Source organism: Sabethes cyaneus, chromosome 3 (genome assembly GCF_943734655.1).
Source record: "Sabethes cyaneus chromosome 3, idSabCyanKW18_F2, whole genome shotgun sequence".
Lineage (NCBI taxonomy): Eukaryota > Metazoa > Arthropoda > Insecta > Diptera > Culicidae > Sabethes > Sabethes cyaneus.
The window spans coordinates 217,223,425-217,330,066 of NC_071355.1; the positions used below are offsets into that span (position 1 = coordinate 217,223,425).

Genomic DNA, 106,642 nt, shown 5'->3' on the forward strand with positions numbered 1-106,642 from the left:
GAATGCCTATGCTGTTCAAAAATGAATTTGTATGTATAGGTGTATAGCTCCGGGTAGCAGTTGAAGCAAAGCAGAATATGATCAAGCGGGAAGAAATATGTGTGAGTTTTGTGCTTCTTGCTATGAAAACAGAAAAACTCACGCGTATAGGATCAAGTTGACATGATTCACAGTTGATTTTGATTCTTGATGAGTTTTGAGATTTCGAGTTTTTAACATCACTGATTCTCGGTACAGCTTCCTAACGCCAGTTTAGGCCACCGCGTATTGCTTGTCATTCCGGTTATTCGGTTTTCTTCCGTTGCCTGGCCGTCTCTTGGATCTCCTTGAATAACTTCATCACCCGAGACACCGTCTCGGACCCGGATTCCCGGGTGTTTCCTGATTCATCTGTGGGACGTAGCCAAATTTTTCACAACAACCACGCACACTTTTTGGCGAATCCGCTCTTGCTTTATCGTCATCTCAATAAACACTTAATAGATTGCAATGAAAATTTGCCAAAGTGAACATTACACTTTTAGCTAAACAAGGCAAAGCCTTGGGTATTAAAGTCTTTCGCAGCCGCAGCAATCAGTTTTTTCTACTTGTACTTCAACTTGTGCCGAAGCATCGATCTAATCTCTGAATGTACTGCAGGTACTTCAGAATCTCCGTGACACAAATTCTGAAAATCCAACCAGACAAACTGCTTGTTTTCGTCTCGAGCCTCAAGCAGTGCAAACGACGTTGCTTCTAGATTGCTGTCTGCGTAGTGACGAATGGAATGGTACACTCAGTAATCATAGTTTTGTCGTCAAGGACCTTCTGGAATTTGAAATATGCCGATTTAAGAGTAACAATCTTCAGCTGGTAAAGATAATGGACTTTAAGCACTCGAATAAAATATCGCTAGATAAAAAATGGTTTTAAAAGTGGTATACACTATAGATTTGTTTGGCGTGACTTTTCGCTTTTTTATCTCTATGCCTTTTTGTGACGCAGGTTTTGAATAATCTTAATTGTAAGCAGTACTATTATACACTGGTGTAACAAGGTATGGCGCAGTAAGTGCAAATAACGCGTTGATAAGCAAAGCCGTAGTGTGGCATTGTGGTGCCTGGGCGAAGACCCGACATTGCCCTTCTTCGTTTCCTAAATCAGTATACATTCCAAATTTATCGTTTTTTAGAGTTTTATATAATCGTGCATCATTCGTATAGTGCCTCTTATCCAGTACTTCGCTATTGCCGGTGCCTTACTGTAGTTTAGGTCCTTTTTGACATCCCCAAGACATACCGTCCTTGACAGGGGCCAGTCTGGCCAACGACATGCTACGGTGCTGCACAATAGGATCAAACCTCGAACACTCAATCGTTTACTATTACGTACAAAATACAAATAAGCGGATCTTTGGAGAAGTGAATTAATAAAATAAACCTTTTTTCTATTTTGCTGATACAAAATTTTTGATTTTTAAAGTTGGTTTTTTGGTTGCGGGAGCGCAACTTGCAGACTCACCATTTATTGGTGAACTTTAAGGCGGCGTACGATTCAGTCAAACGAAACAAGCTGCTGCAGATAATACCAGCACATGAATTTTAGATAAAACTAGTTGAGCTAATTCGTGCGACGCTGGATACGCCAAAATCATGCGTCAGAAAAGCGGGTGGGACATGAAGCAAGGGAATGCACTCTCTAACCTGCTATTCAACATTGCATTGAAAAGTGAGATTTACTATTAACACCACCAAAATGAAGTACACAGTTGCTGGTAGGAAACATGGTGCCGTTGGTGTTGGTGTGTTGGTGCCGAGGTGGACCTAGATGGGAACGATATGAAGTAGTGGAGGATTTCATGTACCTTGGTACGCTCGGGACATGCGACAACAGTGTAGGCTGGAAGTAAAACGATGAATTGCAACCACGAAAGTCCCATAATTACGAAATTCGCACAAAACTTATGTTCAACAGTACACTAATTCTTCTAATGGGTTTTCACGGATATCAGTTTCGGACGCTAAATGAAGCTGATCAACGAGTCCTTGCAGTTTCTGAGCATAAAATACTGCGACCAATACTTGGTGGCCATCCACCAAACCATCAATAGTAAAATTTTTGTATCGCTTAAAAAGCACCCGTTAACTAGTTAACCAAAAGAAAAAAAAAGAGTATTCGATCCTACTTAGTTGTCATGAAAGATTTGCTTTAGTGACCGCAAGTTGGTAGTAAAAATGAAATCCTGCGTTGGAAATTGACTAAGCGCTATACTATGACAATAGCTATCAGTAGAGCATAAAAGATACCAAGAATTTTGACCTGAGTACAAAGAAAAAATCCATTTTTGAGTGAGCAAAATAGACTGAACCGCTTAGCATTCGCAAAGAAGAATATAACCCTGCTGTGCCATTATAGAAAGCAGATCTATTGAAAGATGAAAGCAAGTTTAACGTCAGAGTGTCTATCCGATGGTGAGCGCAAACAAAAAATATGCGTAGAACTGTGTTCATACGCAAATCGGTGCTTGTGAAGTTTTTTTGTCGAAAAAGTTATAAATGTGCAATGCATAATTTCGCTATTTATTATAGAACAATATCAAGGTTCTTGTTTCCTAGTACTGATAGAGTGCTTTGTTCTCATATTTTTTCGTAGGTATGACTAAGATCTTCTTACCCGTTTCTTCTAATGCAGCCAAGTATCCTTCAAACCATAAAACCACTATAAATCATACTCATTGAGTAAATACGTTTATACCGAATCGGGTAACGAAAATTTGGAAACTAAAAAGCCGCGGATGGAGAAAATGATTTACATGTTTTTATGCTGCTCTATCGATCTATGTGAAACGAGTTAGGTATATAAAAAAGTTTGAGCTAACTTTTGATTTAGCTTTCGCCGTCCCAGCTTTTCTTTGCTTGCCTAAACTCCACCAGCTATAAATTTATCAATATCGGAGAACCATTAACAACGGCGTCGTCCGACCGGGATAACATGCAAGCAAAGAATCCAAGAAAAAAAAATGCAAAAGTTCAATCAGGCGATGATGTTTTTTACTGCCGTAGCATCCGCGCCTCTCCCTTCGACTTGTATTCGCTGTTGTGATACTGTAACCGGGCTACGTGTTGAAGGTGCGAAGACAAACTTGATGATTGGTTCCTATCACGCATTCTCGCTCTCCTCTCAGTGGGAGAAAATTTGGCCGGGAAAAGGTCGCAAAAACTCTCGGTTCCTTCTCTGGGAGGATTATTATTATTGAAAAACTTGTTGGTTTATGCGAGTAACAGTTTATCCACAGCATGCGTCCCGTTGTCCCAACATAGTTTACGATTGGAGCATGAAAGACAAGCTCGTTGCACTAACTACCATCCGCTTCCATCAAAAAGAGGAAATGGAAGCGCATGATCATTTGGCAGTTGATGCATAAAAGCAACAATTAATTTTTGTGTAAAATATAGCGACAACTATGTACTTAGTCCGTGGCTTGAAAATTGTAACTATAAATCAAACTGATGTTGCTAATTACGTCAATAACGTTGTTTGTGGAAAACCGCACTACATTACTACGGAACTATCATGAAAGTAGTATCGGTAGCAAAATCGAGCGGCGAACAAGAATGGTGCTTTATAGGCGATTGCTTTGGCAGATTCACAACAACAAGTTGTAAACTTTGAAGGACGTGATGGAAAGAATTTTTATTGCGATAGTGACTGCAATAAACTAAAATGTTTAATGAGGAAATGTTTCGGAGAAAACTGCTCAACGTAATGACCAAAAAACCAATATTGTCGGCAGCTAGTTTTTATTGCCATTGCCCTCAATTAAGCAGTTGTCCTCCCGCCAGCCAGTATGTCGCGAAAGATGCTATAGTCATTTTTATTTGTATTTTACAATGTGATTCAGCAGTAGTATAACATTTATGTGTTAAACTACAGTCCGGGAACAATTTTCATGCTCAGTAGGATTATGGTAATTGCGAAAACAAAATTTAGCTCACCTGTATATTCTCTTTAAAGCTCTAGATTTTACCAAGCAGACTATTATACCGACATGTTTGTATGTACAGCAGCCTTGGTGTTGATATTAGCTGCTATAATTTACCTACAAATATATTTTGTGAACCAGTAGAATTATAGACCTTTGTTGCAGTATGGCGAATATTTATGACATGATATTAATTCATATATTTCAAAGAGAAAGTAGTAAAAGTGGAATGAGATGAAATCCGCTGTAAGGATTACAGCAAACGTCTTGATTGACCCGGGATTGCCTTAAAGATTATTGTGTTCGATAAAACGGTAATTACGAGAAGCAATCAGGAGATGAGTTGAGTCAACACTTTCTGTGCGGACTTTAGTGTAAAAGTTAGTTCAACATCATTCACTTTGTAGCCTGTTCGGTACCATCTTTATCGCCGTGGCGATCGCCCGTACGAACGTAATCACTTTCGTGCATCTAGACTCGCCACGCTCAGAGCCAAAGAGAATGAGAGCCGAAAGGGAGAACAACAGCAGCAGCTAGCTGCGTGAAAAGCGTCAACAGGAAAATTGTTGGATTTTCCATCGCCTTCGCCGCCATGCGGTCGTACAGCGGAAAGATTCATCCATCAGAGGAACTGGTATGGCCTCCCCTGGGTTAGTTTAGCTTAGAACGTCGCCGAGTGCGGACCGCGCTCGTCGGGAGTCCTAGAGCTACAAAACCTCTGTTCCGGTGGTCACTTTGGGAAGCTAGCTAGCTTCCTTCCGGTTTGACCTCCGTAGTTGGCTACTCGGTCGCGTTTTTCGGTTGCCCTCCCGTTATAATTGTATTTTTTATATAATCGTTCGAGATTCTGAGGGTGGCGCAGTATAGTGCAATCCAGAGTGTAGAAGAACGTGATAGGAAAAAGCCGAAGGGAAAGGACGCTTACTGGTGAAGTGAAAGACGCCAGGCGCCTCCGAAAAGGTGCTCTAAATCAAAACCAATTCCTTAGTAGCTCCGGTATTTGCACGGAGCCACAAGGGTGCAGACTAGTTGAAGGAGCGCGTGGGTGCTGATGCAACTTTTATCCGGTTGTCCTTCCAGCTCCCCGTCAATAAGGCTGGTGCCTATGAACTTTTCAAACTATTTCCTTCAAAATATGGACTTGCAGTGCAGTACAGCCGGCACAAATTTAGCTCGTTTCCATTGTTCGTTTTCTTACCTCTTTCCTTACAGTTGCTGTTAATGGATTTTCAGTGGTAAACCAGTAACGGAAAATCGGATAAAATGCATAAATTTTATGCGATTTTTATGCTAATCATTGTGATCGCAGTCACAGTCGAGCCAGGTTTGTGAACTTTTAACTCTTATGCATGTGCAAAAAAGTTTCGATATTTATTATCCGCAGTGCACAATTTTATGGGGCTGCATTCGAATAACCTATTGTGACCGTTGATTGATATTATTCGATTGCGGAAAGTAGGAGAATATTATTGTTAATAACTGATGAATGCATTCTGGTTTCGTAATTACTGTTTGTTATTACACGGGATTTCAGATCAATTATATACTCCGTCATTATAAAAATTGTGCACTGGGATGTAATACTGCGTAGAATTAGTGCTGTGATTGATGGCAATAGAAAAAAATCTATAGTTTCAAGACAGGGATTGGATACTGGATTAGATTGGATTGGCAAGACAAATTATAATAGAATATTACTTTTGTCAGTGTCGAAATAAAGGCGAAATCTAAAGCCTTTGGAAACTAGTGCTGAGCAAAAAAATATTGGAAACCAAACTCAAACGTTCCAAGAATCTATTATAAGGGAAGATTTTAGATAAATTTATGCAAAATAACTAAATTTTGGAATTCATTCAATAAAAAATTTTTTAGGCCCGCGACATTGAAGCGTCCTTGATCGTATATATGAAATAACGTCGCAACCAATTTTGTCTTGATACTACGGCCTTTTAGGTTATCTGAACAGCTAAATGCGTCTGGCAGTTGTTTTTTGGATGAAACCTCCTGATAAAAACCTGGCAGTCTTTTTCCCTTAAATGCCTTTCTTCGATTAACTTAAGATTATTACGCTTGCCAAAACTGTAAAATTTATCTTTACAAAATTTTGACCTAATGAAATATTTAAATTTACGTTAGTCACACCAAAGAAATTGGAAAATACGCTGTTCTGTGCATTTGTCGCGAAATAGAAACTGCATAAATGGTAACACACACGATTTTATGAGATATTCCGGAGAAGTGAATATTTTGTGGTCTAAGAAAAAATCTAGTAGATTTTAGGATGTAAAAAAATCAATCTATTGAAATTATGAACGAGAACTCATTTGAAGTTGATTAGAAAGTTTTAAGTCTTCTCACTAGTTTAAAGAAGGTAGATCTGAACACAGGTTGGAATTGATGTCGGATTCATTTGGTTAATTTGTAATGATTCGCATAAATTGTTAAGAGTTAAAAACTAGAGAATATTCTATACTGTTTTCTCTTAGTTTGATCAGAAATAATTTGTTAAAGTTCACATAACAAACCGGTTGTTGTATATGGCATGACTCATAGGAGTTCAACTCAGTGCTGCAGTTCTTATGTGCCAGTCCATTCAAGGGCTTCATCTACGGTGATTTAAATACTGGTTTTGGTCCAATTTTTTTTAAATACATTAGTATTTTTTACATTTTACATTTTTCTTAACTTTTGGTCTGTTTCTGCTATTTAGAACAGCGTAATAGTTGGTTTAAATCTGGCAGGTACGCTAGAGTGATGTTTAACAGATAAAAACGACAAAACACGACTGAAATTAATAAAGTTATCACCATTTCTTTTTTTTTCTTTGGTCAATCAATGTCAAAAACAAAAAGTCAAAATTAGCTACAAGACAAAAGTAAAAAGTCATACATAAATAGTGAAGTGTCAAGTAGTGCATAGCATAGTTTGAGCGCTCATGATTGAAATATCAAAAGTGCAAAGCGAAAAGACAAACATCAAAGGCAGGAAGTTAAAAGCTTAATCCAAAAATTCAATTTAAAAGTCAAACGTCCGAAGCTAAAAGTTAAAATTCAAAAGTCAAGAAAACGAACGTCAACACCCAAAAGCCAAAATTAAAAGTCGAAAACTAAACGGCAAAATTCAAAAACACAAATCGACAGTCATAATAACAAACATCAAACAATTAACAGCAATAGTTAAAAAGCAAACATTAAAAGTCAAGTCAAACTTTAAAAGTAAAAACTAGAAAACCACAGTTTCAAAAATCAAAGGCCAAAAGTCTAAAGTCAAAGTTCAAAGTATACCTCGATAGTACGCACCCGCCTTAGTACGAACCCTCGATAGTACATATCCTCGATAATACGTACATTTTGGCTCGATAGTACGTATCCTCGATAATACGTACATTTTGCCTCGATAGTACGTTCCAAGATTCACGAAGGGCAAAATCATTGATTTAAAAAAAACCTTAAAATTAACTGCTATACTAAATCAGTACCATTAAAATATATAGGGGAGTGTCGTCGTGGTTGGGCCACGTTTTGGAATTCGCCCATAATTTTCCTTTCAAAAGGAATTTTGGAAATCTAAATACATAGTTGCGAAGGTCTAAGAATAAGGTATATTTCCGGAAAGTTTTGAACTGATTGCTTGAAAAATAAAAAAGTTATAGGCATTTACGCGAAGACAAAAATTGTTGTCATAGTCGGGCCATGTTGTACAGGTTAGGCCATCGCAGAAAATCTAAGACATACGTATTGAAATTCTATATAGAGACATGAAAAGAATGAATTCCGTGAACCACGGCTCATATAGGTACAAATACCCTATTTTTAATTGCATTTTTGCGAAATTTTGGCGATCTTGTAAAATCAATATTGCTACAATGGCCTTTTCCGAAGTGTACAACTACAATGAAAAAAAACAACAAAGATCTAGGTTTTTATCGTATTAATTTTGCTTTATTTCATCACATTTCACGTGACTGACATTCTCTAGCGATTATTGCGCTTCTGCGCTTAAAATTATGGTGGCCCAACCATGACTAATCAAGTGGCCCGACCTTTACAAATAGCACTTTTCTAGTATTTCACCTTGGCCTTCCCAAACACCTTACTGGAGGAATTTTTTCTATAGTCTTCGTGTGCAGCACAACACGCTTCATACATTTTCAAAATTTATCTCGATAATTGCATTTCATGAATCATTTCTTGAAGAAAAGTTCATTGCGCCTGGAAAACTTTTTTTGTAAGATTTAGTAACTGAATTCAGTACGGGTGTTTTGAATACACGATTGAAACTCACAATATTGTGAAAAGTTAGCTATCACAGTAAGAAGTTTTACAATGGTAGTATCATAGATATCAAGAGTTACTAAAACTGTAAAATTGTGATGGCCCGACCATAACAGTGGCCCGACGATAACGACAATACCTTATTTATTAAATAGTGTATGCAAATTTTCAAATTTCATGCAATATTAATCATAATACAACAATGCTTCAAAACCAAAAATTGTGATTCGTATTTAGACGTACGCTAAACGAAGCAAAGGTGTACGTACTATCGAGGTATAACTATATGGTGATTTTTCAATATCAATTTGAATGTTAATAAAAAATAAATGTTAAATTTAACTCGGTGGCATTTGAAATATATCGTAAAAACTACCATAAATTTTGACAGGTCATTGTATTTTCTACTGTAATGTTTACATACCAGTGTATTATCAAAGTAGAACTAAACGAAATTATTTTTTGCATAAAAACCGTAGGTGTGTCTAAAATTAAAAAAGAAGAAAACTTCTCCAATTTAATTCTACTTCGAACTGTTCGAAAACAGACACTGAGGAAGCCTGTAAGTCGTAGGCGAAATACGTATCTGTCGTGAATAAAATATACATAGTAGAATTAAATTGGATAAATCTTCTTCTTTTTTAATTTTAGGTTTCGTATTCTACTAAAACGCTCCAAAAACTTCAGACGTAGGTGTGTGTTTTAAATTCAACCCTCGGATCGGTAGTTTCTACCATGGTTTTTCTTTCTGTGTAGAAACATTTCATAGAAAAAAAATGTGTTTTAAGTATCTTCAAACTACGCCGCATCCTGTCAGTTTGAATGTAATTTTCTCTTACATAACCTTAGATTAACTTCTTGTACATAATATAGCACTGAGAGTAGTTAAAGCAACCCCCTGTCTTCACTAAGGAGCGGTTCAAACTTCTATCAGAGCCTGCTTCTTACACGCAAAATACACATTTTGTGTTTTAGTTGCCTGGTTAATTCTCATGTTTGATTGAAATTTGTATTTCCCCCTTTCAGAGGGGGTGGTCTCGATTCTCGAACCACAATAGAAACATTTTTTTCTTTCAAAATTTGCCATGCCAAATTTTTTTCTTTCAAAAACATGCCAAATTTGGTTCCATTTGCTTGATTGGTTTTCAAGTTATGCAGAAATTTGTGTTCCATTTGTTCCGAACTATCATAAGAACCTTTACCGTCCTTAAAAACCCCTGCATACAAAATTTCACGACGATCGGATCAGTAGTTTTCGAGTCTATAAGAGTCTTAAAGACGGACAGAAAGTCACTTTTAGTGGTATAGATTAAATTGAACTTGAAAGTGGACTTGACATTGGACTTGAAATCTGACATAAAATTAAACTGAAGCTGAGGCTTACTCATATTTAAACAAAAATTTAACTTTTACTTGAGACTACACACAGACCTGAATGATCAAAAATAGTAAAAAGGTCTCAAATATAAACAAGCAAACAAGCTTGAAACAAGACTTTAAAAAATTAGACTTGAAATTCGGATACGTGAAAGCGGATTTTAAATTGAACTTACAATTGGAGTTTAAAATGAGTTTAAAATTGATCTTGAATTTTTCTCTGAAATCGGACTTGAAATTGGGTGTGAAACCGGATTTGGAATTAGATTTGAATTTATTTTTACACAATTAATTTAGACCAAAGTTTTTTCGTCTTGACCTTGAAATGCGGTCAAACATATTTTATTAATATTTTTTGAAACGGTGGTTCTACAATTGATGAAAGGACGGTAGGGGAAAGTAATGACAAGTTGTTTTTTGAAATGGCAACACCCGCCAGGGTATGTGGCTCGCTAGTACTTGTACCTTTGAACCATTGAGGCGCTGGACAAAAGGAGACTGCACAACCCCCCTTATTAAGGTAGCGACATGGGTTGGGTTATTTTTTAGACACAGATCGTGCCTGTTCCTTCATCTACTGTAGAACCACCGACCGAGAAGTTTAATCTAACTATGTGTTTACTGGTGGTGGGGCGACGACACTTTTATGAATACTGGAGGAATTCCGTCAGTTCTAGGACTTTCAAGGGGCAAACCTGCAAAATATCGTGAACATGAAGATGGTTGATGTTAATTTTTAATCTGTGTGTTATACAGATGTTAAGCAACCGACTGACCTTTTACCAAGTGATCGAAAAAAAAAATGTTCCATCTGTTACCCGTCGCGTGAAAAAAATTCCACTGGGAACCGAAATATATCCTGGAAAATGAAACCAAATTTTAACAAGCGAAAAAAGAATTTTATTATGCACCACTTTGCTGAAAAATATTGACCAACATAATACTGTTAGAGCGCAAAACAATTGCAAGCCTTGTGATACGATCTAATGGACTCTAACAGTTACTTTCAGTCAAAATTCGAACATGCGACGACTGTTTTATTAGCGCAGTGTCGTTTCTCGATGCCAACTGAAACGTTTTTAATAAACATAAGAGAATGAAATTCTCCACTTTACTAACAAAAATTTTGCGAGCCTCCTGGTGGTTTCTGTGAACTTCTATTTGAGAACCGATGATGTAGTTAAATAGGTATCTAAAATATATAATAAATTTTGACATAAAAGCTCATTTTTTATTTATTTCGAAACCGTGACTTTTGACTACAACAAAAATTCGATAGAAGAGAAATACCTGATTTTATTTTTCTTAAAATTGCTAAAAGAATATAGCTAATAAAGAAGAAATTCTGCAAAAATCCAATGGTTGCATAAACCGTTCCCTTCGACATTATGTCCTCGCGGTTGATGTCACCTAAAAATACCGACAGAAAATAAAATGTAGAAACGATGTAGCAGCTAGCGAAATTCGATTGATGTCGTGTTACGTAAATCCCTTATTGCGGACGTAAACTTTACAACAGTAAGAGTATGGAGATGGATTGGTTCCGACCTGGGGCTGGATTGAATTGGGTTGCCATATCCCACCCACCCTCAGTTTAGTTTCATGGCAGTGCCATTCAGTGCCTTCCTGTTCCTATATAGCGAGTGCTTTTTCGAGCCCACGGTTCTCTTATCTTGGCCACCACCAGTGCCGTTCACGAAGAGATAGATTGCGCTGGCTTTGGTTCGCCCTCCCCGGTTTCTTTTGGCTGGCGGTTCAATAGTTCCTCGGAGGGATTTAGGTGAAAGCGTGCTTTCCGGAAGCGAGTAATTTCAGTCGGGCTCAAATAAAACCTTACCTATACCTACATATAACGATCAAAAATTCTGTGTGCGGATGAAGTAGGACAACTGGACGTTCGCAAATAGGTTTGTTTAATGTGTGACTAATTCTTTTGCGATAAGTTTGGTAAGTTTATAGACAACAGAAAATAGATAAATGTTATACTATGCCTATTTATAATAGCTTAAGTACACAAATCCTGAATGTCGAATTTTAGTGATGTACAAATTTAATTTAGTCAAATGGTAATAGATTCGCAACACGACGCAAAACTAGGGTTGTATTTCGTTAAAAGAAATTAAATTAGGCATGGAACATAAACATGTCCTTTCTCACTTGAGTTGAAATACCGAAACCAATCGTTAAATTTGTGCATAAATATAGTTGAGCCAAGCTACAGTATCTATTACTTGAAACTACTCAAGTTCGGCTTGTGACAAAGGGCGCACATTTTATGTCATCGACATTTTTTTTCATGACGTCGATAGAGATATTTTAGGGTTAATGAATATTTGTGACATGTTTATCGGCAGTATCCGACGATTGAGAAGTATTTCACCGGAAACAACAAAGATTTTTTTTTGAATTGGTTAACGGCGGATTGTTTGCCGTTTCGAAAAATAAACAATATCAGGCGCATGTGACTTCACCGTTCCGGCTGTCGTTTGTTTTGGAAAGCACGAAAGCAAACAGGCGAAAAGTGTTTGCATCAGTGTTGAATTTGTTTAACCATGAATGTGACAGATGCGCATCTATTTTGAGCTATTTTAATGATCAGATTTATTTTTACTTGGTGGAGTACCAATCTGGCTATTTTTACATTCCACACACTGCAGCTGCTACTCGAATGAGCGACCACTGACCGTCCGCCCCCATATGTGAAAAATTAAATTGATTTTTTCGCAAGTGGCGGAGTTTGTGTCAATGCGCGATATGCGTGTCAATTAAACCAAATGCCGTGTATAAACATTGTTGTGTATACCTTTAATTTTCCAATTAATGTTGCCTCAGTTGCTAACGAAATCGATAGTAATAGACGTAATAATATTGTATTTCTGCTTCGGACACATGTGCTTATTGGCACACTTCCTTTGCCTAGCAGCAAAGAGACACATGCTGGCGCATAAATCTTTACTTCCCTTGGTGGGATGCATCAGCGTCTCGTGCATGCATCACTGCGAAAGTGTACTTTACATCGTAGAACGATTGCAATGTTCTATGTTTTGTTAATATAAACTAAAAATAACTCGCCTATTGCGGAGAGATTGTTTTATATTTTGTTTTAAATCGTTGTCGATAATTTACAATTTGGTATACGTTAATATTACCAACATTTATTGCACTCTTATATGTATGTATATATGTACACACACGCTCTAATAAAGCTTCATGAAAGTTCATTATTAATAAGATCACGTTCCACTATAATCATAGCCAACTGGTTTGAAATAACCCATTTTAGTTGGCCATCAGAATAAGTACGTACCTACAGAAAAATCCAAGACGGCTAAAAGTTATTGCTGGAAATAGAAGAAAGTTCTGAATTGCACGTGCTTTGTTCGACAGTGAGAAGACTCAAGTGCAGGCGAGAGAAAAAAATACACTGCTTTAGCAGACGTGCTATTAGGTACTGTAAAGGTGGTTCAAGTATCGTTACTTCGCTTTCGACCAACTCGTTTGATGGTTGTTGGCATTTAATAGATTTAGTTTTTCGTGATTTTTTTACGAAAAACTTTACAGGCGGGTGGAATAATTCAAACTCCTAGTCGCCTATATCGGAAAATATCTCCGCATTTGCATCAATTTTGAGGTTGTAAAAGAAAATGTTACTTCGGATGAAGGTGTTCCATTACCCAACTAGATTACAGGTCGGACTCGATTATCCGGAGGTTCAATTATCCGGGGGTTCGATTATCCGAGGGTTCGATTATCCGGAAAAAATGGTGCTTTTCGATTATCCGGAAGTCATAGTTTTGGCTTTTTTTATTCTAAAAAAGTTTGGGAAAACAAGCAGGTGTAGTGGTTAGCATTCACGCCGAGGACCCGGGTTCAAATCCCAACCCCACAGAAGTCACGAATGACCCAAGCTGGTTAAAGTAACTATAATCTAACAAAAAAACGAGCATGTCTGACTTGTTTTGCCAACTTGATACTTTTTAGGCCTGCAACAATAATAGATATAGTGATATATGAGAACTACACCAATTTAATGGACAGGAAATATGCACACTTTAAGCAAACAATTCTTATGTTTGACAAATGCCAACTACGATCTACAACATATGACGATGAATTTGAATTCAATCCCATTATGTGGTCCATTTAATTCAGTCCACTTAAGTTTAATTAATTTTATTTGGTCTTATAAATGTACTGCATACAATAAGCAATGATAATCATGTTGATTTTGGTTCAATAATCGATTAGAAATTTGAAAAAAATATGGCTCGATTATCCGTAGTGAATTTTTTTTTCATTCCGGATAATCGGGTCCGATACGTACTAAAATGTTTAGATCCTTCTGTAAAGTCATGCAATCTGGCGACTGTAGGGGGATTAGGGGCACAGTGAGCACACGTAAGTGAGCCTCTTTTCTACGAAAGTATGCATTTTGTAATATCATATGGCATGCGAAACACTGATGTAGGTATCTATTTATCAAAAATGAGTGATCTCTCCTTTTAAAACACGGAGATATATTAAAAAAAAACTCAACTTGGTTCTCAGATGCTGAAAAAAATCTAATTTTGGAGCACCAAATAAGCTTTTACGATCATTTAAATATCTTAAACTATCAAGTGCACACTTCAACATGATGTATACATTGTATCTACAATGTCACCTCCTTTGAAGTTTTGATTTTATACTATATTTAGTGTAAAACCCCATTTTTACTTTAACTACTTGACTGGGGGCGAAATGGGCACCTTTAGATGGGGAGAAACGAGCACTAAATCGCATTAACTAACCGGTCAGTTTCTTTGTTCATCGCGTCAATTCTTGTTTACAGTGATGGTATGAATAGGCCAAGGGAACCCGGAAGATATAATTGGTCAAAAAAGGCCTTGCAACTGGCCTTGACCACTATAAGGCTAGACGGAATATCCACAAAACAAGCCGCCAAGTACCACGGAATTCTGCGGCAGACGTTAGCTCGGTATGTGAGGCGATACGAAACGGTAATCTCGGGGCAGGATGTTGGTCCTTCAAAACTGTTTTTGCTCCCGCTGCAGAACAAGAGCTGGCAGACCATATTTTAGATATTGAGGCTCGATGCTACGGTATTACTACCTGTGGTATCAGAAGCCTCGTATACCAGCTTGCAGATAAAAACGGAAAAGGTTGTACACAAGTAACTTAAGCTTCATCCGAAACTTTCTTCGTGTGCTCCAGAGACAACCTCCGCGGCTCAATTGGCTTTAAGCGGCTAGCGGCCAATAGTTTTTTCGACGTTTTGACACGTTTTATGTATGTGTATGTATGGGTGTGTATGTGTATGTTTATATGTGTATGTATGTGTGTATGAATGTGTGTGTGAGTGTGGATGTTGTACTTGTATAAACCCTTCAAGCATGTGTTTATATGGGTGCTCATTATGCTCCGGGGGGTGCCAATTGTGCCCCACACACTGACCGATTTTTAGTTTTTGAAGCATGAATGAAAACTGCAATTTTCGTTATCATATTCATTATTTTTCAATTTGTTAACAGTATGCCTTTAATTGTCGATAGTGAAAGAATGTTTTGCAATGACGACACTTAAAAAAAAAAATAAATAAATAAATCAGCAGCAAATGATAGTTTAAAAATAAAGACGTGGATTTATAGCTAAGTCGATTACGAAGATGTTGAGGAGCAATGGACCGAGTAAGCTGTCTTGGGGGACGCCTGACAAAATAAGAAAAGCTTGAGAGCAAGTGAAGTTGTCTATAACGTACGCAATGCGATCCGTCAAATTTCAAGCACACTAATCTGTGATCCAATCCAGAAAGTTCCTGTGCTTCAACATGACGATAACTATTTAGTAAAGTACAGTATGGAGAGCTGTTGCAGATCGATGTCAACCGAGTCCATTTGCTACGCCTTCTCTGGGCAAAGTAGAGACGAAACATATCAGATGGTTAACCGGAAACCGAAACCGTTCTGGATTTCCTAAGGCACCGTGCTGGAAGATAAATGATGCAAATTACTAATGTAAGGCGCTATTACTTAATTTTTCTAATATCTTACTAAGGAAGCAAAGAGATGCGACTCCTTGGCTGTTGAACACGCTGTTGTGATTACCAGACTTGTGAATTGGAATAAAAGAGTTTAGTGGAATCGGCGCTGTGAGACTGTCAGTACAGTTTTTCAAAAGCACGAGGGAAATGTCGATTGTATTCGATTCTTTATTTGTGTCTAAGCCTAAGCGACCGCCAATTAGACCACCATGGCGTAGGGATTTTCCGACGTCCACCAAAATTTGACAAAAACAGAGTTGGAGGTTCGTTTTCTGTGCGGTACGAGGTTCCCAATGATTCCATGGAGTGTGTTATAGAATGAAGATTACGCTACGTTCAGTGATCTGTTGCTTAGTAAGGTACGCAAATTATAGTTTCCAACTTGCTGTCATTCTAATCATTCGCACGCCTTGTTCAGTAGTAAATGAAACGGTGCGTGATGAACATTAGTTGATAACAACGAGATGAGGGGCGTAACGAGATCTATGTATTTGGATTGATTGAGAAAAGCAGTCTACAATCTGTTATTCGAGTTGACAAAGCCTTATTGCCAGTCCGCAATAAAAACGATATTTCGATTATAACTCGTTCGTGCTCAGTTAACGCATTACTTGGAATGAGATCGCTAATTTCATCGTCAAGCTGCGTAATTTAGGCAAGATTCAGTCTCCTATTGGTAGGACAATTTCTACATCCGAAGAATTATCTTTGTTACTGTATAGTCTTTGCATGCGCGAACAAAGCCGCTTTGTACAGTAATAGGCCTTGCAATTTTTTTCAAACTGACATTTGCTCGAAGTTTCCAGAGTTAGCAAAAAAAGAAACACAGTAGCCTTTTTGGTGATTTTGTACGCCAACTAGCAAGCCGTCTAAGCGCGTTTTCCTGAGAATGAAATCTAGTCAACAGGCAGGGAAATTGACAAAAAAATGTTTAATTAGAGAAGATATCGCAAATATTCACTCGCTAATATGTATTCGTCGAGTCATGTTCACGTTAGGACAACAGTCGTTACTGTCTAATAACTACAGCAGTTAAGTGATTTTAGTGTGCCGACCTCTCACGTTCTGATAATAAAAAGCGATTGATGTTGTTCAGAATACGTTTACGAGAATTAAAATTGGTCAGTGGGTTGCGATTGTAGCGCAAGAGAGTATAATTAGAAAAAATTTTGCTGATATTGATGTGTTCGTGGCACCATATTTACGTCAGGATGAGAATATCGTAGCCGCAATACTAATCGCAGACGAGTGATTTTAGTGGGCAAACCGTTCATTTTCTGGTTATATCGAGAATAAGTGGTCGCAAGCTACCCCTACCTTCAGTATTAAGCGACAGGAAAAATGTTCTAATTGTTAATTTTTTTCAAATTTAACTTCAGGTTCGTCTTTAAGTAAACTTTAGTGTCTAATTTTAAGATCGATTTAAAGCTAAACTTCAAGTCTAAATTACTGCAAATGCAAATTCAATTTCACGTCCAATATCTTGTCCAGTTTCAAGCCCAGTTTTCTATTTAATTTGAAAAATTGAAATATAGCGTAAATTCAAGTCTAATTCTCCAATTCAATTCCGAAGTCCATTTTCAGGTCCGCTAGTACCACCTAATTAGCTTTGAGGTACAATGCTGGTCTAACAAGCCAGTCGTCGTATGTTCGAATCTCGGCTAGGCGATGCTGCTAGATAGAGTCAGTAGGATTTTTGCACTAGCTCCGTAACTGTCCTGTACTCTAACAACCGGCCGTGAAGTCTGTCGATAAAGAAGGGTCAAGTCTTAGAAAGACGTTTAAGCCCAAGGCTTGCTTTTTTCTGTTCAGGTTCGCTATCATGCCCTATTTTAAGACCAATTTCAATTCTAATTTAATTAAATTTTAGGTTCGCCTTCATAGCTAATTACAAATAAAATTTCGAATCCAATTTCGTGACCAATTTCAAGTACGGTTTGAAGTAAACGTGCAAATTAATTCAAATTCAAGTCTGTCCCTGTCCATGTCCATATAACGTTCGGAAGTCTGGAGTTTTCAAGTTTCTACAGTCTCCAGTTTCTGGAGTACATGCTTCTGTAAGGTCGGGTGTCCCCCTTCTTCTTAAGTTTGGACACGGTATAATGTGTATCGAAGATTGATTTCAATAAACCCAAGGTTGCGTCAAACTTTCTTAAAAAAAAACAAATCAATACCTAAGTAAGGTCAAACCACCCTGCCCGAAGTGTAATGGAACTAATTTTTCCACCCGCCGCCATCATCAGTATTCTATGTTTCGTGCAAGAAAGTTAAAATTATGATTAACATAAAGAATAAAGAACCACCAGCTATTTTTATTACCATGGCGGTCAAGGTGAATGTACATGTGGTGTTTTTATATTTTATTACAGGTGTGCGTGCCACCATTAAGTGTGCGTTGCGTGTACTTGCGCCGATCTTAAATTGTTTCTTTTTCGCGTGTACAAAATGTATGCATACATATTAATTCGCTGTGCCAGAAGCAATTTAATGAATTGAATGAATGCCTTCCAGGAGAGGCCAGCCGGGATATTCGTAATGAATGGAAGGCAAGTGTGTCTAGATATAGGTACAATATCGTAAACCAATACCTACCCGGCACTGCGAAGCGAGTCTTGTTAGTAAACTGTGCAGATAGATATAACTTCCGCTCCCTTTTTTGCAATTTCCTTGCTTTATCCTGCTGGGAATAGGTTGCAAATAGCATTCGTGATCGGAACGTAATGAGCGTAATCAACGAGATTAAGTGTTCAGCTTTGCATGTGCATCGTTATTCAAACTACAATTGGTGCCAGTGAAGTACGAAAGAGAGTGCAAGTTTTAAGGAAACGTTAAGCCAAAACGAAGCTACCTATTTCCTAGTACAGCGGCACTTCCAGTATTGTGTGATCCTGTTGTGCTGTAGTGCTGGTATATAGGCTATCTCAGAAGGGGAAATCTCTGCAATAAAATGATGTTCAGCACCGTAAGGTTAACAATAATGGATTAGTTCCTATAAGCATTATCCCATGACCGGAGCACTCGCAAGGAGCGAAGCATTCATAACACCTCCGTACATCAGATTCAACATGTGGTCATTAGAACAATTTGCTCGGTTTATTTTCTACTACCATCTATCAAATTCTCGTACGTTATTCAGTAGCACAATTATATAACGTACGTAGGTGACAAATTAAAGAAAAATTCACAGCTGACGCCAAAAATTAATTCTTTTCGTGCTTCTATGCTTCATACAATTTCCAAATAGCTTTTCACTGTACATGGAGAATTGGTTTTTTTTTCTTTCTTTCAGGTCATTGTATCAAGTGCTACAACTGTGATTCGACCAGCAATGAGGACTGCACAGAGATTAATAAAAATTCCGGAATCATAGCGGAGGTATGTGTGACTCTCCGGTTCATTTGTAAGCTAGCACCATGTTTTCATATGGTTTTGTAAGAGACCGTTTTAAGCGGATAATTTTTCAAGTGAAAGGTATAGGCTATGTAAATGATTGTGATTACTCAGAATGAGAAAAGCAAATTAGTCACTACTTTATCAGTTGGCTTGCTTGTACATAGAACTATGCGCGGAAGTGCTGTGGCATTAATGAGCTGATATGGCTCGTCGATCTGATGAGCAGATAGTAGCAAAAACAATCGAAACTTTCTTTAAAAGCAACAACAACAAACAGTTTTGTAGTTTTATTAATGTTCACTTGGGATTCAACCAAAAAACATACAACACTCCAGTCTACAAGATTTTGTTGATTATACATTTACTTACTTGTTCAATTGAGTTTAGTCCTGTCAGTGTGCTATTACAAACAGAAGGTTCTTTCACTCTGAACTTCCTTCTATTTTTGTTCCAACGAACATTAGGTGGCAATCCCATCATGCTGCAATCAGTACCACCTTTTTTGAAAAGGTGTGTCAACCGGCGTTGGTTACCCGTCTCCTTTCATGCGTTCATTCAATCTTTCCAGACATTTATTCAGTTGTCGCGTGTCATATGGTGCTCTCTGGTGGCGTGCTGCACAGTAAGGTAGAAGTCTTGATATTTGGCCTTTGATTAAACCAATTATATAATACTAGAAAGATGGCAATCAGTTTTCATAACCAATTTTTAACACACAAGTTTGTAACTGTGGAGCTAACAAATAGTATCAGTTTATAATGGATGTGCTGCCTGTATTTGGCTCTACCGCATGGTTCTTGAACAGCGACAGGTGTAATACGATTATGTGCTATGGTACACATAAACTTGTCACTGGCAGAATATTTTCGTCCGGGGTTGTGCTGCTGTGGTTCACGTAACGATTTTTAGTTTACGACTCTGCAATTAGTTGAAGTTGAAATAGGAAGATTTATTTTGCCATTGTAAATAGTGCAGTAGGTACATAAAATAATTCAGGTAATTTAAGTTTATTAAGACGCCATCGAAGTAACTTTTCGCACACCATGGATCAGTTTTGCAATTTATTTGTGAATTAAGTAATGGCTTGATTGCGGTTATCGAGCACAAAGGGGAGTGTCCTAGCTTAGGTAACATCACCAGATAGTATGTACCAGAAACTACTAATAAGCTGTTGAGTTGAACTAAATAATGTCAATGTGAATGTAAGAGTCAAAAATATATCTTATTTCATCTTTGAATAATTCAACTCAATAATATGACTTACTTGGTGACATTCACAAACATGATCGAAAGTAGCTATTATTAGCAAATTTCAAGTCGATGACATTGAACCCTAATAAATTCACAAGGGATTGTCTGTGTATACGTTCAGATTATCTTTAAATCTGCTCAAAATGCCAACTCACTTTCTAGTGAATTATGTTAACCTTCTTGAGCTACGAAGAGGTTTTTACTAATTCCTGTATGGCGTTAGAGTCAAAGCAGCCCCATCACGTGCAACGATACCGAAGGAAACATTTTAATTGTACAGCAAGAATTACTCAATCATGTGTGAGTGATGTATTGTATATTTCCAACGACCTTGGTTGGAATGAAATTAATTTGATAGTGAGACGATACAGTTCACTGTTGGCATTTAGAACATACTCGTTTGGTACGCTCATGCTGTCTTTAAACATGACATACCAATTAAACGCCAAAAAATTGTTAAGATTACCGAGTGAATCTATCAACATTTAATTTAAAGTTTCTCATCCGATACCTTGTACCAAGGGCTTTGTAACGCATATCAGACCGCCATTCGGTCTGCGGTTGTGAGTTGTAAGGCTTATCGCAACAAGCGGTGGTAACTTTTGTTTCCCTATATTGCCCAACCCGTATACCTACACCCCGATCAGGAGCTGTCAAGTTCGCCCCATCAGCTGAATAATTGACAGTCGATGAAATCACTTTTCGTGCAGCGTGTCAGAACCGGTGATTGAACACCTGTTTCCATCGAATTAGCACTGAACGGTACCGGTTAAACATCAGTCAGGGAATACAAAGACACAGTCATTGCGAAGCATGATATGATACAACATGCCGTTAACCTATTCTCTTGTACGTATACTTGCAGCAATGCACTCCCAGCAAAATGGCAGCGACTACTGGTAATTGGCTTGCTGACTTGACCCGAATCGACTACCGTGGAGGTGCCGAGATAACCGTACCGATGGTATGCCAGAAGATTGTGGCCACTAACGGTAGGTATAGTGGACATTAGCAGACAACCGATTATTTTTTCCAGCTGGCTCCGATATTAATTGTCTTATGTTTGATACTTTTTACGAACTTTAAGTTTACGGGAGGGAAGTTTTCAAAATTATCCTACAAAATGGGCCAGAATTCAATGAAATTATGTGCGCGAGCGCAGTTAATTGATCAATAAACGAAAATAATATTTAAAAAAGTAAAAGGATTATGTTATAAATGTGACCGCTAGCTTGATGTTAGCCTATGTTAGGCGACTTTTGCTATAAAGCTTCGAATAAGAAAACTTAGTAGTATAGTAATCGGCTTCAATCTGATCGAGCCATCTAGCACGTTGGACTTCTCTATCCCTGTTTCTAGTTGTTCTTGAAGAGAACAAATTGCCTCCGCCGCCTCGAGGTTTCTAGTATTGAAATGAGGGTCATCTGCAAACGTTAGAAGTTGGTTACTTCTGCCGAAGATCACACCTTCAACAGCATAAGGGAGACAGGACAGTTCATACCCCTTGCCGTAACCCTTTGCGTGATTGGAAAGGACTCGAGGGCGCCTCCGAAACATGCACGTAGCACGTCACTCGCACCAGGGCTCGACTGCATCATACGCTGCCTTAAAATCCACGAAAATATGATGCGTAGGCATGATGAACTTCCGACCTTTCTAGAGTATTTGTCGTAAAGGGAAAATTTGATCCGTAGTAGCACGGACCCCCATAAAGCTCGCCTAAATCTGACCTGCGAAATCTTTTGCTATTGAGGTTAGGCATATTAACAAAATTTGGGAGAGCATCTTGTGGACGTCGTTGATCAACGTAATGCTGCGGTAACTACAGTAATCGAGCCGGTCGCCCTTTTTGAAGATGAGATAAACTACACTTTCCAACCACCCTGGAGGTTTCTCCTCCTCGCATATCGTTGAAATTACGCAGTGAAGTGGCGATGCTACTGGGTCTTTGCCATTTTTGTAGGTTTCTGTAGGATATCAACGAAATCAATCTTTCAAGAGCAATGTTGAATAGTAGGCAGGAAAGACCATCTCCTTGTCGAAGTCTTCTGCGAGATTCGAATGGGTCCGACAATCCACCCGAGATTCTCACACAGCATTGGATCCCATCCATCGTAGCCATGATAAGTCTAGTAAGCTTACCCGGAAAGCCGTTTTCGTCCAAAATTTTCTATAGCTCTTGTCGGTTTACGCTATCATATGCGGCTTTGAAATCGATGAACAGGTGGTGCGTGGGGACTCGGAATTCGCGGCACTTCTGGAGGATCTACCGCAGGATGAAGATTTGGTCCGTGTAGACCGACCCTCCATGAAGCCGGATTGGTAACTTCCCACAAATCTATTGGCTATTGGCGATAGTCGACGGAAGATGACTTAGGACAGCACTTTGTAGGCGGCATTCAGGATAGTGATCGCTCGGTAGTGCTCACAATCCATCTTATCACCTTTCTTGTAGATAGGGTAGATAACCCCGTCTTTCCACTCCTCCGGTAGTTGTTTCGTATCCCAAATCTTGACAATCAGTTGATGCAGACAGCCGACCAACTTGTCCGGGCCCATTTTAATAAGCTCCGCTCCAATGTCATCCTTTCCCGCTGCTTTGTTGTTCTTCAGCCGCTGGATAGCTTCTTCAACTTCCCTTATCGATGGGGGTTGCACATCTTCATTGCTTGCTACACTAATGTGGTCACTTCCTCCACTATCATGGTCTTCCGCCTGCACGCTATTCAGGTGTTCATCGTAGTGCTGCTTCCACCTTTCGATCACCGCACGGTCGTCAGTCAAGATACCGCCATCTTTATCTCTGCATATTTCGGCCCGTGGCACGAAGCCTTTGCGAGATCCGTTGAGTCTCTGATAGAACTTTCGTGCAGTACAGCTGTTCGAGTTCTTCACACTCCTTCTCCTCTTGGTGGCGTTTCTTTTTCTTGAAGAGTCGGTTTTGCTGCCTCCGCTTCTGTTTGTATCGCTCCACCTTCTGACGGGTGGCTCTACGCAGCATTTGTACCCGCGCTGCGTTCTTCTCAGCCAACATCTGCTGGCATTCCTCGTCAAACCATTCGTTACGTCGATTCGGTGGTACACGGCCTAGGATGTTCTCCGCTACGCTGTTAATGGCTGTTTTCACGGCATCCCAACAGTCCTCAAGAGGGGCTTCATCCAGGTCACTCTCTTCCGGCAGCGCGGTTTCGAGAGATAACGCGTAGTTTTCGGCGACCTCCGGTTGCTTCAGTCGCGCTAGATTATACCGTGGTGGGCGCCGGTATCGTATGTTGTTCACAACAGATAGTTTTTGACGTATTCTTACCATCACTAGGTAGTGATCCGAATCAATGTTAGCGCCCGGATAGGTTCTGACGTCGATAATGTCTGAAAAGTGCCGACCATCTATCAGAATGTGGTCGATTTGTGATTCTGTCTGGTTGGGTGATCTCCAGGTATACCGGTAGAGGTAATGCTGGAAGAAGGTGCATCGCGATGGTACGCATTACCCAACCGTTTAACAGCCATCTGCAAAGATATAAATCATGATTTGAGAAACATAGAGACCTCTATCTTTTATATTTTTTCTGGAAAGTTTTTTTTTATAACATAGCCAAAATTAAAAAATATACAATTTTTAGCTTGACATTTTTTAAAAGTATGGTTGGAATGATGCAATGGAGACGCATGGTGCTTTGATTTTAACGGCAAGTAAAAAGATATCACCCTTATTCTGACAAACCCTTAAGTGACAAACCGTGTCACCTAGGTGACAAAGCGAATCACCTAGATGACAATTGTCATCTCATTCGCGGTGACTGCAAATTAGTCACGTCATTCGCCTCACAGAATAAGGGTGATTTTCTGCAAAAGCAGTTTGCAAATATCGGGTAAGTTAACCTATAGTGGACCCTTTACCTAAAATGGTCCTCGGGTACAAGTTCGGCGTTTATTAGCTTGTACTTCTTATACCTGAGAATATACGACATAAAAAAGAAAGCAGTAAATATAACACACATTTTAGTTGGTAAAACTTAAGCTGCTTTTTATTGCTAGTTCCTGAAAATCGACACTTTTAACAAGTGAGTGTCCATTATACGATTAACAATGTAGAAAATGTCGCTATTAATGAACACCCTCCATGTAAAATACACTAGAATTCTTGTAACAGACCAAGTTGTAGGTTCATAATTGGAAAATTTGTAAAATATAGAGATTTGCAAAATGAATTGATATGTTTTAAGGGTTAATCTAAAGTTACTAATATTGAAAGTGCCATCCGGGGGCTTTGGGTGTTTTTGAATTATCAGTTCAAAATAATTCGCAGAAGAAGATAATTCAAGCACTAAAGGGTCCACTAATGGTTAATTTACCCTCCATTACCTGACCGGAAACATTCGTTTTCACCCAGGTAAAACTAAAACGCCATGCGTCTCCACTGCATATTCGTAACATTATTTCCATTAAATAAATTGTATCTAACAAACAAAAAATTGTGTTAGCGATATCTGATATGTTACGTAAAAAAAAATTCTCGACTTTGTGTAGAAAAACTAATGAAAATTGGAATTTCTTTGGTTCTCAAATGATGTAAAAACGAAAAGCTAACATTTTTGATATTCGTGAAATTTCAAAGAGAATGATTTATGGGACCACTAACTCAGAAGGACCAAATGAAGACGCCCGCGGGTCTAATGTTTCCGAGAGTGCATAAGTTATGAACAAAATCGAAGGAACTTTATATTTCGATAATATTTATATCTTGGAATTGCTGCTAAAAAAGAAGTGCTACGTATTTATATATTTGCTTTTCCTCGACGAATTTCGTTGAGAAATAAGTCTTAAAAATCAAAATTAGTAGAACAAACTTATTAAAACTAATAACAGTATAAATGCAGTGGTTCAACCAATTTCATGCTCTCATTTGTTTTCGATCGTAATTCAATTTAATCATCGTTAATTGCATTTGATACAAAGGTTTTTAAGAAGATTCTTAATTTTTTGGAATAAAACTAGATTTATGGCTAGCTTACTCTATTTGACTTTCTGACCAAGTTCCGATCGTAAGCATACTAAATCCGTACTAAACCTTTAACCTTTACACCAAATCTGATAGTCTAAGCTCGCCTCAGCCTGTATCAAATACCCTTTCCACTACTAAATATGCACATAAATTTTCCAGAAAATGGCGACACAATGACCTATCGTGGCTGCCAGCTGGACGGAGGCAAAACGGACCCGTGCCAGATCGCATTCGGCAAGGCGAAACTGCAAACCAATGTCGACATCCAGCACTGTTCGATCTGCAAGAATGACGAATGCAACGGCGCTGATGTCCCATTCGGAGGTCGCACGTCATTTACACTGACCGCAGGCATCACGCTGCTGACAATGGCTCTCACCAATAATCTATTACTTTAAGGTTGCGTTCGCTTATGGTAGAATTTCTTAGATCGAAGCGTAGCGGAATAGATCGGTTTTTATATGACATACAATGATATTCAATCTTTGCGAACTAGAATGAACTACAAAACATGCATTAACGTATCTAAACCAGTGTAAATAACCATGAAATGTTTACGCAAGCTTGCTGAATTTTATAATCTAATCGAAGAAGTGTTTATGGCACTGTTCTTAGACGTCTTCAATGTTTCAATATTAACACTAAAATAATAGTAATAAAACATTAACAAGCCATGCTTAATGATAGAACTAACAAGTAAACAACTTAAACTGTAAAAAGTAAATGTAACGTAACGTACGTCGAAAGTAAATATAAAAATTGCGCATATTCAAGGATATTTAATACTTATTCACGCATAGGCCTTTATTGTATACCCTTAAGGGAATGTACATTTTGTTTTAGGTTAATAAGATACTCGTTTGGTACATGATGTCTACTGTCAGCAAAGACACAATTTCATGATTTAAAAACAAAATATACATTAAAATACAATACCTAACGTTAGGATAAGGCTAACTGTAAAATAAACTATTCAAACAATATAATCAGACGCTAAGCATAAGATAACTTTAACTATAAACTAATCATTGTTAAGATTCGGTGGACGATCGTCAACACTAACGTTGATGCATACCGTCGATCTGAATCAATAAATGAATATAATAATTAAATAATTTGATTTTCTTCTTCGCAACTACAGCAAATATGTTATGCTATTGAATTATAATACAAACCGCTAACTTTAATCAAACTACAACTTAATCAATTTTTGAAACATACTCAAACTAGAGCGCAAATCAAGCAATAGGTAATAAGCATTTGTTTGCAAGTCAGTGATTTTTCTTAGCCTTTCTATCATGATTAACATTATCACTAACAATATGCAACACACTTAGCAACAACTGACAAATAATGCAATTATGGTTAGTGAATCTCGAACGGAGAAGTAGCAGTTTATGTATAAGCAAACTTTATATTATGATTATTCTTGAAAGGTACGTTACAACTAATCTACACACTTACATTTCACTGACAGTTATTTCAAGTAAAAGAACACAAAATTTTTCCTGTAACAAAAATAACAACAATAATCTCAAATACAGCAAATTTCACACATATACGACCCACAATTATGTTAGACACCCAGCAGTAACAATAGCGCCGGTAAACAGAAATGAGAATAATAAAATTGCACTTTTACCAAGGTACGACCACACAAATTTTGAGCTGTTTTATTTTCGCTAAATTTCGTGGTATCTTATCGGACGATAACGCTCCTACGACTTTACAAAATCTGATCCATCATGTGTTATCGCTTTGTTTATCCTGCTTTTGTGACCTCAGAATCAGTGAATCTGCTGATACGCCGGACGGTACATCATGCCAACCCATTTACTGAGGGTCATAATCGGGCTTGATTGGAAATGGAAGTATCTAGAGACTGATTCGATTGGTGTGTTCCATTTCCATTGGGTGGGCGTTGAAAGTCTGAAATTCTTATGCAAGCGTTTGACAGTGTTAGCGAATCAAAGTTCACAATTTTGGCTAACAGAATGTCACAGATTTTTTCGAAAAAAAGTCCTTTATCTCTATATTTCAAAATGATACTGGACTAGGATCAATCTTTTGATGTCAAAAGAAAGATATTTTTATAAGGATTCCAATGGTGCGATGCTTGTTTACGCACGTATCCATTTTCAGTAGTTTTTGCCAAAAGAAGGGCATTTTACCCTACTTTTCTTGACATGGAGAGTTGTAAAAGTCCATATCTCCGGACTCTGCTGAGATAAAATCGAATGGTTTTTGCCATAAATAAGCTTTCATCAAGAGGAAACTGATGGCATAGTAGTTGCTTACGAAACATGGTTGATTCTTATTGTTTTGATCAAATAAGCGGTAATTTAACCCAGCTAGTTTTATCAATTATTATCAATAAACGTAAATATCTGTGGATTCCGCTGGGATAAATTAAATACTTTTGCACCATAACAAAAAAATTTTACATGCTTTCGAATAGTTTGGTGTTTGTTCACAGCACCTGTTTGTTTCTTTTAGTTTTGGTCAAATAAAGATCATGCTACCTTAATTTGGCAGCGTTAACTTAGAAAATTGGGGTAAAATGACTAATTTTGACGCATTCAAATATCCTGCCATCGGAATTTACATAAAGTTAGCTCTCTTGTGATGAAAAAAGATAGGTTTTATCCCGGTGGGTTCCAGCGTTATTGATCAATATATCTCTGCATTCCTAGAAAAGTACGGTAAAGTCCCCTACATTTGGCCAAAACTGCTGGAAAAAGGTGCATGCCGTAAGCAAAGACCATACCATTGGAATCTCCATAAAAATATCTTTCTATTGATATCAAAAGATAGATCCTAGCCCAGCGGCGTTTGGAGATATTGAGATAAAGGACTTTTTTGCACAAAAAGCCCAACTGTGCAGTGGTTTGTCGTGATCCAGTCCGCTGGAATCTATTTTCCCTGAAGTTGAAGGTAGCGGGGCTGGAACTCCGTAACACCTGGCATTTTTCAGCATTTCAGGTGATCAGGTGAGCGGTTTGTTTTCCTTTTGTACGTCCTTATTGAAAACATGACTATTCTCAGCGTAGGCCATCCAAAAAGTATTTAAAATGACGAAGAATGACTTTTGACTTTAAAGTCCAATTTTAACTACAATTTTTAGTTCTATTTTAACTCTTATTTCAGTCTAATAAGTCCTTTTTCAAGTTCAATTCCATTGCCTCATTTCAAGTCCTTTTCCATGTCTAATTTTCAGTCCAATTTGGAGTGCAAATTCTAGTTTAATTTGAAGTCCAATCTATAAAAATGATTTTCTGTCTGCCTGTCTGTCTGTCTGTATATTCCTTATAGACTCGGAAACTACTGAACCGATTGGCATGAACATTTGTATGCAGAGGTTTTTGGGGACGGGGAAGTTTTTTATGTTAATTAGAGACCCCTCCCCCTCTAAGAGGGAGGGCTCCCATACAAATGAAACTGAAATTTCTGCATAACTAGAGAACTAATCAAGCAAACGGATTCAAATTTGGCATGTGGAGTTTTTGGATGTAGAAATTTTTACTATGGTGTCCTGAGACTCCTCATCCCTCTAAGAGAAGGGGATGGGGGCTCCCACACCAATGAAATTTAAATTTCCTCATAACTCGAGAACTAATCAAGCAAATGGAACCAAATTTGGCACGTGGGGGTTTGAGGAGGTAGGAATTATTTCTATGGCGAATTCCCATACAAATGAAACACGAATTTCCTTATAACTCGAAAACTTATTAAGTAAATGGAACCAAATTTGGCTTGTGGGCGATTTCAGAGGCATGAATTTATTTTATGATGGTTTGAGACCCCTAACCCCTGTGGTAGGGGGAAGGACTCTTATACAAATAAAACAGAAATTTTTCCGTAACTCAAAAACTAATCGAATTCGAGAAAGTTTAGACTCTCTCAAAAAGATTAGTCAATATCAAGGCCACCAAAAACTACTTATAGTAACACTAGATGATTCAGGTCGAAATGGCGGTGCCCCACCTTTTATTTTGATTTGGGCATGCCAGTGTTCAAGTTTCGCACTTGTGCTCCGCCTTACTCTATTTCGTTTATTGCAGAAAGAATAACTTTTGTTTGTTTGTTTGTCTTTTATTGTCTAGTAGCGTAAGGTTTACCCTTTTAAAGATGCTACTTCTAATTTGTCGATAAGTATAATATAGTCTTACATTTCTACACAATTATTTAATCTTAATCTTTTCATCTAACAACAGCTTGTTGCTATGTTGCAGTTTTGAAAAGCTGATGTAATGTTAACATTCGGTCCAAACTCCAAACCATACCTTTTCGGCCAGATTCGTTTGGATTATCCATCGAGCATGGTTCATCAAGTGATGTTGCAGGAGACAGCTGGCATCCTAGAAATCTTAAAGAAAAGACACCGCGTTCATGCCGCACTACATTGGAGTAAAAACAACAAATAATTGATGATTCGGAGCGCTGTTTGAAACGGATTACATAACAATGACTGAAACATAGAGTCGTCATTATAGGCCAAAATCGTAAAGATTACTAGCCGAGTGGAAACGAGAAATCTAGGTTAAAACTTCCGTACTCTGGGTCACGCATGGAGTTTCATTAGCTTTTTACGAAAGATGATCAACAGCAGCTGATTTATTGGATTTGGTGTAGAAAAGGCCTCATAATCAAGCCAAGCATCCACTAATCAATGAAACACACCTCCACCCCACACCTCCACTCCACACTCCATACCAAAGTTGGGATAATCTGATATTTACCTATTTTGTGGCATAACGAAAGTATCTGAGTTCTATTTTGAGGAAGCAAGATTATGAAAAGCCTAGGTATTGCTATGAAAATTGATTGCGTTAAATGAATCTAATTTTGCGTTTTTGTTGGCTCAGATCTGAATACCAATAAATTCAGCCCATGCGTACATGACAGTTCGAGTCCCATGCAGGAGTTCTAGTTCATCGTATAAAATTTTGGCAATAAGGTAGCATTAACTTAATGGTTTAAGGGGAGTTGGGTGTACGAATAAAAAAGGTTCTATCTTGTTGCGATCCTTCCAGTAATCATTGTTTTGTAGGTCTGGCCTACAAATCTGAAAAGTGAATATATCTGACATCATCTTCCTACAAATACCTATAATATCTGATTGTGAAAACACAAGTTTGAAAAAGAAAGTCAATGTATCGAAAGGTTAATCTGGTTGTGAACCAATTTCGGTACTGTCTGGCACGCAGTTAAATTATTTTTTCAGGGTTTTCTTGCTGATGTCATATAATCGTACTAGTTGAGGTCATTCCGTTCGGGTTTATTGCCAAATTTCCTGCAAACATGAAAATCCTTACTAGACTACTAGCGTCAATTCGGAAGGATGAATCATCAACATTAGATTGTATATAACTGATATCGGTTATCGCGTTATCGGTTTTCATCGAAGTACTGCACTGATTCTGGATTCACTACAACTGTACTATTACCATAGGGTTATTGTGGTAGTGAAGTTTGCCGCATATGTACCAAAATATTTTCGACTATTGAATCTATCTCCTGCCATTATCGGATTTGCACCGAGCTACTGTGGCGAGTCCAGTTACGCTTATCAAGGAAACGGTAAGCGGTCTGAAAAGTTAAATATTATCGATATATAAACTAGATACAGAGGAAGTTACTGAGCCAGTCTTGATTTAGCAGCGATACGGGTTTTAAGTGAAGGACGAGAACGAGTGATAATTTGCTGATAATGAAGCTGTGGATTGGATTATTTCTGCTTGGACTGGCCATCGAAGGTGCGACAAAATCTTTCCATTAATTTGCATGTTGGATTTCAAATACTAGTTCAGCGGTTTGTTCAATAACATGAATCATAATGGTCCTCATTAGGAGCAATTAGAAAAAATTTATTTTGTTTAACAACAGTGTTTTTTGGCTCTTTGCTTGATAATAGTGCTTACGTGGTGTGAAATGAATCATTCAGAAAGCATGAGAAGATATAGTTAGCAACTTAACTAACCACATTTCGGTGATTTTGCTTTATATTATTTAAAATAAGGTCAAGCCCAGCTCACCTGTTTCGTGTGCAACGATTGTCCGGATCCATTCGATACTTCAGCAGCGCAGGTAGCATGTCCAACAACAGACACAACCACCACCACCAGTTTTCCCCCCACAGTGATTACGCCCCCAGGTGAGCAAACTACTCTTGCACCCGGGGTCACTACCACCACAGTTGCCGCCCCACCAACTGACGGTCCTATCCTTACCCCGCCACCAATCGGACGAAGGAAACGACAGACACAAACTCACCAATGTTTTGTTCGCGAGCTTCCTAGTAAGTAGTTTTTTCATAGAGCGTAACTTTAGATCAAGTATTTTAACATATTGTTTGTAATTCACAGATCTATCCATTCAGCGCGGTTGTACCGTCTTCGACACGGATGAGACCACCACCTGTCGTAATTTGAATAGTGGAATCAATCCCGTTGGTTATTGTCGTGTTTGCAATTGGGCTGGTTGCAACAGTGCGAGCGGAGTTACCCTATCAATCGTCACCCTACTGACAGCACTGCTTATCGCGTTGAAGTTGTTGTAAATCGAAGAACTTTTCACTGCTAAGCATTAACGTGTGTCAATCTCCTTCGTCTGTGTGAACGTGAATGTTACTTGATAGATACGTCTATTGTTACTAATAAAGCAAATTGTCCGAATGCTCATATTTAGTACTGTCCTCTAGTCTAGTTTATTATCCGAGCAAAGCCTCTAGTAAAATGTGTCATTTCATTGTTTTATTCTTAGACATATGAGTAGTTTCTTCTTCTGCCGATGTTATTCTAATAAAACCAAATTTTAATTTTTATATTAATTAATTATTATTGATTCTGGAAGTTACTTCTGTAAGTAACCGTAAGTCGCGTAACTGCCCGCGTATCAGCACTCCCACGCGATGTTTATTTTCCCTAACGTCAGTTGATTGATGGTCCATCACGATATGGTTCGTCAATCAGAGTTACACATATTTGCTGGACGGCAAGTAAAACCAAAAGGATTAGAGACTACGTTCGCGACTGTTATCATATAAATCACATTCCTTATCAGCTACTAATCTTAATGTCAGATGTTAAACGACACATAGCTGCTGATAATTATTTTTTGGTTGCGGTTTCCAACCGTCAAACAAAATGATAAAATTTGTTTGAACTGTAATTTTATTCCAAAATTACTTGTTCAAAACATTATGTATTGAAAATAATAAAATTGTTTGATAGCTCCCTCATCTTTTCTACAATGAGTTGAGTTGCTGTATTTAAATTATAAAACTTCTTATTTTGAGGCTACGCACTATTTTGTCATGTTTCGAGAAGAAAAATGTCACGGTACCTCGCCAGTGGGTAATACCTGGTAATACCTTGCTTGCATATTTGTTTTGTTGGTTGTTGGGTTTACAAAAAAAAAAAAACAAATAATGAGCTATTTCATGACAACAAAGCAATTATTTGGTGATTGTATGAATTTAATTTTGAAATCTAAGTATACGTAGATGATCAAGTTATTTTTTGTATTGTATTGCATGGTAAATAAACATACAAGATTCAATGGTCTTAATGATTAAAATAATAGGGAGATTCACGTAGCGCTTGCTATGTTGCGTATACGTTGTATTGCGTATTTATACTGCGCTAATGGCATAACGGTTCCATCTTCATAGAAACTGGGACTGTTATGCGAATAGCGGCAGTATATACAAGGAATACACCATATACGTAACATAGCAAGCGCTACGTGAATACCCCTAATGACACTAATTACTAAGCAGAGGTAACGAAAGTAGAGGTAACGAAAACATGGATTAGCACATTGAAATTGAGCATCTTAAACCCTTCATTAAAATCATAAACCATGATTGGAACAAAAATTTTCATTGGAAACATTACGCGAAATCTGTGGCTAGCAGACTAACATGAGCCAAACTTACATGTTTGTATTTCAGGTAGGAAGCGAAATAATAATTTAGCCGCATCCTAAGTATATAACAAAATTAAAAGTAAATGTTAAAATCAATAGGTTAGGTAGCATTAGTACCGTAATTGCTCTGTAATATGACAGCTGATTGCAACGTCTGCCAAATAAAAACAGATGGACAGGTTCGGATACTAGCCATCGTTTGACCACTTTCTCTCTGTTCGAATTACATGCTACCGGCTATAACCGCAATTAGGTAAACAACACATATTACACGTTTTTGCCAAACCTATTAATATGATATAGGATGCCCCATCCTCCCCCGATAATATAACCAATTCAAAATATGGTAGTATCAGGTCAATTATAGATTAAATACGAGAATTTCCAGAACGAAACCAGATGTACAAGCGGTTGGAAGAGGGAGTGATTGAACCAACCTCATGTTTATTGTCTTGACCTTTATAATGAGGTCAGCCATGAAAATTAGGTGACGGAATCATTAAAGCTACACTTACTAGGTTTGTAGTACGTCACTTTTACCAAACGCGAATGCTGTGTAATCCAAAACAAGTAAGTCTCTTTTGTCTTAATACTTAATGGATGCATTTTTAAATGCCCGCATGACGAACATGTCGAGCGAGCTTGCGATTATCAATAGGCTCACATAATTTATTAGTACTTTTATGGAAGCCTTCACACGCGAAGTTCAGCCTGTTAATAACAGTGTGCGGCAGCTTTAGGTTAGCCCGTGCTTTTAATATTTCATGCCATCTATACGTGAAGTGTACTTTTTTGATCGAAGCTTTGAACTTTTTCTCTACAACCGGTTTCAAAGCAATTTTGGAGGCCGAGGACGCTTACAAAGCCAAACAAACCTATAGATAGTTTCTTCGTTTATCTTGAATAGTAAAACAGCTCTTTAGAAAAAATTACAATTTATCCCTTTACCCGTATTTGCTCCTATTTGAAAAAAAAAACGATTTTTGAAATTAAACTATACAACGAAAGAATATCTCGATTTTTTATCGAAGAATTCTCCCTGAGTCTTGAATATATTTAATTTAAACAGACTTTTTTGATAGTTTTGATAGTTATAAATTACCCCTACGCCAAGCACAGACATAAACCAGACAAAAGCATCGACCGTACAATTCATGCTATGACCAAACACAACTTCAGATTGGACAAATTAAACTAGACATTGGACTTGAAATTGAATTCGAACTTGAACTTGAATTTTCGTTTGATGTTGGACTTTAGGTAGAATCCAAAATTGAACTTGAATTAAAATTTCAAATTGGATTTGAAATGATGTAACTCGAACACGAATTTAATGCTGGATTTAATTTTACATAAATAATTTATTTATCGCAAAAATATTGGGTGGTTAAATTAAAAACCCCGGAATTCCTGGTTACACTTTGAGAAATTATTTTCTGCTACATTTAGTTTTATTGGTAAAGTGGGGCACGTGTCCCAGTGTGCCTCAACCTGGGCATGCCAGTGCAAGTTATTGAGAAATGCATGAAGCCTAAATAAATATTCGAAAGATAAACCGATTTTTTGTGGGGCTTCGATTGGTTCTTCATCACCGCTACTTGCATTCCAAAGTACAAATTGACTTTTCAAGATAATATTCAATACGCTGCGGTTCAAATTTTGGGATACTTCAACACCCACCGCGCAACTTGGGGTTCCCTTTTGTCACGATGACCGTTTCGCTTCAAATCACATTCTTTGCGACAATTTCGATATGACTAACTAGGGGAGATATGATACTGATTTCTAAGTCTCTATCGCGTATAAATGTGTTGTCTTATCTTTATGCTCGACATCGCTGCGGCTGCGGTTTTCATTCGGTGCGTGGAAGGTAATCTTTTATCCTCGCGGAAGCGATCAGCGGTCATCTACCTCAAATTGATTCACCAATAAGTAATATTTTATAATCTCTTTCCAATTGCGCATAATTGCAAAAAAAAATTTTTTTGATTCCGCGTTGTACTTTTCTCAAGTGTTCTAACAAACAGGTCAAAGGTTATCAAAACTTTCAAAATATATATGGTATAAAAATAGATCTAGAGATTTTTGAGAAACTCATCATAATGTTTATGTAATTTCCCAAGTAACATTTTTGTTGTATAATAGCTTATTAAACTATTGTACAGCTAATTCCCGTGGAACAAGTGCTAGATTAGCTATTACACAACAAAAATGTTACTAGGGTTAGATCAAACTAATCAGCACGAACAAAGCTATTTGGAATTCAACTTTGCATTTGCATTTTTAAGTAAATATTGTTATTGCTACATTTTGCTGGCCCAAAAATTAGAAGCAATTTTAGTCATGATGTCAGATGAAGCCGTTCGAGCGATTTTTCGTAATTAATATGCGTGACAGGTGAAGTGATGACTAACCGATCAGAGCGCACTGTATTGATTCTGGTCTAACAACTACGGCTGAACAGATTCCGACAGTTATATATAACCGTGGCAATAACAAAAGTGATTTGGAGCTTCATACTGTGACGATTTTCTAGTATAGGTTCGGCACATTTGAATCATGCGTTGCCGAAGATAAGTGTATTTGCATAGGAATTGGCTCTATCAGATAGATACTTTTCTCAATGTCTCGATAAGAGTTTTTGGCTGATATGGTCAATCTCATGAATATAATTTGAATGTCTTACGTTTTTAGGCCATTTGATTTATTTTTCTCCGGTCTTTCACGATGACCATGGCATTTCCAATCACGTTACTGCTTTTCGCTCTTGCAATTCAAAAAGGTAATTAATTTTACATTATTTCTTATTAAAAATTAATACTTTGTTCTACTGAATATCGTAGTGAATCTACAACTGGTGTGCTATGAGTGTGTGGATTGTGATTTTAATCCTACAATAGCTGTAGTGTGTGAAGAAAGCTATCCGACTCCTACTTTACCAACAAGCCCCGATCCAACATGTGCTACCTGTGAGCCAGCGACTGATACAACTCCGGAGTTTACTCCAACTTTGCCAACCACATTTGAACCAACATGCCCAACATGTGGCACGGAACCGGAAACAACGCCTGAATTCACTCCAACTTTACCAACCACTTTTGAACCAACGTGTCCAACATGCGCTCCAGAGACTGAAACAACTCCAGAATTTACTCCAACTTTACCAACCACATTCGAGCCAACGTGTCCAACATGCGCTCCAGAGACTGAGACAACTCCAGAATTTACTCCAACTTTACCAACCACATTCGAGCCAACGTGTCCAACATGCGCTCCAGAGACTGAAACAACTCCAGAATTTACTCCAACTTTACCAACCACATTCGAGCCAACGTGTCCAACATGCGCTCCAGAGACTGAGACAACTCCAGAATTTACTCCAACCTTACCAACCACTTTTGAACCAACTTGTCCAACATGCGCTCCGGAGACTGAAACAACTCCAGAATTTACTCCAACTTTACCAACCACATTCGAGCCAACATGCGCAACATGCGCTCCGGAGACTGAAACAACTCCAGAATTTACTCCAACTTTACCAACCACATTCGAGCCAACATGCGCAACATGCGCTACAGAAGCGGCAACCACACCTGAATTCACTCCAACTTTACCAACTGGCCCAGAACTTACGACATCTAGCACCATATGTCCTACATGTGCACCAGAAACTAGCCCAGAGTTTACGCCCACATTACCTACCAGCCCGGAGCCTACGTGTGCGACATGCTCGCCAGCACCGAATACGGTCACTGTGCCAATCACTAGCCTACCCGGTGCATCGCAAATTACCACCATTTGGCCCGGTCAAACCATACTAACTCCTCCGCTCACAACCGCTTCCGGACCGACTTCTTCGCAAATTACTACCATTTGGCCAGGTCAAACTTCGGATATAACCATAATTACTCCACCGCTCACAACCGCTCCTGGTCCGACTTCTTCACAAATTACTACGATATGGCCTGGTCAGTCAGACAGTTGGCCTCCCATCATTCTGACGACGCCGCAAACTACATGGCCTACGATCCTAACTCAGTCAACAGGGTTTCCTCCGATAATAACTACATTTGGTACACCCGTTCGCAAAGAACACCTACCGATGCCGGTATATGTTTGCCATGTTACGGAACGAATCGGTGAGTATCATCCACTGTGTGCTATATAGGTATTTTTCAAAACGTTCGTACAAAATGAGCCGGAAGATCGCAGAACTTGAAGTTATGGAAATCAAGGTTTGTGGACCAGTCAAGCTTAGAGTTGAGACCCTACCCCACGTACTTCACCTCGTTCACAATATCAACATCCGAATCATAAGAGCGCAGAGCGCGTGCTCCATTGGTATTTCTACGTCTTGAAAATAAGATGATAGATGTTTTACTCGGATTTACCGAAAGTGCAGTTTCTCGGCACCACGTTTCCGCGACGCGTAGTGCCTGCTGCATCAAGTGAAATAATGTACTTATGCACTTTCCAACTACTAGGATGAGATAATCATCCGCAAAACCATATGACGGATAATCTAGACCATTGAGTTTCCTCAGTAGGACATCCGCCACAAGGTTCCATAAAAGAGGCGAGAGAACGCCATCTTGTGGACTCCCATAAACACTTTGCTTCCAAATGCTTGCTTGCCGTAACGACGAAAAAAGTAATCGGTTACCAAGCATTTGTTCTGTCCACTTTATGATTATTGAAGGCACATTATGATAACGAGCAGCCTCCAAAATTGAAGCGAAAGATACGCTATCAAACGCGCCTTCAATATCCAAAAAAGTTCCTAAGCAAGATTCCTTTTGTGAAAAAGCAACCTCAATTTTATTCACCACATCATGTAATAAAGTGGTTGTAGACTTGCCACTTTGATAAGCATGTTGTGCTGAATGAAGAGGAACTACTAAGTTTGTTTCGTGGATATGGTGGTTACACACTTAAACGATTCGGTAAAATTTACCGAAATCTAAACAGCTGAACGTTCGGTAAAATTTGCAATTGCACCAAACATTACTAATGATCTGTAAACGTCGATTGGCACCATCGAAATTTTTACCGAACGTTCAGCTGTTTAGAATTCGGTAAGATTTTACCGAATTCGGTGCTTTTTGTTAAGTGTGTAACAATCAGCTAAAGTGATTTATGCACAAAAGGCGTTAGACTGATTGGTCTAAAGCTTTTTGCTTGCTCGTATGGCGCGAGTCCACCTTTAGGAATAAACTTAAGGGTTATTTCACGCCATTGAGTTGGGTTGAGTTGAGTTGATCCAACTGTTCCAGGAGATTTGTATGGAGAGAAGCTGTTCACGGCCCACTCAATCGCTTCAGTTGTGACAAGTCTCCGAGCGAAAGCCCATGAGTCTAAGCTAGCTGAAATGATTGCTGGGTCGTTTCGAACGTTTCTCACAGCCTATTTTTTCAACTCACTCTTCAACACACAGTCAGAGATACTGTACTTAGAATGGATGTCAGAGATACTGTAGAATGTACCTAGAGAGTTGGAGTTGCTTCTAATAAGTTCACTTATTTGAATTTTTGAGTCACCGGTCAATTATGTGTGCAATTTAAAATTGATATTTTTCGGTGAATACGATGAAAAAACTTCCCCTTTTCTTTACGTTTCGGCTTACTGATTTCCTATTCAGTCATCTTCAGAATATCAGCCTAATTATTTCATTTTAACGATTATCGGCTTTCCGTGCGCCAACCGCAAACGAGCTGCGTCGTCAATGGTGTTTGTCTCTTTACTCGAAAGTCGTCTCGATAGTCGTTTCGATGAATTCTAAAAATTGACAAAGTTACAGCCATTTGTACCGCGCATGTCTGGAGCGATTACACTGCGAATAAAAACTTCAATGCCGTTTTTTATTCGAAACCAGGTTTTCAAAGTCGGTACCATAAATATCTCAAGAACGGTTCAATCAATTCTCATGATTCTTTTTTTGTGTGAAAGCCAACCAAATTATCTAGTGTTTGACCCATTCTTTTTTCGATATTGCAATGTTTGTATTTTTTAGAAATGTTCAAACCCAATTTTTCGACTAAAAACCTTACTTTTATATTTGAATGTCCGCCATTTTGTTATGCGTTCGAATTTAAAAAAACGCATGGGTCAAATACGAGATAATTCAATTGCCATTGTACGTGACATGATCAATGAGAATGACACGTTTTGAAGGGTTTTACAAGTATGAACGAAATTGCAATTCATTGTACAGAAGGCAAGGTAACACATTATTAAACCGTTTTTTGCGGAAATTTTATTTAAACGACGTCACTCTACTTATTGTTTTGCATTTCTTATCTTTGGAATGTGGAAAAGCAGATTGATAACATTCACAATTTGTTCTTACTGTTCAAAGTATGCTTGACAAAATGCATCAATTGATTGCTGCTTTCGGTAGGATTCTATGGACTTACGTTGGGCAGAGCGTTAATATACAATATTCCCCGGTGAAACAGTTTATAACTCTAAATATATTTTGAAATTTTCATTATCTTTAAAAAGCTAGCTAGCCCAGTTTCGAGATTTGTGTTCGGCTTTCTTACCAAGATCAGTAATAAAATATTTTTTGTTCCATTACAGTAAATAATCGCCTTGTTACAGACCGTGGATGCAGCATACGAGGCCAATCAGCTGCAGAAACTTGCACGATTATTAATAATAACCAGCCGTACGAGAGGTGCTCCCTTTGCTCATGGAGTTTATGTAATAGATAAAGTTGCGTATGAAAATATTGTATGCTAGTATTGCTGCCAAATCGCGAAAAGAAAAATAATTTGCTAACTTAGATTGGGAATGTGTTTTATTGAAAAAAAAAAGTGGAAAGTTGTACAAAATTTAATAAAAATGGTTTCCAATGTCACGAATGGTAATTCCAGTCTAATGTGACTTGCCATCAGTAGTTTTTCGATATATAAAAATATCTTATCTATAAACGAGTTATAGGAAATAACCGACGGATACCTTAAAAAAGTAATGTAGTGAAATAATATCAATTGTGTTATTAAACAAATAATTTTTTAAAATAAGTAGTTTAGCAATATTAATAATAAAAATGAAATTAAACCATTTCGATAACTATAATCACAATTTCCATGATACTTTCATAAATAAATAGTTTTTCGCTTAAATATAGGCAAAAGATGCCTAGCTTGAAAATTTCATATAAAAGTTGCTCTCTGGATCAACAGCAGATTGGAAAACTGTTTACAGAAAAAAAATTAAGTCAATAATTTTATTCCAAAAGAGCTTAAATGAAGTACTGGTTACTGCAATAAGACAAATAAATGGAATAATTTTGGACCCAATTTTTTTGACTTTTTGTGGTTAACGCAAACGTACAGATTGAAAATCCAATAAAATTTGAGAAGCCGGAGCATCTGTTTAAAAAAATTTGAAGTTTTTTTAAAACTTTTTTTTAATTTATATAAGACTAGCTGACCCAACAAACTTCGTATTGCCACAAATTAAACTGTGTTGTACATAAATCGTGAATCTCGGATGACCTTTGTCACAATCTCGAGTTTGCAAGTTTCTGGGGAGTTCATGGGTGTTTTAATATACAAATTTTCCTCACAGTAAAGTAGAAAACAACTCCTCCCATTGCATTGCTTAGCCTGATAAAATAAAGCGGATAGCATTTAAATATTCGCCATCATTACAAACCATTTTGCCGAATACCATTTTCCGGAACACTAATTCTCGGTTGGCCATAACGCGGAATATAGAGTTTTACAGAATACCATTTCGCGAAAAACCTTACGCGGGATGTACCATTTCACGAAAAATCTTTTCGTAGAAAGTACCATTTCACAGGGGTGACCCAACTGAAGGAAAGTAATAGAGGTCAGTAGATCTAGGACAATAAATAAACCTAGATAGAGGTGATCTCTACGGGGGGCTGCCCCCTGCAGTGGCCGGCGCTTCCGACGGCAGGTCGCCGGCAACACTCACGGCCTGTGGTCGTCTCGCGCTGAATTATCTAATGTTACTATTGATAGTTTTTGGTGGTCTTGTTATTGATTAATGTTTTATGAAAGAGTCTAAAATTTCTCGAGTTCGATTAGTTTTTGAGTTACGCTAAAATTTCTGTTTTATTTGTATGAGAGTCCTTATTCCCCTACCACAGGGGTGAGGGGTCTCAAACCATCATTAAAAAAATTCCTGCCTCCAAAACCCCCCACATGCCAAATTTGGTTCTATTTCCTTGATTATTTCTCGAGTTATGAGAAAATTTGTATTTCATTTGTATGGGAGCCCCCCTCCTAAAGTGGGGAGGGGTCTCAATTCACCATAGAAGAAATTCTTGCCTCTAATAACACCCAACTGTCAAATTTTGTTCCATTTGCTTGATTAGTTCTCGAGTTATGCAGAAATTTGTGTTTCATTTGTATGGGAGCCCCCCCTCTTAGTGGCGGGAGAGGTCTATAATCATCATAAGAACCTTCCCTGGCCCCAAAAATACCAATATGCAAATTTTCTCGCCGATTGGTTCAGTAGTTTTCGAATCTATAAGGAACATTCGGGCAGACAGACATAAATCCATTTTTATAGGTATCAATATCGCTTTTTGACGATATTTCAATTCGAGCAGCCCGAGACTGGAACTCGAAAAACTCGACCTGAGTACATTTGTACCCGGTTAATCAATTGAGAGTTCAATAATGACAACTCTTGAACGCATTACGGATATACCATAATTCTTCAGGAGCCAATGCTCCTCTATCTAAAAGCATTTAGTGACTGTATGTGAAGTTTTGTAATCCATCTTTAATCCAAATCAGATTACACTGATAGAACGATGCTTTAGACTAGTAGTACGATATTTTGCTATCTTCACTACAAATCGTGACAACAAAACATTAATACGTCGTGTAAATTAGACTGCGTAAATCAACATTCGAATTGATTACGCCTAGCAATAAAATAAAGGCTAGAATTTGACGACTCGCGCGATAAATTCGGCGATAAGGTAGAATTAGAAACTCTGTTCTTAAAAATAAAATATCCGACGTATACAAGGATGCTTAATGACCCAAACGGTTGTCTTTTACATGTTCTGTTGATTGAAGCCAAAAATTCGATTTCATGATTAGATAAAACCGAACGTTTTCGAAACAGGCACACGCTGATTTTTTAAGCGGGGAACTACCAATAATCTACTTATCTGTGTTTGGCATGTAATGATTAATGTAAATTGACTAATATAGGATTTTTTTTGCTGCTTGATTTATGTGGAAAATAATTTGAATTGAATTATTCCGTCATAACATCCAACCAAACTGCTGACACAAATCCAAAGTTCAAAACTTTTTGCTTAATAATAATGAAAAATCATTTATCGTGTCCAACACTATTACTCATCAGTGTTCTAAATAAAAATTAAATGTGTCGAAGTAACTTGATTATGTGGATCACCAGATAAGAGATTATCTGGTATGGATAAAAGGCCACTAAATCCATTCAAGTGAAATCATTAAGTAGCTAACAGTGCTGCAGAAGGAATCAATTCTTGTGTATTGACGAAGGCAAAAATGAATTTGAAATTATCTACGACACTGGTGGTGCTGTTTGTGGCCTGTAAGTATTGAATCAAAAATACATATTTTATAAATTTTATAATGTGATTAAGGATAACACAAATTATCCTTGCAACAGATAGTAGAGCACAGCTGCTTTGTTTCTATTGCGATGATTGTGATAACTACACTGCAGAGGTAGAAGCTTGTGGTATCAGCAGACCAGCTCAAACCACCACTCCAGTGGCATCGACAACAACTACAACTTCGACTTCTAGTGATCCAACCACAACCCCACCTACCACCACACCGGAGGTACCTGGAACGACCACAACTACGCCTTTGACGACTCCTGGTGAACCTATCCTGACCCCACCTACCTTACCAGCCCAAATCACAACTACAACTACAGTTCTTCCAACTGCTGGTGATCCTATTCTTACACCCCCAACCATCCCGAATTGGAGCTCTTCCACTCAGGGAGATCATTTGGCAACGCCTCCAATCACCCCTCTTCCTTCGGCGAACGTGGATCAGAAAAATGGTGAACGCATAGTGATTCCTCTTGAACCCAATACATCATATGCATGTTCAATGATAAGCACAACTGGTATGTAATCGAAATTAGGCCGTGAAATTTGCTTTCATTGAAACATAATTTCGTCATTTTTCAGTGGGACAACGCGAGATCGTTCGTCGAGGTTGCGCCAGATTGGCAAACACTAACGCTCAAACTTGCGGAAACCTATCTGGAGGCCAACATACGCGGTGCAGCGTATGCATGACGCATCTGTGCAACTCTAGCGTGTAAATAAGCAAGTGATTTTACAATGTTGTTTCCAGACTGATTCTTTTTAGTTTTATTTATTTGTGTATTTTATTTTAATTTTCTTTGTGTGGTAATACACCTCAAACCCAGCATTCTTTCAATTCAGCCAAAGAATTGTAAAATTGAAGAAATAAAACATGACGATTTACGCTAGATAATTAGATTATTTAAATTATGAGTTCATCGTATCCTTTGTTATATTGTTATTCAGCCAAAAATGACTAAATGCACGGTACTGCATTTTCAGTTCAAAATTTATGCACTTTTTTCATTATTTTCGATTGAAACAAATTTTAAAAGTTCGCAATCGCTGATAAAAGTGAGATTTTTTAAGTTGTTCCGGTTTCTCCAGTGCATTGATTACAGGGATTAAAACAAAAAAGAGCTCTACAGATAGCAAAATGCAGCGTAAAATCGCACTTTTATCAACGATTGTGCGCTTTCGAAGCGACCATTTTTTAACGCGCATAGCAATGATAATAACGATTGATATTTGTTTGGTCTATCGTTCAGGAAGATTTGAATATTTGACGCGATATATATATCCAGCAAGAATACCATGATTAAGTTGCATAGTTTGTTTGACAAGACAATTATGAAAGAAGAAGAAAAATGCGTGTGGAAGAGATTTTGCCATTTGCTTCATCACTGATAACAAGTAAGCTAGAATAATAGCCAATTGACAAAATCAACCGATTGTCTAAGATCGGAGTCAGTTGATGCATGGCGTTGAAAGTGTGATGGTCTAAAATTGGAATACAATAAACCTTTTTTTTGAACTACTATGAAACTTAAATTAACCACAGCTGTAATTTTTGTTTTGGGAGGTAAGTACAGGACTGAATTTCTGCTTCAAAGATTGGCATGAAGTGTTTAGTTATAACCATTTTATTTATTTTCAGGATTTATAGCGACTGACGCCCAATTGTTGTGCTACCACTGCGATGACTGCCTCGTAGACACAGCCGTAGTTCAACCGTGCGGGTTTGATGTTACCATCCTTACACAATCAAATTGGGGTAAAACTATGGCCGATGGTCCAGTTTTAACTCCTCCAGCTGGCGGCGATATCGGTGCTACTGAAAATCCGCAAGGTCCAATATTGACACCACCAACAAGTGCACCCGGAGACGACAATACAGGCAATTCAGGCAATCCAATTCTAACACCTCCGGGGGGCACCGATGGCAGTACTATTGGACCGAATCCAGCTGACCCTATCCTTACTCCGCCAACGTTTCCGGATGGAGGCGTGAGCAGCGACACACCGAATGCCGGCGGCGGCGGCGGTTGGGTAACTCCACCAATCACTATGGCACCGTTGAAAGGAGCAGAAGCAGAGGCAAATGGAGACCAGTATGTCTGCTTAATGGCTACTTCTACTGGTAAGCAAATTGACAAACTTACAACTATTTAAATAATTACCCAAATTGGTTCCATTTTAGTTAATAATCGCAAAATAGTTCGCCGCGGATGCACTCAGCTAGGTTATTCTAGTGATGAAACTTGCAGTCGACTCACCGGAGGACAGCACAGAGAGTGTACCATTTGTAACAGTCATCTTTGTAACTCTGGTGCCTGAAATCGGAAAACTAAGTAGTGTTTTAATATGCGAATGTTATAATACGCATACCTACCAAACCATTCTTAAGGACATTAAATAAAGTTTCTCAAAAATTGAAAATAAAAACTTCAAAACAGTTCATTAAAACAAGTAACATATGTATCGATTCTTCAAAATTTACTTTTATATTAAGGCTAAGCCAGCGCACTAGAGAGAGAAAAAAGACGAAGCAAAATTTTCAATGAGAGTGGGCTTTTATTAGATGGTTTTGAATACTCGAATGTAGTGACATATCATATCAGGTATGGATTTTACACACAATGATGTATTCGAAAAACTATGTTGTAGCGTTTTTAAGAAATATTCAGATTTTCAAAATGCTATCTTTCTCGATTGCATTTGATGCTTCCGCTGCTTCGGCCTTAAACGATATGCAGAAAAACCTTACGGACTACTCGTTTTACGAAGTTGTGCCATATCACTTGTCTAATTTGCAAATTGGCTGAATTGTGCTGTCAATGTCAGTGGGAAATTTCTAATTAGGTGGGATCGATTCTAATGCGCACGGTTAATCATCCTACTTATTAGCAGAGGTAAGGAATATGATCGTCCAACATTGATTGTTTATCATTGATTGACAATGATTGATGAGACTTCGGACGGATTTAGCAATAATGCTAATTTCGGGAAAAATATGGAAAAAAAACTTCTTCATTTGATTGTGATTTTGCTAAAACCTTGGATGTTAATTGTACCTATTCCAGAAACAAATTTACACTTTAGACGGCTTCATCCGTGAGTGTAACCATCATTGTAATCGCTGGATTGTAACATTTGACTACTAGAGTTGTCTCATTGTGCTCTAAATGTTTTCCTTACTCGCTTTGGTTAAAGCACTACCTACCCAGGGCTAACAAGTTGATATTGACTTTCTAAAAATACGATTAAGTCAAAATGAACCACGAGATGGCCCTACTTTTTTGAATTGCATAGTTTTCAGTGTGTAATGGTTTAAATGCATGACATAGAATATTCTGAGATATTTTTTTTTGTATGACTGATCACTGCGACCAATGCTGTGATATTACCCGGGTGTTTGTTGTAATCTGCACTGCATTTCTTTTTGTTTTAAGCGCTATTGAGTGAGCGATATGCTAATTAATTTCTATACGTGCTTGTGTGATTTGGGTTTACCCTTCCTTCAATGCTTGCTCTATCTTACTCACCGCGTTCCTCAGATTAGTACTGTCCCAATCATACTAGGCCCACCCCTGGCGCGGCTGACCAGTGCATTAAACTATAGGAGTGCTTTTTGCACTGTTAAGCTGACTTCATCGAGGTAACATAGGATTCAGCACGAAAAAAAAATATTTCAACGAGAATTTTTTTAAATAATCATCGGTTACAAATGCAAATTTAGTTCCAATATTTTATCCTTTTAGTTGGAGAATACCTGGATTTAAGACGCAATATAGATTTTACTTAGCGAACCATAGCTTAGTGCCAATGAGAAGAATGGATAAACAACCTGGTGGGATTACTGGTCGCATGCTGACAGGGCGTGCAGGCTTTCTTCATTGGAAGGGGGCATTTTGGCTCTGCCGAAATCCTGGCAATTCTCGGGGCTTGAAACAGCAGTATGTAGGTTAGTTCATCTACGACACAATGGCATTACTAAAACTTAAGCAGCGGATGACATACGAAGTAATTCGGAACAACGGTCTTTGGATTCGGAATGACGGGCGAACGAGGTTTGACGTTGACAAGGGGGATATTTATACCATCTACTATGTAACACACACGAGTTGGACGCTGCTTTTATGGATGTAAAGGATGTGATGCCGAAACGGTTAACCAAGCGGTGGCCGATCAATCCAGGAATGTAAAGATTGAGAATTATGTGCTGATTCTTCAACTTACACAGCTTACAGCCAAAGCTGGCTGGTCATGTGGATAATTTTAATGCAGTGATTGAATCAGTAAACAAACGAAATGGACCTAGACCTATTGACTTCGACACTTCCTAGAACATGAACATACGCAGTACCTCGAATCCAAGAAATAATTGGTTTGATAGGAAATGCCAACAAGCGATGGAAAAGAAAAAAAAGAGTTTAGAACAACTATCTAAGCATTACCACGACAGAGAATTTGGCCAAACACCAACGGAAAGAGTTGGCCACGATTTTAAGGAGGAAAAGCGCCAGAAGCAGGACAGAGATCGTGAGGGGTAAGCAAAGCACAATTATTCCGGGCTAATGAGACGAACAGGTTCTAAGTAGGTGAACCAACTTCGTAAAGTATACACACCGAAGCCTGACATACGTATAGGAACGAAGAGGCAGAGCTGATCAAAAACGAGCGCGAGGTGACTGATAGGTAGAAGCAGTTTTTCGATGATCATCTCAATGCCGATAAAACAGTAGGAGACGGGATGGAAGTTAATCTAGGAGTGCCTACAAACGATAATTGGGTGCCGGCTCCCGATCTCGAAGAGAAATCGGTTGGCAGAAAAGTAATAGAGCCGCCGTAAAAGACCGATTCCTGATAGAACTCTACAAAAATGGCAAAGAACTACTTGTTACGGCACTTCACTGGATAATTCCAAAAATTTGGGAGGAGGAACTGCCGGAGGAATGAATGTGAAATGATGGATCTATAAAAAGGGTGATTACTGTAATTATCGCGGCACTATGCTGATCAATGCCGCCTACAAAGAGCACTCTCAGATGTTGTTACGACGTCCCTCCATTAGCAAGCGATTACGTAGGGCAGAAGCGGACTTTATGGGGGCCGTGCTACCTAGGATCAAATTTTTACCATCCGACAAATACTCCAGAAATGTTGGGAGTACAACGTGCCCACGCATCATATTTTCGTGGATTTCAGGGCCGCATACGATACAATCGAGTGCGAATGCACGAGAACGGTTTTCCAGACAAACTGTCGCGGCTGATCAAAGCGCTAATCTGGGAGTGAGTGATGTGCTATGTACGTGTCTCTGAGGTAACCTCGAGTTCCTTCAAATCCCGTAGAGGGTTGCGGCAAGGGGATGGAATATCCTGTATGCAATTTAATATCGCTATTGAAGGTGTGATCCGGTGAGCGGGTATCGAAACGAGAGAAACGATCTTTAGCAAGAGTATTCAACTTGTAGCCTTCGCAGACGACCTCAACATCATTACTAGAAACCTCGGAACGGCGGAGGTAAGCTACGTCATACTAAAAACGGAGGCTAGGAAGATTGGGTTAGAAATCAATGCGTCGAAAACCAAATATATGGTAAGAAGAGGTTCCCCAAGTAGCACACGTTGTCACAATTGAGTCGCAGCGGCTGATATGCGACAAATTTAAATGTAAAACTTCGGTTACAGTAACCTAAAATATAACAGTTGTGTAACCGAAATAGCGCAACTTATGTAACTAAATCTGGTTGCATTAACAGTTACTCAATAACCAATATGTAACATGTATAGTTACAAAATGGTTACTATTGAAGTTACACATAAACTGTAAATTGACTTTCAATTGGTGGCAAATTAGTTATCTTGTAACTTTTATTGCATAGCGAAAATGTAGCAGGTTTATTATTTCAATCTATGGCTGTCAACGTCAAGCAGTAAATTTAACTGTTGAATATAGAAGAGTGTATAAATTATTATTTCAACACAAATTTTAATGCAGTTTCAAATTTATGGTGAAATGCATGATTCTAGCTTTGAAAAATTCACGCGCTCTTATTTAATATAGCTTTTCGTTACTTATTTCTTTGAAAAATTGATGTTTTGTAAATCAAATATAAAAATTTAAATTTTAATTTTTTGATTTTTTAAATTTATTCTTAGCAATAATGAATTAGTGGAGCATTCACCTAGAAACCATTAAAATCCAAGTTGTTTTCGCTATCACTTCTATCACAGTAAAATTCATAGCCATTTTGCCTTTGGTTCTAACTACTACACCATCGTCCTTGAAGTTTTGTATCGTTTTCGGCATATTGCATGAAATGATTTTAAGCAGCCATTGTTCATTGTTCACATTGTTGATATCGGGAAAAGGTATATTTTAGTGATTTTTGTGAAAAGAAAGTGTTAATTCAATATCAAAGAATAGTTTCAGTTTGAATAAAACAGTTACCACCAGTGTTAATCATAGAAGGTTACATTTCAGTTACATTCTAGTTGTACGTAACCTTAGCCTTCGACCTGGTTACGGTATCGGTTATACGGTAACCAATATTAAATCTGTTGTAGTCACTTATTTCCTATGTCGTCATTTCTAAGTTACACTGTAACCTATTTTCATTGCCGGTTTCGTTTCGATGTAACTTGATCGTTTTGACGTTTGAGAATAATCATCATTTGTTTACTTAATACCAATGTCTGGGCGGAGAAGATTCCAAGTACCATCAATTAAGTAAATAAACGCATTTACAAGAGCATTTCACAACCCGTGTACCAATTGTTTATCTTTACCATTAGCAATATTCTTCAGGTCTAGTTTTTCCTTAATCCGTTGTGTTTACAAGGAACAGTGAACAAATTGTTGCGAAAATGTTACTAGCCGACTTTTTTTGACTTCGTAACTGCTCGTAACGGAAAATTAACTGTTTTGCGACTAGCAAGTTGATGACAGTTTGGAAAAAGGTTACATTTGTGTCACTTGATAACTATTTGGTAACTCGTAACTGAAAGGTGACTGTTTTGCGACGACCAAGTTGTTGACAGTTCGAAAAAAAAAGGTTTCAATTTGGTCATTTGGTAACTACCTGGTAACTTTTTGAGATTTTTGTCACTAGAAAACTAAAAAGTAACTATTTTTAATTTTATGTAACCTAACTCGTTACAAGTATCCTAAATGTAACTGCTGTGCAACCTTTTTGTATTTTTTTATTTTTATGATTAGTTACAAGTGCTACTTGGGTCCACAGAAAACAACGTTTGCCTCCCACGGACAGCGATTATTGACGGCAAAGAACTGGAAGTGGTTGATGAGTTCGTAGATTTGGGATCTTTGGTCACCACCAACAATAATACGAGTAAGGAGATTCAACGACGGATTCAAACTGGAAGTCGACCCTACTTTTCTCTTCGCAAGATCAAGGAGTATATGCCGCCGCACAAAGCTGACGATTTACAAAACGGTAATCAAACCGGTAGTCCTCTATGGACTTGAGAAAGTATAAAGGCGTATCAACTACAAGCTGCAGGCGCTATTTGGAGAGATTCGGACGACTGTGCAGTGAAACCCCTTTTTTTCAAAAACCCCACCGGCCCTAGGAATAGAGGGACCTCCAGTGCTAGATGGCTCAACCAGGTTGAAGCCGACTTGTTTATGTCTCTACGCTCAACTAATTGGCGATGAGTAGCCCAGGACCTAGTATAGTGGAGAGGAATTCTAGATACAGCAAAAGTCACCCTGGCTCTCTGCTAAGAAGTAAATACTCTCACTTGGTTACTATGTTACTACTGCCCGTTACCAAATCTCTGTTCAATACTTAGGTCATAAATGGCGGCATCATAAATGGAGGTTATCAAATCGAAGATATGTAGTACTTGTCAAACCTTCAACTTACGCCAATCTAAACGATTTGGCTGTGTCATATTAGATAGTAGATCAGCTACATAGAGCATTATCTGGGTTGAGTTTCAAGGAGAGATAATTATTGAGCCAGTTTCTGAACGTTTTAGACATTAAGCTTAGTTTCAGTTGAGTTTAGATTTAGGACAGTACTAATTTATTAGTAGACGGTAACATTCGCGAGGGTACAGCGAAAGCTGCGTATCCTATCAAGAATGAAACGAGAATTACATTTACCGTTCTTGCTTCTGATTAATGTAACCTTAATAGTGGCTTTTAGTTGTTATAAATGTGACAAATGTTCTCACGTTACTGATTTAGGTAGTACGGTAGAATGCGAGGATGCTTGTGCAATTTGGGAAGGTGCGGTGTTTACGCTTAATCACGAAATGATCCAAGTCAATTGGAATATATCATTTCAGATGAGGAAGGTGATATTTCCAGGGGATGTTACAGCGATGCTCATAAAATTCTAGATTTTTGTTTTTCGGACACATGTAATACGGATCATCGTCTAGTTTGCCAACGGTGTGAAAACCTTGATGATTGTGAAACGGTCGTTTGTGAATTGAGTGATAACTGTTATATAAGCAAGGGTAAGTACAGTTCTGTTATTTGTAAATTAAAACATGACTATTATATTATTATTAATGGTATGTGAAGTTCCGTTGGGTTTGTAAGTCAACGTGGACAATTATCTTACGAGAAAAATTTAGTAGGATCAGGATTTATTTTGTTTATTGCACATGAGCATGCGCAAATAACAACATTTATTTGGGCCTGGGAAAAGGATGTTAAACCACAATTTACTAAAAAGAACTTTTAAAGACAAGGTTAGTTGATCCAATAGTTGTGGTAGTACCAATAGTTGCACTACTATCGCAAAAATAGGAAGATATTTGCAACGAAAGGAAAGCATAATGACTTAAATAACAAATAACAAATGTCTCGATATTGATTGGCATGACACTTTGATTGTTGATTTTTAAAATTTAAATTTGAGTCGATTGTAAAGATTTTTGCTTTTCATCTTCTTTCACATTTTCTAACGGCAATAGAACCCAGCATTCAACACCGTTTTTGACTCAGTATCGAAAGGATTAGAGATTTCTCAGTCCGGCCCCTTTTGCTCAAATTATACCGGAAGATAACTGAACGTATGCGACATCGGTGTTACTGCGCGCTAACGATTATCATCCGGTTCCATTGCATTCCGTAGCCAAGAGATTATCTTTACAACTTGATGACATCCGAATTATTGCTGTCGGGGAAGGAAATTCTGGTAAATAAATCTATAGCAGTAGTTCGAAGCAACTTAGTCAAAGACAGTGCTTCGTGCGGAAATGTTTAGGAAGTAGTCTGATAAGTACTAAGTAAATTAATCAACATGGGCAAAATTTCCATTTTTTTCCTTTGCCTGACGTTTTTGGGAAATCTTGCGCAAACAATATCGATTCAGTGTTACGAATGTGAAAATTGTCCATCTATTAGTGATTCAACGGAATTGGCAAATTGTGCCTCCTGTGCTATATGGAAGAGTAAGCTAGCAAATCATAGCCAATCGCAGCCATTAATCAACGTATAAACGCTTTCAGATCAAGAAGGTTCCATTGATCGTGGATGCTTCTCAACAAGTCCGGTATTGGTGGGCTGTCCGGAAAATAAATGCAACGGTGCACGTGTGCCAGTTTGTATGAGCTGTACAACAATTGATGAATGTGTAATGGTTACATGTGGAATTGGCGATGATTGTTATTTTTCTAAAACTGGTGAGCTATTAAAATGAACATTAAAGACTCAATCGAGAAAACTATTTGTGCAAGATAAAAGTTGTCATCTCTCCAAATAAGTGGTAGTTGTTTTTTATGTTTAACTATCTGTATGAAGTGGTTTATGATGCTGTTTGAAGAAAGTATATTTTGTACAAAAATTAGGAATGTTCGGTTGCGGTTCTGTACGGTGTCTGGTGGCTTCTGTTGACAAAAAACGATACGTGGTTCTAAGTCCTTGAAAAAGATGTTAAATACATCGAAACGTCGGGCATCGTTTTGCTTTGCCGATTGATTGTCCTGCCGAAAATATAAAGTTTGAGAATCATCAACAGTCGGTAGCTTCACTTTGATTTCAAGAAAACAATGACGAGCAACGTCCCATAGAACTATGCAATTGCTATAATTTACGTCCGTGTATTCTTCAGAAGTATAAAGTTAATATTTTAGTTTTTTTAAGTCAGTGAAATCCACGAAGCAATTAAGCGTAATCGAACAGACTTTTACGGTCAGTTGATCAGTGGCATTATGCGAGAATCAAATGCCTATGTGAACCAAGCATAACACGTAATTTGAGGATGTGTGTTTTTTTCAATTGCTGAAGCTCTCAACAGCATATAAGTATAGTTTATTTTTTGAGCTATCAAAGCATGAATAAGCGGCTGTGTTTTGCCGATTGACATACAGTGTCACAGTATAGCCGATATGGGATCATCAAATCTCATGACGAAATTCAAACTTTTATTGATCTCTAATAAACCTTGATAAAGCGTTACTCATCGTTTTGATAGCAGCTCTGCGAGTTACACTAATATTTTGCTAATCTATCTGAATTTATAGCTGATAACACTGACAATCTGATATTTTTCAAATTTACTTTATAGCTACTCACGGGGGTGAATTGGAAATGCATGTAGCTTGATATACTGAAGCAAAAAAGGATCATATTTATGAATGGCCGGTTTCGTTAGCGTCAGCATTTGCTTAATACCAATAGTAATCGCGCCACCTTAACTTGTCTACTGACGCACAACGGTATTTACTTGTATACTAATGTCGACAAAATTATTATCCACCGATCAACTTGGGTTTTCAGCCGAATTTTCTTATTAGTTTAATTTAAAACTTTCTTTATTATCAGAATCCTAGAGATAACATGTACTGTACAGAATGCTACAGCATGAATACTCGAGGGTTGAATAACTAGTAAAACTAGAAGAGACTAAGACCTTCAAGAATTTCTTTTTCACTGTAATTTATAACATTCCAGAGCGTTATTGTCTAAAAGTAAGTATTTTCCATTTGTTCCTCTTTATTCATATTTGTTAGTGAAACATTTTTTCAACAATGTTTTTCCCAACAATTCTATGAAACGGTTGAAGAAACAACCGTCAATGGGTCAATGGGAGTGCACGAAGTAACTCGAGTGCACGGTTTGACGGGGATGGAGAGGAACAAAAAAGTGTGGAAAAACTATTTAAGCATTGCCACGGGGGAGAATTTGGCCAAGTATCGACGAACGCGGAATGAGTTGACCACGATCCTGCCTGAGGAGAAAAAAGTGTCAGAAGGAGGACAGAGATCGTGAAGAGCTGAAATAACCATCCCGGGCTAATGGTACGTGCAAGTTCTATGAAAAGGTGAGAAACGATCTCGTAAAGGATACACACCAAAGTTTAATATGTGTAGGGGCGTTGGCGAGGTGGTCGATCAGTGGAAGCAGTTTTTCGAAGTGCACCTCAATGGTGAACAGAAGGAGTAAGAATGGAAGTTAACCTAAGAGTGCCTAAAAACGATAACAGTGTGCCTGACTCCGATCTTAATGAGATCCGATGAGGAATCGGGTAGTTGAACAATATTAAAGCGGCCGAAAAGGATCGACTCTCGGTAGAACTCTTTAAAAAAGGCAAACTACCACTAGCAACAGCTTTTCACTGAGTAATTTCCAGTTGCATGGATTTGGGAGGACGATAAAGTACAGTAAGAGTGGAGTGGTCCTATCTATAAAAGGGCGATCGGCTCGATTGCTGTAATTACCGCGGAATTACGCTGATCAATGTCACTTGCAAGGAGCTCTCCCGGATTTTGTTACGTAATCTACTCCCAATAGCAAGAAAATTCGTAAGGTAGTCTAAAGCGGACTTTATGGGAGTCCATGCTGCTACGGATCAAATTATCGTTCTCCGACAAATCCTTCAGAAATATCGGGAATGCAACTTGCCCACGCATTATATTTTCGTGGATTTCAGGGCAGCACGCTTTACTGTCAACGTACTACGTACGTGTTTCGGGGGCACTCTCGTCTCGAGTACGTTCAAATCGCGCAGAGGGTTGCGGCAAGGGGATGGATTTTCAGTAAGTTCTACAATATCGTCATTCATGGTGTGATCCGATAAGTGAGCATTAAAACGAGAGGAACGATTTTCGGCAAAACTAGCCAACACCTAGCTTTTGCAGACGACCTCGACATCATCACTAGAACCCTTGGGACGGCAGAGGCAATTTACGCCGGACTAAAAACGTAGGCTAAGAGGATTGGGTTACAAATCAATGCGTCGAAAATCAAATATATCGCGTTGACCGCGATGATCTGGTTGATGAGTTCATCGAGTTGGTCACCGTCGATAATAATACGAGTAGAGAGATTCAACAACGCATTCAAGGAAGTCGGGCATACTTTTCCCTCTGCAAGACGGTAGTCCTTTATAACTTTTAAAACTGTAACTTTGCTTGCGGAAGACATAAGTGGCACTTGCCGTATTTGAACGAAAGGTCTTGCGGACTATTTATGGTGGAGCACAAACGAAAAGCGGAGAGTGGCACAGATGTATGAACCATAAGCTGCAGGCACTACTTGGAAAGATACCCATCGTACACCTGACGAAAGACGGGAGATTACGGTGGGCCGGCCACGTTGCAAGGATGCTACACCGCTATGCAGTGAAACATATTCACTTCAAAAATCCCACCAGTACCAGGAATAAAGTCCAACGTGTTGGATGACTCGAAAAGTTAAAGCCGACTTGCGTGTGTCAATACGCTCAACGAATTGCCTACAGGAAGCCAATGGCCCAGTATGGTAACATATATGTTTTAGTTAGAGCGTTAGCGATATAGAGATTGCTGACATTTATCTTACGCACATTTTGCCACGTATACGTACACGCCATTTGTATTTATCGTGATTTTTTTTCATGGCGAAATCGTTTCCCGATGCCAACAAACCACCAATACCATTGAGTATTAGCAAATCTTATATTAGTAGATATCCACCCCGACTATATGCTGCTAGAAGAGAGAAGGAAGTTAACCAAGTGGACGGTTACAACGGGTCTTTTCAGGATTGCTAATGAGGATATTATAACTGTTAAAAAATGAATTTTAGTATCAGAATAAGCAGAACACGTGTGTTTATGTGAAGCATTAAAAGCTCAAAATGGGTTGCGCTATAAGAAATATGTACAAAAATCCGTAGTTACCATTCACAATTGTAGCCCTATACCAAGTCAAGGAAATGTTGAAGGGGGGGGGGGGGGATGTAGGATCCCTAGGGTTACTCGGAAGACAGTTTTGCCTTCAAACTAACTTAATTGATTAATCAATCAGTAATATAAATTACGTTATGTTTTTTTTCTGTAGATGAAACCCGAGGTTGCACATCGGATGGTGGCTATAGTGAGGATGACCCAAATTTTGAAACCTGTTCTGAAGATTTGTGCAACAAGGTTGCTAGTTGCATAGTTTGTGATTCCACAATTCCCGAGCATCGTGATTGCCTCACCAATCTAGACGAGTATCGTCAACATTGTACGCTACACGGCATTTTCAAGGAAAACAATTGCTTTCGCCAAGAATGTACGATAGTGCCATTTACAATGAAAACGTTACATGAAGGATAACGGACTTTCGTTGTTTATTTTCAGCTGGCGAAAATGATTTTCGCTTGGGTTGTATTAGTGAAATAAATGTTCCCTCCGATTGCACTGGGTCAGATACTGAGACCTGTAAAAGTTGTGCTGATGAATATTGCAATCACAAAGGTAAGTTATTTCTTGGCAAACAATTTGATTGACAATATATTTCAGTTGATTTGTTTTTTATTTTTCAGAATTTCCATCATGTTATGCATGTGATGCGTGTAGAACAATTTCTCAGAACAATCCCGTAGTAGATCATTGCATAGAATATTATGACAAATGTTATACCGTTTATGAACGTAAGTTTTGAATGTTTTCCACATTAACATATCGAATAACGTGCAACCTTCTGTTTTCAGGTGATTCAAAAACGACAAAACGTGGCTGTATGGATGATAACCCTCTAGAGGAAATATATGAAACCATTTTAACGTGCACCGGCGTCAACTGTAACGGTGATGAATTCCCTGTACACTTGCAATGTCATCAGTGCGACGATTGTGATCATAGTGAATCAATAACCGACTATTGTCGTAATATTTTGGCCGAGAAATGTTTTACTCTGCCTGGTGTAGGTGGATCAGTTATACGAGGATGCGATACGGATGGGCAATTTGAACTATGTAGAATGGATCCAAATTGTAAAATCTGTTCGGGTGATAATTGTAATGCTCCGAAAACTTGCTATGAATGTGATGATTGTTCGACAGTGGATGAGTCAACGAAAAAATGCAGTTCTTCCCTAGGCTGCTACACATTACAACAATTGGACTTGGATTTGCAAATAAGTCGGGGTTGCATGGAAGACGAATCATTCAAGGACTGTGTTGATGGCATTAATTGTCGTATTTGCAGCGACAATTATTGCAACGTTGACCAACCGCGAACGGAGCCACTAATTTGTTCCTCTTGTTCAGGACCTGACTGTGTAGATTACAATCCACCTAAAAATTGTCCGAATAGTATTGGCAGGTTGATTGATTATTGCGTCAGTTACGAATTGGTGTCTGTATCACTATTCAAGGGCTGTTTCAGTGACGGTATTTTAGAGGAATTTGAGTCAGATTGTTATTCCAATCAACCGAAGTTTTGTAAGTTGTGTGAAACCGACTATTGTAATACGCCCGCTTTGCAATGTTTTCATTGCTCGACTACGGAGAATGGACTGGGCTGTCTTGTGAGTCCTGAATCCACTGCTGCTAAAATATGCAACCAGGGAGATGTTTGTGTCACGCTACTGGATGGTGAGTCTCAAGTCGTTTAGCAGAAATCTTGTTTTGTTTGCTTTAACGTTTTTTTGTTACATTTTCGCGTCAGTTGGTAGCTTGGCTTGTTCACTATTTTTTAGTTTTCCGCTCAAGATAATATTGAATATGTTTCATTGCAGATGAAGGGCATTTACATCGGGGCTGTTCTTCAGAAATTTCTTGTGACGGAAAGCTGTGCGAGTCCTGTAGCGATGAGTACAACTGTAACATCGCCATTTTACCAGAAGCTAGAACATATTGCTATCAATGCGCTGGTGACGAGAGCTGTTTGGACACCAGTCAGCTAGAAACGCTGCCCTGTAAAACTCACAACGATAATGATTATTGCTATACATTTGTCAAGGACCATTCGACCATTTATCGTGGTTGTGCGTCGGATGAATTAAGCGAGTGCCATGATAACACGTTTTGTGTTCCCTGCTACACCGCAAATGGCTGCAACAGCCAGGAACCAACAGTCCCCAATGAACTATCTTGCGTCCAATGCGATGGACATAGCGCATGCAGAGGTTTAGTATCTGGAACGATGTGCGAAAAGGAACTGCTTTTAGGCCGTTCAGAATCATGTTATACTCTCAAATACATAGATTTGGAAATCGAGAAAGGTTGTCTGTCTGATCTGAGTGTTGAAAGTTCCTGGTACGGTGATTGTCTGGCAAATAATGACAAATGTTTTACCTGTACAAATCATGACTGTAATCATGGTCGTTCTTTGTGCCATAAGTGTAATTCTAAGAACGATGCCGATTGTGCTCAAATTGTTAACAGTGATCATGTAACCGAATGCGAAGCAGAATGTGTATCGATTCTAAATGAAGATGGGTATACTGTTCGTGACTGTATCGAATCTATTGAAGGATTAACTGTGAGTGAATGTGACAGCTTACCGTATTGTAGTACTTGCAAAACAAAGGAATGCAACAGCGAAATTATGCACGATAATCATTTGATGTGCTATCAATGTATGGGCGATCAAGAGGATTGTCTCAAGGCTGAAGATTGGCATAAGAAGGCATGCCCACAGCATCAATCAAATGACGCTTGTTATACGTACTTTAATAGCATGAACTGGGTCGTTCGAGGATGTTTATCTAGCAAAGAAGACGGGCCTTGTGTTAATGAGTGTATCCCCTGCGACATGCACGGTTGTAACAAACAAGATCCACTTCAATTTAACACGCTAACTTGTATCTCATGTAAAGAGGATGAATGTGATGATCTCAAACTGGGGTCAACCTGTACCGAAGAAATTCTACTCGGTCGGCAGGATTATTGCTATACATACGAAGATGAAAATACACTGCAAAAAGGATGTCTAAGTGATTTAAAGGAGATTAACGAGATTAGGGAAGCTTGTGAAAACAACTCAGCAATGTGCTCAATTTGTGGCCACAATAATTGCAATGGAGACTTTCACTATTGTGTTACTTGTGACTCAAGCAGTTATCCCGCATGCGCTAGCTCATTTCAAATTGTTCCATCTGAATTGACAGAAGATTGTGCAGAGCGAAAATGCGTTTCATTCATTGACGGTAGGTATTTCTTAGTGAAAGAAAAGTGAATGGCTGATACGGATCAGCCGATCTATTGTTTGAGAAACCATGTGTAAGCTCAATCTGCGATATCTTATTATTCTTAACTCATGAATACGCTGCTCTAATGCATACAAACACGATATGCGTCTGCAAGTTGGCCTCCCAGTTGGTCTTTTTTATTGTATTTTACTGAAGCACTCTCTAGAAAATTATTCATCGAAGTTTGTTAGTTACTATTATTAGTATAGCTATTTAACTGCATTTATTTCATGTCGTAGATTACGCAGACACTTGGAAGGGTTGTGTAAGCGATTTGAAATCATGCGACTTGGAGGACTCGAACTGTCTCGAATGTACCGGCTCCATGTGTAACAATGTAATGTTTCCCGATGACCGCATCATGTGCCACCAATGCGACAATTGCAACCAATTACAGTCTACGCAACTACCAGAAGCCTGCCCTAAGTACAAACCCGACGAATCTTGTTTCACCTATAAGATTGGTATGGTTACCTCAATATTACACTATTCACATGAAGAAATAATCTTTGGATTGCTTTCAGACGACATGGTCTTCCGCGGTTGTTCATCTCTATCGAATTACGATTGTGATCCGTCAATGGATATTTGTTTAACCTGCACCGAGTCCGGGTGCAACAATGAACCAAAACAATACGACAGTACTTTGTTCTGTATACAATGTTATGGAGAAGATGATTGTACACAAATCAAAGAACCGACACCATGCGCAGGATCCGTCGACCTTGGAGACACAGACCAGTGCTTTAGCTTGACAATAAACAATAAAGTTCTTCATAAAGGTTGTTCGCGATCCGTAGGAAATAACTGTGACCTTGGAACTTGCGAGCATTGCGACTGTAACGGCTGCAACTTAATGGATGAAGATCTACCGTTTGTAAATTGTTTTGTGTGCAGTGGAGATGGTTGTGGAGGGCAGATACTGAAGGCAAGCATGACGTGCGAAGATAAAGTTTGCATGACGTACATGTCACGAGAGGGTGTAGTATCACGGGGATGTTTGAAGGACTTTTCTGAACTATGCTCAATATATGGAAATAGCCATGAAACATGCGTAGGAGCAGAATGTAATGGTAACCTCTATCCAGCTAACAGAATCAAATGCCATCGTTGTCAGGATTGTGCAGAAAAGTACCCAGAATCAGAGATCTGTCCAAGATATGTAGAAGGGGACGGTTGTTTTACGTTATCCTCTTCAAACGGAAATGATATTGCACGAGGATGCTTATCCGAGCTTTCTTCAAGTTGTACTGAACCAAATTGTCGTCCATGCTATGGCAATGGCTGCAACAATGCAATAGTAGAAGAACCAACCCCAACAACTACTATAACTGATTCATCAACAGTAGATTCATCAACGGTTGAACCATCAACAATAGATTCATCACCAGTAGATTCCTCAACAGTAGATTCGTCAACGGTTGAATCATCAACAATAGATTCATCAACGGTTGAATCATCAACGGTTGAATCATCAACTGTCGATTCCTCAACAGTAGATTCCTCAACAATTGATTCATCAACCGTTGATTCCTCAACAGTTGATTCCTCAACCGTTGATTCCTCAACAGTTGATTCCTCAACCATTGATTCCTCAACAGTTGATTCCTCAACAGTTGATTCATCAACCGCAAAACCATCAACCGTAGAATCATCAACCGTTGATTCATCAACCATTGATTCATCAACAGTTGATTCCACATCTGATACACCATCGGATGGAAATTATGCTTGCATACGTTGTGAGGAAAGTTCCGCAAATGAACGTTGTGCTTGGGGTTATCAACAGACAATGGCTCAATCGTGCCTATCCAACGATGCGGATTGCTTCACTTGTGCAGCCGATGGACTCATTATGCGGGGTTGTTCAACGGACGAGCATTTTGCAAAGTGTTCGGGTAGTTCAATTCATAGATGTTCCGAATCCGGATGTAACATAGAGAGTCAGAAAAAGCAGTATTGCGCGGTATGCAGTGGAAGCTGCCAAGGGTTTAAGGTGTCTTTCGAGATACAGGAATGCCCAGGAAATATTGACTACGAAAACCGCGGATGTTACGTACGAAAAAGCGAATCAGGTGTAATCATAGCGCGAGGGTGTGTTGTTTCGCTTCCTCTGGCCACTAAAGAAGAGTGCCGCGGTACTGGAGATAAGTGTACTATTTGCTATGAAGATGGATGCAATAAAGGAACCCACTTAGGAGTCTTCAATGGTTTAATTGCTGCAGCATTAATCCTAGTTATTTTAACTAAGAATTAAGTTTGGTTGTATATAATTTTAATGTAGTAGTAAAGCTTGATGTTTTCTAATGTGAGTATGTTTCATTAAGAAGAACCTGATAGAGAATCATGGACTTCCGTCTCTTCGAGCTTCATACGAAACTTAGGTCAGGTTGGAAGGTTTTGGGTAATATTATTCTATTATAGTTCGAACTAATAGAACAACCTCGGGTTTTTGTCGTGACTTTTATAATGAGACGTGCACTCGTCGTCTTTGAACGAAAAATGATTTGGCGGAGTACAAACGGATAGCGGAAAATAGCGTAAGCGTATGAACCATGAATTGGCACTACTTGGAGAGATCGCCAGCGTACACATGGCGACAGTTGGGAGACTACGGTGAACCGGATAATTTAAAGTGACCAGATTTTTTTTTGATGAATGCGGGATATATTGAATGGCTTAGTTGCTAAATCGGTTCGGTTGTAAAGATGGGATCATTTAGAAATTGGGCACTTCATTTTGGCGATAGCGGCGCTCCCAGTGGCCGTGTTTGCTAGCTTTTGGTAGGGTTGTGTTATTGCTCGGTATATTTTTTTCGCAGTTTAAAGGTAACGTGGTTTTGATATATGGTCACCTGCATAATCCATCAGCGTCGGCTTGGAAGCTGGCGGCCTAACGGATTATTCTAAAAGAGCTGTGGTGTGAGTAATTGAGGGGTGCAAAGAAACTCTCAAGACTGCCCGCACGGCGCAGGCCAGACGTTGAAGTTGAACTCTTGATCGACAACTGCGGTTGAGGGTCATTCGGAAAGTTAAGGCTGATCTCAGCACGGTTGCCAGTATGCCAGATAAATCTGGATTTTGCCAGATTTTTGAATGCGCGCCAGACAAACAGACAAAGCTCGAAATCTTCCAGATATTTGGCAATGTGCCAGATTTTTGCCAGATTTCCGATCGACTGTCTTGCAAAAAGGTAATCACTTCTAATTTTGGACGGAATTTTGCATCTACGGTGAGCAAAACGCGCAACATTTTTTCAGGAAAACGCCTCCCCGTCGGACTAATTGACCACCAGATTTTTGCCAGACACTTTTATTCGTGTTCTCCAGATTTTCGGGAAAACCTGTTGGCAACCTTGCATCTCAACATCACGGAATATGCTTTGGCATAAAAACTGAATACTGACCGTTGTACTATACGGCGAATCCGTCTCGGAATGGTTACAAGTGTCACATTTGTCTTTGGGAAGGTTTTCGCATAGAAGTGAATAACAGCAATAAGCAGAACGCTCACTGCCAATCGCATAGCAGATTTCACATGCTTTCGTGTGCATTCGTATGCGTTCGTGTTTTCGTGGAAAAAAGTGACTCGCTACCGCCAGGTTCGCTAGTATCTGTAGAAAGTAGCATGTGCGTGTTTCGATTTCTACTTCCACTTCTGTTCTGTGGCGCGGTGTTTGCTTCAAACGCGGTGCGCGGTGTTTCCTTTAGCGCGGTCTAAACTTTAACTTTAACTTTGGGCAAAGCAAAAGCACTCAACATATTGGTATAGAAATGACGATGCTATGATTTCTGATAATTTCTTCCAATAATATTAAAATCGACCCGACAACTAGAAAGAGCATTTCATTTTTAAGTTGCGCTGTGATGGATAATTTTCAATGAAACTCACAATATTTATATCTCATTGGATTTGGCACCCGTTGGGCATTAAGATTAGCATGTTTGGTGCTTTGGTTTGGTGGCTTTGTGCTAAAACTTGCATGCAATTTCAGAAATTATACAAAAGGCAAAATGCAAACGCAAAGACTTCAAGTGGTGTCAATATAATTAGAAATTTGAGAAATTAGTGTTATCTCTTAAGAAAACCTAATGAACAGCTGATTTAGTTATCTGCTTTTCGTACGAAAATAACAGCTCTTGAGAATATTTTGGTTCAAGCGAAAATATGTAGTCAATATTTTGGCAATGATATTCAATAAAATACTTGGCATCCTTGAAATGGAGTTTAGCAACAAATTTCATAATATGCGTAAAGATTCCTTCTGCGACGCGATATGCTTGCCGGTCTTGCTCATGCTCAGCTCTGTCTTGCCCTTCGCCCTTGCTCTTGCCGGTTATCAGCCATGTTGTACTAAATTTCTTTCTTCTTTCGAAAACAGGGCTGCCAAATATGAAAATAGGAATTCAACAAAATAATAATATCTCTGCAAGTTTCAAGTAAACAGCATATTTTAGACTTTAGCATAAAATTTGTAAAAAGGTTTTTATCCAATGAAGTGATAATGCCCCGATTCGCTGTGATGGCGTTGCTGATATTGTTCAGGGTTTTGTGTGAGAAAAAAGAAAGGGAAGTATTTTTGCTTATGTAATTACGCACACGTTGACAGTTCGGCATGAGATTTTCTGTAAGTGCGAGAAGCCTATACAAAATCTTTTTTAATACCGTCATCGCGGATAGACTACCGAATGTGTGGGCAGAGCATGTTGAAAAATTTAAAAATCGAGAAATAGAATGACTTTTTCGGTAAAATCTGGCAGCTCTGCTTAGTAATGACAGTGGAGTCCAGAGCAGAAGTGTGCACTGTCCAGCGTTTCGTCAGTCACCGATCGCCACCGCACCCTACCGCAAAGAAAAAGAGATTGTGATTAACGAACCTTAAGCCGGCTGAGGCAGAGATCCATTTTATGCTTTGTCCTCGTATCGAGTAGTTTAGCGGTGCAGCATTTGCTGTTCGTTTCGCAGAAAGTTGGATTTTCGTTACGGTATGTGATACTTCTTGTTGAAAAGAAACTAAATGGCATAACTGTGGTCAGTGAAATACAGTTCTGTTGGAAATTAGTGCTTTGTTAAAATATGGATGTATCAAATGTTTAAATCAGGTTTAAAGGAGTGGGTGTTTTCGAAGGACGAAACGTGTTCTGGGTACAGTAAATGGAACTGGCGCTAAGTAATAATCCCAAACGTGCTAAAAAGAAGTGCAACACTAGCAGAAAGGCTCCTAGCCAGCAGAACAGGCCACGAGCGGGTGTGTGCGGTGCTCCAGTAGAGTTGTGTTTGTGTGAGGAGCATTTCTGGATGGGTTTTGCTGACGGCTACAGCTCTCAACAGTGTTGAGTGCGCAAGGTAGAGACAGAGACTACGTGTGTGCGTGTGGTTTAACATGTGTGCGTGCTGCCATTTGCCATCCATCAGCCACATTTTTCTCCATTCTTTTGGCACACACCGCACAAAGAAGTAACCAAAAAACCAGACTTTCCCAAAGATTTTCAGTTAGTTTCTCGAAAGTGCTCGGTTGTGCAAACTTTGGAAGTTTTCGCGAGTGTACAAATAAGTCTTAAGGTAGCTAGATAATTTCTGACCGCAGACTGTTGCTGATGGGTAAGTTTGATTTGCAAGAAGATATCAAGAGATAAGAAATTAGTTTTTTTCACCGTCGAAATATTGTGCCAACAATGCAAAAATTGGGCTTTGGTTTTTTTTTTGATACCTATCAATGACACCAGCAAAAACTGAAGTGATTGCAGCTGAGTGAAGTATATGCAATATATCGAGCTGTGTTGTGTGTGGATTGCTTCTTTTCGGTAATAATCAGCGGTACATGCAGTGTTGCCAAAGTGCAGGATGCCGGACAGGTTACGCAAGTTGGGATTATGTACCGGCTTCATTTATGAAATGGCAAACTTATAATAATCCTAAGGTAGTTCAAACTCGAACATAATGTATGGGTTTTGGGTATCTCCGGAAATGTAGCTTTGACACCATTGCAGCTGTGCCTTTACTCGTCAGTTAGGAATAACTGTTAATTTGAAACATGTACATAATGCTATTGCATACATTCACACATGCAAACTTGACAATGTGCATTGATGTTTACTAATTAATACAGTGGACTCTTGGAAAAGTTAATCGATTGGGGAATGGGTCGATTAACTTTTCTGAGTAGTCCTAGGAGTCATTGAAAATGAAATACAAACGTGAGAAATATATTCTTGGATACAGGATACACATTTTTAAGTATCTGAAAGTTGTAATGTAAAGAAATATGTAGCAAGATCTTTATGAAATAATACTTAGTTCTTTTCAGTAAATTTAAAATTACCGGTTATAATAGTTTACTTTTGATTTCTACGTCTACGGTAACGTTTTGAAAAAAAAAACTATGTTCCTGTATTGAACTATTGCTACAACTGCCCGATACAAGAGGTTAATTTAATCCCAGTTTATGATGAGACTATATGAAGCTGCGACAAAAAACCGAAAAATGAGAAATAAAGGTAGAACGAAAACAATCGTGTGTGTCGAACGCTTTGGACAACCAATAAATTCATACTCAGAAAAGTTAAGGCAAAAATTACCTTTTTAGAGTTTGCATGAGAGCTAATATTCGTTTAACCCTTAAATGCGCAATGTTGCTTTAAATTGCCTGGAATCACTAGAGGAAAGACGCAATGTGGCAAAAGTATGCTTTATTGGCGATCTCCTGCAAGGTAACGTTGATTGTTCAATACTCCTCAGCTTGCTGGATATCAATATACGACGCCGCAATCTACGATTCTCGTAGATCCTCAGTATTACTCCAGCTAGGACGAATTATGGTCTACATGAACTATCAATTCTATTCAATCTATTCAATCAATGTTACCATGTATTTGACTTTAATGTGTCTCGAGAAACAAACAAGTATAATTTTAGATGTGTTTTATGTTAATAATCTAAACAGACGAGTATTGTAAATACGTTAGTTAGTTATTTCTGTCATTGGGGTGATATTTTACCTGTTGACGTTACTAAAAAAAATAAATAAAACAACATAGTGAAAAACATCCCCAGAGTAAATTGTGTTCACCGCATTTCCTAATAAATGCATTTTTTCAGCCTGCGCACTTAAGGGTTAACTTTTCTAAACAATGAACTTTTCAGAGAGGTAACTTTTCCTAGAGTTCACTTCGAGAGTTTATATAACCAATCTTTTTGCATGTGTTATGCGACCTTTTGAATACTTAAGCCAGAATTTTAGTTTTCAATATACCCTTGTTGATTGGTGGAACATAATTTCTAAATAAACTACTCCACCAATCGCTTACCAGCCCAGATAGATGTGACTTGATAACATTTATTAACCATATTAATTTCTTGACGTTCCGGATCTTGACAAAGTCGTTTATTGCATGAATTAACAACGTTAGTAACAAACTATCAGCACAAAGCACAAAAACTTTAAAAATAATTTGCAATGGCCCTAACTGAAAGTAAAATCCAAAACTCTCATTTGACTGAAATCAAATCGCCAAAAGAATAAATAGGGAGGAAAATAATGAAACAAAGTTGTTTTGTAGTATCCCTCAGGCGTAACGAGACGTGAAGGGAGAGGAACGTAAAATTAGATTTGGGGGAAGGGGACTATTAAAGAAGCATTTACTAGAATCGTAGTTCGTTGCTTTTCACCTAGTTGTGGGATCCGCGGACTAAACCAAATCAATTATAATCGGATTCAAACAACTTTTCTTCTAGAACAGTACAATTTACATGTATAACCGCATTGGTGTGCACTTTTGCGCCGAAATTGTTCGTTTTTTGTTATCTTGCAACGTTTTTCCGGCAGATCTAAAGCAAAACGTCATGTAGTTGATGCAGTTCCGAAAACATCAAGCCACCCATACAAACAGCGGACTTTAACTGCTTGCATTGTCATCAGCAGGTAGCCCAAGTTTTATTTGAAATTTATTAATTTTTTTACCTGAGAAGAGTATCGTGCGTGCGTACGAAACGAAACGATAAAGATTTTCAACACTGACAAATGGACTCCGTATTACACAGACCAATGAAACTACGTTCATTAGTGCAGTTCAGTGTAGCACAAAACTACAATAAAATGGTGTAGCTATATCGCAAAAATGAAATCTGGAATGTTGTGTGCCATTTCTTCTATTTTGTTGCTAGTATTTACAGTGAGATGGCTATAAAAGCCTTGAAAACTCATTGTAAAATTCATTTCGGTGATACATTGAATAATCATCGCATCAAATTATCTTCCAATAAAGAGCATTCCTCAAAATGTCCCTCAAACAATGCTTCATGTATGTACAAATTGTAAAACGCATATATCACGGCTATTTTTTCGAAAAAACCTAAGTAGTTTTTGAGAGGCTGTCTTTGGTGTCGGTCTCCCTCGATTATTACGGCGAAATAAATTATTTCAAAGAAAATTTTCTTAACACTTAGCTAAGCTAATGATAGACTTTTTCGAAATGGAGGGTAAAGAGCGGAAAGGCGGGGGTGACTCCTACCTTTTGTCCAATGCTGGAAGGTGCATGGGTCGAACCAAGCTGTAATTTAAGTCAGAATCTGGGTCACGACTACTTGTTAAACGTAGCTATACCAATAACCCCCCCCCCCCTCGGCTTTCCGCTCTTTCCCCTCCATTCCAAAAAAAATTATCCTACCGCCTCTTCATCAATTATAGAACCAATATTTCAAAAAAGATTAAGCTAGTGATACCGTGGTCCCCGCTAATTTGAACGATTCCTCATGCAATTTAACGGGGTAAATTTTTAGTTTGAACTGGCAACCCTAAATATGCTGAAACTTGCATGAACTGGCCGCCCTGCTTTTTGTCATTTTTTCGGTGGTTTGATTTAGTTAGTAGTTGCAAGCAGCGAATATTTCAATCTCCGATCTGATTTTTATCAAAATTGTTGGGAAAACGGAATGCGAAACAGATTACACACGCTACATCAGTATCAGAATCGTGTTCATGGGCATTGTCTTCATAAGCGAATAATGTCATATTGATTATATGCCTAGAGATGAATGAATTTAAAATTTAAAATCTCTAAACAAATTAAAAAAAAGTATTGATTATGACATTCGAACCATTTTTAATTTGCACGTCGTGCAAACCAGCAGGATTCAAATTCAAAAATATAAGCCCTACGATAAAACTGAACCTTGTCGTGGTGTAGGGCTTTTTAACTAATCAGTAAATGAACAGCGGTCACGTTTACTTCTGAATGCGGGTATATATCAAAATACTTTTGTGATTTCAAGTGGGACTCGGGGTAAAAATTTACCAAATGTGATTGTTGCGTTGTTCAGAAAGTGCTTTTTATTCCGTTTAAGAATAAGGCCAGTATGGGGATCTCTGACAATAGATGAAGTTTTCTGGGATTCATCCCTATTTATCACAACTGTCACAAATATCTCCGAAAAATGTCGGATTGATTGAGTTGGTCGGGGGCTTAGGGTTAGTAAGGGAATGTAAGCGGGATACCAGATCCGATTGGATGCCGAAGGACCACTCTGTAATGATTACGGGTAATAGCACTTCTTAGGTAGCAGATGGGAAAATTAGGTCAATTCGTGTCGCGTGTTCGAGTTTCGGCTAGGCGGTGCTGCTAGATAGAGTAGGATTTTTGCACCGGCCCCGTGGCTGTCCTGCGCTCTGAAGGCCGCCCGCGGGCTCTGTCGATGGGAAGGGGTCGAGTCTTAAAGAGACGTTTAAGCCCAGAGCTTTACAGCACTTTGGTCTCGAGGGTTGGAAGGCGGGCGAGTCTATATTTTGAAGCTTCTGTCGACTACCGCGAACGTCCAGCTTGTGCTACGCTCAATTTACTTTGTATCGTGGGAATGCACTGTGAATGCTAAGGGGATGAAAGATTAAATTTGCCCTGATAAGTTGATAACCACTAATGCTCCGAAATTTGTCTTACCTATTGGTTTATTTGTGGTTGTTTGTGTTGGAAAACTGAAAGCAGGCGCGCGGTTGAAGACCGGTGTCAGGCGGGGCTGACGAATCCTCCACTTCTTCACTATACTACATATTGCAACTCGAGTGGCACAAAAAGTCCAAAGCACATTTACAAATTCGATCTATTATTTTTCTTCTCCATCATCATCGTCATCATCATCATTATCATCATCATCGTCATCATCATCATTATCATCATCATCGTCATCATCATCATTATATTTAAAATATGACATTCCGGCCTTTGGCAGAGAGATCTTCGAGTCAGTTCGTGGAGTCCGCAAAGGGCCGAAACGCCTCCGCCTGCGGGTATAGGCGTGACGGCTATGCTTGGGGCTCTACCTGTGTTTTAGTGGGCGACAGTGCCTGTCTCGTCAGGTAGAACTGATGTTTGAGGTCTCCCTGACACTTTGTTGACATCACAAAAGGGCCCAGCGCAGAGTTTTATACGCTATTAAGCGACCAGTTGGATAACCCGAAAAAAAGGAAAAAAAGGAAAAGAACCTCATACCAAAAATATAAGATTAAAAATTCCTTACGATAAAACCTTGACGTAGTGTAGGGTATTTTAACTAATCAGTAAATAATTCGCGATCACGTTTGCTTCTGAATATGGGCATATATCAAAATACTTTTATGAGTTCAAGTGGGACTCGGGGTAAAAATTTACCAAATGTGATTGTTGCGTTGTTCAGAAAGTGCTTTTTATTCCGTTTAAGAATAAAGCCAGTGCGGGGATATTTGATAATTATTAGATGAGTGTTTCTGGGGCTCATCCCTATCTATCACAGCTGTTACAAATATCTCCGAAAAATGCCGGTTTGATTGGGTCGGCCGGGGGTTTAAGGTTAGTAAGGGCATGTAAGCGGGATACCAGACTTGGTTTGGATGCCGAGCATTTTACAATGATTACAATGCGGGTATAGACGCGCTGGCAATGCTTGGGGCTCTACCTGTGTTTTAGTGGGCGACATTGCCTGTCTCGTCAGGTTGAAATGATGTTTGAGGTCTCCCTGATACTTTGTTAACACCACAAAAGGGCCCGGCGCAGAGTTTTATATGTTATTAAGCGACCAGCTGGATAGCCCGAAAAAAAGAAAAAAGAAAGAACCTGTTACCAAAAATATAAGATAAAAATTATTTATGAGCGTCTCAGTAGAGCTCACGAATTATCGCCATTATATATTATAATTATAAAGGAACTCATTTTCATTTTCAATTCATGATAAAAATATAAGCATTGCTCCAAATTTGACTGTTTAGCAACACTGTTTCGATCGGAAGGCTTGGTCATCTCTCTCGCTGTTGCTAAGCGAGGATCAGCCTGTAGGAAAACGCAAAACCTGCTTTTCTTTTGCTCAGTAGTTTTGCACACTAGCACAGTTTGGCATTATATACATATATGTAGGGTATTCGAAAGTGTTCTTGTCCTATCACCAGCGCGACAGCATATCGATGCTAATCCTTTTATCAACAGTTGTTCAACAATTAGGTATCACAGATTGTTAATAAAAAGAAGGTGCCTTGGATTTCCAGGATGGGCCAATACATGTCTATATAATGGAATAAAAAGCACAAGTAAAATAAGATTGCAGTAGTATCGAATTATTGTTTCTGTTCTTTTCGATCCTGTATTCGAATCAAATGCAGGATAGAGTAGAGTTGCACACATATTTGTGATAAGCAGCATTTATTGCACACTGTGCTTTCTTTTGCACTGCAAATGTTTGCCTGCATGTTCTAGGGCTAGTGAACATTGCGGTATGTTTCACAAGCCCGAGTTGAGAGGCAGAACATTATGGAAAACATGATGTGATAGATTTCTTAAGTTTCAGTTCAACTGCAGTTTCAGTTCAACTGCATGAACCTGAACGACCGATTAGACCAGAAGCTTTTTTAGAGAATCGCAAATTGGAGGGCTGTGATATATAAGACAAAACAAAAACTGAAAATCTATTTGTGTGACGTCAATACGACATAGAGAATGGCCAAACCGTGGTTTCTTGCTCTAATATCGACTATGATCTACTTGTGGACAAACTAGTTTGTGTCATCGAAATTTTGTTTTGATTGAAAACCCGTCAGCAAATAATACTTCTTTTCCGTTTGCGATCTATAAAATATACAGAAGACAAATCGATGGTGTGGCAAACTGACCAAACGATCCAATTGGACATTTTATCCGAGACAAACACAGTTAAAGCCGTGATTTTTGTTGCAAGTTTCTTCTCTCCCACAACACAACACCCTCTGACGCTAAATGCCTGTAGTTGACCAAAACCAAGTGTATTTACTAACGTATGTATCACCGAATATCCAGTGCGATCTGGGATTTCCCATTGTTACTTCTCATCCGTGAACTCTTTTTCCCTGCGTATCTTCCCGCAGTCTTTTTACTGGTGCGTTCAATAAGCCAGCCGTTGGTACTTTTTTTCTTGTGCTCGTACTTTTCACAGCGATTTTTGTCCATTTATTTACTGAGCTCATTGTCGCTTCTCACATGTTTACTGCGTGCCTTTCTCTTGCCAGTTTTGTCGTCCCTTGTGTCTATAGTTAGTTCACTAAGGTAACCATAACCATGGCATGATTACCATTATTATAACTTACGGTACCAGCCCCTGAACCCAGAAGTGTTTAGAATTTTTAGCTTTATTTTGAGCAGAATTGTGGTTGATATATTTTTGTATTGTATGGTACAGCTCATATATGAGCCCATATAATAGTTAAGATTTCCAAGCATCTCTACCGTGTTTTGTTAATTACAAAACCGCAAAATAGTAATATTAAAAAGAACGGTGTAACGTGTTCGAAGCGATGATGTTACTTCTATTTAATGTACGAAAAGCAGCAGAAGCTACTTGAAATGTTCTATTATTTGTATGAGGTGGGATTAATGCTGCTAGGTCGTAGTGGCTCTGTGTTTGAATGGCAAAACTTTTATATTTTCTATTGACATTGTGAAATAAAGTGCTTTCGCATATTGTAAGCAGTAGTTTATTTCTAATGTTTTAGTACTGTGCTCGTTTACTGATTTCAATTCTGATTTTGTCGTTTTCTGGATTTACATTTTTCAACTTGGCTACAATTACAGTAGTACCTCGATTTAAAGCAACATCGATATAACATAACTTTCACCTGATCTGACCTTTCTAATATATTAATATTATCTATTCATAACAACAATAGTAATTAGGATAATTATAAACAATAATATTAGGAAGTTATTTCCTACGATAAAAATGAACCTGGACGCGGTGTAGGTAGGGTGTTTTAACAATAAGTTATAAATTGGGTATATATTAGAATTCTTTTGTGAATTTAAGTGGGATTCAGGGTAAAAATTACCACATGTAATTGTCGCATTGTTCACAAAGTGCCTTCATTCTGGAAAAGAATAAGGCCAGTACGGGGATCTCTGAAAACTAATTGCTTTAAATTAATCGAACTCTTGAATATCCTTAATTCTCATAAAAATCTCCTAAAAATCCTGTACAGTTGGATTTCGAATTTGGCATGGCTCGATTTTAGCATGTCTCGATTTTGGCAACAAAAGTATCCGTTTTTGGCAACACAAGATATTTCACTTCCAAAAATATGCTTAAATCCGGAGTGATTCGCATTAAGGGCGCAACAAGCTAAGTGTAAACAATGAGGAATATCACTGTGATAATTTGCCAGTACATTTTCAAGTCATGCTTTAAATAAAAGTCACAAAAATCAAGTTTAAAGACAATACTGCATAAAATTTGTGCATTCAAGCTCAAAATCTAAGTTTTATAGTTGAACCCCTTGGAATGAGCCTCAAAGCATTCTGACAATGAGATTCGCCCAGCCCTGTTTCGCCTTGCTATGATTTTTTATTTAATTTCGCCTGTTTACAATGCACCTGTGTTTTGAAAACAACGCAGTTTCGCTGTTTACTATCGCCTGTTTACAAAACAATTTGCAAATAAGCCTGTTACTTCTCAACGATGAAAGGAGCTATACTGCAAATTGTCTTTTGTTTTGATTAAACACTTCTATCGCCCATCACTAAAAACTTGTTTTAAATAATTCTAACGATTAAAACAGAAGAAAGGACTCTTGCCAAGGATATTATCAGTCTTTTTAAGGCTGATGGCGTAATAAAACGATTTGTTTACAATTTGCTAGTTCAGCCCCAATCGCGAATCACTGAATATCAGTCAGTTTCTGCATACATGCTTTAAATGACCTCAGTATGTTCATGAAAAAAGTTATGTGGTTTCGAACAATATTTTTATTGCCGTAGGACTACGTCTTACCGCAGGGTGTCAATAACTTATTTGCTCTTGGCGGACTTTTTAAACATAAAATGATTGCAATCGTTGATTATTGAGATTTAGTCAATTTTTAAAGCATTTACATTAAATTTTATCATATCGAGAAAGGGTCTCGATTTTGGCACGGTTTCGATTTTGGCACGGTTTCGATTTTGGCAACATAGGCGATACGCATTTGTTGTCAAATTCGAAATCCTACTGTATATGGAGGGAACTAGGATTTTAATGTTTGTTTCTAAGAGATAATGAGCAAAATCACCGGACCGGTTGGATATCGAAGAAAAATCTATATTTATATATATTTATATCCAATTTATTTAATTAATGATTAAAATACAAATATTAGAAAACCTTGTCGAAAAAATGAAAACATTATTCGTTTGATTGTTCCAAATACCTTCGACAATTCATTTTTTGGTGTTGACATTTAACTCTTAAAAGGCCAGTTAAAGCTGTTACTTTTGCTACGAATATACCGTGGTGGAACAAAATTCGAGGCTTCACAAACAGCATGAAAACTATTCAACAGATCTATGATTACTACCGATAGGTTTCGGCATAAGAGAATAAAGACGATCAAAAATCTTGGATACATTTTTGTGAAAACATTGACTGAAAGTTTCCTAATCGTGGCAAAACCAAATAATACTTATAAATGAGCACTCGAACGGACTAGATATGTGCTCATAAAAAAGATATCAGATCGTTTATAACAGCGGTTCCCAACCTTTTTTCGGTTCGCGTACCCCCTGACGGATTTCCCTATACTATTCTGCAGCGTACTAAAGTTTTGGCGAACCCCTGGGGGTTCGCGAACCCCCATTTGGGAACCGCTGGTTTATAAGATCTTCCGAAGAGGAACAGACTAGACTTAGTTTTAATTACCAATTTTTCAGGATCAACTTCCATCCATCCTATTTTCAACTCGGGCCCTTATTGTGATGTTCTCCGATATACTTAATACTTAAATAATCTCTGCGATTTCTTTCACCGGTCTAGAGTAAAAAATTCAAAAAATTCATTAATTCAAATCGGAGTTAAGCGCCGATTTTAGTATCAATCTAGATTTTTATGACAACGAATGACAGAAAAACGGCAAGGCTGCAAGGAAGGACGGTATTCCGGCTGAGCTTTTAAAAGCAGAGGAACTTTTAAAAAAATCTACCGGGTGGCTCCACGACGGATGTTAACTCTGCGCCGGTTACTAGACAAGTTCCGGAAGTACAACTTGGCGCATTTCACGCGAACTCGACCAAAGGTTGGCACGACCTTTTCTTTTTCTCTTTCTTTAAAATAAAAAGTGTAACTCGAAAACTAGGATCTACAAAAAAGTGATGTATGAATGACTTTTAGAAAATATTCTGAATTTTCACAAAAAATACTGAAAAAATAAAAATTATTTCTTACTACGAAAAAAAAAACATTTCAAAAACTAAAAATCGTTTTCTCAAAAAACGCCATCTCAGAAATTGACGAAAGTCACTTATAGATAATTTTTTGTAGATCCTTTAATTTTCGAGTTACATTTTTTATAAAAAACAATAGAAAAAAAATAAGCCCTTTCAAAAGTTCGTGTAGACCGATTTTGGAAAAACTAAGTATGGAAAGTTGCTTATTTACATGAACTTTTTACACACACAAAGTTTCATTGAATTCTGAGAGGGTGCTGCCAGCTCCATAGACGAGTTGGCGTGAAATCCGTCACTTGTAGATTAGATTCATAATCTGTAGACTTTAAGGCGGAGTATGATGCAGTCAAACGAAATGAGTGTGGCAGATTGAGATATTGCTTGAATATGTTTTCGGCGAAACTAGCTATCTTGATTCGTACGACACTGGATGGATCAAATTATGCATCAAAATAGCAGTTGAGACCTCAGCAGCTTTCGTGATGGATAGATTAAAGCAAGGGGATGTGCTTCTTAAACTGCTATTCAATATTACCCTGGAAGGTGCAATACGAAGAGCAAACGTGGAAGGGAACGAAAACTAAATCTTACATGCTTCTTGGTTATGTATTGACATATTTCGACTGTTCTTCTCTAACATACTGAGCAATCAGCTGTTAGAGTATGCCGTGAAACTAGACTTCGATCCTTTGGACTCTAAAGGCCCAAACACAATGCATACGGATTTTATTACGTTACGGATATTTGACAGAAAACCCATGGAAAAACTGTCAAATTGCCGCAACGTAGTAAAATCCGTATGCATTATGTCTGGGCCTTAACGCCTTTAATTTATTAACAATCTTTTTTGATTGCTTTGTCTAGTAATGGAAACAAGCAATGATTCCTGAAAATATTGATACTTTTAACATATTAATCAATCACAATCACAATCGGAATAAGATGGTTGGTTTGCAAAAATATCGAAAAAATTGAAAATAAATTTTTGGGTGCTTTTTCCTTGAAATAGAATTATGTCTCTTGCTATGTGCCATGTTTTTTCCAATATTGATAACAATGAAAGACGTCATTCCAGTACAGAAAGGCTCTCTCAAGGTCTTTAAAACATTTTATTTATCGATCCATACAGTCAGTCCACAATCATGGGTCACACACAATTATGGGTCATTTTAGCTTTTTCTGCTGATTAATGCATGAATATTATACGAAGTGATTGATAAAATTGTTACTCGTATGTGCTACTAATAATTTGATCCATCATTAGGTGATATTTAAACGCTAATCAGCAGCTAAAGCTAAAATGACCCACAATTGTGTGTGACCCATGATTGTGGACTGATTGTACAATGTTTTAAGCGATATTGCCAACAGTTTTAATACATATTTAACCACTCATATAAAATCGGCTTTAAAGTGATTTCTTAAACTCACTTATTGCATCACAGTTATGGTAATTGGTGGTAATCTGTAATCTGCTATGTGGGCTCCATTAACACAGCATCAAACCACTGTTGGTGGAGGAAAAACGGATTAGTTTTTGTCCGGATATGTGTAGATTGAGGTGGCTGGATGGATTCAATGAGCACGAGCGGAAGACGCTCCCAGCGTGATACGACGACGAGTGAAAGGAAACATCCACCCTACGTAGGTGTGTTGGTGTTGTTACCGCGAGAGTGGGTGGTTCGAGCTATGCGTACGTGCACAGCCTGGCGTTTGTTTGTAGGTATGTGTCGAAAGTACGAGTCCGCTACCAAACCAGAGCACTGTTGCGGGGGCATGCTAACCTCCAGTATTGATTCTCGACCTGCCTTAGTCTGACTACAGGACGTCCTGCTCCCCGTTTTGAATATGCCGACAACTTTTCATCCTTATCAGCCATGCTTGTCCGCCACCTACGTACAGTTGGGTTTTCATCTAGTCAGTCTCTCAAAAAAAAAAATTTGAAATCAATATTTTGTTTCCGAAGCCAACGGGCACATATAGTTCTGCTGCTGTCTGATGACACACATTCTGTGCAGAGCGATAAAAGTGTATCTATCTCTATCTACGATCTGCCACTCGCGAAGAAAGTGGTTGTTTTTTCAATTTACACATCAGCACCTTTTCTGCTGATAAAGCTGCAGTCGCGTGAATCGCCTTTTGCGGTAGTTTGCTGAAGAACTACATAATTGAGGCTAACCACCATTTTCCTTTCACATAAATGGCTTGATCCTGCACTAAAGAGGTTTCCGATAGTGTTTATATTTATTAGCTATGAACTAGATAGTTAAAAAAGTAGAAACAGTAAACTTTACCTGTGAGCTGCCAGAATGTCTAGTGTTTAGAGTTTGTTGTGCAAGGAGAATGCGACACTACTAATTCTTGAGAACTTTTCAGCTCATTCAAATATATATTTTCTGTTCGTCTGAAATATAGAGCTTATTTACCCCCATAAACAACAAAGTCTTGGGGTTGGTGACTAACACGTCTTCAATGTCCCAACCGGTTGTTAGGGTACAGAGCAATTACGGGACAAATGCAACGATCTTACTCTAGTAGCACTGCCCACTCCAGCCGAGATTCGAACACACGATGACTGGCGTGCCATACCAGTTTCATACTTCGAAGCTGACTGGAAGGTTATTTCCACCATATACATATGTTGCATAACGTAAAAAAAACATGCAGTCTTTCCAGGAACAATAAAATTTGCACCTAAGAGCGAATAAATGCTTGCATGACATTTTTAATCTGTCTGTTTAATGAATAATAAATAGTGTGCCAAAGCAACTACTTGCGTAGATGGATTAAAATGGAAATATATCACAATTATACTATTGTTACCGTTGGAGTGAGGTCGAGTGAAGGATATATCTGCTAAAATAACCCACGCTGACATGAACTTTTCTTTTCATATAAATTAGGTTAAAGAAAATATTAAAGCCAGATATCGCTAACTGAATTTAAACTATTTACAATTTCAGATGCTCTCTGATCAGCACGCTCGGAACCAGGAACACCCGTAGCATGCCCCTAATAAGTGGTGATTGCTGATAATATTTTCAGTAACGATTGTTTGAATCGATACGGGGCATGACCCAGTCGACTCAACGCACACTTTTTGCGTTGTCGTTCCCATCGAATATCTCCTAGTAATCTCACTGTCGATAACCAGTCCCGACAAAAAACGAGCAAAGCGCATTGGCGTTGGTCGCACACTACATAACTTGCCAAATTGGCACGGTTCCAAAAATATTAATATCACTAACCACTGGAATCAATCGCCATCGAACCAGGACGTGCAACTCAAACCAGAGGAACAAAATCCGCAAAGCCTTCAGTCACTCCCACACTGCCGAAATTTAGCTGACGGCTGGCGATTTAAAAGTTACCAATTACATGTGTGTGGTTAGTCGGTCGCCCTGCTGCTGCGCCACAATAACAGACGCTGAGGAGGGGCCCGGAAAAGCTGAAACCCCACTGCTAGTAGCACCACGGACAGTGATCCAGTTTTTGCGGTAGCGAATAATTTGGATCGAAACCAAATTTCAATCTAGGACAGTGCCACCGACGAACTACCGGGCAAGGATCGCCCCGAAAAATCGGAAGCAAAAAGTTGAACATTCTGCTGCGAGAGTCATGGCATCTACTCAACCAAATAGGGAATTTGTCGAAGGATGGACTTTGGCACAGACGCTTGGAGAGGGTGCCTACGGGGAGTGAGTATTATTCTGGAAAGACAAACATTCCTATCTATTGCTAACATGCTGTCGGTAATTTTTGTCTCTATGGTCGATTTAGATAGACGTGTACAGTTTTGTCTGATGCTGACAGTGGCTATTTGATTTTAATTTTCACTCGTAACATTGCTAAACAAATGCACGATTTTAAACTGAACCGCATAACTAGGTAGCCATTGTTTGCGAATCAGCTAGTTTTTTTTGTTTCACATCTTGCATGTTCAACATCCTAAAGTTATCGGCCCTCAGCAACATCCCTAATCACCATACATATCCTGACATGATTCTGTTTCTCACGCCTTTCTCTCGCGTACTGCGTTTCTCTATTCTCGTTATGCGGCTCTCACATTTTCACGCTGGAAAACCACCCACCTATGGAACAAAAAACGCGCCTGGCACAACTACACATCCGAAAATCATCACTGTTCAGAGTAAAATTGCTCATCAATCGCCAGTCGGGTGAGGCCGTCGCTATGAAGATGGTTGACCTGAAGAAACATCCGGATGCGGAAAGTTCAGTCAAAAAGGAAGTCTGCATCCAAAAGATCCTACAGCATTCCAACATACTAAAATTTTTCGGGAAGCGAACGCAAGGTGACATCGAGTACATCTTTCTAGAATACGCTTCCGGTGGGGAGCTTTTCGATCGAATAGGTAAGTTTTTTTTTGTACGTGCGTTTGTCTATCCTGTACGTGTGAGTCGTACCCCTCGATGCTTGATTCAAGTTTGTTATGTCAAATGATTCAGAAAACTGCACAAAAAGACACAATTTAGTGAATGGACGTCAGTGCAGTGTAGTCTTGTGTACCTGTTACTCGGTTATGTGATTTTTCAGCAGAAATTTCCAGCATCCTTGAGTGTGAAACACGTGATAAAAACCAAATGATTATAAAAGTTCGAACTTAGGTTAGCAAAGGTGTTCACGATTCTATTAAGATGATCCGAGAATGAATGGTTTTTTTCACTTAACGAAACGTTTTTGCTTTTCTAGCCAATTTACAAGAAATTTTACAACCGTTTTTTAGTGATTACTAATTAGTTGTTACGAAAATGTTGATCCATCCTTCATCTACTTTGTAAGTTGCGTAAATATACTTTACATAGTGGAAAAACTAGTAAATTTATTATTTACCATTTAATAATGAAGCATTAACATGAACTATCAAAATATAATTACTTTGAAATGCTAGCTGGCTGGAGGAGAATGTACAGCTACTAATTACAGTTGTCTTTGCAGGTATTTTTGTGTGCCTGCTTACGTACATATCTGTACATGTGGGTGTACCTGTGCCACATGTGTGTGAGGGTGGGTTTAAGTGCGTGTTTGTGTAAGTGTGCATCATAGAAAGTCCTATATACGTTCTATTAAAATTTGAAACTTCTAATATTTGTGCCACAGTTGTTAAACTTTAACACTTCTTTAGGGGTCTGAAAACGGAATTCGGTTTACAGGTAACCACGAACTCTATGGAGCATGTTAAGAATATCAAAAAGTGTCAAGAAGCCGGTTTAAATTTTTTCAACTGAAGCACGACTAAAATATGTGGTTATCTGAAGCAAATAAATTTTGCAGATTTACAGAATTAGATTTTTACCAGCGGAAAAATCAAACTCTGATACCAGAAAACGAGGGATATAATGATAGGAGACTCCTGATTATGATTTTTATTCGCCTTCTCGGTTAAAATTATTTTTCAATTTATAGAGTTCTAAACTAGCCTATCATTTTGTCCTTTTCAGAACCGGACGTTGGAATGCCTATTCCTGAAGCTCAGCGCTACTTCAATCAACTGCTAGCCGGCGTCGATTACCTGCACACTCGGGGGGTTGCTCATCGGGACCTCAAACCGGAAAATCTATTGCTAGACGAACATGACAACGTGAAAATCTCCGATTTCGGCATGGCAACTATGTTTAGGTATTAGGTACAATTCTACAGCACAGTAGCAAGCCAGAATCGAAAGGAAATGGTTGATTTTTTCTGTTTTTGTTTTTTTTTATTCCACAGAATGAAAGGCCGCGAAAGATTGCTGGACAAAAAATGCGGTACACTGCCGTATGTGGCCCCGGAGGTGCTGGTAAAGCCATATCAAGCCACTCCCGCTGATTTGTGGTCCTGCGGAATAATCCTAGTCACCATGCTTGCTGGCGGTAAGTAAACTTTGTAAAAATATCTTCATATCCTTTTATCGATATTTGCCTGCCACCCGAATGCTTCGTGAATGTTTTGATCACCTTTTTTTGTATTTCGTTTAGCTCGAGTAATATGCTGCACTGTGCTCAAAAGTTTAGTTTGTTTAGCTGCGATTATCAATTATATTCATCATGCCAAGCAAGTTTCATCCACAACTAAACGTTGTTGCGCTGCCATGGAATGATCTAATACGCTTTTAAATCCCAGTCTCCCAGCATCACAACAAAACGAACGAGTCCATCCATACATATCTAAACCTAACCTGAAACGAAACTGTGAAACTTTGCGATGTTCATTTTTTACATTTGCTGTTTAAATCGATATCAACGCGCGGTTTAACACAGAGGCGTTCGATTGTTTTCAATTAAATAATTAATACGACTTGTAAAACCTTGTACACCGCGTGCGCTCGTATTTTGGCTGTTTTTTGATTTTGTGAGTGTATTTTTGAGTTGTTTCAATTTTTAATATGGTACAAATTTCCGGCTGAATCTTTGGTATTCTAGCTGTAGAATGTTGAGTTCGTTACAGTATCTTCTAAAGCTTTAGTACCAGAGGTCCAACTGGGAATTGCTTGCTGCACAATTATTATTATTACTATTATTATCATTATCGTTATCGCTGTTTAAGTTTGCAAATCCCAACCACTCTTTTGCTGCTAAATCACTGAAAACAAAAACTATAGAACAACAGTTCATCTGATAAAAGTGACAATATTTATTTGCTTATCTAATGCATTCTATAATACAATAACCAATAAAAATGTCTACAGTGTGTGTGAATGATTTGAAGAAAATGAGTGTTCCAATAGAAATAAAAACGTGTGGAGAGTGAACTAAAAACCTATTATTTATATGTGTTACGCTATATGCACGTCCTGTATTGCTTGTTTTTGTCGATTGCTGTTGAAGTGTTCATTGATGATCAAAAATTTATTGGAACATGTTCAATGAAGTGGCGAAAAGTCGCCAAAAGTTGCGAATGAAGAATATCCTGGAATACGCTGCACTAAAAAAAATTTCAGGTAAATAACTCGCAAGTCATTCACGAAGCATTCGATTGTTATTGTAGGTCAAATGTTATTGAAAAAGTTTATTCAATTTAATCAGAACCCCACTGCTGTCCCGTATTATTAACAAAAACGATGCATAACAACTTTCATAATGATACTGTAAAAGCGACAATAGGAAATGGGAAAACCTGCGCATAAAATTTTTTTTCACATTCTGATAAGCAGCTGCCGCTTTAATAGCGCGGCTCGACTTGCAGGGTGGTGAATCGTGCGTTTTTAATGCCCATATCCGCCGTTCATTCACGGTCGGCACTTCCTTCCTTCCGTTTCTCGCAACTATTTTCCTTTTCTCCCGTACTTTATCGTTGATTCTGCTAGCTTTTTAACCTCCGGTAAAATGAAGTCCGTGTCTGCGCATGTCCTCGCTGATGCTGTACAACTACCAGTAGCACCATGGAGCGGGTACATGGGACCCATTATGGTTTCATTCATTACAATCATCTTAACTTGGCCAGTTGCTCAGAGAACAATGGGTTTGATTGCATGTGTGTGAGCTCGTGATAATATTTCGCGAAACCTCAAGAAAGGACGAATCGGATTCTGAAAGGTTGTTCCCCGTCAGCCAGGCTACTTACTAATCGTTGCTTGTATTGTAGCTGGTACTGAGAAACGGTTGACCTAAAAAATGGGCCCGGAAGATGTTCAGTGAACCATGATTTAATCTATAATGTTATTTTAAGAAAAATTGTAATTTGTTCTCGTATTTGTGTAAAGTGATTATTTATTTCAGTATAAAAATCTCTTGTTTTAACTATATAGTTTTTTGGAATTTGGAATATGTACTACACATAATTTTTTTTGTCAATATTTTTTCTTGATTCTCGCCAACTAGTTTGCAAATACGTGAATTCATCGAGAAATGTAAAATAAAGTGTCAAAAGTCTTTGATGGCCAGTATTAATTGCGTCACGTCTTATGCATGATTTATTCTATGAGCTACTAGAGTGAAAATTAATTTGTTAATGAATGAGATACTTCCTATTCTATGTGCTATAATAGGTCGCTTTACTGCCATTCTATATTATTAATCCTAACGATTTATGTGACGCGAACGGCAGACAATTCCATGCAAGTAGTTCGAGTATGTGTACTAATCAGTACAACAAGACAAGTTTTCTTATGCAACATTCTCATAAAACATGTATCACTGAAGATGTATTATGTTTGCAGTTCAATGATCATTCCCTTATGTTACGACCGATAGGTAGTTGCTTACAATCAAATATTCTTCCTGGTGTGCCTAGGACGAGGCACATGTTTGATGGTGTACACAATGATTACCGGAAGATGCCCTATGTTTTATTAAACCATAGTTCTCAGTTCACAAGTTTGATTTTTACAAACTAACTGCCCAGATATTAGAACAGAGGGTGGGGCACCGACGCTTCAAAAGCATGTTTTGGTTTGAAAAAATCAAGTACTCGTAAGATGGCCCATTTATTTTTACGCAATTATGGCAAAAATCCTCGAAATTCGCAGTACGGTTACGAATACGAGGACGGAAAAACTGGCCCTCCCACTTGAGCTTGACATTAGATTAGCATGGGGGGAAGTGAACTTTAAATAGAACGTAAAATTGCACTAATTGCACAAATTAGACTTGAAATTGGACTTGAATTGGACCTGAAATTGCACTTCAAATTATAGTTGAAATTGGACTTGAAATTGGTGTTGAAATTTGAATTTAAATTAGCCTTGAAGTTGGACTTAAAATTGGACATGAAATTGGTCTTGAAATTGAATTTTTGCTTGAAATTAGCATGAATTTGAACAGCACTCAAATGAATTTAACCATGAAATTGGATCAATTTTTTTTCCATGTGTGGACTCATTACTGCGACCAGTATAGTTGATCTATTGTAATATCGCCCGGGTGTTTGCTGTATGTGTGTATGAGTGAGCGATATGCTTATTAAATTTATGCCTGCTTGTGTGTATTGGGGTTTACGCTTCCTTCAAAGCTTGATCTACTTTACCCACTTATTCCTCACTGCCAGTACTATCCCATATTACAGCCGTCCCTGGCGAGGACTCATTCGTACCTCTGACCAGTACACTTAACTATAGGAGGGACATTTGTACTGTCAGGAGGCTTCAGTGGGTAAATATATAGAATTCAGCATGAAGGAAGGGTATATGGAGGGGCCTAAGAATAAACCCATGCTAAAGTCACTTGACGACATCGAATGACTTGAATTGGATCAATTTGCCAGGTTTTACTTCTAATTGAATTAGGAACTGGACACGAAATTGGAGCTGTTGTTGAACAAATTGGACTTGAGACTGACTACTTTTGCGCAGTTAATTTTTCGTAAAAATAGCGACTATTGCAAAAGCAACTCCCGACTCCTGGGTTACACTTCGGCCAAGAATTTTGTTCTATATTACTTACTTACTTACTTATGTGTCCATGTCCGCCGGTCCTGCAGAACAAAGGGATGAAATCAGAGATCTCCACTGCTGACGGTTACCCGCCATGGCTTTTATTTGTCGCCAGGACAGGTTCTCGTCTACAACCCGGATGTCGTTGGCTAGGCTGCGTCGCCATGAGCCTCTGGGTCTGCCTCTTCTACGCTGTCCTTGCGGATTCCGGTCGAGTGCTTCTCTGCAAACCTTGTTCGCTCCTTTCCTCAAGGTGTGTCCGATCCAATTCCACCTACGTTCACGAATTTCTGTTGCTATCGGCCGTTGATGACACCGACGATGGAGTTCCTCATTGGATATCGAGTTATCAGGCCACCAGGCACGAATGATGTATCGCAGGCACCGGTTAATGAATACCTGTAGTATTTGCGTTGTCTCCGCTGAGACGCACCACGTTTCGCAGGCATACAGCAGCATGGATTTAAAGTTTGAATTAAAGATTCGGGTTTTCATACGTAGAGTGATCTGGTTTGAGCGCCAAATGTTTCGCAGACCAGCAAAGGCACTCCTCGCCTTCCTGATCCGTGTGGCTATATCAGTCTTGGTATCACCATCGGGCGTTGTCTGGCTACCAAGATATTGAAAGGCGTCTACCTGCTCAACTTGTTGTCCCGCAACTGTGAAGTTGCTGGAATTGTCAGTGTTCACTACCATAGACTTAGTTTTCGCTACATTGACTGTGAGACCTGCTGCCTGGGAGCTCTCGGAGAGGTCATCTAACTTGCTCTGCATATCGCTTCGGTGTTGTGCGAGCAAGACAATGTCGTCGGCTAGGTCGAGGTCATTTAGCTGCTCCATCGTTAGAGGATTCCAAGGCAATCCTCGATTTGGTCTACTGTCAATTGCTCCAACTAATATCTCATCCATAACGATGAGAAACAGAAGCGGGGATATAATGCAGCCCTGTCCCACGCCAGCAGTAACCCTTTTTGGGGTCGGACATGACGCCGTCGTGCAAAACCTTGCACGAGTTCAATAATCCAGAGAGATTTCTTCTTTCATTTTCGGTAACTTTTTTGTGTTCCGGTACAGTAGCTGTTAACCTAAGGTCCTTATCCTGCTGATGGGGCTGCCATCTTAATGTGGGTGGGAGCCACTGTGCCCCCTCCCTCTCCGACAACCGAAGTTGCGTACTCCAGTCGGCACCTCGTGGAGGTAGGAATAGGAGTTAATGAACAGAGGTTATGGAATGCACATGTTCACCCTTTGCCAGCCTGTGCCACCCTTTGTTCTATATTACTCTATAGATAAACCCTATCTATCTCCTACTGTCCGGCAGTGACATTATGAAAAAGGATAACTGCAGTGATGCTTATAGTCTCTAAAATCATCTCAGTTTCGGGCTATAGAAGGTGTTAGCTCTGATGACAGTCCAAAGACCCCTGAAGAAAGACTGAGTAATTGCAGCGCATCCCAGCATCATTTTGCTATCAACAAGCCTCGCCAGAAAGTAACACCAGAATCATATGGATTTTACTATTACTTTCGGACTTTCAACCCACTTAGTATGTTCTTAGCAAAGGAGTCGACCCGTACCTATATAATAAGAAATGAGATAAAGGATATTATAGTGAACTTAGAATCAAATTTTAAGGATTTTATTTATACCTTCCGGATTCACTAACCTCGCCATCGCATCTCCTAACTTAGCTACTTATTTTCGAGCATTATCGAGTGTGGCCACGTGGAGGCGCTAAGTAATGACTTGAGATGGCTACTGTGTTACCTGACTCATAACGCACCCCTATTTCCGAAATTCTAAAACCTCTCATACTTTTATTTTTGGAGTAAACAAGCAATTTCTTATGTTATATAGTTGATATTTGTATGCTCTATTCGAATTTATGATCAATTAAACGAAAAACCACAAAGTTTGTGAGCTACGGGACTCTCCCCCGTAAATAACGTATATTCGTTATGAGTCAGTAACACAGCAGAGTTATGACGCGTCTTCTTAGTTGTCATCCCCATTTCATACCTGCCCGGGGAGCTTGCCTGAGTTATAGCGAAATTGGGTCCTACTGAATTCAGCATTTACCACCAATAAAACCTCTTACCAGGGCAAGTTTATGAGAGTGGTACTGGCTCGAGGGGCGTTAGCCTCTTTTCCAAGTGTAAATTATAACTAGTCTTTACACTTTTTGGCTCTGGAGAGCAACCTTTGGTGAGAAGCACTAAATAATATATAAGTTAAAGAAATTATTTTATTTTCAACTTTTAGTTTAGTTAGAAAGAACCAACTACGATTCCTAATTTACTGTTATAGTATACTTTTGCGACAAACGGGTCAGGGTACATTTTGACATAGTGCTATACTATTAACAAAAGACCATAGTATCATCTGAAAACTATTTTGAAAAATTTAGTAATGTAATTACAACTTTTTATCTGTTGACATTTGATTGATTCTGTGTCTGGACACGAAATAACGAAATATTTAACCAACTTTTAGCGTAAAATAGTTTAGGAGAAAGAGTTATTTAATTCAAAACTATTAAGAAAGAAAATAACTTTTTTCGGAAATTATATTTTCGCGGTAAACCGTCTAATCAAGCCTGTCGCTTTCAATCTACTCACAAAGAAAGTGTGAATCGTCCTTACTCGCTATCACTCGTTTGAACTCAACTGAAGGAAAGTACTAGAGGTCAGTAGACCAAAAAAACAAATAAAGCTAGATAAAGGTGATTTCTGCGGAGAGTTAGTAATAAAATTGTTAAAGAAATAAAGCCAGAAATAAATTTAATTTTATACTTTTATTTTTAAACAAAAAACAGACAGACTGAGTAAAATACCATAAATTCGACAAATGCCATTAAGTATATAAGAGAAGAAGAGAAGTAAATTTAAGTAGAACTCAGAGACATAGGAAACTTATACTAAATTGGGATAAACTTGAATTAAAATAAAACTCCGAATAAATAACTCACACAAAATTAAGAAAAAATTGGTTTGGGCACGCACGTGTTTTTAAATATGTTGTTCAATGACTCATTTGTTCTGACTAGCATCTTTACTGTGACAAACAGCAACCAGCTGTTATCTATTGAGAAAACATATCAATATCAGCTTGCTTGTAATACCAAATTACCTTCCGTTTGAAGCCACCTAGAGGTTTCTCCACCAATGCTGTATAACTGTTGGACGTTTTTATTAACTTTGATAAAAATAGTCAGTGCCCCGGCACTGTTGCCACGACCGGGTAGCTCACGGTTTGATCGAATGTTGTTTTTCCATTAATGCTGGTGCCAATGGGAGCACCAGAAAGACAAAAAAACTGTGTGCGAAGTGTGAACCACAGCCGTCGAACTTCGACGATTGCTGATAAAGATGAAAACTTAATGCACTTGTACATGGTATGAGGTACTGATATCTAGCGGTGTTTTTCTTTTCTCTTTTTGTGTGTGCGCGATTGACCGGCCGGGTCGCGTTCTTTCAATGACAGAATTGCCATGGGATCAACCGTCCTCGGGCTGTGCGGAATATCTCTGCTGGAAGGAGAACAAGTACACGACGGCGACCCCTTGGAGCAAACTGGACACGCTGACGCTTTCACTGTTGCGGAAGATTCTGGTACCAAATCCATCCCAAAGGTTGACGTTGGAGAAAATACAGGACCACAAGTGGTGCCAAATGCAATTCAACCGTCAGCAGGGTAAGTTTTGCGTGCAGGTTAGCAGCTTGTTTGTGAGGCAGAGCATTTTTGTGTTTTATTCGTTGATTGAGTTTTTTCGTTAAGTTGCCTTGTTTAGTTTTTGAGATACCTATTAAATTATAGATAGCGCAGGAAATACCAATCAATGAAAACAGTAAGTTGTATAAAGTGTTGTAGTGTCGCTTACACGTGAATTGGTTACATCTGAATGATCAAAGTTTGTTGGACATCATTGTTCAATCTCGTGTCAGGTACTGAGTGACTCTCAGTTGTGTACTGAGTTGCTTATTTGGCAATCTCGCTTTGAATATCCTGAGAGGACCTCGGTGCCTAACACAATGTTGGATATTATCGTCTACGATAGAGGAGGAATGATACAGATGCCGAGTGATAACAGTAAACAAGATGTATGGACAATGCCATCGTTTGTGCTTTGGCGCTTTAGCTGTATGATAGAATTTAATATTTCATAAAGCTAGATTACCAAAGCATGAAAGATTGGGAACAGTTTCCGGTAAATACTTCTAGTAAGGGTTTTCTGAATTCAATTATTTAATTTTTGATTGCCTGTTATTGCTTGAGTTATTTAACTTCAGTTTGTTTTCAGCTGCCTGTTCGTTTCACGTTTATTGGATCTTTGGTGATTTTAGCTGTATGCTGATGGTTTTCAATTGCATATAGCTTTATCACCAAAGACCTTATGAATGTTGACTTTTAAGTTCTGCTTGCATTACCTTACGTTATATTATTCCGACCAAATTATTACTAACTGGTGTGATTCTTCTCATCCACGTTGATTGTACAATCAAACATATCTGACTGCGTTTTTGTTTTTATATCTTGCTACTTTTGTTTAGGCTTGGCTGATAACAGTGGTTGCGGGCGAGACGCCGTAGACGGCGTTGTATCTCCACGCTCGAAACGACTATGCTCGAATCAGGATCTGTCCACTCCACTAGATGATTCGATCTCGCGAATGTGTCAATCTCAACCAGTTCCGACAATAACTCACACCGAGGTTAACGGTGTTGAGGAAGCTATTGAAGCGCGCAATGGCTTCTGCTTTTCACAACCCACAATGCTGGATGATTTGATCTTGTGCACTCAACTAAACCCGACGCAATCTGTTGGAGCAACCCAGTCGAATCCGTTCCAGCGCCTAGTACGCCGTATGACTCGATTTTTCGTCTCGACAAAATGCGACGAAACGTTAAAACGTCTGTTATTAACGCTAGAAAAGCTGGGTTACACATGGAAATCCAACGATGAAGGTATTATTACAATTTCGACTATTGATCGGCGAAAATTACAGCTGATTTTCAAAGCAAATATTGTGGAGATGGATGGAAAAATATTGTGCGACTTCCGTTTGTCGAAAGGTTGCGGTCTGGAATTTAAAAGACGATTCATTCGGATCAAGCAGAGCTTGGCCGATATTGTGATGAAGGGACCAGTTACGTGGCCCATTGCCATAGCGACCAATTCTGTGCCTTAGAAACTACTGCCAGGAATTCATATTAGGGTTGACTTTTTCGTAAAACGATATTTTTACAGCGGATTTTCCCTCGAGGAAAGCTACACTTGCTAATGTGTTTTTTGTCGTTGACCTTTAAGTATACGATGTTCCAACTATCATGCTCATTTATAACGTAAGCGATGAATTCACAAGATCGATTCTCATTTTTACTCAATCGAAAATCTTGCCCAAAGAACAATAGGTGTTTGAAGCAATTGATTACTGAAGAAGAAAATAAACTTTTTGTTTAACATGAAGAAAACGTATGCCGTGAAGTTACTTTTTCGTATTAATATCACATCATAATGTTTGCTTTTTGCAATTTTTTATACGTATATTCATGTTTTTACGAAGTACTAGCTCATTCCAAAAGATCTAAAAATGCGAACGGCACAAAAAATGATAGGTTTTGACCGCTAGTTTATCGGTCATTCCTCAACCAATTTTGAAAATAATAATATTTGTCGGCCAGAGATACGACTTTCTACGAATTGAAAAATATAGGGATATTAGGGCTCTAAGTCATGTAGACTGTTACTTCGCTCGACTGGTCTACATTTCGCTTTCAAAACTTGGCTTTTTCAACCTAACCTTCTGCGGCTGAGGTGGTAGTCTGACAGACACCAGAAATCAGAAAAATGCAACAGTTGCGTTATGTATTGTATTTTTATTCTAAAGTTTGCAGTGTCGGTGTCAGTGTATAAGTCGGGAAGACGACTTATATCTGCGGTCTAATCACATCCAATAGGTTGCTAAAGATATGTACTCAATTCTGAAATAAAAATTAGAATTTACATTATTCAATAATAGCTATTATTAAGCCAAGTTTAGGTGTCCAGCAGACTACCACGTCAGCATAATCGTTAGGATTACGGCACCTCAGCCGCAGAAGGCTAATGTCATAATTGATCATTTATTTACGTGTAAGCACATTTTTGCTCCCCAGGCCTGGGATGATAAATCCGGGCTAATGTCTGAAAAACTGAAACCAGATCTTCACGTTCCAACAGAAAACAAAATATTATTTTTTCAACCAACTTTGTGAAAATCGTCTGTTTACAGTAGCGGCGTTATATTATACAATGAGTTTGTTCCGCTCGGCATTGGGATACTTATCTCTATGATCGTTTTGCATTCATTTCTTGTGGTCGAATCATTAAATATTAGCTTCAAAATAACCACAAAGTTTTGTAGAAATCTGAAATAAAAAACAGTGATTTTTTTTTTCAAATACGTACTCTGAAAGAATCCTATATAAAAAATATCGTTACGCATATTTTGCCTGAACACTAGCACCATCTATGATCGACATATCTTAGACTGCAATAAAATCATTTAGGAAGTGGAAATCCCTGATACTAATAGTGATACGAAACTCTGATGTAGCTCGCAATAAATAGAAAACAGCCACAATAGATTAAATAACTGGTCGCGGTGACATTCCCAAATATTAATTTCGGACAAGCAAGAATCTTTAAGTGCCCTTCCCCTCTTTTCGTAAAAGCGCCACTTTGAGAAATATGGAAACATTCCCAATCAACACTAAATTTGAAATAACTGTTAGGTACAGCGTGCGAAGAATGATACAGTGTGTGTTATCTGAAATTAAATAAATAAGAAAACTTTTCCATTAAATTCTACTACAGTAGGATTTCGAATTTGGGAACAAATGCGTGTCGTCTTATATTTCGAAAATCGAAACCATGCCAAAATCGAGACCCTTTTTTTGATATGAAAAAATTGAAAGTAAATGCGTTAGAAATTGACTAAACGTTATTAATCAAAGATTGCAACCTTTTTATGGTTATGGTATTGTTGGAAGTAAAATCTTTTGTGTTGTCAAAAACGGATACTTTTTTTGCCAAAAGCGAGGCATGCCAAATTCGAAATCCCACTGTATTTATATTTATTCGTGACAGATAAGGCCCAGACACAATGCATACGGATTTTACTACGTTGCGGCAATTTGACAGTTTTTCCTTGGGTTTTCTGTCAAATATCCGCAACGTAGTAAAATCCGTACGCATTGTGTCTGGGCCTATACGCATTCCGCTTACGACTTGCGGGCTTCATCAGTGTCTGTTTTCAGGTTCCATATTCTACTAAGATGCTGCAATGAATGATGAAACTGTACATACTGTATAATTGAAGATAGATTTAATAAGAGGGCGAATGTCGCAAGCGTAAACAAACCGAGTGAGGGTTGATTTTCCCATGCTGGTACAGCAAAAAATAACTCACCCGTTTTGTTTACATTTGCGTCATTCGCCCTTTTGTTAAGTCTATCTAGAATAAGACACCGCCTCTAGTTTCCGATAATAAATAGGTAACAGAAGTTGGCGCTAGTGTTTCTTCATGCGCAAATGCGTGAGAGTATAGGGCTTTTGCTACACACACATGCAAGACATCTGTTGGGCACACATTGCATATTTTCCTATTCGATGCAGCAAAAACGTGCTGGATAAAATTATCATTTTTTCTAAAATTATTCATCATTTTAAAGCAACTAATAGTCAAAATAACCGACAAATGTTCCCTGAAATATATGCTGACTTTTGGTAACTAGGGTTTCGGTGAATTCGCGTTAAATCGGTGTCCCAAATATACTGATTTTTGAAGCAGTATACGGCATAGGCCAAGTTGAAAGTAACGGAATATAAAATTGGTTTTAGCATAATAAATTGCTTTCTTAGCCGAAAGCAACTACTGGCTATTGATATTTGTTTAGTTTTATCCCGTTAACATAGGTCATAGTTACATTTTAGATCATTGCTACCGCGTCTTAGCTTATTTGTTGAAAATATTTTTTTTATTTAGTAAACAGATATATTACCTTGCCATATGTATGAAGCAATTTGTAATTTCTGTTTTAAATAAAGAAAATAAATCATTTAAAAAAATTTGCTCTTCCCAGCCCGTGTGTTTTATATGGAGCTGTCACTTTTGCCTGCCCAACAGATCTCCAATACATATGCACTCTGCAAACACCCTATGCTTGAAACTACTTAGCAATGCTTCCCTGAAATTTATTTTCAGGTTTTTTCTTCAGTGTACTTTTTGCGCATTTCATTCCCTGATGTGCAGTCTGCTGGGCTATACTAAAATGGTTTTAAATTTTTAGTACAAGCCGGACTGTCACCTTTTGCTTTCCCATTTTCACAACGTAACCTCAAAAAGGACGTAAACAATCGTCCCGTGTAGCGTTTAAGCGGTTTAAGAATTTACTTCAAAAGAAGCAGTGTAGTTTTTTCTTAAATTCCAATGGCAGATAAAAAGGTAGATACGAGATCTTGGTAAAGCTTCATTTAACATTAAATTAATGGTCATTTTAGTCGGGACCTACCGGCCAAGGAGTCGGCTCTGGTGGAGGAGACAACAAGGAAAAACGACGGAAGGAATCGATTCTTGATCTGAGCAAGTACCTAGAGAAAACGATTAGAGTAAAATTTGCCGGTGGTCGGGAAGCTGCGGGTGTGCTGAAAGGATATGATCCCCTGTTGAATCTTGTGCTGGATAATACTGTAGAGTTTCTACGGGACCCGGACGATTACAAATTGGCAGAGGAAACCAGACACCTGGGATTGGTCGTGTGTCGAGGGACTTCGGTGGTACTGATATGCCCGCAAGACGGTATGGAATCGATACAAAATCCGTTCATTACACAGGAAGGTTAAAAAATGTTGAAATTATTTATTCTGTTGAAGTGAACAATGAAATTTTATATTTCCATTATTTCCTATTCGGAAAGGCCATGAATACTGATATGTTGATTTGGTCGTGTGACAATTACAAATTGGTTGTTTAAACCAAACGCAATGCCTTTCCTCTTCACCATCTTTTTTGAGAAAAATCAGTTTCGAGAATCCTACATACTTTCCGATCGGTTCAAATCCAATTAGGTATCTCCCTAACTTGTCTGCGAAATTTTTCAAACAAAATTTAAGTTTTTATTAATTCAGACATTTAAGGGGACAAACGGCTAATTTTTTTGAAAAATTCATTATTTTTTTATTTCAGATATTGATTCTGCAGTCGGTTCCGCTTATTTTGATACTAATTTGGAGATGATCCGACCACGGGAAGTGACCGAAAGCTCAAAAGTTATAAAACCCTTTGTCAAGCTCCTACCAACAAAACAAAAAAAGTTTGTTTGTTTTTTCTGGTTGTGTTTCGTTTACAAAGCTCAACAGTTATAAAACTCTTTGTTAGTTGTTCGTTGTGTAGTTTCTGAGAAAAAGGTGCCTAAACAAAGTTTGAAAATCGTGGTTTTTCAGGAGCGATGTTTTATTCCGACGAGGTTGTTCCACGCCGCACTGAAATGCTTATGTGTTCGATCGTTTTTCGGCCACTTTTCGTGGTCCGGTCATTACAATATTAGTATCAAAATAAGCGGAAAGACTGCAGAATTAAAATCTGAAATTAAAAATTATGAAATTTTCAAAAGTTTTAGTCGTTTATGTCCCCTTAAAGAACATTGAAATACTTAGCAGAAAGAAACTCGTAAAAAAAACAAAATCAATTATCTGTTGTGAAAACATTGGCAGTCCATGAAAAAAAAAACAACAAATTGTAGCTTTGAGGTTGTCAACAGATGTTGGGATATATTCAGAAACTTTACTTACACCCACGTCGTTCGCATCGATTTATTCTACTTCCTCTGAATCCATTTCCAAAGTACTTTTTTGCCTCTTTTAAATGACACGCGAGATGATCCAATCTTGGTTTCGGCACTGCGATACCTAAAAAAGTCGGGAATCCTCAGGGATTTTATTTACTTTGGTAAAACCTGGAATTCTCAGGTAATTTCACCCAAGCTCAGGGAACTCCTAAAATCTATCGTAATGTTTCCCTCACAGCACTATTCCCAGATTTGGATTACGACCCTATCCTCTATCTAATCCAATTCAGAAATCTAGCCTGTACCCAGAGGATTAAATCCCGGTCAATCAATGTAAAGTAAAACCAGCCGCGTTGGTCAGAAAGTAGAACGACCGACGTTGCCATAAAAATAAAAACATCTTCGGAATGCGCGGCCCGATTTCTCCAATGAATGCACGCAATGAAATTGCAGTTAAACAAAACCTTAAACTGTTGGCATGTCTTGTGACTCGGAGAACGATAATTAAACATATAAATATATAAACATCTCCGCGTAATTTGCAAAAAAACACCACGGCGGGCCCTAGAGTTAACCGCAATGGAAGCTAAAGAATTCGGCACTGCTGGAACACAGCGCTTATCCAACTTTGTTAATTAATTTTCTGCTCTCCGCTTTGCTTTAGCTTTCGAATGAACTTGTGCGGGAGAAAAAAAGAAAGCGATTCTCGCATGGAGAACTCGCCTAGGGAAATAGAGTAGGTGAGGAAATTTTCAGTAGTTTATGTTAAGACCCGCTGTATAGAGAAAATGATCGAGAGTTGACATGTCCAGCCGGATAGTTAACACCACCCCGCTGTCACAAATGTCATTCCCATACATTTTTCGTGTAGCCAACATCTCATCTAGCCCACAACAAACTTTGCCTCGGACAAAATGTATTTGTGAGTAGCCCGCTCTAACTTCAGCCTCGGATGAATCTGTATTGGTAAGCTCCCGAACAAAGTTACTTTTTTGCTTTTTTTCTTTTTGTGTCGGACGTGTAGGAAGCGTAAAAAGATGTTAGCTACTTCTTTACCTTTCAGTTTCATACGCCTGGTTAACACACGGAGAAAATGCGTTATATCCTTCAATAGCAAAGAAGGCACATCTATAAATGTCATCATTTCCCCTGCAATCTGAAATTTGTCTTAGATAAGTTCTTACGCCTAAAAAGCAAATTTCTGTTTGAAGATTTACATAGGTGAATTTCATTTGTTCTAACCTAGATGTAATAATGTGTAAACTACACTGAGAAAAAAACCATGGTAATGCGAAACATGTATGCATGGTCATCTTAACTATATTGCAATATTGTAGCGCTTACCATGATTATTGTCAACTTGAGAAGTTTCGTGGTTAAAACTACTATGACAACAAGCAAATCGCTGACTATTTCCGTGGTTAAATTGACTTTTCTCTCATACTTCTAATGACAATATTTTTGCAGCTTGATATAATAATATTGAATTGTCAACAGGACCATAAAATTGGTAACTTACTAACTGTAAGAATATCATGGTAGTTTTAACATTTTTATGGGTTATCGTAACAGTATAAGTTTAGTGCTTTTCAACCGACTATGGAAACGCGTTTCTTGATGACAATTTTATGTTTATTTTGCCCCTTTTCTTTCTGTCATTTGAAACCGCACCGCCATTACGAAAAATTTGAGTCACGAGTGATGTGCTTAGTTGTGAGTTTTTTTGTTTTTATTAAAATTTTTTTGATATTATGAACAGTTTGTTAGTGCAAAACAAATAATAAAAAAAATCTAATCTTTAAGTGACAAATTGTATTAAATTATTTTCTGTGTACGTGAAAACAGGTTGAATTATTTTACTGTGTAGTGTACTAACAGAAACAAACTGCTAAACTGTTATGGTGTAATCGGTGTTATTTATAGCTTGTCTGTTTTATTTTTTTAATTGCGGATGGTGCTGGACTTCCGCTCTAAACAGTTCAATCGGTGGTTTAGACGTGTCCGTGAAGTGTTTTTGGATAAAACGCGAAATGATGTCCAAATATTTCCATTTAACTTGACTGCGGCGAGGGAGCTGCGGGATAGACTGTTGGAAACGTATATTTGGAACTGTAATAAAGGCAATTTATATATCCTATCTGCATGCAGACCATCATCTATAGGTAGTATTCGATATTTTTTGATTGTATGAATTATTGGTATTATCTTTTCTTTAATATTCGTCAGGTATATTTGGATTACTACACATGAGACGCAAACTACTAGGAGCAAATTGTGATAAATAACTTTTTTAGGAAATGTACTGGCTAAGCTATGGCTTTACGATTGCCAATTGCAATCCTTGAGCGTAAAATATACCCTTGTGAATTAGTCAATGACCTGGTGAGTAACGGTTGAAAATTTAATAGTCATAATTTAATTGAAATGTTTTATACAGATCGAGTAATCCTTAAGCGACAAACATGCTCTTGAGTTAGGCCTTAGAGAGATCGCAATATGTGGAGGCGCGAGTGGAAAAGCACTATCGCAAGCGATTGAGCAGAGAATCATTACTGAACAAAGATTGCAAATTGCATCAAAAGTTGCGAAACACAAGAATCTTGCAGACAGGTATGCATTTAATGTTTTTATTGTATTAGCTATTAATATGCTTTGATTTCAAATTCTCTTTTATAAAAATTACTCAATCTGAGCAATTACTTTAGATACATTAATTTCTCTTCCATGAGTAGGTGGTTTGTTGAGTCCTTCAGCAACCGCCAGTTTTAGTTTCATGTATAGCATGTAACCTAACCTAATAACCCAATAACCAACACTCTCTACTTTTAAAAGCCGCAATTACCGTCACCGAGAAAAATTGGAATAATGCGAACGATTGCCATGTCCCCATTATACTATATCTGCTCGATTTTTCGTACTTCTGAGCGATAACACTGATCTTGAATAACTGTCAAGAATTGCGTTATGAAACTCCCTCTTCTGTTGAGTACTCTTACCACTGCGTCCATTATTTTGAACTATTGTGCTATGCCCTGTTTATTTCTTTTACTGTACGCTTCAAGCTTACCTATCACTTGTTAAGTAAGTAATAGGCTCGTAGCTGGAACGAGACAGGTACCAATCAGGGATGACTTGGTTTTTGAACGTTGTTACCTTGATCGGCGACGCAAAGCAGATCTCCCTTGGCTCTGGTAGACCATTTTTGGGATACTGCACTCTACGTCCTATTAGTGCTCCACAATTGCAGAGCAAGTGTTCCGAGGTATCACGCTCGGCATTACACAAGCGACAAATGTTATCTTGTACGAAACCGAGATTCCGAAGATGGTATTTACTCGCACAATGTCCTGTCACAAGACCGGTAAGCGTGCTGAGATTTCTTGATGTCAACTTTTGAGTAACCCTAATACACGGCGTTATAATTTTTTTGATTGTTTGAGGGATTGTACGGCCATCCAATTGGCCATGCCTGTTTGGCTCTCCCGTTGTGTCAGCTCACTTTTCAGCACACAGTCAGGGATGCAGCGAAATGGATTTGGAACCGTGAATGGAGGGTTAGATCCACATCTGGCTGGTTCGTCTGCAAGTTCATTCCACTCTATAGCGCAATGACCAGGAACCTAGTACAATTTTACCGAGTTCACTTGGCTTAGTTGCCGTAAGAAGCAATTGCAATCCCAGACAATTTTTGAGGAGCACTTAGAAACTTTAAAGGCTTTTAGTGCCGCTCCCATACCAATGAAACACAAATTTCCTCGTAACTCGTGAACTAATCAAGCAAGTGTAACAAAATATGACATATGGGTGTTTTTGGAGACAAGAATGTTTTCTATGATGAATTGAAACCTTTCCCCGCTTCAGGAGAGGGGGCTCCTATACAAATGAAATACAAATTTCCTTATAACTCGAGAACTAGTTAATCAAATGGAACCATATTTGGCATGTGGGTGTTTTTGGAGGCATGAATTTTTTCTATGATGAAATTGGACCCCTCTCGGTTTTTAGGAGGGGGGGGGCTCCCATGCAAATGAAATACAAATTTCCTTATAACTCGAGAAGTAATCAAGCAAATGGAACAAAATTTGGCATGTGGGGGGGGTTTTGGAGCCAGCATTCTTTTAATGATGGTTTGAGACCCCTCACCCCTGTGGTAGGGGGATAAGGACTCTCATACAAATAAAACAGAAATTTTTGCGTAACTCAAAAACTAATCGAATTCGAGCAATTTTAGATTCTTTCATAAAACATTAATCTTGTTATTGATTAACCACCAAAAACTATCAATAGTAACATTAGATAATTCAGCGTGCGACGGCCACACGCCGCGAGTGTTGCCGGCGACCTGCAGTCGGAAGCGCCGGCCACTGTGAGGGGCAGCCCCCCGTAGAGATTACCTCTATCTAGGTTTATTTATTTTCCTAGATCTACTGACCTCTATTACTTTCCTTCAGTTGGGTCACCCCTGCGAAATGGTACTTTCTACGAAAAGATTTTCCGTGAAATGGTACATCCCGCGTAAGGTTTTTCGCGAAATAGTATTTTGCGAAACTCTATATTCCGCGTTATAGTCAACCGAGAATTGGTGTTCCGCAAAATGGTATTCAGCTAAATGGTTTGCAATGATGGCGAATATCTAAATGCTATCCGCTTTATTTTATCAGGCTAAGCAATGGGGGAAGTTTGTCGGGTCAGCTAGTTTGTTATATACTACAAAGTTTTAAATAAACATGTATTTTGTTCTACCAGCTCAATAGGGGCAAGATGGGTTAGACTGAAAAAGACTTGTGTGGCACTCTATGTTTGTCCATATATCTATATTTTTGAGTTTATTTATTGTTGTTATTAAATAAGTTTTTAGCTGGCCCGGCATATATTTTATCCACAAAACAGTTAATGCGGCAAAAGGGTAGTTTTCCGACATTTCACTTTTTGTCTGATATAACTTTTATTTTGTTTCGTTTATTTATTTTGGTTATTTTTGGATTTATATTATTAGTGATTTATCTAAATAAATGATAAGCTGCTTAAAATTGAATTCGTAGAAAAACGCATCGGGTACTTTCCTTAGGTGACCCGTCTTGCTCCACCTGACCCTATATTCTATTATAGCTGTTATCGCTGCCTGGACGACTGTGGGCCAGTCTCCCATAGCTACAGATATTCTTGTTCTGGGACCGTACACTCCAGCACCCATTTTGACTTCCATTTTTGACCTGTCGGTATAGAACTTGATTGAACCACTGTGGAGGCTAGGTCCCTCCCCAACTCATACCGAACGTGAGGGTTCGTTTAATGTGTATGGGATGTCATAGTTGGTTCTAGCTTCCATCCAATCACTATTCATTTCCGCAGCTGGACCGACAAACAGGTAGAAGATTCAGGATACTCAAGTGACCGGTTTTAGCTCCGTCGAGTATTGTCTTCAATCGTTTAAGTGTTAGGACACTTTTCTTAGCCTCTAACTGGTCATGTTGGTTCAGGGGTAGTAAGTGGAGGATAGCTTCTAGAACCTTTGAAAGTGTGCTTTTCATTGCTCCAGTTACGGCCATGCATGATAATCGTTGAAGTTTGTTCAAATTTTCAATAGCTGTGGCTTTTATTAGTTTTTGACCACCATACCTACGAGGCATAAGCTATCTTAGGTCTCACAACGGCGGTATAGACCCACATCACCATTTTTGGTTTGAGGACCCATTTTTTCCTACCAGTATAGAACATACCCATAAGGCAGTCTGCCTTGCTAATTATTAAATCTAAGTGTGCGTGCCAAGATAGTTTAGCGTATAGGATTACTCCTGAGACGAGACTCTACATTTAATTTCTTCCTTAAGGTGTAGAGATTGTAATTTCAGTTTCTTCTTCCTAGTGAAACAACACAAACAATTGTTGTTATAGAGGGATTGATGCCCAGGCCTTCTTTACTACACCAAGGCCCTCTGCATTCTATCCGATATCACGTCGTCGAATTTTCAAAGAACCATGATGACCAAATCATCAGCAAAACCCACAAATTCGAAACCTTTTGCCTCTTAGCTTCTCACAAGATCAGGTCCAAGACTTCCTGCCTCATAGCATTCATGAATGTAGGTTCATTGTTTTTATTAGCAATGTCGATATTGTTTAACGAGAGAAATTCTAAAAGGCACTCATCTCGATTGTTGATGTCGGTGCCAGCGAGGTGGTGTGGCTGTCAAATCACATACATTGTCCATGTCCCACTCATTGGTTTTAATACCTTTGGTGCTGGGACCTACTTAAAGGTTGATTCGTTTTAAAACAACTGAAATTAATTAGAAAGCAGTTAAACGTAGCCTTTTAGTTATAATTTAACTATTATTAGCTGTTATTTTCGATACGCTGGCTGGTTCCAAATTGTCGCCATTCATGGATGTTTAGTCCGCAAAATTTTGACAATTTCACACCCCTGGTCGGTGCTTCCCCACAAAATGCGATAGCGTTGGCATCGCAGCCGATAATACAGTCTTTGTTGACTTCTATGCAGAATTTGACGAACGCCGCAACCTCTTGAGTTGCAACCTTAGGAACGTCTCCAGGAAAATGGGGCGATGCTACGATAATATCGGATTTCCCTTGGCGATTGATACCTCAACTCTGATCGCCACTATGTCTCGTTTGATGAACTCTGTAATGGGCAAACAATTAATGTTTGCGTTGGCCAAGACAGCAGCTCTCGGAGGATCATATTTGTCATCATAGAAGAACTTACATGTTCTTGTTTGAATACCTTGTATTCTTCCTTTGTAGACCCAGGGCTCTTGAATCAGGGGTGGTATTGCGATTTTCGTTTCGAGTGATTTTAGTTCGTTTCGCCCATTCATTTAACGTGGTCGAAACGAACCAAAATCACTCGAAACGAGAATCGCAATGTCACCCCAGGGCCAGGTCCACACCGTGTTCGATAAACCTCCTGAAAATTACGCCCGAAACAGCTTTCGCAAGTGGAAGGTTTATCTGCACTGTATTTTTGTGATTTTTCCGCTCACTGGCATTTAGGAGAGACGGAATTACCGGAGGTTTGGCCTCATGGAGGCCGTAGTTTTCTTACTACCAGTAGCCGAACACACTTTGGATCGAGGGGGAGCTGGCTTCGTGTGGTCTCGCCTTTCCCACGTATATTACCGGAGTTTCCTAGAGACCACTTTTTTGGTTCCGCTCGAGGTTTCCACTCCTAGCGCCGAGGTTGCGACCCCGTTGACGGCCGAGCGTATCATACTCCACCCGTTTTCGAGGGTCGAAGCATCTAGCTTTAAGCGCACGTGTACTGCTATTAGGTAATTGTCCGAGTCGGTATCCGTACCCCGTAGGGAGTGTACGTTGGTGATATTCGAGAAAAACCGGCCCTCGATGTGAATATGGTCGATTTGGTTCGAAGTTCATTGGTCAGGTGATCTCCAGGTGGCTTTTTGGATATCTTTGTGGGAAAAGAAAGTGCTTCTGATCACCATCGCTGGTGATCATGCATCGCTGGCCGTTGTCGTTCGTATCGGTGTGCAGGCTATGCATCACCGGTCTATACATTGCTTCCCTGCCGACTTGGGCGTTCATATCGCCGATGACGATCTTGATGTCCTGTCGTGTGCAGCTGTCGTACCAAGGGGTCGGACACTCAGCACATAGTGCCCGGGCACTGCAGAGATATCAAACGGCACACCTCTAAAGCCTTATAAAAATAACATTTATAGGGCTTTACACACCTCCGGTTCAATTTTACATATGAAATGGGAGCACTGCCAGTTGTCAAAATCATCTCGCACGGTTGCCAGATCTATCAGATTTTAACGAATTTAACAAATCTTGCAGTTCGGCACTTTCGGTACAGCATCGGCACAGTTCGGCTTGTTTCAAGTCGCCTAACATAAAAACGGCTGTGCCGAGTGACCGACCCCTTGTGTCGTACGTTGCCTGCAGCTGCACATAGAACGCTTCCTTCTCGTCGTCGGGTCTACCTTCGTATGGACAATGCTCGTTTATGATGGTGTAGTTGAAGAAACGGCCTTTTATCCTCAACACACACATCCTCTCGTTGACCGCTTTCCAGTCCATTACGTGATCCTGCATTTTTCCCAATACTACGAAGCCCGTTCCTAGCTCGTCGATCGCTCCACCGCTCTGGAAAAATTTGGCTTTACCGCCACGGATCCTCCACACCTTCTCGCCTTTGCGACAGATCTCTTGCAGTGCCGCGATAAAAATGTGAGCCAAAATATTTCGGGGGATGGGCCAAGGCCGCCAGGCCCCCCTGGCTACGTGGCTGCTCCCACCATTATTATTACGGCAGATAAAATAAAGCTAATAGTATTTAAATATTCACCGTGATTATATAACATTTCGCCGAATTTTCGCGGAAAACCAATTCTCAGTTGACCATAATGCGGAATATAGTGTTAGCGGAATACCATTTCGCGAAAACCCTTTTAGCGAAAAGTACTATTTCGCGGGTGCGATCCTCACTTACCCGCCGTCGCTCGTTCGGACCCAACTGAAGGAAAGTAATAGAGGGCAGTAGACCTAGGAAAACAAATAAACCTAGACAGAGGTGTTTTCTCTGGGGACTGCCCCCCCTCGTAGTGGTCAGCGCTTCCGCCGGCAGTACTCGCGACCTGCGGCCGTCTCGCCCTGAATCATCTAGTGTATATAAGCAGTTTTTAGTGATCTTGATATTGACTAATGTTTATGGAAGAATTTTTCTCGAGTTCAATTAGTTTTTGAGTTTTGCAAAAATATCCGCTTTGTTTGTGTGAGTACAACCCCTTCCAGAGAAGGGAAAACCCCACCTCATCCAAAATTTGGTTCAATTTGCTTGATTGGTTCTCGAGATATGTAAAATTTGGGTTTTATTTGTATGGGAGCCACCCTGTGTAGTATAGTAAAATATTTATAAACTCTATTATCCGTTGATCTAGTAAACATAGATTCTTGGATATGCTATTTAATATACATACTGGGAAGTACAAACTTTACAACTGGGCGGCACAGACGTATTTTCATTAGCAGCACTAGCTAGTACAATAAGAACCTTCCCTGGCCCTAAAAACCGCATACAAATTTTCACTCCGATCGGTTTAGTAGTTTCCTATTCTATAAGGCACATGCAGAACAGACAAAATTCATTTTTCTGTATACCCAACAAACATTTTTGTTTAGTAGTATACCTTATTAAAACCATTGTATAGCTAATACCGAGTATAGCAAACGCCTGATAAATATTTGTTGGGTACAATATTTTCTTTTTCTTTATATTTTCCGCAACATATTTTTAAGAAAATTTGCATCTGTTACTTGCTTCCGAAATATTGAACATAACCGGATTGCAGCTCTTTACAAAAACTAGGAATGAGCCAACACCATCCAGCAATCACAACATTTAGCCTCTATTGTGCGAACGGTATTGTTGCCGGGTCCAAGATCCACGTCATAGATCTTCTTGATTCGTCGTAAATACAATACAATGATCACGGTTTGCTCACCAACAGATGTTTTATATCGGTATCCACAGGCCAGTGAAACTTTTTATTTTATTAGGCCAGTGAAAAAAAAAGAATCAATCCAAAGTTTTAATCGCCGTCATCATAACTCCATACCGTACGGACTACAGGAAGCACCATTTGTGCTTTAGGTAAAGAAATAGAAAAATCATCTTTTATTATCTTCAAATACACCATAATAACTCTTTTTAGGACCAGCAATGAACTCGATTAGGACTGTTTCAAACGGTTGAGGCTAATATGTTGTTTTCCAGGTACAGTGTTTTACTGGATATTTCAGCAAAAAAAACAGAAGTAAATACGTTTCGACAGAGGAAAGCGGCAATATAGTAGACCGACAGGAATCAAAAGTTAGTACATATTTTTCCTGACCGGTAGAGTGGCAGGTGCGGAACAAGCGTAGCATCCAGATGATCAGACAAACCAGTTCGAACATCCTGCCACACGTACAAACAAAAAGCAGGTTCTGGAACTGCCAACGATGGCTGATTCGTGTCGGGAATTGAGGATTACACTTTCGGTACCTTCAGTCGAATAATTCAAAATGACATCCTATGTAACACCAGCTAGACCAGTGATGGCCAAACTGCGGCTCTTGAATTTGGCCTTTGCGGCCCGCGAACTGGTTTGATAAATGGCGGACGGACACTATAGGTTGAATTTATTAATGTCAGAAGTCATTTAGGGCCGCGGATCTATTGGGGAGATCTGATTTAGCCCGCAATATGCTTGTACCGTGGCCACCACTGAGCTAGACCATCGTCAAACTATTTCCGTCAGCAGACACTGGAGCACAATAGACTTCTAAAACCGATCAGAGTCACAATTAGCAACTCCGAGACTTTGAAATATTTCAATCGTAAAATCTACTTCTACCAGCAGTTATGACGTCCTACTTGATCGGAAGATTTCGGCCGGCCTTTAAACTACCCCGAAACTACGGCATATCCAACGAACGAACGAAGTGAGTATTTAATTTTTGTCGTATTTCAATGTTTATTCAATTTTGTTCATTTCAGTCGTCTGTTATTCAAGTTGCTGACACACTACGAACGGACATAACGAAAACATCGCTCACAGTCGATGATATTTATTATGTGGTTAAACCAGGATTTGTTGAGCAACAAGTCTTCATCTCAAAAACTAGAATGGAACGTAAAACGCTTCCGATGCTGGTTCCAAAAATTTAGCGTACCGATTTGACCACAATGATATTTCAGCTGGGAATTAACGATTTCCTGCAGTTTGATTTTATGGATGCTCCGCTAGTTCAGACCTATCAGACTTCAGACCTATTGCACTCTTTATCTGCATTAGACAACGAAAGACAGCCGGCATGATTAGATTGCCGTATGACAGACTTTCCCTTAGAACCGAACATATATAAAATGCTAATTATGTCGGTTGTACCAACCTGTTCTGATAAAATTGATCAGAAACCAATTGTTAAATCACTTGACGGAGATCACCTTTGCTTGCCGTTTATAACAGTTGAAATAACAATATTTTCAATGCATGGTGCACGGTGGAGAATCTTATCCTGTAGTTAATTGGCATCATGGATAGGCTTAAGTTAGACGTGTTGTCTGCAGTCAAGAATACGGCATATGTCCAGAAAACTATTTCCAGGATTATCGATTTTCCCATCCGTACAGGATTCTGCTGCATAATGCCCCCGGGAGATGTTTCCAATTTATTCGAAGTCCCAATAACCGATGATCGTCATTGGATGTGCCATCATGATAAGGATTTTTAGAGTAGTAGCTACACGGGCTCGACAACTTTGAGGTAAATATTGGTATGTGTTAGTTTAGCACACGTCTAAAACCGCTTCTCATCCCAAATAGGATAACGTGAAGTCTATGCCACATTCGATTAATGTTCAGGCAGTTCAAACTAATAGTGGTTTCACTTCAGTATATTCCAGCTAAATATGCCAGATCTGACCGGCTCTGCTGCAGGCTGAACATCGCAAATTGTGGTTTTAGCCGCGGATGAATCTATACTCGGAATGCAGGTAACCACAGTCAGCAAACCTACACTGCAGAGCCACACCAAAAACGTACGTAAAATTCCTGTTAAAATTATAGTAATCTACGATATATATGTATAGACATAACCGATTGTTTGTTATTTGGATTGTGAAATAATGAGAAATCCGTCTAATTTATTTATATATTACCGTTCACATTATGCTTACTTCGAAAGAATCATATGAATCTTTTGCAATAATTGAATGTGGTGCATCTGCAAGTATACCTGCAGGTGCACCACATTCATTTATTGCAAAAGATTCGTTTGATTCATTCGGAGTAAGTATAACGTGAATGATCATAAAAACTATAAAATTTATAGTTGAGATGACTACGTTCATGGTTATTTCAACAATAGTTAATAACGTCATTTTTACCACGAAATTGTCACGACAACCAACTCGTCCCGTTCATTGCGTGTTTAAGATGACTATTTTCTTGTCAGCAATATCATACAAAACCTGGTCATGATAACAAAACCATTGTCATGATGACAATTGTATAGTTTTAAATTATAGTTGTCCCAACCATACATGGTCATTTTTACCATAAAATTGTCACTGCAACCAGCTAGTTCCGTTTATTTTTTTTGTCCAAGATGACTATTTTCTTGTCAGTAAAACTATACAAAAAGTGGTTAAGATAACTAAAGCATTGTAATCATGACAATTTTATGGTATACAGATTATAGTTATGCCTACTATGCGTGGTCAACCGTACCATGCGTCCATTGTTCAAGCTTATAGTCGAAATAACCATGAAAATGTTGTCTAGACCAGTTTTCCCAGTCGGTTGAAAACCACCATACTTTTCTGGTCAAGCTTACCCCTAAAATGGTAGAATTTACCATGAAATTTTTCTGTGTGTAGGTATTTAATACCAAGTATGTTTATTATACTGGTCCATAAAGAAAACTCAAACTTCATTTTATTTCTACTATTTATTTTAAACATTTTGCGTAAAAATGTAAGCAAATTTTCCT

The 106,642-nt window shown here is 38.6% G+C and overlaps 7 protein-coding genes across 8 annotated transcripts; all 7 read left to right on the forward strand.

Moving 5' to 3' along the window:
- Positions 1–5,222: 5,222 nt before the first annotated feature.
- On the forward strand, positions 5,223–25,699 carry LOC128740714 (uncharacterized). Its single transcript, XM_053836279.1, has 4 exons — positions 5,223–5,285; positions 18,942–19,027; positions 21,162–21,288; positions 25,461–25,699. The coding sequence occupies exons 1-4, from the start codon at positions 5,225–5,227 to the stop codon at positions 25,697–25,699; spliced, it is 513 nt and encodes a 170-aa protein (XP_053692254.1). The 5' UTR covers positions 5,223–5,224.
- Positions 25,700–31,011: 5,312 nt separating this feature from the next.
- Positions 31,012–31,860, forward strand: LOC128740716 (salivary glue protein Sgs-3-like). Its single transcript, XM_053836281.1, has 3 exons — positions 31,012–31,057; positions 31,321–31,599; positions 31,667–31,860. The coding sequence occupies exons 1-3, from the start codon at positions 31,012–31,014 to the stop codon at positions 31,858–31,860; spliced, it is 519 nt and encodes a 172-aa protein (XP_053692256.1).
- Positions 31,861–35,957: 4,097 nt separating this feature from the next.
- On the forward strand, positions 35,958–39,943 carry LOC128740717 (DNA-directed RNA polymerase II subunit RPB1-like). Its single transcript, XM_053836282.1, has 3 exons — positions 35,958–36,012; positions 36,074–37,369; positions 39,810–39,943. The coding sequence occupies exons 1-3, from the start codon at positions 35,958–35,960 to the stop codon at positions 39,941–39,943; spliced, it is 1,485 nt and encodes a 494-aa protein (XP_053692257.1).
- Positions 39,944–42,760: 2,817 nt separating this feature from the next.
- Positions 42,761–45,156, forward strand: LOC128740718 (uncharacterized). Its single transcript, XM_053836283.1, has 5 exons — positions 42,761–42,806; positions 42,885–43,355; positions 44,381–44,401; positions 44,477–44,959; positions 45,020–45,156. The coding sequence occupies exons 1-5, from the start codon at positions 42,761–42,763 to the stop codon at positions 45,154–45,156; spliced, it is 1,158 nt and encodes a 385-aa protein (XP_053692258.1).
- Positions 45,157–46,653: 1,497 nt separating this feature from the next.
- On the forward strand, positions 46,654–61,503 carry LOC128740719 (uncharacterized). The gene is made up of 8 exons (XM_053836284.1): positions 46,654–46,783; positions 56,127–56,342; positions 56,411–56,527; positions 56,596–56,703; positions 56,764–57,648; positions 57,792–59,204; positions 59,486–59,710; positions 59,771–61,503. Exons 1-8 carry the CDS (start codon positions 46,654–46,656, stop codon positions 61,501–61,503), a joined length of 4,827 nt encoding a protein of 1,608 aa, XP_053692259.1.
- A 2,588-nt stretch (positions 61,504–64,091) lies between these two features.
- Positions 64,092–89,733, forward strand: LOC128744595 (serine/threonine-protein kinase grp). Of its 2 annotated transcripts, none has more exons than XM_053841727.1 (7): positions 64,092–64,846; positions 77,889–78,623; positions 79,075–79,298; positions 80,386–80,563; positions 80,654–80,796; positions 87,778–87,987; positions 88,845–89,733. In XM_053841727.1, the coding sequence occupies exons 2-7, from the start codon at positions 78,544–78,546 to the stop codon at positions 89,480–89,482; spliced, it is 1,473 nt and encodes a 490-aa protein (XP_053697702.1). In that variant the 5' UTR covers positions 64,092–64,846; positions 77,889–78,543; the 3' UTR covers positions 89,483–89,733. The 2 variants fall into 2 exon arrangements, with proteins under 2 accessions (XP_053697702.1, XP_053697703.1); XM_053841728.1 differs by having other exon boundaries at positions 64,092–64,230.
- Positions 89,734–92,690: 2,957 nt separating this feature from the next.
- Positions 92,691–93,309, forward strand: LOC128744597 (U6 snRNA-associated Sm-like protein LSm7). The gene is made up of 2 exons (XM_053841729.1): positions 92,691–92,779; positions 92,836–93,309. Exons 1-2 carry the CDS (start codon positions 92,765–92,767, stop codon positions 93,175–93,177), a joined length of 357 nt encoding a protein of 118 aa, XP_053697704.1. The 5' UTR covers positions 92,691–92,764; the 3' UTR covers positions 93,178–93,309.
- Positions 93,310–106,642: the final 13,333 nt, after the last annotated feature.

What these genes read in the sequence shown, in the direction of transcription:
- LOC128740714 (XM_053836279.1), top strand. Translation starts at nt 5,225, where the DNA reads ATGCATAAATTTTATGCGATTTTTATGCTAATCATTGTGATCGCAGTC. An exon ending in ATTCCGGAATCATAGCGGAG is followed by an intron (nt 19,028 to 21,161) that starts GTATGTGTGACT and finishes GTATACTTGCAG; the next exon opens with CAATGCACTCCCAGCAAAAT. An exon ending in GAAGATTGTGGCCACTAACG is followed by an intron (nt 21,289 to 25,460) that starts GTAGGTATAGTG and finishes TAAATTTTCCAG; the next exon opens with AAAATGGCGACACAATGACC.
- LOC128740716 (XM_053836281.1), top strand. Translation starts at nt 31,012, where the DNA reads ATGAAGCTGTGGATTGGATTATTTCTGCTTGGACTGGCCATCGAAG. An exon ending in GCTTGGACTGGCCATCGAAG is followed by an intron (nt 31,058 to 31,320) that starts GTGCGACAAAAT and finishes ATTTAAAATAAG; the next exon opens with GTCAAGCCCAGCTCACCTGT. An exon ending in TTTTGTTCGCGAGCTTCCTA is followed by an intron (nt 31,600 to 31,666) that starts GTAAGTAGTTTT and finishes TGTAATTCACAG; the next exon opens with ATCTATCCATTCAGCGCGGT.
- LOC128740717 (XM_053836282.1), top strand. Translation starts at nt 35,958, where the DNA reads ATGACCATGGCATTTCCAATCACGTTACTGCTTTTCGCTCTTGCAATT. An exon ending in CGCTCTTGCAATTCAAAAAG is followed by an intron (nt 36,013 to 36,073) that starts GTAATTAATTTT and finishes TGAATATCGTAG; the next exon opens with TGAATCTACAACTGGTGTGC. An exon ending in CCATGTTACGGAACGAATCG is followed by an intron (nt 37,370 to 39,809) that starts GTGAGTATCATC and finishes GTTCCATTACAG; the next exon opens with TAAATAATCGCCTTGTTACA.
- LOC128740718 (XM_053836283.1), top strand. Translation starts at nt 42,761, where the DNA reads ATGAATTTGAAATTATCTACGACACTGGTGGTGCTGTTTGTGGCCT. An exon ending in TGTAATTTTTGTTTTGGGAG is followed by an intron (nt 44,402 to 44,476) that starts GTAAGTACAGGA and finishes ATTTATTTTCAG; the next exon opens with GATTTATAGCGACTGACGCC. An exon ending in CTTAATGGCTACTTCTACTG is followed by an intron (nt 44,960 to 45,019) that starts GTAAGCAAATTG and finishes GTTCCATTTTAG; the next exon opens with TTAATAATCGCAAAATAGTT.
- LOC128740719 (XM_053836284.1), top strand. Translation starts at nt 46,654, where the DNA reads ATGGATAAACAACCTGGTGGGATTACTGGTCGCATGCTGACAGGGCGT. An exon ending in CAATTGCTTTCGCCAAGAAT is followed by an intron (nt 56,343 to 56,410) that starts GTACGATAGTGC and finishes GTTTATTTTCAG; the next exon opens with CTGGCGAAAATGATTTTCGC. An exon ending in TGAATATTGCAATCACAAAG is followed by an intron (nt 56,528 to 56,595) that starts GTAAGTTATTTC and finishes TTTATTTTTCAG; the next exon opens with AATTTCCATCATGTTATGCA.
- LOC128744595 (XM_053841727.1), top strand. Translation starts at nt 78,544, where the DNA reads ATGGCATCTACTCAACCAAATAGGGAATTTGTCGAAGGATGGACTTTG. An exon ending in GGAGAGGGTGCCTACGGGGA is followed by an intron (nt 78,624 to 79,074) that starts GTGAGTATTATT and finishes ATCACTGTTCAG; the next exon opens with AGTAAAATTGCTCATCAATC. An exon ending in GCAATTCAACCGTCAGCAGG is followed by an intron (nt 87,988 to 88,844) that starts GTAAGTTTTGCG and finishes ACTTTTGTTTAG; the next exon opens with GCTTGGCTGATAACAGTGGT.